Source organism: Panicum virgatum, chromosome 6K (genome assembly GCF_016808335.1).
Source record: "Panicum virgatum strain AP13 chromosome 6K, P.virgatum_v5, whole genome shotgun sequence".
NCBI classification, from domain to species: domain Eukaryota; kingdom Viridiplantae; phylum Streptophyta; class Magnoliopsida; order Poales; family Poaceae; genus Panicum; species Panicum virgatum.
The window spans coordinates 3,142,630-3,286,087 of NC_053141.1; the positions used below are offsets into that span (position 1 = coordinate 3,142,630).

Genomic DNA, 143,458 nt, shown 5'->3' on the forward strand with positions numbered 1-143,458 from the left:
AAAGCAGCCAACATATTTTATCATGAATCAATTCTACATCTTAAAACTTGCATGAGAATTTTAACAAGTTATATCAAGCAAGTGATTCTGCCAGGGGTTGAAAGCTTGTCATGCTTTACTTAGTAGCGAGGCCAAGCCTATGCTAAAGGCAGTCAGAAACTTAAGGCACTCGCTTCAGTTATGCACCGCCTTACCCGGGTTCTCACTAGTGCTATGTGAGCCATCCCGAAAGCTCGATCAGTGCAACAAGCAATCCCACTTGGATCTTTTCATTCCATTTCAGACAAATTTTAAACAAATTTAACAATTTCCGCTCATGTCAAAGATCAAAAGCCACACTAGCATGAATAAGATAGCAAAGCATATCAATACATCCTAACATGCTAGTAGCCAAGACAGGATGATCATGTTTTCAGATTTTCAAATCAAAATAGCTTAACTCAGATGATATGACATATACTGTAGAGCAAGCTATACATGATCAAGTCTAAGAAACTATACTAGCAAGCACTAGTGAATCATAGCAGTGTATACAAGAATACCAGTGTAGAGAAGTAATGCAGAATGCAAGCATGTACAATACAAATGCATCTATCAGAACCTAAAAAGCGAAGAGAAACAAAAACAAAGTCCTACAAAGACTAACCAAAGAAAAGTCAGCGATCAAAAGGGGTAACAAACCCCAAGCTCCCCTCGCAAGCGAGCAAAAGTGTCCTGCTGAAGTGGTTTGGTGAGGATATCTGCGGTTTGCCTCTCTGAAGGGACATGGATCAAGTCTATGTGGCCTCTCTCATGATTGTCTCGCAGGAAGTGGAACCGGATATCTATGTGTTTGGTTCTAGAGTGCAGGACAGGGTTCTTTGCAATGCTAATAGCGGACATGTTGTCTACAAAAATGGGAACCCTATCAAAACTCAGTCCATAATCCTGCAAAGTTTGTTTCATCCAAAGTATCTGGGAGAAACAGCTAGCAGCGGCAACATACTTAGCTTCTGTGGAAGAAAGCACTACGCTAGCCTGCTTGCGAGAGGACCAAGACACCAAAGATGTACAGAGAAATTGACAAGTGCCGGATGTCGACTTGCGATCCAACCGACACCCACCAAAATCGGCATCAGAAAAGCCCACCAAAACCAGAGAAGAATCCGCAGAGTACCAAAGACCAAACTCAGGGGTGAATTTTAGATACCTGAAGATGCGTTTCACCACCTGCCTGTGGGAGGTGCGCGGAGAATCCTGGTACAGCGCACAAAGGCCGACGCCGAAATGAATGTCCGGCCGCGTCGCCGTCAGCTACAGGAGGGAGCCGATCATGCTCCTGTACTTCTTCTGGTCCACCACCTCACCGTCCAAGTCCTCATCAAGCGACGTCGATGTGCTGATCGGAGTCGGCTGAGGATACAAGTCATTCATGTCGAACTTCCATAGCAAGTCCCTGGTGTACTTGGCTTGATGGACGAACGTGCCCTGAGGAGTTTGCTTGATCTGTAGCCCGAGGAAGAACTGCAGCTCACCCATCATACTCATCTCGAACTCACTAGACATATGCTCAGAAAACTTGGAGACAAGATCGTGAGAAGAGCCACCAAAGATAATATCATCCACGTATATCTGAGCTAATAGAAAATCAGTGCCAGACCGCATGAGGAACAAAGTTTAATCCACACATCCCATTTTAAAACTCTTAGCCAGCAAAAATATTTTTAGTCTATCGTACCAAGATCTAGGTGCCTATTTCAAACCATAAAGTGCTTTCTGAAGTTTATAAACACGGTTTGGAAATTTGAGATTTTCGAAACCAGGGGGTTGTTTCACATAAACCTCTTCTTCGATAAAACCATTTAAGAAGGCAGATTTAACGTCCATTTGGAAAACTTTAAAACCCTTAGAAGCAGCAAATGCAAGAAAAATCCGAATCGCTTCCAAATGAGCAACTGGGGCAAAAGTTTCCTCAAAATCAATCTCTTCTTTTTGGCAAAACCCCTGGGCAACAAGACGAGCTTTGTTTCGAACAACCAACCCATCCTCACCCTGCTTGTTTTTGAAAACCCACTTCGTTCCGATGGGATTACAAGCAGGTGGAGGCTCGACAAAAACCCAAACTTGGTTTCTTTTAAAATTTTTGAGTTCCTCATGCATGGCATTGACTCAATTAGAATCAGAAAGAGCGTGTCCAATATCTTTGGGCTCAAAAAAGGCAACAAACGCTGAATGAGCAAAGCCAGCGATACTTGTTTCCTTAGACCGTGTGACTCGCTCGTTGAGGTCACCTAGAATCTGTTGAGGCGGATGATGACGCTGAATGTGTCGCGGTGCTTCCCTTGTCGAAGTTGCCTCCTCCTCAGCCAAAGCTGGTGTCTCCTCAGGTGCAGCTGGTGAAGGCTGAGTCACCTGCTCGACCGGCCCCCGGGAAGTAGACGTAATAGGATCGGGGCCGTCATCATTGTCCGAGCTCGTGGCGGATGCTACTGGGTCCACAGCACGCGTGGTAGACACAGCTTCACCCTCCACACCTTCTTCCTTCTCATCTTCAAAGATGGGGGTTCCGAGCTCATCATCTCCTGCAACTTCAAAGACGGAAGCATTGCATGGTGCAGTCTCGTCGAAAGTGACTTCACAAGTCTCTCTGACGATGTTAGTATCAATAATCAACACACGGTATGCTTTGGAATGGGATGCATAACCGAGAAAAATTCCATCAGACGAGCGAGACTCAAACTTATCAAGATTTCCTTCTTTCAGCACAAAACACCGGCAACCGAAAACTCTGAAATGGTCAACACGGGGCTGGCGTCCAAATCGCAACTCATAAGAAGTCTTGTGCATGAAAGCACGCAAGAAAATGCAGTTGGACACATAACAAGCGGTATTAACCGCCTCAGCCCAGTACTTTCGAGGAGTCCTATGCTCATCGAGCATCGTCCTCGCCATCTCAACCAGCGTCCGAATCTTCTGTTCTACAACTCCATTCTGCTGTGGAGTGTAGGGGGGAGAGTACTGGTGTTCAAGTCCTTAATCACTGCAAAAGGTGTCAAAATGAGCATTTTTGAATTCTGTGCTATTATCACTGCGAATTGCTCTCATGGGCTGGGGTAGCTCGTTTTTCAACCTCAAGATCAAGTCTCGAACGAAGTCGAAAGCCTCATCCTTGGTTCTCATGAAAAAGACCCAAGAATAGCGAGAAAAATCGTCCACAATCACAAGAACGTAACACTTCCCACCAACTGACATCACCCTAGAAGGACCAACTGTGTCCATGTGTAGCAACTCTCAAGGGTGAGTGGTCATCACCTGATTAACAGGCGGATGAGAAGTAGCAATCATCTTCCCATGGCGACACGGATGGCAAACAAGGTCCTTTTCAAACTTCAATTTGGGCAATCCTCGGATTAGACCAAGTGAGCTAAGTCTAGACAACAAGTCGAAGCTCAAATGTCCAAGTCTCCTATGCCACTTCCACAGATCGGAAGAAGGACCAGCCAACAAGCAATGAGAAGGGCCAAGAGAAGTTCCAGAGAAGTCAACCAAGAAAACCCGATCGCGAGGTAAAATCCGGCAAACCAAATCTTCTCTGGAATCTAAAACACACGAACAGCCCTCCTTGAAGCGAACTTCAAACCCCTCATCAAGAAGTTGCAAAACAGAGAGCAAATTGAACCCAAGGTTCGAAACCAAAGCAACTTCTCTCAGGGTAAAGCGATCAGAAACTCGAACAACGCATAAACCACGTACTTTTCCCTTACCATTATCCCCGAACACAATGTACTCCTTTGAGCGCATCGGGGTGCGGCTGGAGAACCATTTGTCATTCCCGGTCATATGGCGCGAACAACCGGAGTCCATGATCCACCTGTTCTCCAAGCCTCCAACCTGCACTTCAGTAGTGAGACAAAGGGTGAGCAAATGTCTCAACACTGGGGTTAGCAAAGTGTGAAGCAAACCAGTGTCGAGCCATTTGCTCTACAGAAGGGTTAGCAAACTCAGGCAAAACGTATCCCCTGTCCCGTCTACCACGAGGCAGACGACCACCACCGTGAGGAAAGCGTGGTGCATCGTAACCTCCTCCAAAGCCTCGGTCCTGTGGTCCATAGCCGTACTGAGGTCGACCAGGAGCACGACCGGAAAAGCGACCACTCGCTGGAGCACGGTAACCTCCACCGTCTCCCTGTCCTCCACCTACACGGCGCGCCCTAGCATCTTGCCTACCACCACACCGAGGAGGACCATGCACCCGAGCAGAGTACATGTCCGAGTTACGTCTCTCCTGCTCACGCCTCACAGCCCGCTTCCTCCTGAAGCAAAACTCCTCCAGGTGACCTTCTCTGTCACAGTACTCGCAGTGATACCTTACCTCTCTCTTGGGAGGTGGAGGCCTCGCCTGCGGACGGGGAGGAGCAGACCCCTTATTCTGAGCAATCTGGGTTGTGGCAGCAGGGAGCGTATTGAGGGGATTCCTTAGCTCATTGGGCTTTGGAACCCAAATCTGCTTCTGTGGAGGTGCTTTTTGTGGTTCTTTTAGCACACCATCCACGGGGTCAACAAGCGAAGACTGCGTGCTCGTGCTAGCAGTATTTAGAGCACTTGAAACTCCAGCAGTCTTGCCGATCTTACCACACAACTTGTCAAAGTCTGACTTCGTGTATGTGTAACCGACCCCAAAACCATCGCCACGCTTAAACTGCTTGATCATCATGCCCAACTGCGGCTCACTACTAGAAACCCAACTCAGAATCGCCCTAAGATATGTGTTATCATTCTCCAAGTTGGCTTTCTCTACCGCGAGATTATCCAAATCAGAAATCAGACTAGGGCAAACATGACAATCAATAGGTGGGCTAGACTCCACGACCTTAGTCTTGAGCGACTCCTTGTCGAAGCGTCCTCCCTTGTCCCTATCACGACTGCGGTGCTTGTGGCGCCGACACTCCTTGTTGGAGCCTCCCTCGTCGCGGTCGCGGTGGCAGTAGTAGTCGAAGTTGTTGTTCTGGCCACCGCCGGACTTCTTGGGGCAGTCGGCGATGAAGTGGTTCAGATCGCCGCAGTGGTAGCACCTGGGGTTCTTCTTCCTCTGCCTGTTGTGGTAGACACGTTGGAACTTATTGATGAGGAGGCACAAGTCATCGTCGCCCAGTGTCTTTAACTGCTCATCTGTAACATAAGGCAAAGAGGCAAGAGAAAAGCCAAGAGCAGAGTTAGCGTTAGAGCTCGATCCACCTGGGCCAGTCACAAGAGCGATGCTCTTGGAAGGAGGGGCACCATTGAGCTTGGCTCGTGTCTGGTTATCCACCTCCGTGGCCGTGAGCTTGCTGAAAAGCTCATTCATGGTCAGAGTCTCATAGCCTGCAGACTCGATGATCGTGTTCACCTTGAGATCCCACACTGAGCGGTCAAGTGCGTAGAGCAACTTGAGGGCCTTCTCGTGCTCTGTGTAGTCAAGGGCATCAGCAGATCTGTTCGCACTGACTTTGTTCATAATCGATTGAAACAGACTGAACATGTCGCCAATGCTCTCACTCGGCCCCTGTGTGAAGTTCTCATATTCACGCCGGTGAGTCTTGAACAGTCTAGCCTTCACCTGAGGTGTGCCCTCGTGGTAGTTCTCAAGACACGTCAAGACTTTGTGGGCTTCCTGAAAACCCTGGACGCGTGAGAACTCCGCACGAGAAATGCCAGCGAACAACGCATTGACAGCCTTGGCGTTCGTCTCATGCTCGGACACCTGAAGAGGAGTGGTCCGAACGGCAAGCACCTCGTACGCCTGGTTCTTGGTGATATCCCAAACCTCGACTCCCATGCTTTGCAAGAAGGCACGCATGCGAACCTTCCAATAAGCATAGTCCTCGCCGGAAAACACTGGGATCTTACCAAGACTCGCCATGGTCGCCAAATGATTTTCGAACCGGTTAAGGTACTGAAAACCTCAACCAAGCTCTGATACCAATTGAAGGACCGGACAGGCGACCAGAAGGGGGGGTTGAATAGGAGCCTCAAATTCGATCCGAAAATCGAAGAGAAAAAAATCCCGATACAAACACCACACCACTGCTCCTAAAATGTGCCAACACTACGCAGCATGGACAAGCTGCTAGTGCTAGGAACACAATCGGAGAGTCGCAAAACTCTTGCGGAAGCAAAACCCGAGAGCACACGCAATCAGAAAGCAAAACGAGTTGAAACCAGGCAAAACGAGAACAGACCAAAACGAGAGGGTTAGTCGAACAAAAACTAAATTAAATGCTCAAGTAAAAACTAATCTAACCCTAGCATGCTAGAAGGCAAGATTAAAAGGCTAGCAACTAATTTTTAGAGGTTTTTCTGATTTTAATTAAGCAGGAAATTAAAAATGGCCTAGAGCAAGAAATTTAATTCCACAGCAAAACTTCAAAAGCTACAGAAAGAACAAACTACGGGAATGTGATTAGGTGCATGACTAAAGCCTAGAACAAATCTAACAAAATCAATGGAAAAAGAAAAGACCGGTGAAGCAAACCATCGAACACCTTGTGGGCGCAGTTTTATTGTTGAAGGACAAACTGAATCAAAGCTGGGATTTCCCACACACGCACCCTAATCCATGTCCCTGCAAGACAATCAAGAGCAAGGCATATACACGCACACGAATCCAAGCACCTGCAAAGACAAACAAAGGCCAAGCATACATGTGCACACAGATCACGAGATCATTGATTTAATTTACTTGTGCTTGCTGCCGTGCAGTGCTGCACTGCATGCTTGCTCTCGTCTTGGGCCTTTCACGAGGGCCTCTGCCTGGTGGCGCTCGTCACTGCTGCTTGATACCGCTTGCAGCGCTCAGTGCAGGGGAGGAGACAGGTGCTGCCAGCCCTCAGCGCCGCTCGCCGCGAGCGCCGTCGCCCTCTGGGTCTCGCTGCTGCTGCGTCCTGCCGGCCTCCCTCAGCGCTTCTGTGCTCCCGCACTGACCGTGGCTGGCAGGAGCCGACGACCCCACTGGACGCTCCCACCCGGTGACGCTTGTCTGACCAGACCCTGCGCAGACACAAAACAAGAACGGGAATCCAAACTACAGTGAGAAAAACAACACGAATTGAATCGATTCAAAAGCCCGGAGGGCACTAGGAGGGAAGGGCCTCCTTTTCCCATGAATCCGTGATACAAGCTCTCAAAATTCCTTCTCCAAATCCTAACCCTAGAGGAAGAAAAAGAGGAGGAGAAGAGGAACAGGAGAGGGGCAGGAAGGGGGCGACGGGAAAGCGGCCGTGCCCAACCGTCCAAGCCTGGAAAGGAGAAAAGAGAGAGAGAGTGGGTGAGGGAATAGATATTTAAGCCAATAACTCTAAAACTAAAAGACTAAACTACCCCTAGAATTAACTAGACACTAGAAAGCCCGTAGGGGCAAAACCGGAAAAAGATACAAGGACTCATCCGACGGCCGAGTTTCTTTCTTCGAGTCGAAGTCTTCTCCGCGATGCCGCCGAGGGGATGAAGATCCGATCCGCGGTTTTGGAGGGTCCGCGAAACCCGGGTAGGTGGCCAGTTTTGAGAAAACCGCCAAAACTCCACGCGCGGGAAGATTCCCGCCTCCACGCCGTGGCCCTGGGCGCCGTTCCCGCCTCGGCCTCCTGACGGCCCTAGACGCCGCCCGACGCACATCACCTCCTCGCCCGCAGCGAGGCCCTAAACGCCATCGACGCCCGTCACCTCCGCCAGTCCCGAGACCGACGCCCATGCCTCCACGACTTGGCGTCTTCAACCGCCGTCCGCCAGCTTAGTTTTGTGGCGCAAACCAAGAAACCCGCCATCCACCAGTGCTTGCGCCCTCGATCCAGGAGTGGACGCCACAGCCGCCGCCCGGCTCGAGCTCCGGTCCCGGCTGCCACTGGCGGAGACAAGGGTATGCCTGGGTATTCCTTGGAATACCCAAGATTTCAGCACAAAAAATAAATACATATACCAAAATACATGTATATTCTATTTTTTAATTACCAAGATGCAAAAGCCCACCAAGTTGGAGTGAGCAGCCGAACAGCCCATCATTTGGCTAGGCCCAAGAGCAAAAGTGAAGAGGCCATCTCCCGTCAGCTCCCACTGGCCTTGCCCTTTCCTATTCTGAGCATCGTGCTCGTGGGCGACTCCCAAGCGGAAGCAGCGGCGGCGCATCTCGCTGTGACTGTGCGAGCTGCGGAGGCCACATCTCAGCCGGCAAGCAGGTAGCCAGGTAGGCGATTTCTTTCCCCTTTCGTCCGTCCCCTTGCGTTGCCTGCCTGGTGCCCGCTCAGCTTTTCTCCCTCGCGTCCCCAATCCCCAAACCCCAGATCTCGTCATTTCTATCTGCTTCTTCTGCAGTGCTGTGGCGACTGACGACGGGCGGCCGGTGACCAGCAATGTAACGACCCGAAAAATTCACCAAATAAATCACACGCTAATTTTTTTCAAAACTCTTTTTCGTCGTTGAGCTCGAGAACCTCCTAAAACCTGAACCCTAAATTCTGAAAAAAAATCTTTTCTCTGCCCCGAACACCCGATTCCCGATGCCATTCATCGATGTCACCTTTCCTTTTTCGCCGGTCGTACCTTGCTCTCTCTCTTTTCCCTCGCCACCGTCTCATCGCGCGACCGCCGACCGCAATTAGCGCCGGCCGCACGCGCCACTGCCCCCTGGCCCACGCACCCGGCCGCGCATGCCTTCCCTGGCCCGCGCACCCCGCAATCACCGCCGGCGCATACCCAATCTCCATCTCCCTCTTCATTTTTTCTTCTTTCCCATTTTACTTTTCTTTCCTCCATTCCCATTTCCTTTCTTTTTTTTCTTTCACCTTTCTTTTCTCTCTTTTCTTTTTCCTCTCTCCTTTCTCTCTCCCTCCCCGCACGCTGCAGAGCAGCTGCTCACCGCGCGCGCCGCCACGCTCTCCCCTTGGAGCCCCGCGTCCCGCCGCGCCACGCGCCCCCTGGGCCGTGCGCGCGCACGTGCCTCGCCTCCCTTGCCGCCCACGCGCCGAGCGCGCCCGGACGGCCACCGCCTTCCCCGCTAGCACTCGGCTCATCGCTTGCCCCGCGCGCCACACCTCGGCCACGCTCCGCAGCCATCTCCACCCGCCCGCGCGCCCACGCGCTACAGCTCGCGCTGCGTCGCTCGCTGCTTCCCTCCGCGTGCATGCGCGCACGCGCGCTCGGTGCACCGCCCGCCGCGACGCCGCCAAGCACGCCGCTGCGTGAGCATTGCCGCGCTCGCGCACAACCGCACGCGCCCGCTCCCCGCCCTGTACGCACGCCCCACCCCGGCCTGCCCTGCGCTCGTGCCCCGCTCGGTCTGCACTGCGTGCGCGCCCGCTCGGCCTGCCCACGCACACGTGCACGCGAGCGTGCACACGCGCCGCGCCGCGCCACGCCACGGCACCAGCACGCCGCCCGCCTCGCCGTGCCACGAGCACGCGTGCTCCACACGGCCAATCCACCTACCCGCGTTGACGGCCGCACAGCACCACCTGCAGCGTGTCGCCGCCTGCCCGACACATCACGTCCCGCGTCGCCGCGCGCGCCGTCGCCCTGGGCACGTACGACGCCGGCGACCTTGGCACAGCACCACCGTTGACGCCGGCCACCGCGTCCTCCCCTCCACCGCCTCTCCTTGCCTATAAATCGTGCCCCGAGTTGCTCTCCACACCACCACCGAGCTCACCAAGCTGCGCAGCCCGCCGCTCGTCTTCCTCCTCGCTCTAATCCCGCCTCTTCTGTTTTTCCCCAAAAACAGGGCACCCCCGTCGATCTCCTAGCCTGGGCCATCTTGGTCCGATTCCGCTCGAGGTGAGCACGCCCAAATCCTCCTCAACCTGCCCCAAGCCGTGCCTTTCCCTCTCCATGCCACCAGTGAGCTCCCCACGAGCTCCCATGGCCGCGGCCGTAGCTGCTCGGGGCGGACCCCCTTCCGCTCGCTTTTCCCTTCCCGGAGTCATAGGAATGAAACCCCCTCACCTTCCTCTCTCTCCCTATGCCCTCGGATTTGAAAACGGTGGGCCGTAGCTCGATTCCGGCGACGCTCCGGCGAGCTGCCACCGTGAGTGCCGGTGGCGCCGCCGCTGGACGTCGTACTCCTTCCGTCCTCTTTTCCGTGAGCTGATGAGAGCTTATGGGTCTTGCGGGCCCGTACAGCACTTCTGGCCCAACAAAAACAATAACCCAACCAGCCCAGTAGCAACACGCAGAGAATAAAACCCATCACGTGCAAGCCTGAATCCAAATTCTTTTATTTTCGAAATTAATTAAGCCATCAATATTGTAATTTTATTATCTCGATCATCCAAGCTCCGATTGAGCTGATTCTTCTTTCTAAATTCCTATAAAATCATATACTATCTATTCATTCTATTTTCATCTCTTTTTGAACTCCGATGTACCCCTGAAACACCTCTTTTACCTATCATTTCATGCGCCAAAAATCCTCCGATTACTCCGAAACTTTACCACGCCATTTCTAGCATAATTTTGGTCATGCCATTAGAAAACCACCCGAAAATATTACTCCTATCCCCATAACTTAATTGTTTCCAATTCGAGCTCAACGATAAAACCTTTATTTCTTTTTCTTAATTGTGTGCCTGTTTGTGTCCGTCGTAGATCGCGAAGTGAATGAAGGAGAGCCCGTCAACGAGCATTACTATGAGCAGGTGAACGAGGACCCATTCCACGACCCCGAGCTCGAAGGACATGACCTCCCCGAAGGCTACGAAGACGGCAAGTTCAATCCCATCCTTTGATGCATGTTTCTGTCCTAGTTTTTATAAATACAACCCAAAGGCCTGTTTTATAAAATTGCATATGTTTTGCTTGCATGAAAACATGGTTGGATAGCCACCCCTTGATTTGTGATGACCATTCCTTGACCACCTAGATTAATGTCTGATTTTGCTTGGACGTTAATCGATACTAGAACGCTTAGGACCTGCTACCCTATATAACTTGTTTTATAAAGAAAAGGTGTGTGTGTGGGAAGGGATAAAAGTGGATTTTTAAAAGATGAGTTTAGACGGGATGGATGGCATTTCAGTGTGATTTGCCGTTGGTGTGCTCGTGCCAGTGTGGCAGAGCAAGGAAGGGAGATATCCATCTTGTCACCCCTAAGGACCGAGTTGGTGTTACATCTCACCTAACTCCACTTTCGTGCAAACCACTCGACCATTGTATGGGCAACGGCTTAGCATAAATCCCACTAGTTAGTCTGATAGCCATCAGGAGAGCTGAGAGCAACGGGTGACTAAGGATAAGGGATAAGCCCAGAGTGACTTATGCCCGGTTATACCTAAGTGAACGGTCGATGACCCCTTGGTGCATCCCGTGATGGCTAGTCAGGTTTAGCTAAGGTGGGTAATGACTATGTTGGGATCTACACCGACACAACGGTGTTCGAGTTGTGGTATCCTACTTGTGGGTAAAGTTGCACACCTCTGCAGAGTTGAAACCTATTTGAATAGTCCGTGCCCACGGTATTGGGCGAGTTACGGTGTGGTCTCACCACTAGTGTTTACTTTGGGATGGGTTAGCGTGAGTTGTTTTGGAAACGTGTCCGGCAGTTGTGCCGTGTGCTACGACGGACGGGGAGTCCGGTAGCAGTTCTAAAACTTGAACTCCGTGTTACTACAAAAATGGCTTTTCTAAAAAGTTTTCTGTTAAATAAACCCCTGCATAAAATATTGTTTTTCTGCAAATTAAACCGTAACCTTATCCTTGATTTACCTATGCATATTATTTTGATTTAACCCCTCCGTGGGTGTGGTTGGACTTGCTGAGTACGTTCGTACTCACCCCACTCTTACTTTTTACAGAAGAAGACCCAGACTTCGTACCAGACGACGCCGAGTAGGGTTATCGTTCTACACCCAACCTTGCCTGTGGAACCGGCCCTGTCGAGATGCCTCCGCTGTCGCAATATTCTGAGCCCGTACTAGACCCCATGTGGTTTGCGGTCTGGTGTTATGTCGTAGCTTGGTTAGTTATTATTATCATCTGTATCGAGTGTCCTCCAAGATTTGTACGGTTTTGAACCATCTGATGTATTAAATGTGGCATCAGCCTCCTGGGACTGGTGTTTTGTATCACATTTAAGTCTTCTCTTATGAGGGGACGCTTCAAGCAACCAGCAGCCAGCAAGCACCGGCGCGTCATCGATCTCAATTGCAGCAGGCAACTAGGTAAAGATTTTATTTTTCTGTTCTAATTTATTTGTTTTTATACTGCTGTATGTGTGCTAGTTTATTCAATAATTTTGTAACATTTATTTCTATGTAAATTGTAATCTAGATGAAGAAGAAGGCTACTAGCAGTATATTTACATTATGGGAGAAAGCAAAGGCAAAAAAAGCAGATTTGGCATCTACACCAAATCCTCCTCCTGTTGAGATCGAGAACAATTTGCAGATAGCACTTGTGCAAGCACAGGATGATGATGAAGCACTGGCACAGTCCGCTATTGAAGCAAATGATGAAGCTCCCCAATCGGACAGAGGCTCCCCAACTCCAATTGTACAAGATGATGCAGCAACTGATGAAGAGGGTGAAGATGGAGCAGATTTGGAAGCACTTGAGCATGATCCTGGGAAGCGAATAGCCATCTCAAGGTATGCTGTAAATGACCAAGATAGAGTTAGAAGGAGATATATTGAGTTGGGTCCATGTCAGTCAAAGAATCATGATTTTCCATATAGAGACATAAGTGGTCATCCACGCCGCTTTTGCCCAGTTTGGTTTAAGCAAAATAAGTGGCTTGAGTACAGTGTAGAAAGAGATGCCGCTTTCTGTTTCGTTTGCTATTTGTTCAAAGATAAAAGAAAATGCCCAGGTGGTGATACATTTGTGAAGGGTGGGTGGCGAAATTGGCACCTAAAATCAAGATTGAAAAAACACATGGGTACTGTCAGTAGTGCTCATGCTGAAGCTCAAGAGAAATATGATAGGTTCACTACACCAAGAACATCAATTCGAGAGTCTATTGCTTCAAACACCACGCAGTACAAAGCTTTATATAAGCTTCGTTTGACATGGACACTCAAGTGCTTAAGGTTTCTATTGCGCCAAGGCTTGGCATTTAGAGGGCATGATGAAAGTGAAGACTCGCTAAACAAAGGAAATTTCCTTGAGCTTTTAAATTGGCTTGCAGGAAATTTTGAAGAGGTTGACAGGGTGGTTCTAAAGAATGCTCCACAGAACTGTAAGATGACATGCCATCAAGTACAACATGATCTCATCAAATGTTGTGCACAAGAGACTACTAAGCTAGTAATTGAGGAACTTGGTGGTCAAAACTTTGCAATACTTGCTGATGAGTCTGCTGATGTGTACCATAATGAACAGCTAGCTGTTTGCTTGCGTTACGTTGATAAGAAAGGAAGGGCAGTTGAAAGATTTCTTGGTGTTGCCCATGTTGAAGATACTAGTGCTATGACACTTAAGGCTGCAGTGGAGCATATGCTTATGAAGTATAATTTGACCTTTGCAATGGTTCGTGGGCAAGGATACGATGGAGCTAGCAATATGAAAGGTAATGCTAATGGGCTGAAAAAACTTATTATGGATGAGTCTCCATATGCCTATTATGTCCATTGCTTTGCTCATCAGCTGCAATTAACTCTTGTTGCTGTTGCTAAGGAGAGTGGGGATTGCACATGGTTTTTTGGACAGCTTGTTATCTTGTTAAATGTTCTTGGCAATTCTTGCAAAAAGATGAGAATGCTTCGAATGGCTCAGGTTGAGGAACTAATTGATGCATTAGAGTTGGAGGAAGAAGAAACCGGAAAGGGTTTGAATCAAGAAATGGGTTTGGGAAGGCCGTGTGATACTCGTTGGGGCTCTCACTACAAAACTGTGATGCATGTTATCTCTATGTATCCTGCAATCAGGCGTGTTTTGGTGAAGATTGGAAAAGAGTATACTACAGCGGAGGCTCAATCAGCTATGACTATGTTGACATCATTTCGGTCATTCGAGTTTGTATTCATGGCACACTTGATGCAAGAAATATTTGGTTATACCGAGGACTTGAGTAGGGCCTTGCAAAAGAAAGACCAGGATATTGTGAATGCCATGGAGCTTGTTGATCTTACAAAGTTTCATTTGCAGTGCTTGCGGGAAGAGGAAGGATGGAATAATTTTCTTCAGAGGGTTACTTCTTTTTGTGTGAAGTACAAGATTAAAGTTGTTGACATGGAGGGTTCTTATTATCCTGTTGGGAGGCCTAAAAGAGGGTTCTATAATGGCGCAATGAACTATCATCGCTTCCATGTTGACATGTTTGTGAGCGTCATTGATAGGCAACTTCGAGAACTGAATGACAGATTCGATGAGGTAAACACAGAGCTACTTTTTTGCATGGCAGCATTTAGCCCACTTGATTCATTTGCTGCTTATGATCAAGCCAAGTTGGTTACACTTGCTACAAAGTTTTATCCTAAAGATTTCACAACTGAGGAATTAGGGAAACTTCCATGGCAGCTTAATATGTACATTTCTCATGTTCGTAGAGATGAAAGGTTTAAAAATTTGAAGAACCTGTGTGAGCTTTCAGTTAAGCTTGTGAACACACAAAAGGATGAACAATATTATGTTGTTTACAAGCTTCTTAAGCTGGTGCTAATTCTTCCTGTAGCCACTGCTAGTGTTGAAAGAGTATTTTCCACACTGAATTATGTGAAGAACAAGCAAAGGAACAAAATGGGTGATGAATATTTGAACAATTGCTTGGTTACATTTAATGAGAGGGAATTCTTTAGTCAAGTGAAAGACGAGGATATCATCAATCTCTTCCAACAAGGGGATCGTAGAGTTATATTGTAGTAATTATTACTATTTTATAATATTTATGTTTCGAACTTGTACTTTGGTTATTATTATGGATTCGATAAATGTAATGGCTGTTATAACTTTTCATTCACTATATTATATACATTTTGCTTCAATTTTTTTTAGCATTTGGCATACCCAGGCACAGATTCCTGGCTCCGCCACTGCCGGCTGCCCTTGACCGCCGTCCACCGCACGGTCCATCGGCCACAGCACCTCCACGGCAGCTCACCGTCGACACTCGACGCCCGTGTACCTGCAACCAAAGACCAAGCACACGATCACACCGCACGATTGACAATTCATTCATCACAGCCAGGAGTGAGTACTACTCATTCCTCATGCAGAACTCATGTGTGACTATATATGTTCTTCTTTTGACCTTCGGGGCTCTATTTGGAAAGTAAAGAGTAAAACCGGATGACATTGCTCGGGTTCGGTTCGGTTCGGTTCGGTTCAAGCTAAGACACATGGTATATTGGTATTCATTATCATTGATTCAGATATTCAGTTGCTTTCACTATCATATCCCTCTCCATCGGCCCTACTTCTCTAAACGCCAGATGCCACTGTTCGGTTTTCAAAGGGACATACTGGTGGACATAGAGGTACGTAGTTTTCAAAGGGACATACTGGTGGAGTCGATTTGGGTCCTTTCTACAGAAGGAGGAGGATCACTTCATGCTGAAGACAGCGTTGCGCGCAGCGTACTTAAATCGTGAATATGCAGCCATAGAGATCTTGGCTAGTAATGGATAGCGGTTTACCAATACAATACTTTATAATCCTAGTCATCTTTTGTGTGTGTCGAACAACAATAGATCTAATAAACTTTGTTTTCTTAATCCTATGGAGTTTTAATTTAGGTGAGTTTATAATAAGGAACACTTACATGTATCGCATAGATTGGAATATTAGATAACTATATTTCCTTTTTTTTAAATAAAACTTGAGATGTACACATAGCTAGCCTGCATCCAATGGCCATGGGCGCACCCTGAGCTCGATCCGACGCCAGCCGCGATTGGCGCGGTGGATTCAATACATCACGCGACGCGATCCAGTCCAAGTGTCCAACAGCAGGCTACGAAAGCTTTCCAAGGCTGACGACACCACTGTACCAGAGATCACTTCGACCGTAGCGCCATCATCCAACCACGACACGCGGGAAACTGAGCCGGTGCTCCTCTTCTCGGGTCCGGATTCGGATCCAGCTTCGGTTTTCGGTTTCGGTTTGAGGAGCAGGCACTCACGAGTCAAAGTCTACGGTGAACGACGCCTGCCTCTGCTGTGCTCTGGCTCTCATGGCCCCTTCTTGCGGCCAAGGCTTCCAACCGAAATGCTCTTGCCGGTTTCGGTTCGGGTAATCCGGTTCCTGCTCCGGCGCGGCTATGTATAAATACTTCCACGACGGCGCTGCCTTTTCTCCACACCATCTCTTCCTCCTCCTCCATCCAAGCTCCCGAAGCTTGCAGCGCGCACGAATGGACATCCTCGGCAGGATCGCGCGCGCCATCTCCGACGCCCTGCGCGACCCCGAGAAGCTGCCGAGGGCGCTGATCCTTTGCGGCATCGTCGAAGCCGTGGCGGCGCTGTCCCTCGTCTTCTTCAGGGTGCCCGGCGGCGGGCTATTCCTCCGGCACCACGGCGAGAAGGCGCTCGTGTATGTGTACTACGGGGTCCTCGGCGCCGTGGTGGCGTTCGGGCTCGGCGAGGCGTCGACGGGGTTCTGGGTGTCGGGGGACCCCGTCGGGCGGCGCGCCGTCGGGATGACCGTGCTCTGGGTGTCCATCCTGCCTCTGGTCATCGTTGCCGGCCTTGGAGGCGTCCTCTCTTCTGCCACCCCGAAGTAGTAGCTGCCCGTAGCGCACTAGTGCTCCATGGATTTCATTTTACAAGCTTAGCTAGTTACAACAAGGATGATCAGTTAGTTGTTCAGCCATGTCAGATGAGCAGGGACCTGCACACGCTTCATTCTCGTTGTAAAATCTTGTTTGTTGGATTAATGTTATGTTATTGATTTTGAGGCTGCACTTGTGTTGTTGTAGAAAATGTGTCCGGTGTTCTCTTCGGTCTAGAGAGCTGGATGATGGATGCACATGTGTGCTTAATTACCTCCAGGCTCTCAGGCCCAGGGTATGTTGAGCTGCACGTGCATTATTGTAAAAAACTAAAAATGCTGGAGAAAATGGAAATGTTCAACTTTGAAAACTTGCCTGACCTGTAGTGCTCACTGCTCAGAGGCTATGTGTATGGCGGCCTCATAGGCACAGCAGCAGCAGCCACATGGACAGAGTGAAACCGAGCTTCACGGCGGGTTCGGTTTCGGGGCGAGACCGTCTGCATCAGTCTATTGGCTGGCGTCGCATCCAGAGTCCAGAGGATCAGTCAGCCGCTGCTCCTTTTTGCCCCTCTGTCACCGCCCCTGACTTGCCTTTGTCTGCCCGGATTCTGGAATCGCGATCGGTTTAGTCTTCGGATTTTCAGACCCCAAGCGTGGCCATGCGCGTCGTCTTGCTTCCTGGCGTTGAACGGAGTGTAAAATGAGAAGGCCACAATGCCAACTATATGCACGCACATCATCTCCGTTTCTGCTCAGGAAATAGAAGAGAGGCACGTACTGCTTTCTGGTCGGGTTCGGGTTCGGTTTGTTGCAGAGGAAGAAAAGACGAGACGATCCATCAAAGTATCAGGCAATCAGTGGAGCCTGCCGCTAGCCTATCATATGTTTTCGCTGCACTTGCGTGTCTGAATCTGTCGAGCTTTTGACCCCTGGAACGCCCTGCCGTGCCGTGTCTTGGCTCGTGATTTGCCTATCAAGCTCTGTCCTCCGAGACATGCCGAAACAGGTGAACAAGGTATCAATAACAATTGACTTCTCTCTGTTTCAGAAATACACGGATTGCTCGCCCTGTTCATGGGCCGGGTTTTCGGGTTTTCGGTTTCTTTCCGGACCAGCCCAAGAGAAGTCTGTTGGTCCGGGATGGGTTGGCTTCACATGGGTCGATGGCGGGTTAAACACTATATCAGGTTGGGTTGGTTTGCGGTTTTACGGTTTGACAGGCCGGATTCAATCCTCTCGAAGCATGCCAGGCTTGTCGGTTGGATGAGCATGTTACTTACGTTCGTTGTTCACACTCAAAGAAAAAAAAGTTACATTCGTTGCTTCTATACTTGATTTGGCAATAAAACAAGCTGCAAATAAACATATATAAAATATTTTTCAAGTGGAGAAACTCAGGAATATTGACAATAACAATACCAAGTTCAAGGAAAAACACTGATTTAGTCAGAGATGCCAGTAATTTAATTTATACAGAATTTAGCCTAGTGTGGAAAGAAAACATGGCTATGTTCATGTCGTATATGTGAGATATCTGCCAGCTCAATTCACGTTTTCTGATAGCAAAGGGCCCAAACAATGATTTGACATAACCAAAAATAGACAAAACTGAGCTGCCTTTAGACCAGTATAACCAATAATACTCTCATACTTGCATCAAATGGCTATGTGTCCAGCTCAATGAAATCTGTATCTGTAGAATAACAAAGAAAAGAAGCTTTGTCAGTATAACAATCAGCATAACAAAGAAATCTGCAGCTAAATGAAATCTACATAATGCAGCAGGTGTTAAACAACCTTGACTGACCCACCCTGCTAACTGAACCTGACTAAGCTAGCAGACTAACAGACTGACATGAGTATTGCTCACTGAAGAACCAGACATGGAAGAAAAAGAAATCCATCGACACAAGGATAAAAATCAAAGAATGACAACATACATGCAGGCTTTGGTATTGCTCACTGAATAAATACTACTATGAATGTGCAGGATATATGAACCATAATATTGGTATTGCGCCCAAGCTGGACAGGGCATCACCAGCAGCAGTAGGAGGTGTTCCAACAAAATCGGGCAGCTAATGCATTCAAACATGTTGCTTTGCTTTGTTAAAATAGTACTACAATTTTGTGTTAATTCAATAATTAATTCACGACTCCAGACTCGAGAGTTTGTTCTGTACACAAGTGTGGATTAGGTTGAGATGCTGCTGCTATCAGCTACTATCATGATACACATAATTAGCAGCAAAATAAAGTCGCATTAAGATTTAAGGCAGGCATGCAGTGGCCACAGTTGTAGTAGTTGCTACAACAATAAATAAATGTTATAGAAAACTGAATCACCACAGTTCAGTTCACTGGTACAAGGGACATACCGATCTGTTGTTGGTTATCTACACAGTCCTTTGAAAGAAATTCTGAATAAAAAGAAAAGAACACTGTTAGCAATTGTGACACACATAAGGCAGCACTTCTACTCAACTACAAGAAGTAAAGAACTATACCTTCTCTAATCTCCTCATAAGTTTGAATGTCTTCAGCAGCCTCTCTTGCACTCACTTTATTTTGAGATGTCTGTAACCAACTTTGTGTGCAAATCAAAGCTTCCACCGTGCTAGTTGATAAACTGCAGCGAAGAGGATCTATAATACGTCCACCCGTGCTAAAAGCTGACTCCGAAGGAACCGTAGAAGCCGGAACAGCAAGCACATCCTTTGCCAACAGGGAGAGTATAGGATACTTATTCGAGCTCACTTTCCAATAATCTAAAATGTCAAACTCTTTAGTTCTCTTCTCTCGCTTATCAGCTAGATATCTTGACAACTCTGAATCATTTGGTTCCGTCTCAACCTCCTCCATGTGTCGCTCAAATTGAGATGCTAGCATATCCCAAGGATTCTCTTCATCCTCCTCATCTACATTGATGTGAACTAGATATTGATTTGAACCTCTATTTCTAGAAGAAGAGGCATTAACAGATTCAACATAGCAACCAAACAATTCATTAAGAGCTGATTCAATTTTCTCAGCTGTCGGCGACAGGTCCTGGTCCGAGCACGTGCTCATCACGTCCGTCACCGACAGCCGCTGCTGCAGCAGGCCCCCGGCCGGGGACGACGACTGCTTCGCCGCCGCCGTCGGCCGCGGCCCGGGCCGGACCTTGCTGCCCCCGCTCCCGGCCGCGCCGCCGCCGCCGCCCATCAGGCACCCGCCGAACAGGAACCGCCACGCCGACAGCTGCTTCTGCTGCTTCTTCTTCGCCGACGACGACCTCGCCATGACTGATCTATATATCTCTCTCTACCTTAATTATATATATCTACCACCACACCATGCAAATTCGATTCGAGCTCGCTTGCCCCGATGGATCGGATCCCACGCCTCCTCCTCAGCTGATGACCAGCGCGCCGCAGCGCTCGGCGATCGATCCGTTGCCGAAGCAAGCGAGCAAGCTAATAAATCTGCAGGCGCTGGATGGAGGCCGGATCGACGACGACTGGAATGGAGTAGCAGTCGAGAGCTATTAGCTGCTGGCGGGGGGAGTTGGGAAGAGGCGGAGGAGTATTTGTAGAGGGGGCGAGAGCTAGATACCAACCATGCCGAGTAAAAGGACGACGACGACGGGCGACGAGAAGAGAGACCATTTCTCCCGCGCCCGTGCTGCGTTCTCAGCCACCGGTAACACGGGATGGCATGGACGGATACGGCCGGATCTCCCCGCGTTGAGGTGCTCGATGATCGATCGGCTTCCGTTCCGTTCCCCGCCGGGCCCCGGGTGACATGTCGCCGCGCTGACCGTTGACCTGACACCCCAACGCCTGCTTGCAGGCATGGATCTAGTATTCCCATTTCCTTTTTCTCTTGTACTTTTCTCGTTTCCTTTTTTTTCTTTTCTCAGAGCGCTTTTCTTTTCGGCTGCTGGTTAAGTGGGGTGTTCCTCTCTCTGTCTCAATTCTACCAGATTTATATTAGTCTCGACGTTTTAACGGAAACTTTGAAAAAGAAAAGGAGAAAGTGCAAGCAACCACGTCAACAAGGCTATTCTAGTACCACTACTAGGCCATGTTTGGATAACATCATAAATTTTTTTTCACAAAAAGACGAATGCATGCATGGAGTACTAAACGAAATTTATTTGCAAAAATTTTTTACGGATAGGTGTAACTTTTCGAGACGAATCTAATGAGCCAAGTTCCATCACGATTGGCTACAGTAACAATGCTACAGTACTTCTCGATAGAGTGATTGTGTTCTTCAAGTCCACTCTTCACAACTAAGTTGACTATATGGGCGCAGCACCTCACATGAAGAAATTTGTTCTTTAACACAACTCCATTCCAGTCTTCGCACACACTCTTCAAGTATTCAATTAGCTTGTCATTGGAGGATGCATTATCAACCGTGACTGTGAATAGGCGATCAATACCCCAGTCCAGCAAACATTCTTCGACCCGTTTTCCAAGTGTCTCCCCTTTGTGATCTGCAATTGAACAGAAATTGAGGATCCGTTTCTGAAGCTTCCAATGATCATCAATCCAATGGGCTGTTAGACTCATATAATTTATATTTTGACTTGAGGTCCAAGTGTCTGTTGTTAGACAGATTCTATGGTTCTTCAAAATCTTTTTCAGTTTGGGCTTTTCTTCAATATATCGTTGCATGCAATCCCTTGCTACTGTGATTCTAGAAGGTGGGTCAAACCTTGGCTGTAGCACTTTGGAATACCTTCTGAATCCTTCACCTTCAACAGATCTAAAAGGCATCTCATCAATTATTACCATCTCAGCAAGCGCTTTGCGGCAATCTTCAATACTGTAAGACTGTTTTGGTGTCCCTTGGCCCTTCCTTTGCATGTCCTGACCTTTGAGTGGCTCTTTTGGGCATAAGGATCTTAGATGGTACCATAAGGTGCTAGTTCCATGAGTAGATCTATCACATGCATATATTTGTCCACAATATTTGCACACTGCAACAGGATCTTGCCCCCTCAATCCTGTATCAAAATGCTTCCATACTAGTGATTTTTTTGAACCAACTCTTTTAGTTCTTTTCTGAACTGGGGAGACTCGAGTGGGAGAGCTAGTTAACTGAGTATCCAACTGCAATAATAATAGGAGTAATAAATAAGATATTGTAGTAAATTGATTATCCAGCTGCAATACTAATCTAACTGAATGTTTGTGCTACTCTAAATTCAGATTGGTATAAAAAAGCTTACATGTACAGAATTTGATGTGTGAACCGATGAAATTGATCTCTTTCGCTTCTGTGCTTCCAATAACCTTTTCTGCATAACAATTAACCTATTCATTCTCTCGTTGCTATCTTCTAGGGGATTTGCAACAGCAGGTACTTCCAAAGAATGTTCTTCAGCATCCAGTATAACCTAAAATAATTATAATCAGCATTATCCCAAGAACTAGTTAAATCGGTAAGAATAATCTAGTAGAGGCATTTTTCCAATCTGCCAACCCATTTGTAATGTTTGCATCTATGCAGCCCATAGGGTGAAATATTGCAAGCTTGCAACTCAAATATCAGTCCAGTAAGATATCCAAAAATCATTAGCATGACACCAACCAAATGAAAAGCAGCACAGGCTGTATTGCAGTACATCAAATCAAAATAGCTTTTGCAATATCGATGAACTCGCTGAACAAGTTAACACAAATGGATTGGTGAATGTTCGTCAATGAAGAGGAAAAAAATCTCACAGCAATTTCACAAGTGGGTGTTCATCCAAGCAAGCCATTAACACAAGACGGATGGAAGGCAAACCTACACAAGACGGATGGAAGGCAAACCTTGTCAGTGGAGAGCGACCCATCGCCGCCGAGCTCGATGGGGAGATCTAGTGTCGAGTCTGCATCCATATGGAAGCCAGCCATGGAGGCAACAGCATCCCTCAGTTCCCATGCTGCTTCAGCAGCGAGCGCAGCCTCCACCTCGAGACCTCGAGCGAGGCCGTCGCGCTCACGCGGCATCTTCGTCTCGGCTGCCGGGCGTCGCAGCTGTCCGCTGCAGCTGCCCCGCAGATGCCGTCCGCCGCAGCCGTCGCCGCCGCCGTCCGCCGCAGCCCCTGTCCGCGCCGTCCGACCCAGCCGCTGCAGCAGCCGTCGGCCGCCGTCCGCCGCAGCCCCCTGCCCGCGGCCGTCCGACGCAGCCGCTGCAGCAGCCGTCGGCCGCCGTCCGCAGCAGCCGTCGGCCGTCGCAACCTTCTTTTTTCCCCTTAGATCTATTTGCTTGGCTCAGTAGGTTTCCACACGGTTTTCACGGTTTCACACCGCAAACCAAGCAGAGCACGGCTTCCCTCGTGGGTTTACATGGTCCGGTTCCAACCCGCGCTGGGGACCGAGACGTCGGGACCATCTGGGTCCGGTGCGGGCTGGTACCCGGGTTTTCCGAACCGACGAACAGGGCGACGGATTGCCTGTTTGGTCACAAGAGAGATCAGTGCTACTGCTACATACCTTCATTAGACCAACAATACTGCTTGACGGATTTTCAGAAATATCCAATTGCAGTTTATTAAAACAAGAGCACATGCTTACGGAGGCTGACGACACCATCCATCACTAGGGATCGTAGCGCAACGACCACGTTCAGGGAAACCGAGCTCGGTTCGGTTTCGGATTCGGATACGGTTAACCGAGCTCCGGCAGCCCATTCCGTGCTCTGGGCTAATAAATACTATATTCTCACCAGCAAGCTGCTGCCTTCGCCCACAGTCAACACCACATCTTCTTCCTCCTCCATCCAAGTTTAATTAGAGAGCAAATACATCCTCCCATGAGCTCATGGCGCATGGCATCTTGGCAGTGAAAGTGATGCTGTGGCTGTTGCATCGGCTCAGTCGTCATTTTTTTTTTTAAGTTTGCACCCGCCTTTGCCTCTCACTTAGAAAGGTCATCTAGCATGAGCAACGGTTAGGGAATCCAATAAACGCCTGTAAACGGTTTTGGTCTTCGGATTTTCATACTCATCACTGTCGTTATTTGCATCCTAATTCCTCTGGAAGTGATGTGATCAAATTTAAAGTTTTTTTTTCAACTTAATGTTGAAATTAGACCACAGCACGCTTAAATTATACTTTATTTTTTTCTCTCTTAATTATGTTTCCTCCCCCATAACAAGTTCATATGAGGATGAAAAAGAAGACTTCGGGTTCGGTTTCTGCGTGATGAAGAGAAGAGACAGCTAAGCACTAATCTTTCCTGCGGCCACTAGTGCTTTGATTATGATTTGTTGTCGCAGAACTCATGTGCCCCTTTTGACCTTCGTAGGTTCTATTAGGACGACAGGAGCAAAACCGCATGACATTTCTCGGGTTCGGTTCAGTTTAAGCAAAGACACATGGTCATGTCATTATCATTGATTCAGACATTCAGTTGCTTTCACTATCATATCCCTCTCCATCGGCCCTACTTCTCTAAACGCCAGATGCCACCGTTCGGTTTCGGTTTGTTGTTCGGGTTTGGCGAGCGATATATATACCAGCCAAGAGCACCAACTTCCATGAAAGACAAGGCAGCAAGCTCCCTGCTTCTTGCACCCCTATTCCCAAGCTCGTACCAAATTGAAGCACCTCTCTGATACACCCACAAGATCTAGCATCTTCTACAAATGGAGTTCCTGGCTGCGCTCATGAAGATCATCGACTTGATCTGCCAGGCCCTCCGCAACGTGGAGATGCTGCCCGCGGCCCTGGTCACGAGCGGCGTCGTTGATGGCGCTGCTGCTCTCGCACTCGCCATTTTCGAGCCTCCCAGAGGTATTTTTCAGCACCACGGCAAGGCACCCTTCTACTTGTACTACAGTATTCTCGTCACCACAGTGATCTTTGGGCTTGTGGAGGCTTCCGTCGGCTTCTGGGTGTCCCGTGACCTGAACGGCCGCGGTGCCGTTGGGAAGACAGTCATGTTCATTTCGATCTTGCCGATCGTTTTTGTGGCTGGGCTCGGAGGCTTTGTCATCCTCAAATAGCAGTCAGTTGCAGCCATAGCTGTATGGACAGTCTTATGAATTCAGTTTTGGTTACTAATTTCTTATGCGTTTGTGAGTGTAAAATTCAGCTGTGCTGTGCGAGCACGAGGTTGTCTTGTCTTGTATTTGGGTTCATATATATGTGCCTTGTCTTGTATGTTGCATCTGAATCATGGCTCCATTGCAACGACTTCTTCCTTTGATTATTGATATATACTAATAAGGAAACATTTGCGAGGCAAGTTTCAAAAGGCAAGATCTGCTGCCTCTTTGATCATGGAACATTGCGTACCTTTGTTTTTATCATTTTGCAGTGATTTTGGTCCTCATATAAATCACAAACCAAACTCATTGCCGTCACTGTTCATGGTTACTAATTTTAACCGAGTCCATACTGTCACGAAAATAGCAGTATGGGGTCAACAATAGGTCAAGCTCAGAGCTATGCGCACTGAATTGGAAAAGTGATTGAGGTGATCGGGTCCGGGTTCGGTTTGGATCTCAGCACAGGGAAGATATCAAAACGTCCTAATTACTTGTGCCTGTTTGTTAATCGTACTATATCTATATGCTTACTTCATTTAATATAGTTATATAGTGACGCGTGACTATGCCTTTGTGACTTTGTCTTTTGGGGCTTCGACTATGATAGGGACATCTTTGTGACCATTTTTTTAGTGACGTTGTACGGGTTCGGTTCGGTTTTGATTTTAGGTTGGCCTGTCATTATCATCGTTGTTCCTTCACTTGTTGCTTGATGCATGCACTCATCCCGTCATCTGGGCCTGTTAACTTGGCCTGCCAAGAGGAGCTTTGTGGGACTCGCTTTCCTGATTTTGAGGAGCCAGGGGAGCTGTGGGGTAAGGACTGGGAACGGTAGTTATTTATATATCTATTATATTAGTACAGTAGAGAGAAAAAAAAGGCAACCACCATATTCGTCTAGAGGGCCAAAAAATTTCCACGTTAATCCAAAAAAAGAAAGGATTTGGACCGTGGATTTTAGTATCTCAATCTCTGTGTCCAGTATGACTAACAATAGACTACGATAAACAGTCCATGCCTAATACGACTAGCAATAGACTAGGTTAAAGAGTTTATACTATCCAATACAACTAATAAATGTACCATGTTAATCGAAAAAGGAGTCCTTATATAATAAATATACTATCTTAGTAATAGATAGAGTCCATCTCAGATATGGTTAATAAATATTTATCTATATATACATATTATCTATACTATAAAGATAAAAAATAATTGAAAACTTTTCTCACTCATATTGGGTCCACCATACCCCTCACGCTGGACCTGCCTATCAGACCTCAAAGATCTAAAACTAGGTGAAGACCCATAAAAACTTCTAGTTAGAAATTGTTTCTGCCAAAAGTATAGGTTTTTTCTCACCGCATCATTGGCCTTACCCGCACTGGCGGAGCTATGTATCGGTCATCCTGGGCGATGGGCCTCCCTTGCTTCATGCAAATTTCTAGAGACATCAACCACTAGCCCACCTAAAATTTTAGTTGAGTAGTTTGGCTCTAGCACATCTGAGCATTTCAATCTCAACTCTCGATGCACTCCTTGTCAGTCTCAACTCTCGATGCACTCCTTGGTTTTAATTTCTTCGTCACCAAGACTGTCTCCCGAAGTGCTCATAGCTACTAGTATGCTACATCTCTCAATATAGCTCAACAATTGCTAACAACCATAAGGTTTGTTGCTTGTTCGCCTCTTCTGCGAAATGCCCCCCCCCCCCCACCCCCCGATTTGGATGCTAGCTCCGCCACTGCTTACCCGCCCACCGAATCCTGTCTATCCGAGTTCAAGAGAAAAAATCCCATGCGGCGGAGCTCTCGACGCCGACGTCGACGGGGGAGCAGCATGCGGGCGCCGAGCGCGGCTTCGGTCGTTGGCCTCGCTCGCGGCGGGAGTCCACGAAGTCGATGTTTGAGGAGAGCAAGCTGCGACCGCCGGGCGCCGAGTCGGCGGCCTCGCCAGCGGCGGGAGGCCAGGATCACGCGGTGGAGTCCACGACGCTGCGTCGGAGGGAGGGGAGCAGGCTGTGGGCGCCGGTCGAGTGCCCGCGGGCACCGCGGAACCCCCGGGTGGGCGCCGCCGTCGCTGCCGCCCTCCGCCAAGCGAGTTCCCGTCGCCCGTGGTGCTGTCGTCGTGGGGTGCTCGTGGACGAGGGGCCGGCTGACCTATTGGAGCAATGGAATGGAGCTCGTGCGGCTGTCAGAATAGCTTTTCCCGCTTGGATTCGTTTCATTGCTCTGCTCAGGCGGGGTGTTTCCAATTAATTCGGGTGATTTGTGCGTGCTACCTGTAGCTTCATGTTAGAAACCGAGCGAATTTGTTATCTATGTTGAGAGGAGTTGTGCTGGAGCACCTGCAGGTCAAAGCAGTGTATAGTCTTTCCAAAGGTTGGATGGCAAACATCACAGCATTCTGACCCATTTGTTTCCATTGTAACCATTATATATATATATATATATATATATATATATATATATATATATATATGTTGCCATTGTGTTTGCGGGCTTGATGGATGAAATTGGTGAGCACTGAGCACTGAGCACTAGGAATGCGATAATCAATATGGTAGATTCGACTATCAATATAATTGTATTATTTGTGCATATACGATTGCATGGAAAATCCATGTTGGAAATAATTCAAATAATTGATTTACAAGTGTTGATTTTCGTCGCCTGAATATATATTCAATGTATCATTGCTGAACTATAATTTTCCGGTCATACTCCTTTCATCCTAAAAGAATAGTTAATTATTCTAGAAATTTTATGATAGATTTTAAATTTACTAGATTTTACTAAACATTTCATAAGTTTACTAGATTTTACTAAACATTTCATAAGTTTACTAGATTATATGGAAACACGTGCGGCAAATTTCTTTCTTGATGGTTGTATTGCGTCCTGCACTCCTGCGTGCAGACCAACCAGACCGCCAGCCCCCATCCCTAACTCGCCGCACACGCCCACGGCCGGCCGCAGCCCCCGCAAACTGCCGGTGGCAAGGCCGAGCCAGCCACGACTGCTGTGGGCATGCAACCCAATGGCCCCCATCCTCGAGCCGAGGCGCACGTAGCGTTCACGGCAGCTCGCATCCTTACAGGTCAGGGCGGTGGCAGCCCACGTCTGTGGTTGGAATCCACGAGGAGGAGGTGGACGTACTACTACAAAACAGACCTTTGTTCCAGACCATTTATCCCGACAGCCTTTGGGTCCGGGACAATAGGTGACTTTTGTCCCGGGTCCAACGGCTAGCCGGGCCAGCGGGGGGACAGGGGCCTTTTGTCCCGGTTGGAGACACCAACCGGGACAAAATGAGGGTTTTTTGTCCCGGTTGGTGGTTCCAACCGGGACAAAAGGCCCGCGTAGCCTTTTGTCCCGGTTCGAACCACCAACCAGGATAAAAGGCCCCCATTTTGTCCCGGTTGGTGCCTCCAACCGGGACAAAAGGCCTTGGGCCCCTTATCCCCTTCCCTCTCCCCCCGCCCGAGCCATTCAGCTCACTTGTTTTCTTACTATTCTTGGCTCGGGATAGAGGAGTTCTTGCTCATTTCTTCACCACATTTGTGAAGATCTTTGATTCCCCGTCCATCCATCGGCGCTAAAGGTTTGGGGCTTGTTTTTCTCTTCTTCCTTGGCTTGTATAGCTCATTTCATGCTTTAGAAATAGAGAAAATGTGTAGCTAGCTCATTTCTTAGACATTTAGCTAGCTAGATTGCATATGTAGGTGTGATTTTCTTTTAGATTTAGATGAGTATGTGGATAGTAGAAATTTTTAGAATGAGTGTAGACACTTCATGTGATGTACTTGTATATATGACCATATTGTGGATAGTTGATTTTTTTATTCATGAATGAATTAATGAAATGGGTATATTATAGAATTTTATGTATTATGAATGGATTATTTTGACACTCTAGTGATGTATTTAATCAGGCTCACATTGAAACCATTTAGAAGCTAAAAAAATCTTTATTTCGAAACAAGTATACGTCGTTAATCTCCATCCAACGGTGATGGCACTACCTTTCAGGGATACACGATGCGCTATAAGGACGTCGCAAATCGGTTGGTCGCATCACCAGCACTTCCGATTGATAAGAAGACAGCATTTGACGCAGTCAGCATGACCGTTGTTGTACTGAGAGCATATCAACGAGCATGCTGCCTGTGCCAAGTGTTGTGCCTATTAATCGTAAATGTTGGTGCTGCGACTGGCCGATTGGTGACATCCTTGTACCGCACCGTGTCCCCCCGAAAGGCTGTGTCATCACCGTAGGGTTGATGTTACTGACATATACATTTTCAGAAATAAAGGTTTATTTTTCTTCTAGAGGGTTTCTGGATATTGAAAAGAGTGTACTCCTGGAACTGAAGGGTGTCAAAATAATTAGAAGTTATAGAGATTTATTTCAATTAATTAGAGATTTCTTGAGGATTAATGATACATTTCGTCTTTTTATATGATTTCATTGTTATTTGCAAGAGTTATTAATCTGATCATTGTAATTGTAATAGTAAATAATTTTTGCATTGTAATGGTAAGAATTTATAATTTTGTGGAAAATAAAGGTATTTTTCAGTAAAATATGGCTTCAGCAGCTGGAGGGAGTGGCGCCGGTGGGGGTGATCGTTGTCCTTCTGGAGAGAAGGGCACAACTCGAGTAGTATTTTTAAGTTTCATGTATAGTACTCCTTTGTTAAGTTCTGTAATGGATTAAGTAATCCTTTTAATTAATCAAGATGTATGATGGATATTGCATATATTTTAATTATTCATGTTATGTTACATTTAGTTTAATTTAGGTTTGGTATATTTTATTTATTCGATACGTGTAAAGAATTCAAATCGATTTATTTAAAATGCAGATGGACCGGCAATGGATGTACAATGCTGACCGACGTTCGAAAGAATTCATTGATGGCCTGCATTATTTTTTGTCTGTGGCTGAGGCAAACAAGCAGAATGGTTTTATGTGCTGCCCGTGTTTTCATTGCAACAATAACAAGGATTACTCATCTTCAAGAATCCTACACAGCCACATTTTCGCAAATGGTTTCATGGAGAAGTATGTTTGTTGGACGAAGCACGGAGAACAGGGGGTTACCATGGAAGACAATGAAGAAGAAGATTTTGACGACCACTTTCCCGGGAATGCTGGAATCGGTGCATTCGAGGACGATATTTCCATGAAAGAGCCCGAAGTAGATGTAGCAGAAAATGATCACAGCGACGATCTGGGGCAGGCATTGCACAATGTGCAGGCAGACTGTGAGAGTGAAACGGAGAGGTTGAAGTTCCAGAAGTTGTTAGAGGACCACCATAAGTTGTTGTACCCAGATTGTCAAAATGGATTGAAGAAACTTGACACCACCTTGGAGTTGCTGCAATGGAAGGCGACAAATGGTGTATCCGACAAGGGATTTGGTGAATTACTCAAACTTGTTAAAAAAATGCTTCCTAAGGACAACGAATTGCCTGCCACAACGTATGAAGCCAAAAAACTTGTTTGCCCTTTAGGACTGGAAGTGCAAAAGATACATGCATGCCCCAACGACTGCATCCTCTACCGAGGCGAGTACGAGAATTTGGATGCATGTCCCGTATGCAGTGCATTGCGTTACAAGATTAGAAAAGATGATCCTGGAGATGTCGAGGGGGAGCCTCCCCGGAAGAGAGTTCCTGCGAAGGTCATATGGTATTCGCCTATAATAACACGTTTGAAGCGTTTGTTTAGAAATAAAGATAATGCTAAGTTTATGTGATGGCACAAAGAGGAACGCAAGAAAGACTCGATGTTGAGACACCCCGCTGATGGGTCGCAGTGGAGAAAAATAGATAGAACGTACCCTGAATTTGATTTGGATGCGAGAAACATAAGGTTCGGTTTGAGTACGGATGACATGAATCCTTTTGGTGAGATGAGCAGTGGTCATAGCACTTGGCCTGTGACTCTTTGTCTGTACAATCTTCCACCATGGCTCTGCATGAAACGAAAGTTCATCATGATGCCAGTGCTTATCCAGGGTCCAAAGCAGCCCGGAAATGACATTGATGTGTACCTAAGACCATTGGTCGAAGAACTCTTATTCCTCTGGGGCGATGAAGGTGTACGGATGTGGGATGAATACAAACAGGAAAACTTCAACCTACGAGCATTGCTGTTCATAACGATCAATGACTGGCCTGCTCTTAGTAACTTGTCAGGACATTTGAACAAGGGATACAAAGCATGCACACACTGTTTAGATGATACCGATAATATATGGTTGACTCAATGTAAGAAAGTTGTATACATGGGTCATCGTCGGTTTCTTCCCATCAGGCATGCGGTACGAAAGAAGGGCAAGCATTTCAAAGGCCAAGCGGACCACCGAACAAAACCGATGCACCGTAGTGGTAAAGACGTCTTCAACATGGTAAAAGATCTAGAAGTTATTTTTGGAATGGGATCTGGTAGCCAACCTGTTCCGAACGAAAACGGAATGGCGCCCATGTGGAAGAAGAAATCTATATTTTGGGAGCTACCATATTGGGAAGTCTTAGATGTTCGTCATGCAATTGATGTGATGCACCTCACGAAGAATTTTTGCGTCAACCTGATAGCATTCTTGGGAGTGTACGGAAAGACAAAAGATACAGTAGAAGCACGTCAAGAATTGCAACGTATGGAAGAACGAGATGCCTTACATCCACAACAGCGAGATAATGGACGACAATACTTAAGTCCTGCCAGCTATACTCTTAGCAAGGAAGAGAAAGAAACCATGTTTGACTGCTTGAGCAGTATAAAGGTTCCATCTGGATACTTATCCAATATAAAAGGAATCTTAAATTTGGCAGAGAAGAAATTTACAAATCTCAAGTCCCATGACTGCCATGTGCTTATGACCGAACTTCTTCCGGTTGTGCTGCGGGGGATTCTGCCTGATAATGTCCGGTTAACCATCGTGAAGATATGTGCCTTCCTCAACGCAGTTTCTCAGAAGATAATTGATCCGGAGAATTTGATAAAGCTGCAAAACGATGTGGTGCAATGTCTTGTTGGCTTTGAGCTGATATTTCCACCATCTTTCTTCAACATCATGACACATCTTCTAGTGCACCTTGTCAAAGAGATTGATATCCTCGGACCAGTATTTCTACACAACATGTTCCCATTCGAAAGGTTCATGGGGGTACTCAAGAAATGTGTTCGTAATAGAGCTCGTCCAGAAGAAAGCATCGCCAGTGCCTACGGAACTGAGGAGGTCATTGACTTTTGTGTTGACTTTATTGATGACCTTAAACCGATTGGAGTCCCTGAATCGCGATATGAGGGGAGACTAACTGGAAAGGGTACATTAGAAAAGAAATCTTATGTCTGCACAGATGATTTCTCATTCAAGAAAGCACATTATACGGTTCTTCAACAATCATCCTTGGTTGACCCATATATCGAGGAGCACAAGAAAATTCTGCTCTCCAATTTCCCGGATAAGTCTGAGGCATGGATTACACGTGAGCACATGAACACTTTCTGCAGCTGGTTGCGGAAGCATCTAATGCATAACATGGATATAAGTGAACAACTGTTCTTATTGGCTAGAGGACCATCTTGGAATATATTAACATACCAAGGGTACGAGATAAATGGAAACACATTTTATACGATAACCCAAGATAACAAGAGTACCAACCAAAACAGCGGTGTTCGTATGGATGCCACGGACAATAATGGAAAAAAAACACATATTACGGCTACATTGAAGAGATATGGGAGCTGGATTACGGTCCCAATTTCAAGGTGCCTCTATTTCGTTGCCAATGGGTTAAGCTATCTGGAGGAGGGGTAACAAAAGATGAGTATGGGATGACAATAGTTGATCTCAACAATCTTGGGTATAGAGACGAGCCATTTGTCCTAGCCCAGGATGTCGCTCAGGTTTTCTACATTAAGGACATGTCCAGCAAGCCAAAGAAGGGGATAAACAAGCAAAAGGATGAGTCTAAGCGACACATAGTTCTATCAGGAAAGAGAAACATCGTTGGAGTGGAGGACAAGACAGACTTGTCAGAAGAATATAATAATTTTGTTGCCATTCCACCTTTCGAAGTAAATGCTGATCCATGCATCCTGCTAGCCAATGATGATGCTCCATACTTTTGCCGTGATCATAATCAAGGGGCATTTGTGAAGAGAAAGTCTATTACCGCTAATCCTTCACGTACTTGAATCATTTTATATTATTCTATAAAAACATAATCGTAATTCGAATACTTTTATTATATATGTACTGTACAATTATACTTTATGTGTTATATATATTATTTTATATATTTTTCACTTAATTACCAGACTCAATTATAATTTTCATTCAATAATGGATTACTCAACTAATTTTATTTATTTCATGAAATTACATTCACATTAACACACTATACTCTCTCACTAACACACACAATCTCACTAACACAAACTATCTCTCAAACTCACACACTACTCATTAATATCATGAAATTGCTTAATTTTATCTAAAATTCACTTTTTAAACATTAATATGGTGATAGAATCTAGTTTCTGTCGAAAAGTAACAGTTTGAAAAAATTTGTTCACCTAATATATTTTTGCATGGTCAAAATAACAAATATGATTTCAAAAAAGTTAGATATTTCATTGACCCAATCACTTGAATGAAAATTAATTATTTTTGTTGCGTGTATCAAGTTTATATAGAGATAAGAAATTTTGTTCCATAATTTTTGGAATCATAATTTTATTAATTGAATTAACAAATGAAAGCCAATTTTAAAAGAGAAGTAAAAAGAAATAAAAACAAACATAAGATTAGGCGGGAAACGAGGGAAAACGGGCCCCTTTTGTCCCGGGTGGTACATCCACCCGGGACTAAAGGTGGGCCGCGGGCTGGGAATTTTCCCGGCCCGCCCAAAAACCCCTTTTGTCCCGGGTGAAGCCACCACCCGGGACAAAAGGCCCTTTTGTCCCGGGTGGTGGCTTCACCCGGGACAAAAGGGGGGCCTCCTATATATTCGCTGAACCTCCGCCTTCCTCCTACACGTAGTTTCCTGATCGATCTGCGCCGCGCCGCCGTCGTCTCGCCCATCGCGCCTCCTGCTCCGCAGCCGTCCCCGAGCGCCGCCCGAGCTCCCCCGCCTCCACGCCCCGGCCGCCTTGGACGACGACCCCGCCAGGCCACTCACCGGTAAGCCGCCGCCGGCCGAGCTGTTCGCCGCCGCCGCACGCTGCGCGTCCTGCTCGCGCCGCCCCCCGCCACGCTAGCGCGAGCACCGGAGCCGCACGCCCGTACTGGTGCTCGCACCGCTTCGCGCCGCCGCCGCCTGGCCCCACCGCCGCCGGGACAGCCGCGCCGCGCCTCCCCTACTTTGCGCCACCGCTAGGGCACGCCGTCGCCGTCCACCCCGCCGCCTCAGCGCGCGCGCGGGCCCCACCGGGCCGCCGCCAGCCAGCCGCCGCGCGGACCGCCGCCGGCCAGCCGCCGCCGCGGGTCCCTTCTCCCCTGCGCCTGGCGCACCACCGCCGCTGCGGTGTGCGTGGTTGGGCAGGGAAGACGCCCCTCCCACTGACCAGCGGGGCCCGTTGGTCAGTGGAGGGAGTAGGGGGGATTTTTCTTTATTTGTTGATTGATTTCGGCTGAAACTTGTAAAATCCGTATAAAATCAAAGGAAAATGGAAAAAATATGAAATAAATTTGTTAGATTTGTTAGAGTAAGATCTATGGAGGAAAAATATCCATGATGGCGAAATGACCTCTTTACCCCTGCAAAAATTTAGATTGTGTTTAGTCTTGATTAATTAGTTTCTATAGATCTGTTAATCTAAAAATTATGAAATTTTTGCAGTAGCTTACTTTAATTATGAGTGGTTCACTATAACATTTTCGTGATCATAATACATAGTTTAGTACATGTTTATAAAATGTACCTAGCTAGTATATTGCATAGGGGTAAATAATATCTTTATATATAAGATTCTTTAGAAACCATGAGAAGTAATTTAATAAATGTCTTTGCAAGTCATGTTCTGTTGATATTAAGTGGTACTCTAGTTTGATACTTAGGTAGATTAGTTGTTTCTAGCACTAGGGTTTCAATCATAATTTCTGTGCTAGGAAAAATTCCTTATTTTTACCGGAGCCTATAAACAACTAGTTATGATTGCTAGAAAAATGTGAACACTTGAAGTGCAGTATAACTGTTTTTAAAAATCAGTTATGCTTTATGCCTTAATAACTTGTGTTATTTTTCATACCCTGTAAAGTTATCCATTAAATCTGAAAATTTTGCAGAGAACTCCTAACGTCCGCCATCCCGGCCCGGACCCCGCCGCGCGAGCCCAACGTCCCCGAGCGCCGCCGACCTCACGCCGCCGCCCAGAGCCCCGCGTCCTCCGGCTCGCCCAGCCTTCGCCTGTGCGAGCCCAATTATTTGTTTAAATTTGTTTAGAAATTAGTTTAAATATGGATTATTTGTTTAAATTTGAAAATATGGATTATTTGTTTAGAAATTATGTTGTAAAATATATATTATTTGATAATGGTGCTTTAATTTTGATGACAAATAGGGTGTTAATTACTTTTGAAATTATATTATTTAGAGTTCATGTTATTTAGAGTGAAATCATAATTTGTTGTTTAGAGTGAAATCATAATTTGTTGTGTAAGTAAAGGTATATTTACAAATTCTCGAAATGTATGAATGTATGTATGTATGTATGTGTAAAGTGAGTTTAAGGGTTTTATTTGTATTCATATTTTAGTTACGATGGACCTGCGACACACAGACGCGGAAGACGAACAGTTCCTGTTGAATATGATTGGCGAAGGTCAAGGAGATGTCCCTGAACAAGCTGATGATGGCAGCAATACCGACATATATTTGAATATGTCCGGTGATGGAATTGAGGCACCATCTATTCAGGATGACGCTGATGACGCTGCTGCTGAACAAAGTGCTAATGTACATATCACAACTATACTTATTTGTAGTGACAATCATATTTTCATCTGAATCTATATGAATACTATGAATGTTTTTTTATAGCCGTCTGAATCATCGTCGTAGCAGAAAAAGACGAAGCGAGGCCCAACAAAAAAACTGGAAGGGTGGTTCATTATAACAGAAGTTGGTCCAGATGGCGAACCGATTGCTCCAGAAGCTGCCGCCAAAAAATTCATAAGACAATCTTGATGTATTGTCAGGGACCACATCCCGATCAGCTTCAGGCTCTGGAAAGCTTCCAATCCAAGCGAGGAACGGGATGCGGTACCCGAAAGAGAAAAAGAATGGTGCTGGCGGGAGCTTAAGAAAAACTTCACGGTTCCAGCTGAATCCGAAGAGATATGCAAGCACTGGACCCTGAGTAAGATGGCCGAACAGCTGCGATCATTCAAGAAAATTTTGACGAAGAAATATATCAAGACCGGGACCACACCCGTATTTACCGGCGAGCTCGAAAAGCTCAGGGGTCACTGGGATGCATTTGTGGAATACAAGTCTTCAGAGCTTGGGCTTGAGAAGGTGCAGAAGGCCAAAGACAACGCCTCGAAGAAAGTGTACCATCACACTCTAGACCAAGGAGGCTACAAGCTTGCAGTACCCAAATGGGAGAAGATGGAGCAGGATCTGCTTGACAGAGGCATCCAACCTGCGACCATGAACTGGCCTGAAAGGTCAAGGACCTGGTTTTATGGTCACGGGGGAAGCTTGGACCCATTGACTGGTGACTGCATCTATGGGCCAAACATCCAGTGAGCAGCCCAGAGACTACAGGAGGCCATACAAGCAGCGGCCGAGGGAACATTCAAGCCGGATAGAGAGAGGGACGAGCTGACTTACGCCCTTGGGAATCCAAAGCATCCGGGCCGCACAAGAGGCAAAGGCGTGGTTTCGTGGAAGTATGGGTTCAGGGATTACATTGAATCATATAGAAGCCGACAAAGAAGAAAGAATGATGAGCGGGAGCACATGCGAAGGCTAGAGGAACGGCTCATGTCACACGATCAAAGACTGGAGGAAGAGGTTCAACGCCAAGTGGCCATAGCAATGAGCCAGCAACAGCAAGCCCAAACGGTGCCTCCAGAGCCTAATGTCGCAGTCGATCACCTGTCTCAGCGGAAAAGCAGCTGCGCTTCCACAGACGTCGCCGTCGCCGAGCCAACGGGGATCCAGGCCGCAGTTGAAGCGTCGGCCCCGCAGCAATTTCCAGTGGATGAGATCACCCAGCGGACACCTTGTGACCTGCAGACTGCCGTTAAGAACTTAATGTTCACTGTTGTGTACGGTACCGCCATGCCAACCCAACCAGGCGACGTGTACCACGGGCAGCAAATTCCGCCTAGATACACAAGAGTTGGCGTGGAGCAGGTGTGCCAGGGTTGGGAGACGCTCGAGCTTGATATTTCTGGAGGCGATGGGGAGAGGACACTAGCAGAAGCCATTCATGGCTACATCCTATGGGATAAGCGCTACATTGTCCTAAAGTCGGATGATCAAACACCAAGACCGGCATCTCAGCATGCCTCTCAAAGACTGACATCTCCGCAAAACTCCCCAAGGGCAGCACTGTCTCGGCAAGGATCACCGGCACATTCTCCATCACCATCATCTCATGCACCGATGAACACTCAAGCGTCACCGTCGCCTCCATGGTCACCCCCTCCGCCGCCGGCAAAGAAGCAGAAACGGCCGCCCGCAAAGAAGGTAGCTGCACCGGGTAAGGAGCCTCCAAAGAAGAAGGAAAAGGATAAGAAAACCAAGGAGGCTCCTATTAAACCCTGGGACATGAGCCTCGAAGAATGCGATCGGATAACTCAAGAAAGAGTTAAAGAGCACTTCAAGCTGAAGCCGAAGCCGGAGCCCGAGAAAGTCATAAATCCGATAGATTTGAAATTTTTAAGGGAATGTGCGAAGCAAATAAGAGAAAATTCATTCCGAGAGACCCCCCTTCAAACTATGAACGCACAATTATCAAAACTACTGAGAAAAAGAAGAGACAATCAAAGTCGTCATCGTCCGACGTTCCACAGCTCGGAGCCCAAAAGAAACAATCAATAGAGCCTCTCGTAGTGGGACAGACGACGCAAGAACAAGACTTTGTTACATTTTTTAAAGAATCAAACCTGACGGCGGCTCAGATTGCAGGGGGAGAAGATATTCCAAAGGCTGATGTGGTCGTCAAATGGACGTTTGAGATCGGCAAAACTCTTGTACCCCCCGAAGTAGTGTCTGTGCTTCCAACACAAATGTATAAGCTGCACCAGCACTACATGCGTGCGATGGCCGATTGCATCTTCATGCAGGGCGCAAAGATTAAAGATGACGATTTCTTACGGGGGGAGGCCATTATATGGATAAACTGGGAAGAAATTTACCAACTATTCCATCAGGAGGCCCTCGACATCTCTATGGTCGGCTTGTGGGTTCTGTAAGTATTTTACTCTCCTTACGTATTGTTTTGCATGATCTCAACATACTGATCTCTTGATTTATTCGGTATCATGTAGAATGGAGATACATACTTGCAGAAGAAAGGGATACTCTCACCTCGGCTTCATCGACCCAATTACTTGTAATTGGAGGCTTCTACGTGACAATTCCGATGAGATATTCCAAAACTTGTTCAAGTACATAAGCGTTCATCACAACAAGCAAATGATATTGTTTCCTTACAACTTTGCGTGAGTGATTCCTTCCGTCTAACTGTTTCTATTATATTCTGTAATCGAATTGTTTAAACCTTAACTACCAAGAACTGCCTCCGTATAATCTTGCAGTGAACACTGGGTCCTAATTGTCATAATTCCCGAGAAGAGCCTACTCATGGTTATGGACTCATTGAGGAGACCTCCAGAACAATACGAAAATCTTCTTAACATGATGAAAAAGTAATTCTACCACTACTCCGTCGATGACCGATAATTTGAATCACTTTGTTACTTGACTATAATTGTTCTAATCATGCACAGGATTTGGAAAGAATTCGCTAAAAATCATCCAGGCAAATTTGACAAGGAATTGAAGATCAAGACAGATTTTCCGGTACGCACTTGGATGATTCGTTGCACGATTCATTAGTTTTATTATATATTCATGTAAATACCTGATAATTTCTTCTCTCTTAAAGTGTATGAGGCAGAAACAAGGCACTGTATTGTGTGCATACTATGTATGCGAGAATATCCATGGTCTGGTAGGTCCTCCAAAGGGCTGGACAGATTGGGAGGAGGAAGTAAGTAAAAAACTTGTTAATATTTGAACTTGTATTTTAATTAGTCGAAATTAATTATCCCCTTTTTCCATAGGTCGGGGAGATGCGCGATAAACTAATACCGGAGGAAAAGATTATGGCGATTCAAGAACAATTCTCCGGATTTATTGTTGAGCAAGTCTTCGATCCAAAAGGCGAATTCTACTATGATGGAATATCTAATATTGACAATCACAACAAATATGACAATATACGCGTATATATGTAATTAAGAACGAATATACCTATGTAAATATATATGTGTGTCTATGTATTAAATTTCTATTTATGAGTATGTATGTATTAAATTTCCAAAAGGCGAATTCTACTATGTAATTAAGAATGAATATACCTATGTAATTAAGAACGAATATACCTATGCAAATATGATGGAGTATGTATGTATTATATATATAAGCATTCCAATAATATATATGTGTATATATATATATTTATATAATATTGGTCCTAGACATTTTCATATGTAAAGGAATTCACATGTATAGATATGTGTATACATATATATATATATAAGTGAATTAATTTATATATGAAAACTATCTGGGACAAATATTATATAAGTAACTATATATATGTATACATTAGTGGAGATCATACACACTGAATTCCAATACATAAGTTTAATTGAAATGCAAAAGTATAATTGAAATAGAAAAAGAATTGAGAAAAGGAAAATATGAAAAAAAGTGACATTTTGTCACGGTTGGTAACACCAACCGGGACAAAAGGGTGCGCCAGCCACGTGGGCGCTGACTGCACCTTTTGTCCCAGTTGCCAGACCCGGGACAAAAGGGCACCCCTTTTGTCCCGGACTGGCGTTCCCGGTTGGGAAACCGGGACAACAGGGGTTTCCCAACCGGGACAAATCAACGTTAACGTTTTTGTAGTAGTGACGTGGCATGTACGCTAGCAGGCATCATCAAGGTCAGGCAAGACTGTGTACATCATCTCACAAATCAGAGGCCTCTTAAGAAATATGGGTCTCTACTAGTATACTATAAAGAACGAGTATAATTAAAAATATTTTTCACCCAAATCAGATCCACATACACCTTACGCTGGACCCACCTATGGGGGTGAAAGAGGTACTAGAGGAAGCATATCCATAGAAATCGATGGTTAGGGGATGTTTGTGCCAAAAACAAAATTCTTTTCTCACTATCACGTTACCTTACACGCCCGTCGTACCCAGGGCCGTCAACGAGGGCGAGCGAGCTTGAGCTGCCTTTGCCCGCCAAGACGTTAGGTGCAACTACGATAGTTTGATTAGCTATATGGTGTATTATACGTGATACATCAATAACACATTCAAACCAGGCATAGGCAGGGCGTTTGTCATTTACTCCTTTTCAGAGATACTTACATGTATGTTTATAATTAGCTACTAATTGATTGATCAACAATGGTTGAATGTTTAATTAATTTATTCAGTAATCGGCTAATTATTCTTTTACTTTTAAAAAAATAATAATGCATGAAGATATTTGTTTACGCAAAGCAGCAGAAAATATCATATTTGTATTTTGGAAACACGTGTGGCACGCACTTGCATTAAGGAAGATGGGAGGGGGTGCAGACCCATCAAAACTACGAATTGGAGAATATTTCTGCCAAATACTTAATATTGTTCTCACCTCTGCGGTTCCTTATGCATCGGCTATACCCTTTGTATCGCGTGCGTGTCGCATGTGTGCCTCTGCTAGTGAAGATATAAAGAACGAGTAGAATTGAAAATATTTCTTATCCAAATTGGACTCATCATACCTCTCACGCTGGACCCACTTGTAAGGGCAAAGGGAGGTGGGAGGGGGTGCAAACCCATCAAAACTATGAGTTGGAGAGTGTTTCTGCCAAAAAGTTAATATTTTTCTCAAGCAATTGTAACTTCCTTGGTGCGGATGTTATCCTCAAGCAGCTTCAAGAAGGCCCAAAGATCAGGCGTGTTGGCATGTTCACGCAAGGGCCACCTGCACGGAGTCACAACGAGCTTCGGAGCAGCTCGGGGGAGAACATTGGTGAGGTGACCAGTGGAGGGTTCAGCCCATGCCTGAAGAAGAACATCGCCGTGGATTACGTGAAGTCGGGTATGCACAAGGCTGGGACAGAGTTCAAGGTCGTTGTTCGTGGGATGTCCTACGATGCTGTTGTCACCAAGATGCCCTTCGTGCCGACCAAATACTACAAGCCCTCATAGATCATACAAAACTGGCAATGCCCAGGGGTGTTCACATTCTAGAAAACTTACTACAGTACCCGTCACATCGAATCTTCGGACACATGCATAAAGTATTAAATGTAGTGAAAAAAATAACTAATTACATAGTTTAGCTGATTAGGACGAGACGAATCTTTTAATCTTAATTAGTCAACGATCGGACATTAATTGCCAAATAACAACAAAATTGCTACAGTACCAAAATCCAAATTTTTCACAACTAAACACCCCCTCATTTGCAATTCTCCTGTCGCAACCTGTCCATGATGGGCTGCTGCAACTGTAACTTCCGTAAGACTCCCCCTTTACAGATTGACATTTACCTCTGGCCGCCTAATAATGCTTTATTTTTGAAAAAAACAAAGATGTGCCAGACTGCCAGTGTCTAGAATTTGATGATCAAATTTGTGGGTTGCTGAACGCAGCAGTTGTGCTGCTGTTTATGATCATCTAGAATTTTTCACAGCTCGAGATATCAACGTTGCATTTACTAGGTTGCATTTACTAGGTCCGTACCCGTGCATTGCTACGGGAGAAACAAACCATATCTATGAAGATTAATTTTCATCATATAAAATATCTGTGATGACATATGGCTTACACCTTGTCTTAAACATTCAAGCTCCACAAGCATATTCCAAAATCCAAAGTACGCACAAATCGGTGCAACTCCATCAGTATTTCCTCTTGCTCTCTACTTTTGCCCCTGCGCGTTTGGCCTGCTTCCGTTACCCAATTTGGCGAGGGAGGCTTTCTTCGGTGCCACGTTGGCGTTGCTGGCGATAGCCTCCTCCTATCTGCCACCTCCTGACGCCAACATCTCCATTGTCACCTCCACCTCGTCCTATCTTGGCACAATAGGTCCTGTGCAAGGAAGGGAGCATCAGTAAAAGGAATTGCAAGTGGAATTGGATCGCATACAGGGAGAACAGATAACAATAAGAACATTCATCATACCTGCAATGCATCGTCGTGAGCGACTCAAGCTCAGCATGTCAAGATTATGCAACATTGCTCCAAAAAATTGTAAGTGCGCATCATACACCTCAGAACAGGACGTGGAGGAACTTATGAGCACCCAAGAGTGCAGACATTCGAAGATCATGTTATCTACACGATCTGGAACCCAGGCTGTAGAACGCTAATGAAATCTCCATCGTTTTTCTAATGGACCTCGAGAATGCAGTTTGTTGATGGTGCAGATGCAAAGGACAACACATAATAAAGCCATAGAAAGCTAATACTTTGTGAATGGCAGCTATGTACCGTCATAGTCAAACAGTTCATGCCATACTACATTCATCTGAGGCATGTCATAAAACATGTCATAGGAGTCACCGTCAAACTGAGTTAGCATGCATCCACTTGCTCACGCAGTTTGTTAGTCACATTTTTCTCAAACGATTTATTGCTAGATATGAAGTAAACAGGACTTTTTTTAAGAGTGAATGCTCAAGGCATCAGGTAACTGGCACTGGATTGCTTAAGAATTTTAAACAAAGGGACCTCGATACTGCTAATATACAATTATGCATTTCAAATCATACACGGAAAGGAGAACAAGCATATTTTGTTGTATATTGTCTTTTAGTATTTTTGCTTCACCTCCAAGGCTCCAAGACAACTTTATTGTTGAAAAGCACAAAACATAAAAAGAAAGAAGCCAAGACAATCTTCAGGAGAAGGAAACTTTAGACAAGTGCATCCAGGAAAAAAAAAACACTTACGATATGGATATTTTCTGGGTGGTTCAAGGACTCATTCGATGCGGTAGCAGCCTGTGACTCCGGATCTTTGTGATGCTTTTCAGTTACTAGAACATTTGGCGCGCGATGCGCGCCCTACCCTACCATTTGAACAATCAAATACAAATAACCATAATGTAATAAACAGTGACAAACTATATACATGGTATAAGATAAATTCAATACAAAACCACCACATCCGGCAGCAAGTACATCATCAACATGTTAACGATTGACTCAGCCTCCTATCCAAGGCCACAAACATTGAGTCAGATCGAACTTGTGTGAGATGTCCTCTTGATCACCCATCTGCATCAAACATTAATCAACATATAATTAGCAATTTAGCATCTGAAGATCAATAATTCTATAGAATGGAACTGCAGGTTTAAACCTATGTGCTACTTAAATTCTATAAAAGTGGTAATGCACCAAAAAGATGTAAAAAATAAATCATGGGATGCTTGTCCTTAAGGCAATTAATGGCACCATATTACTAAATAATCACCAATTTATTTGCATAGGTCAGTCAGTAAAAATAGTCTCGTTGCCTTCTCTAGTGAAAAAAAAGAAGTAAAAATAGTCCCCATTTATTACAAATTACATCTACATAGAGCAAATCTTGGCTAGATCGGTTAGCTATGTATGTACCTCAGTACTCACAGTCTCCTATGCTGCCAGCACGGGTGGAGATGTACACCAATCCAAGATATCAAAGTGACGAACCCGAAGCACATACTTGAACATAAACTATTTATACACGGCAATATGGTCCAAAAATATCATTAAGATTAGATAGTGCATTTATGAATGTGTTTGCTTATTTGTAACAAGGACAGATTTACGAAGGTTTTGTAACATATCTTACATATGAGAGTGATCTCGTATATATAAACAGCAGTGGCAAATTTTCACAGATTACACAAAAAGATTTTGAGATCTGTTTCATTAGAAAATAAATAAATCCACACTGCATTATTTTAGATCCTATGCTGTAGGTAGAACAAACCTATGCAGTTCTCCCGAGTAAGCTAATCAAAAAATACCGGAAGGACTGCTGAATGCACATAACCATTTTAGTAGAAAGGCATGGCACCTGCTCTGGTCTCATCGGCATCTCACCTGCTCTGGTGTAAAAACAAGTGTCAAAGAACCTGAATGAATCGTCCACTGTAATCATGAGAAAATAATTATTATAGCACGATAACAATCATGAGAAACCTTCACTCTTGATCACCAAAAAAAGTTCTATAGCATGAACAAAATATTAGATTTCTCCATTTGCTGACGCATTATCAATTTATACTTCAAGAGCATTTGGTCAGGCAAGTGTCGCGGGAAAAGATGGCAGAAAAACAACAACATGCTGGTTCATACTTGATCTAACAAATATCGCACTGGGTTTCTTCCCTTTCCAAATTAAATCGTATTTCCACCATCAGATCTAACACCTTGGAGGAAAAGAAGAAGCAGGCTTGAGTAGATCTGTGACGACAAAGATATGAAACCCGAATCCTAGAAACAGAAGGGAGAGGAGGATGGATTGGGAGCAAAGGAGATTGGGAGGATGAGGATGTTCACCAAAGGACTGCAACGCAAGCTGCTGTTGCGGTGCCAGCGGCCGTCGACCGCCCCATACGGCCATCCCGCGCGCGTCTGGCCCCTCGCCTCCTTGCGGCGGCAACACCCAGAGGCCGACGCCAGCCACGGCGAAGCGGGCCGCTCAGCAGCCCGGGGAGCACACGCCGGTGTAGAGGCGCTGTCGCCGACCACCTCATCCGGCTCGCGCCTAGAGAGGACCGACGCCAGCCACGGCGAAGCGGGGCCCCACCGCTCAGCTGCACAGGGTGCCGCACGTCGGTGTACAGGCGCAGGCGCCGCTGCCGCCGGCCCCATCGCGCGCGCTGCTTGGGCGCGGCCCTCGCCAGAATCCAAGGAAGGGCAACCCATCAACCGCCCTGCCGTCCTCTCCTGCTCGCTGGCTCCATGTGCACCCGCACAACCCACTGACAAGCGGGCCAACCGCAGGACGCGGCCCCACTGGTCAGCTTATGGGGTGCCGCAGGGCGGGTCAGCAGCTGCCGCCCACCCCAGACCCCACCCGCGCGAGCCCACCCCACCCCTGGACAGCAGAGCACCAAGCAGTCACCTAGCTACTGAACCTGGGCCGTTTGGTTTGAAGTAGCACGAGTAGTACAAAAATTTTGACCAATAATTAGGGGTACTAAATAAAGACAATTTACAAAACTAACTCCACAACCCTGCGCTACTTCGCGAGACGAACCTAATGAGGCCTCTGACCGCGCGTTTGGAGGATGATTACTATAGCATCACTGTAGTCAATCATCGATTAATTACTGTCATTAGATTCGTTGTGAAAAGTTACACCCATCCGTGAAAAGGTTTTGCAAATAAACTTCGTTTAGTACTCTATGCATGTGAGATTCTTTTCTCGGAAATTATGTGTGATAGTTGTGATAGAGAAACCAAACAGAGCCCTGATAGCGGGCCATGGCTGGCAACATGACCCACCGTTCAGCAACGTGGAGGTAAGAGCGCTGGATGCGGGCGCTGGACGAAAGACACCCACCGCCGCTGCCGTGCACGCGCTGAGCGACATGCGTCCCATTCCGCGCGTGGGATGCGGGGAGCACAGCGCAGAGCAGTAGATTTTAACCATTCCGATTTGATCTGAACTGTGCACAGGGACCAGTGATACAGAAACATTGTCCAATTTTGGCAAAGCATTACGTCCAGCCGTCTCTAAAGGAATTCTATCCAAGGGTATCTAAAACAAAAACAAAATCTGTTCACTGGTAAACGATTCTGGGATGAAATATCATTAGTATACAATCAGCCTACCTACTGACTTCAGCATTTGCTTTGCTTTAGTGGAATTCATGCCTGTCAAGAAGCCAGACAATGAAAAGTAACAGCCTAAATTTGCAACGCCAGACACCATTTTTGCAGATCCCAGATATGAATGCAAGAAAACACCTGCTGGGAGAGGTCCAATTTACCTGAAATCAAAATGTTAACACAACAAAGCATGTTTGTTAATAATGCAGCAAGCTGTTACATGGCATCTCACCAAGGCAAATAAGATAAGCAGGACTACAACAGCACTGTTTTTTTTTGTTTTTTTTGTAACAGAATCGCCATGTCCCTCATACAAATCGGTGAGTGCCATATAATTATGTGAACAACGCAATTTAAGAATTTCGAACCAGACATAAATTATAATAATAAAGTATAAATAGCATGTCTTACTTCAGGATTTCCAGAAGATCACCAAATGCCCGCACACAATGAACAGAAACAGGTCTCTCCAATTCCTTAGCAAGTTCAAGTTGTCGCCGGAACACCAACCTGTGGTAAGATTGCTTTGCCGTTGTTATGGACTTATGACATAAAACTTTAATAGGGTACATTTGTGTACAAACAACTAAAAGAACGGCAATAATAGCTGAAATAACAATAATCACCATATGATTTAACCTCCTGACAAAACTCATACGCATACAACAAGAACTGCAGGATCAAATGAAACATCAACGCCAACTGAGAGTGCTTTTTGCTTCCAAAGTGATTGGCTGTCAACACAAAGACACCAGGAAAGTAAACCATAGGGTTGGGATTATGCCCAATGCTTGCATTCCCACCAGCAAATTCATGCAAGTATTGGAGTTCAAGCTGTTAAGGCAAACAAAAATAGAAGTATTTTAACTGGCCACCATGTTGGATAAAATCAGTTTAGACAATGACAATTGATTTGGTCCTTAGAATTCTAGAAACATACCTTCCCTGATCTCTGGTCTGGAACAAAAACAACTGTCAACTTCTTATTCTTTTTTTTTACCATGGTCAACTTCTTCTTAATCTGGGTTTGAATCTCGCCAAATATGGACTCATTTTTCCTTGTTCCTGCGGCTATGATTGCCTGTATGCAAAATCAAGATCATCACCGCAGAGCAAAAAACTACAAGTGCTATATGAAGATGCACTGATCCAACACTGTATTCTGGTGCTACATTCATCTACTTGGTAAACATTCATCTACTTGGTAAACAATCCCTAACTCACAAGCAATTACTAAAGGTTTGTTGCATTCATCTACCTGGGATCTGTTCAGGAGCAAGAAATCTCTACTAATAAATACTACCGAAGGAGGCCCACTTTCAGCAGGAAACCAGAAATCCTATGCATGAATAACCAAGAGCCTTCATTGGTTGTCCGATCAGGAGTAGGAATTCACAAGAAGATAATCACCTGGTCCCAACTCAAGTCGGAGGGCACGCAGCTGCAGACGATGGCGTGGTGAGGGCGGGCCGTAGGAGGAGCCGAGGGTGTCGTGACTGCGCCACGGATCCGGATGGATGCAGAGGGCATGGCACCGCAGGAGTTCAGTCCTCCAGGACCTAGGGCGAGCAGGAGACCTGAAAAGGTTTAGTGATGCGTGGGCGTTCGGGATCGGCCAGCGAGAGGGTGGGTGTCAGCATCCGTGCTAGGACGTCGTTGTGGTGGGCGCCGTCGTGGTCGCAGCGCAGGAGTCCTCCCGCGGGTCGCGACTCGGCAGTGCGGTGGAGGAGGGGGCGCGAGGGTCGCGACGGAGGGGGGGGGGGCGCAGGTCGCAGCGAAGGAGCGACGGCGCAGGAGTCCCTCCCACGGGTCGCAACCCGGCGGCGCGGCGGAGGAGGATGGCGCGGGTCGGCGGAGGAGGGGGAGGGCGCGGGTCTCGGTGGCGACGATGGCGGGGGGAGGGCAGCGGCAGCAATGATAGGGAGAGAGGGCGACGATGCGAGTGGGGGAGAGTGAGGGTGCCGCGGGTTGGGCCTCGGCCGCCGGAGGCGAGAAGCGCGCGGGGGGAGGCGAGAGCGAGAAAATTGCAAAAATAGGACTCGAAACAATACAACAATACGCTTCGCAAATTTACCATTCCAAACATCGCCGTCGTAAAAACAGGACTCCAAACATGAGCCACTTGATTATACTACCATTTGGGGTATTTTTCATCATTTCTTTTTCTTTTCCATGTATTTGGAGTATGAAATATCTCTTTTGCCCTTATGCATGCATTGCGTATCTATTCTGTACTCCCATAGTTCCGATCCCATTTGCTGCGCTCGTGAGTCCTAACCTAGGGCCCCACCGCCGGACGCCGCTCTCCTAGCCACGCCGGACGCCGCTCTCCTAGCCATGGCTGAGGGCGGCGCTGCCCTGCCCGCGCCCACGCCCACCGTGGCCGAGGGCGGCGGCAGAGTGGCCGCGCCCGCCATTGCCGAGGGCGGTGCTGCGCTGCCCGCGCTCGCCGTGGCCGAGGGCGGCGGCATACTGTCCATACCCGCCATGGCCGAGGGCGGCGCTGCTCTGCCCACGCCCGCAATGGCCGAAGGCGCCAGCTCCCTGGCCGCGCATGAGAAGTCGACACTTGCGAGGTTGACAGGGCTGCCGTTATTATTGTGCCCAGAACTTTTTTACGCATTTTACTGTCTAGAATATTTTTTACATAAAAATAACATATATGCAAAATTGTTTCATCGCTACCTAGCTAGCAGCGGTGGCCAGGCCGGCTGCACGCCCGCGGCAGCGACAACAGCCTGCCTGCCAGGGGCGGCTGCGGTCATCCTGGCGGCCCGCTGCACGCCCCTGGCAGCGGCAGCAGCCTGCCTGCCAGCCAGCCAGCCAGGGGCGGCGGCCTGCTGCACGCCCACAGCAGCGGCAGCAGCCTGCCAGCCAGCTAGAGGCGGCGGCGCTCATCCCGGCGACCTGCTGCACGCCCACGGCAGTGGCGGCAAAAGCCAGCCTGCCTGCCAGTGGTGATGACGGGCCAACCAGGGCAGTAGCAGTGCTGCTAGGTAGGGGCGGTGGCAGTGCTTGCCCCGGCGATGGCGGTGGTGGCCAGTGGCGAATCCAGAAATTCTTAAAGGGGAGGCTGATTTCTTCTTTCCTCTCTTCTTCCTCTCCTTCTTCCTCATCTTTTCTTCTCTAAAATGAAGGGGGGGCTAAGGGGGGCTCCATGGTGTTTTCGGGTCTAGACCCACTGCTGCTTCCGCCACTGGTGGTGGCGACTACCCGTGAAAGCTCGGCTTCTAAATTCATGCACAAGTGAGGAAGGGTAACAAGGTCATTTCACCCTCCCAAATACATGAAAGGAAAAAAGAAAAGAGGAAAAATATCTCAAATGGCAATATAATCAAGTGCTTAACGTTTAGAGTCCCGTTTTTACGAAGTCGATGTTTGGAATGGCAAATTTGCAAAGCGCATTGTTTCGAGTCCCATTTTTGCAATTTTCTCGGCGAGAGCGGTGCGGAGAGGATGCAAGAGCGGCAGCAGCGAGCGCGAGAGGGAGATGAGTTTTTTTTATGTATGCGGTAGTGGGCGGCGGGGAGGCAGAGCACGCGGAGGCGGGCGAGGCCACGGTCGCAGGGTGTGGATATAGTTTTCCATTAGGCCCGAGGCCCGTGGGCTGGTCCGAAGCACGATTTTTTGGCCCGACACGAGCATGGCCCGGCACGAGATTAAACAGGCCCGGGCCGGCCCAGCACGGGACTCGGGCCGTGCCTGGGCCGCTCCTACAGTATGTGGGCTGGCCCGGCCCGGCACGTATAGTTCCCGGCCTGACATGGCACGTGGGCCGGCCCGAAGCACGACGGCCTGCTAAGGCCCAGGGGCCCGAAAGCGGACCTGTATATAACGGGCGCCGCTGACCCCCTAGACCCTAGCCCCCGCCCCGCCCCTCATTTGCTTGCTCACCTCTCAGCTCTCGCCTCGCCTCTCTCGCCTCGCCTCTCTCGCCTTGCCGTCCTCCGCCCGAAACCCTAACCTCCTGCCCCCCTCGCCGGCGTAGATCCGTCATGCCCCTCGTCTATCCGGCCTCTCCTCGTGTAGATCCAGTGTCCTTCTTCCCTCTCCTCCCCCCTCTGCTCGCCGGATGTAGTTCCCCGGCACGGGTACAGCCCCGGAACGAAGGTCCTCGACGGCCGTCGCCGCCTCTGCTCGCCTTTCGCGTGGCCCCTCGAGGCGCAGATCGGCCAGATCCGCCGCCGGGAAGGCCTGATCTGCTCGCCGTCTCGCTGGATCTACCTCCTCTACTCCTCTGCTCACCTCCCGCGCCATCAGATCCGACGCCGGCAGTCCTTCTTTTGCTGGATTTGGTCGTTGGTGAATGAGATTCAGGAAGGGGAAGGTGGGGAAGGTCGAGCAGCGGCGAGCCGGTGACGGCGGCACTCGAGCCCAGCCGCCCAGGTCTGTGGTCTCCTCTCCTCTGCTCTGCTGCTGGCGGGCTCCTCGACTCCTCTGGTCATCGTCAGATCTGCTCCTCAACTACCTTGTTTTGTTGCTTCTCGACCTTCTTCGCCTTCCTCTTCCCCAATCTCCCTCTTCCTCCCCTTGTCTCCGGTGAGGTCGACGCCGGCATCTCCGGTGCTCCGGCCAAAGGTAATTGCTCTTGCTCGGCCCTAGTTTAGTAGTTTTGTTGTTCTTTTTCTTGTTGCATGATGCATTACTGACTTGCCTTGTTCTCTGTTTTACTGCTTTACTTGTGCAGGCCGTTGAGGGACCGGAGGCCGGTGATGGCCGACGGCGACGACCCTACGTCCTACAACTATGAGTTGCGGGCGATGGGTCTTCGTGGAGATTATGAGGAGGATCTGGCTGCGGATGCAGAGGAGTTACTTGGCAGCAATGCTGCCATCGACCTCGATGTAGACGACCAGGCACTTCCTCAGGGGCAAGCTGGACATCCGGCTGGGTCTGAGAGCGTGAGCACAGTCGCGGCTAGTGGCAGTGCTACTTCGAGGAAGAGGAGGTCGTCCACCTCCAAGGTTTGGAATGACTTCGACGAGATGTACGAGGTAATCGGTGGTAAGGAAGTTCGAATTGGTGCTAGATGTAAGCATTGCAAGAAAAATTTTAGTGGTAGATCGACCCATGGTACTGGCCACTTGAGTAGGCACATTCCTATATGCTCTGTTTTGAAAGGTAGAACTGCTATGGCCCAATCCCAGCTTAAGTTTAATCCTGATGGCTCTGTGCATACTTGGGAGTACAAACCTGATGTTGCTCGCACCCAGTTGTGTAGGCTAATTGCACGTCTTGACCTACCTTTATGCTTTGGTGAATCTGATGCTTTTGAAGAGTACATAACCACTGCTTATAATCCTAGATTTGCTAAGGTCTCTAGGCAAACAACCACTAGAGATTTTGCTAAGTACTTTAATGATCGTCGTGCTCAACTTGTTGAATGTTTGAAATCTGTATCCCCTATTACTCTTAGTTCTGATATCTGGTCTGGCAATGCTAAGGAGGATTATCTTAGTGTGGTTGCTCACTCTGTCAATGTTGATTGGCAATTAGAGAAGAGGATCATAGGTCTCAGGTTGATTGATGTGTCTCATAATGCAGAGAATATTGCTGAGCGTATTACTTCTGTTCTTGCTGATTTTGGATTAACTGATAAAGTATTCTCTGTTACATTGGATAATGCTGCTGCTAACACTAGAGCTATTAATCAACTTAATCATATCCTGTCTGGTTATGTTGGTAGCTTGTTCCTGCATTAGAGATGTGCTTGCCATATCATCAATCTTATTGTTAAGGCTGGTCTTGATGTGTTTAGGCATATGCTGTCTGCATTTAGAACTGCTATATCATTTCTAAATTCATCTAACCAACGCATTATTGCATATAAATCATATTGTATTGCTATTAATACAAGACCTTGCAAGTTTGGGTTGGACATGGATGTGAGATGGAATTCCACTTATCTCATGTTAAAACATCTCTTGCCCCATAAGAACTCATTCTCTGTTTTCATCAGTACTAATCATCCTTTGATTGATGGCCAACCACTCTTGACAGAACATCACTAGAATGCTACTGAAAAAATATTTGAATTCCTTGAACAGTTTAATGATTCCACTGTTGTTCTGTCTGGTGTTTATTATCCCACATCTCCATTAATATTGCATCATATTTTTGAGATAGCTGGTCATCTGGATAATTATGAAAATGATAGAGATTTAAGAAATGTTGTTGTTCCCATGAAAGATAAGTTTTTACAATATTGGTGTGACATACCTATGCTTTATGCCTTTGCATTTATATTGGATCCTAGGGCTAAGATGAAAGGTTTTAGCAATGTTCTTAGACTATTGTCACATCTTAATGGTAATGATTACTCCTGCTACTTAATTGAGGTAAGGGCTGAATTATCAGTTATCTTTGCTAAGTATGATGTTAAGTTTGGCGGTGTAAGGATGCAGAGGGCTGCACAACCAGGCCCTATAGGTAAGAAAAGGACTGCTTGGGGTAAGATCTTTGCAAGTGATAATGCTGGTTCTAATTCTGGTACTGCTGCTGGTCTTGGTGCTGGGCTTGGTGGTTCTTCCTCTTTGCATAGGAGATCATCTGCTAGTGCTTTGCTGCATGCTGCTACTTCTGGTGCCTCTCTAGCTGCTGCTTCTGAACTTTCTGCATACCCGGATAGTGATACTGTTAGCCAGTATGATGATGACTTCAACATTTTAAATTGGTGGCATGAGCATAAACTAACCTATCCTGTTCTTTCTATCCTAGTTAGAGATGTTATGATTGTGCCTGTTTCTACAATATCATCAGAATCTGCTTTTAGCACAACTGGCAGGATCATCAAGGAGTGGCGGCGGCGCTTAGGCCCTGAGATGGTGGAGATGCTGGCTCTGGTGAAGGATTGGGAGCTAGGAGATGCAAGACTTCAGCATGCAGTGGAAGATCAAGAACTTGAAGATTCTTTTCAGAACTTGTATCTTGATGAAGAATCTATGTAGTGTGCTCTGTGGTGTTGTGGTGGTGTGAACTTGAACTGAAACTGTTGTAATCGAACATTTTAGAGCTGGCTGTACTCTTTTCCTTTGTAGGGTTTTGTTCTCATGAGGTGTGAGATTTTAACTACAAAGGTTTTTAATGAGGCACCAAATAAAACAGCTCAAGTTAATTATTCTGTTAATGTGTCTGTGTCTGTTTGAATGTGTGAAATTTTAATTTCTCTTTGTGAAATTTGAATTACTGGTGAATATTTGGGCTAGTGGAGACCTGGAGTGGTGGGAAGGATGACGGGCCCGAGCCGGCACGGCACGCTAGGCCCGTTTAGGTAATCGGGCCAACCCGGCACGCGAAACAGGCCTACGGGCCATGCCCGTGCCTGTGCCCAGGCACGTGGGCCGGCCCAGCCCGGCACGACTAAATAAACGGGCCTGGCGTGCCAGGCCTAATCGTGTCGGGCCGGGCCGTGCCGGGCCGAGCGGCCCGGATGGCCAACTATAGGTGTGGACGATTCCTTCCAGTCTTTTTAGTAGTAGAGATAGCAGAGACTTGTGCATTCTTGGCCGTCCAAACCTCAGCCCTTGGTTGCCTGACGCACTCTGTCCTTTTTTACTGAATCATGGAACCCTGGATTCATGCTCCATTTGCCCACGGAAAGATTCCAAGAATTCCAAAAAAAAATGGAGATGGGGACTAGATTTTCTCAGAACTGTGCACAGTTCAGTTTCTAATTCCATTTTAGGCCACTAGCAAGTCACCAAAAGATTCTCTAGTATTCAAGTCCATTGCAAGCTCGGTGACAAAGGAATAAGGACGGATGTCTGCAAGGCTACAAGTAATCGGCAGTTCTGAACTTCTGATGGTGCCAACAGGCTACCAGATAACACCGAATTCTTACTGATTACTAATCAGTTATAATCTCTGCAAGAAAGAATTTGCTGGGAATACACAAGCTAAGATGTTGTCTCCTCTTTTGGTTCTCTGAATCGTTTGGCTTCAGATTATTATTCCTGGACTCGCTGATATCTTCCGACGCGGCTGCAGCTTCACCGACCAACGCGCCGCCGCCACCAAGACGCCGTTCGTTGCGCTGCACAGCACCAGATAGCTCCATTCCATGGCAGCCGCTGCGGCGGTCCGCCTTTCGCTCTCGTGATTGGGTTCGGGGCTTACGGGAAGGAGAAAGGAAAGCTCAATCTTGAGGGTTGCGGATTCGGTCTCGAGCGGCGAGGTTGGACCTGGAGGCGGGCACGGGTGACCGCCGAAGCCGCCATGGCCGGCCATGGGCGAGGTCGTCACCGCGGATGTTTTTATAAAAAATTGTTGCCAAATTTTACAAAATATTTCTATATAAACCCCTAAAACGGATTGCGATTAATAGTCGCCATCCGAATTTTTACAAAACACCCCCTAAATCTGACATTTATTTCCCAATATAGTCCTTCATTCCGGCTGCTATCTCTGACCTCCGTGCCCTCTTCCCCCTTGCGCTCCTTGTGCGCCGCCGCCTCCTCCGGCGTGGCACCTGGATGGATCCGCGGAGGCAGCGGAGGCCGAGCTCAAGAAGACGGCGCTCTACCACTTCCATGTCGTCAACGGCGGTGCCATGTTGTCAATGCGACTTCAATCGACAACCTCCATCGTTGCTTACTGCTGATAATGATGGGCAAACTGAACAGTGGCGCCGGTGCCAAAATGTGGGAAAATCCTGGATTTCACAGAGAATTTTTTTTAAGAAAAAACTGGGATGGATAACTCTTCATGTAGGTGCAGAGAATGCTCATGTCTATTACTTGCCTGCTGTTGTTTCCACATCGATGTACTGACAAAACATTTCTGCATAACCCTGCACAATGGCATTACCTGTCAATTTCGTTCCAAATTCAGCGGCCAATAACGCATGCGTGCCCGATCGAAGTCACCATGCTACTGTAATCAGCACCCTGAAGTTCCGATGGTGCCAGCCAACACTGAATACTGAACTGCATTTCAGTGTGTTCTCCGAATCTTCCTGCCATGATCTGGGTCGGTCCGTCACGGAAGCCAATTGGAGCCTGAAGAATTGGCTGCATCTGAATATCCGATACGGAACTGGACGTCCAGGCGCTAGCGTCCGGACGGTGGGGCAACAGTTGAAGCAGTAAAAAATCCCGCCGCAACATTGTAACATTGCAGCATCAAGTCAAAATTTGCAACATCGAACTGACACATTGAAACATTGCAACATGCGTCCATTCACATAAAAACTTTGCAATATTTGAGGTGAAACATTGCAACATTCTTCAAAAACATCGCGAAAATCACATAAAATCGTTGTTGAAACATCGCGAATCACAGCTGCAACATCAAAAGAAAATCACTGCAACATGCAAACAACTCGATCTCCTCCTCCCTGGGGCTCCTCGCTAGGAATCCATGGTCGCGGGAGGTGCAGGTCGTCGATGCCGGCGCGCCTCATCTCTAGTCGTGGGAGAGCGGCTGCTAGCTACAGGTCGCGCCCTGGCGAAGCAGACCCGCCGGCCGCGCAGCTCGCCCTCGCCCTTGCCGCGGCGAAGCGGAGGAGCTCCTCCCACAGCCTCCTGTGCATGGCGTGGCGTAGGGGAGGAGGAGGAGCAGTGGGCACACCGCTCGCCACCGGCACAGGCACAATCAGCAGGGGATGGGGCGCGCGGAGGAGCAAGAGGGGGCTCACACCGGCGGGGCGAGCTGAGGTCGTCTGCAGTAGCCAGATGAGCAGTGGGGGCCAGCGCGAGCGTGGCGCGGCTCCGGGGGAGCGGCAGGAGGGAGGAGGACGGGGCGCAAAGCTAGGTGCCGGGGAACGAGTTGGGGGAAAAAATGAGCGAGGGCTCGTTTGCTTTTCTTAGTTTAGGTCTTGTCACATCGTATGTTTAAATACTAATCGGAAGTATTAAATATAAATTTATTACAAAACTAATTTTATAAATCATGATTTAATTACAAGACGAATCTATTAAATTTAATTAGTTTATAATTGATCACTAATTGCTACAGTACTCATCCGCTAATTATATATTAATTATATTTAATAGATTCATCTGAAGTTTTAATTACAACTTATGCAAATAGTTTTATATTAAGGTGATGTCCGAATATTCGAATTTACTTAAAAAATACCAATGTGTGTGTGGACGTGTGGTTATATTGGCGCTCAGGGGGTCGTTTGGACACATCTCGCGCCGCTTCGAATCCCACCCGGCACTACCCGTGTGCCAAGGCACACGGCAAAGGTCTAGATACACATGGCAAAAATAATTTACGGCATAGATCGGCCGGCAAATAGGACCTTTGCAATGTGTCCTTTATCGAACACTCGATAAACCTTTTGCCGTGTCTTTCCCAGCTCACGGCAAAAAAAAGCGGCCATCTCAAGACCGCATACCACGTGGCATATTTGCCTTGTGCTGTAACTGACACTCGGCAAAGATTTTCGAAAAATATAAAAAAAGCACCGACACGTGCTCGGCCGGCACCCTCACGTCACCGCCGCCGCCGCTGCTGCCATCACCACCACCACGCCGCCGCCGCCGCCTCCCCTTGACCGCCACCACGCTTGTCGCCGCGGCTGCTGCGCAGGCCGGCCGCGCGCCCCCTCGCCGCCTCTACTGCGCCCCCTCGCCATGGCCGCTGCGCGGGCCGGTGGCGCACCCCCTAGCCGTTCTGTCTCCGCATGCCCCCGCGCGCCGCCGCTGGGCACCCGCGCGTCGCCGCTCCGCCCATGCACATCGCCCCCGCACGCCGCCGCTCGGCACCCGCGTGTCGCCCCCGCGAGCCGCCGCCGCTCCTCTTCCGCTCGCACGCCGCCGCGCCGCGAGTCGCCTCGCTAGTTGGCCGAGGCCACCGCTCCTCGCCCCCCCTCCCCCCCGCCTGCCCTCCTCACCGGTCAATCTATTCCGGTGAGGGGTGAGCGGAGGGGGGAGGAGAGAAGCCGCGAGAGGGAGAGGGCCGAGGAGGGAGGTGGTCGAGGAGCAGCTCTCGTCGGCCTGGGGCTCGACGCCGCCGGTTCCGTCGCCGTTGGGGGGGGGAGAGAGAGAGAGAGAGAGAATGAGAGAGAAGAGGAAGAGGCCGGCGGAATAAGAGGCTGCGTAGGAGAGATGACTTTTTTTTATGAGCAACGCCTGGGAGAGATGACTTGAGAGAGAGAGAGGAGGGGGGAATCCGGCTCATGAAGTCTGGACCAATGGGAGAGCTCCATTTTAAACACTTGGATTGATGACGTGGCGTGTTTCTTTAACTGACTTCTAATGCATTTTAATATAGGCAAATGAGTTCAAATGAAAAAGTTGTAAACTACAAAGTTTTAGATCTCGTCGAGCTCTACAACTTTGGTATAGAACTTATTTACATCCGAAGCCATTTAGAAGTTCTAAAATTTATAATTTCAAATTAGATAACTTATAATGAGATTTTGAAGTATTAAACAATCTCAAATATAAAAGTTGAAAATACAAAATTTTATATTTTGTCAAGTTGCACGACTTTAGTATGAAGTTTCTTCATATGAGTTCATATAAAGAAGTTTGTGTTCAAAAAATGCATTCACTAACTCTCTCACATACAAGCACACATATACTTCTTGTGAGATGTTTCGATTTTGTAAACATCGTAATGAAAAAAATGTGCTAAATCTTCTCAACTTTTTATCACAGTCTCCACATGTGATGCCATCATATCATGACAAATCTCATAATTTTCGAACTTCATTTGCATTTTTTAGAATTTAAAAATCATTCGGACACATGTTAGTTGTCATATTTCTTGAACAAGATATTCGAAATTTCTTTTAATTTCATGGGTAAGGCCTCAAACTGGGCTAAATAACATGAATATAATTTTTCTACTAATTGTATTCCATTATTTGAATCAATTGCATTTCAAATTTGACTTCATTTAAAAATTGTATGAAATGTAGTTTATAAATTAAATATAGCAAACAAATATAAAAATATACCAAATTTTAACATGGAGTAACACATGTTGTATGTGGAGAGTAGAAAATTTTTTGAGGTTGAAAGTGGGAAAAGTTTAATTCTTTGCCGAGTGTAAAAAAACACTCGGCGAATCATAATCTTTGTCAAGTGCCAAAAATAATTCACTCGGCAAAGAAATCTTTGCCGAGTGTAAAAAAATACACTCGGCAAATATTTATCTTTGCCGAGTGCCAAAAATAGTACACTCGACAAAAAACTATTTGCCGAGTGTTTTTTGTGGGACACTCGGCAAAGACCTTATTTGCCGAGTGCTCGAAATAATGCACTCGGCAAAGGTTGAGCACTCGGCAAACTTCAAGTTTCCCATAGTGCGGCCATACCCACCAGCCACCACCACCCACGGCGAAGCTAGTCGAGGGAGAATCCGGGGAGCGGCGGAGATGGCGGTGTTGGTGATCGAGGTGACTTCGCTGCGGCAGGCGATGGGTCCGTCCACGCCGTCCCACGTGGCGAGGGCCGGGGCGCAGCGTGGTCGTCTGCGAGGTACGGGTCGGCCACGCCTCCGCCCTTGGGGAGCTGCTCCGCTTCCAGCCAGAGGGGAGGGGCTGGAGGTTGGAGAACGGCCGGCGCATGAAGAAGGTAGTGGTCGCCGACAGCCTCCTCACGGTTGCCGACAATGCCGTGCTTGGCGACCTATACACGCGGCCCACCCACGGGCCCACGCTCAGGCTCCTCCGCCGGTACGCGCGCCGTATCAAGAGCTTGGCGCTCTTTGTGGGGTACGACTTCAACCGGGGCGCGCACGTCATCTACGACGAGCTCCTCGAACTTGCCAAGGATTGCCTCCGCCGCCTCCGTTCCACCGTCGAGATCGCGCGCAGACGCGCCAGGCTTGTCGATAGGATCCTCGAGTTGCGCCAGCGTATCAACGATTTCAGGAGCGGCGATTATCGTCTCCCTCGGTAGGACTAGGCAGATTATCGGAGCCCCAACAGCGCCGGACTGCATATAATCTAGCAATTTTGTTTTTGGTTGCGGTAGTGTATCTGATACTGATACTCCGTATATGTCAGTACAGAAGATTTTTTGGTGGATTTGGCATAATATCATGTCAGTCTTATAGATTTAGTGGATGGCAGTCAGTATAAAGGAACTCATATATAGTATCTAGTATATGTAGTATCTAGTATATGTGATATGACATCTGCTTGTCCTCTATGATGTTGTTTTCATCATGTTCAATACAAGTGATGATGTTTCAGTTCAAATGTTCTGATGCTGCGGTACTGTTGTTATCTTCAGTTCTTTCTTTCTTTCCAGGGACGCCTTCTTTGGTATACAAATTCTCTTCCCATTTGTTCATACTTGTAACATGTACGTGCCGCACGTATTTTTTAAAATATAGTAAATAAGCTTATACATAAATAATTGAGCAAACAATAAATTTGTTTTTAATATCACAAATTAAAGTTATCTAGACTTCTCTTGTGCTTTCGTGTGCCCACCCGAGAAAAACTGCAACGCCAAAGCAAATGCCTATTAGAGACCATAGTCTAAATTTTCACATGTGACTATATGAGTAAAATGACGACTTGATAACTCAAAATGTCTTTCGCACCATGACAGGTGGTTGTTCTGTAACAACAGCCATTTCTTCAACTCGGTCACCGGCTTGTAACTTCTGAATTCTAATATCTCTATAACTTCCGTTCAGCTTGAAAGTTCTGATTCCTGTATCTAACAGACTTCCTCTTGATGTCCTGAACTGAAATTAGCTTTTTCTAATTAAAAAATTGAATTTTTCCAATATCTCCTATCAAATAATCTCATGTTTCGATCACAAAAGAGGGACCAAAGGACATAGTGTACTTATGTGCTCTGTTTCCTTAGTGAAGCAAGCTACTCCGTAGCAGCTTGAGTTGTTCCTCTTCAGTTTCATCTTCACGGAGCAAGTAAGCAGCACCTCCATGGAGGGAATGCAGCTCAGCATCTCTGTCCGGACGTCCGGTGCCATCAGCTGCGCAAGCAAACTCTTTCATCTCGCTTTCCCCTTTTGTCTCTGTCGAGAAGAAGCAAGCCACACAAACTGGTCCGGCGCCGTGCCGCGAGGGGAAGGAGAAAGCGGAGCGATGATGCAGGTGAAACAGAAGATTTTGTTAGATTTGTTGGCTTAAAATGTTGCACGATCGTCCTCGAATTCGTCGAATTCAGCTGGATCATATCTTCTGCACGGGCCACACAGTTTCAACTCCACTGCAGTTTCGTCAGCAGAGGTGACGATCGGTGGACATGGAGATGAGTAGTAGTGGCGCTGCTGGAGCCGTGCCAAAGCTGGAGCATCCGCCGGCAAGGGAGGCGAGGGGCTGCCGGGTGCTGCTCGTCGCTGGCTTGGTGGCGCTGCCGCTCCTCGCGTTCTTCGTCCTCGGCCAGGAGAGCGCGTCGACGGTCTGGGAGATGGCGAGTGCCACGTTCACAGTCGTGCTGGAGCCGGTACGAGACCTGGCGTGGCGGTACTACAAGCACTTCCACGCTAAATTCACCACCCTTGCTCAACGAGCGCAAAATTCCTCTTGCACACGACCTCCTCGACGCCCCAGAGACCCATTTGATCCGTTCCCGAGTTGAATCCATCACCGGAGCTCCGAGTTCGCGGTCCTCTTCTTCCTCAGCCCGCCTCTGCACAGAAACAGGCATGCTGCCAGTGAGCCAGGTCTTTTGGGCGTTTATGGCTTGAGTCAGTTGGTCGTGGAGGGTCGCATCGGGTGCTGTATGGTGTAGCTGCTGTTGTTCATGCGGATCAAGGCCTAGTTTGGCTAGAACGCGAGCTCGCCGCCATGGCCGAGCCGCGGCCACGGGGTCGCCATCGAGCCTAGCGCTCTGGCACTCCCAGGTCCTGGATGGTGGCGGTGGCAGGTTCTGGAGGAGGTGATGGTGCTCCTCGGCCAAAAGGTTTGGGTCGGAAGGTCCTGGTGCGGCCGGTCACCATGGGCCGAGCCACAGCTCGCCGCCGGCGGGTGGGAGAAGGAAGGGGTTGCGTGCTTCCGCGTCGCGAGCAGCTCCCCGCCTCCAAGCATCGCTTCTTCATGGCCACAAGGCGCGAGGAGCGGGTACGGCGCGAGACCCTGGCAAGCCACGTTGGACTGGCCGGCCAGTAGGAAGAACACGTTGGGGGCGAAGGGGCGGCAGCGCGGCGACGATCCGAGTGCGGGCGAGGAGGGGCGGGCGGGTAAACCGCGTCGGGTGAGAAAACAAATTGATTTTGGGCAGACATTCAATTTTGATGGGTCTTCCCTCTGTCCCACCTCCCTCGATCCCGACAGATGGGTTCAACGTGAGGGGTACGGTGGACCCAATATGAATGAGAATTTTTTTTAATTATTTTTGATATTTATACTACAGAAGATGTGGTCTCTGGTCCTTCAATTAGATGCCTCTACTGCTGCTCACTTAGGCCCTGTCAACGGAGTGTACTCTGGCTCCACGTGCAATGTAATCAAGGCTGTGTGCAGAAGTTCTTTGGCATATCAGCACATCTTGTTGATTCAACAGACCAACTAACCAAGTTGGTGGTTTTCTGATGGCAAGCTTGTAATCCCTGTTTTCCAGTACCAGCTTACTTTGTTGATTGGCAATCATGGATATGATACGCATCTGTTGTTTCTCTTGCAGGCTGAGATTAGATGTGCTCCTGCACCATTGAAAATTGACAAGAGGGAATCATCAACGCCTATGGCTTACCTATATGGAGCCATCAGAGCTGCTGGTACTCTTTGTCTCCTATATTTACTGCATTTGGTGGCATACAGTACAAATTGCTTACATAGTTCTATTATCCTCACAACTGACATCCTCAGATGCTACATTGTTGTTATAAAAGGGTCAATAAAAACCAAAGTTTATATATCTGATGTATTCATCCTTCATGATCAACGCCCAAGTTAGAACTTGGAAGCACATTGATGCCCCCATTTATCATGTTTTGCACTATGCAGTAGCTGCATATTAGTCCATCGAGTGACAAATTTTCTCTGCCAAATATGTTTGGGACTTTGTGTTACATGGAGTGCCCTGATAGCTAGCGGGTAACAAGGATGTCAACAAATAATTCTGGTACTGTTCTTAGTTGAAATTACTGTAGGTGAATGGCCTGTGGAACCTTGTGTGTATTTTCGTACTATGATTAGTCATTTTCTTACAGTGTAGGTACTTCATTTTCAATGTTGATATTTTGCACAATTTTTTGTTTATTATTTATTATATTTATTATGTATTATATTTAGTTTCTACGTTTATTGCTTGCTCACTGCTTTGTGGTATTAAGGAGGTGGTTTGCTGTTTCAGACAGCATGGCACTGCTGTAGTGTTGTTGCATGCCTATGGTTTAGGCCTGTAAGATTTATTTTTGTGCAGGAACACTGTCATCATTGTGCTTTTTATATTTTCTTGAGATCATGTCTGATTCTATTTTAACACGGGGCATCAGCGGGTCTCTAAAGAGCGAGTGATTTCGTGCCATGCTCCAGCCATAGTTTCTGCGAAATTCAGCTATGGGATTGTTGTGATGCCTAGAGAGGTAAGAGGTTGGGGTTAGATCACAGCTTTGTCATTTTCCCCCCTTCATAGCCTTCAACAGATTTAAATCCACTATGAATACTTGTCCATTACCTCTATGTCGCTCTGCTAACAGTAGGCAGCTCATCCGAATATAGAAATCTTTTATTCACCATTGTCTTGACTCGAACCATCATTCTCAAAGCCATGAGAAGAACATTGATCTGAATACACCAGCCAAGGTGATGTCTTCTTTATTGACCATAATGTGGAGTCTGGACATATGCAGATTGTGTTGTAATCCTGACATTACGATTTAACATGAGTCTGAACATATGCAGATTGTGTTGTAATCCTGACATTACGATTTAACATGGCACTGACATATCAGCAAATGATAGAACATGAACATACCATGTCTAGTCTTATCTGCAATGGAATACAATGATCTGAATATGAAGAGCTTTAGGTGCATTTTTAATTGACTTTGTACTTCTTAACACAAAAATGGATATTATTTTGCCACACTGTGTACCTCTCTTTCTTAAAACATTAGCTTTTATTGTGCATCCTGAAGGTACCGTATATTAAGCATCTTCGCATCTTTAGACATGACAGGTTTGGCCGATTGATGATGTTATCAGCTGCACAGAACAGATTCTAAAATTTTCTCCCATCTGTACTGGCTCTCATGGTATGGAGTTCATCCTACTCAAGTGACATCACTTCCTATTGTTTATAAAAGGAAGACAAGAATTTGATGTTCACTGCTGTTGGAAGGACTTGATGGTGTGGGTTCATCGTTTTTTGGTTACAGCTAAAGGTAATTATCTATCTCTGGATCCAGGTATTGCTTCTCTCTAATCTATACTTTTGTGCCGAGGCAATCAGGCCTAAAGGAGTTATAAAATGTTCCAAGGAGGGAAATGAAAAAAAATTAAAAAGGGGTTATCAGGCACATGTTTATGTGATTGTGGACTTTCAGTGTAGGTCTCAAGGTTAATTACTGATGGCCTGTTGTTACCAGCCATCTATTTGAGTATCAGCAGCTGAGAAAATCATTTTGTTTTTCCTTTAGGTGATGCACTTAGCATGTTAAGTTACCCAGATGGAGGTAGCCATTGGTATGTGACCAATTTTCAATTGCATGCATCTCTAGAGTCTAAACAGCCTTGAAATGATCAACATAAATAATAAGGATCCAGCAGTAAATCGGATTCCTTCTTACCTGTTCTTCCTGCTGTTGTTGGACTAGTGGTCCCTTGTTGCGATTTTGTCGTTTACCTTGTGTTTGACGGTGTCTTGAGCCTTGAAATGTGTTAATTGTTACCTCCTCTGCTTTTAAATATAAGTCGTTTATGAGAAGCTAGTTAGTTCAAAAATAAACTACCTAGCTTGTCCGAAACAATAAAAGGAGTATTAGCATCTTTCAGTAATTTAAGATTTAATATATCCAATTAATAAATTATTTACGTGGGCATAATCAGCTTACCATTGCTAACCAGGATTGGATGATGATAAGGCAATTCGAGATGACTGTTCTGGACAATAATTTGCATGGAGATGGTATTAAGTTTCATGATTTTAGAGCTGTCAGCTCTCCTATAGCGTATGTTTTTTCTTTCACGTTTTGGCATTTATGAGATACAGTCTGTTGGTATGCAGTATTCTGTTGCTTATTCGCTTTCCGTTGCTGGTATGCTGTACCTGTATAGCATTGGTATGAGATACAACAGTGTGTTGATGCAGTCAAAGATCCAGCTGGACGGTGTCTGAGTTCCGTTTGATCTTGATCCACCGGCTCCATGCACCGTTCTTGATTATTCCTTCGTTAACTTTTTTTTCCTGAAGATATGATACCGCATGACACATTAATGTTGGTGGTCTAATTTCGAGACTGCAATTCAAGGTTCTAGTGCATCATTGATCTTCATTCTGCTCCTGGATATCAACGGAAACGGCGCACAGCGCTAGCATATATGAACTGAGCTTTCCTTGTAATTTACTAGCATATATGAACTGAGTTCTACTACTTGGTCGCCGAGCTCGTGCGCATCTTCGGCAGGCATTTATTTGGATGTTATTCTATCCTTTTCTATCCTGATTCATCAGTTGCAATCGGGCTAGATCGAGACCCGGTTGCGATTCAATCTATTTCTTTTTCTCTACCTATTTGAATCTAAATCCAAATTGGAACGGAGAAACACTCCTTGCTTTTGACGTCGGTTCTACCGTGGGGCCCATCTATCGGTGTCATTAGACAAAATTTAGGCAGAATCAATCAATCACTCTTTGCTTTCCTGTTTGTGTGTTGACAGCACTATTGGGCCGGCCCATCTCAGGCCGCCCTGTATAGACAGACCTCCGTAGGAGGGTAGGGTTGTGTGTAATAGCAGAGCCTCCTGATTGGAACCGAAATTGAATTCAAGCTTCAAAGCCAAACCGAAACAGAGAGGGAGGGGGATATTATAGATAAAATTCACTTGAGAGGGAGCTGAAAACGCTAGTGGTTTCTCGGCAAGATCCGATTGTCCCATGGGTATGCTGGCGCTGCAGCGGCTCATATCCCAGCGGCGCGACCAGCGGCGGCGTCACCGGCAAGCCTCCTCTCCTCTTAGCAGCCCCCTCGCACTCTGTCACGTTTAATCGATTCATTTAGGTTGATGATGATGTGAGCCGTCTGTCAATTTTTCAGTTGTTAGAGATTAAACATTCACTTTGGTGGACATCAAGATTGCTTAAAGAAACAATTTGAGTAGGTTAGATCTCCAACTGCAGTCCTTTTGAGTTTTGACCCATATCTACACTTAGTTTTTAGTTCTAAAAAAAAGAGATTTTTTTTGAAAAAAAACAACATTGGTGCATGCTTGTTCAGAGTTAGAGACGCAAGTTTTTTCCTTCAGTCCTCTTTTTTGTTCTCTATACTCTTGTGCCTCCCTAGCTGTGTGTTGTTGTTCTACTAAATTTTTGTACAAGAGTAGGCAATGTCAAATTTAAGGTGGATACCCGCCCTCCAACGGTTCCTAAAGATTTAAAATGGTGATTTCGGAGGAAGTTTCCAGAGATTGTTGTATTCTCTGCTTGAATTCGTTTCCCTCATAGATGAATTCATGCCTTGGATGGGCTATCACAACCATGCTTGCTTGGTTGCAGATGGAACTACTGACTTTGTGGATAAAAGAAAGGGCTCGCCCTGTCAACAAGATGGCAATGATGAGTCTCAAGCTTTCAAAATAATTAGATATTCGATTCCTGACCTTCCTCAGGTATGGTGGCATAAAATTCTGATGATAGAGGTTTAAGTTGCAAGCATAATGTCACCATGAATGCTCGAGGCATTAATTCTAAGGACTACGCTAGATGATTGAGTGCTGCAATTCGTCATGTTCATGGTCCTACACTCTGACCGAGTTAGTAGCTTTGTTTTGTTCTAACTTACTGCCGATCTGTTGTCTCAACAAAAGCTGGTAATATCACCATCACATTATTTTCTACATGCATTCCATTCTGAAAACACCACATTCTGAGGAGAGATGCAACTATGATATTACCATCCTTTGCAGAGGGAAAAGTTATAGTAGCAGCTCCATCAGAATAAACTTTCATATAATAATTATTCTTAAACACATTAAGATTGCAATCATCTGCACCCCCACAATGCATATTAAGCATAGAGTTTGTCAAGTTACTGGCAGCCACTGTTGTATTTATATGGCTTCCATAAGTATTCAATTTTTATCTAGCTTCCTTAGAAGGTACCCCTCCATTTCAAAATAGAAGTTATGGTTTGGCTCGGCATGATGACCAAAACTAGGCTTTGGTTCTTAATTTTTCTTGTAATACAATGTTCGTACTTTTAGCTAAAAATTATAATCATAAGTAGTTTGAACTGTGTAATCCAATGATATCATTTTCGTAGAACAAAATTTAATTTATATCATGTGTAGCTAATTGTTTGTTAAAGATTATGATGTTTGATTCTTGAAATGCATGCACGCCTTCAAAATGAAATGAAATGTAGGGAGTATAGTCTAATAAGATGAGTAGATGACTACCTCTTAGGTTGGCCGATGGCCATAAGGCTTGGCAGGCATCACCAAATTTGATTTCTTCATAGCTCAAGACTGTAGCATGTGATCCCAGGGGATACACAATCATCAAGGAGACATGCCAAAGTATATAACAGAAATGTGAGCATGCCTAACCATTTTGAGAATGTGTATTAATTTGACAACAATATGAAAAATTCTCGGTCTTGGTAACTCAACATAAGTGGGACGCTTGAGTACTACACTGTATTTGATCCTGTTCCGTGGGCTTTAAGTATTCTGGTTACTAGCTGTATGCTATGCAGAATTTTCATTTTCGTTTATGTTTCTTTGCTATTTTGACCTATTTATTTATAACATAGTATTGCACAATAAAACATTATCCTCTGCATTTTGGTTGACAAAACTGCACTGCTAGAACAAGTTCTTTTTTTTTTAGGGCAGGGCAAGCTCATGTGGTTCTATAGTTTTTCTTTCTCAGATCTAAATACATTCGGCTTTATAGTGTAATGTTGAACTTTTATCTTATGCTTTTGCATGCAGGATGTAGAAATAAGATAAATTAGCTATCCAATCAATAAATACAACATTATTTAGTAAACACTGGAACATTTAAGGCACGAGTACATACTTGAAATGCATTGCAACTGACACAGCATATATCTGCAAGCACTAATGAACTTTGAAAATGATGAACAAAGTATGTAAGACAAAGAAAGTGAAAAGGATATTACAGAATTGACTTAACACGCAATTGCTCATTGTTTGAGATCCAAAATTGTTCTGCTCACTTGCACACCACTGATAATCACACCGAGGCCCAGCTCAGCTAGAACAATGTCTGAAGCACTACAAGCTGGGGTTTTCAAGTAGTCTACTGCAATGGCAATACTGGACTTTTTCAAAGCTGGAGCATCATTAATATATACTTTGTACTCCTTGCAAGTGTTTCACCATCTAATACTTGTTTCCCTGTTAAGCCACATTTAAGCATGAGCTTGTTAAGTACTGCAAACATGCCAAGGACTCTTGAATACTGGGAAACAAGAGTACTGTATAGCAATATCTCTATACTTTACCTGATAGATTCCAGCAACCCTATCAGCCTTTCAATTAATCCGACTGCCAAAAATCAGATGACAGATAAGTTCCCAAAAACCATTGACAATTTCTTCCTGGAAGCAAATTGACACCTAGGACGAAAATTCAGGGAATGTTGCTGAGCCGATGTAATCATATTGCTATCATAGGTTATTGAAAAAAGGCAAGGCAACCTTCTAGAATGTTCTACACTATGCAAGAGTAAGATATTTACCATGGAGTATGAAACGAACTGGGTTCCCGAAAGGTGAACCCGACTCCCTGTATTATCGTGATAGTCCCTGGATCAGTAGCTATCACATATAGAACTCATTTCAATTACATATCACAGTCATACTTCGCATTTTAAACCATTACATGGAATTATTTATTACATAATCCGGAGGATTGTAGTACGGGTTTAGATACAAGCCCCTTGGGCTAAAGGGTACAATCAGAAAGCGGCAGTGGTAGCTAGGTCTCTGGGCATCCTTCTCAATCACTTCTTCTCCACAAGCGTCCTTTGAGCGTAGCACGAACCCTCCTTAGTTCATTCCTTCCTGGTGAAGACTGTTTCATCTGTTCGGCTCCTACATCTACCAACTATCCCCAAGGAATGGGATAAGTTCACGTCACCATCCGTTTGCAAGCTTTAAGTGGATGCATGGTATATAAAGTAGCCAAGGTATAAGGTTGGGGTTTTCTATGCAAGCTGCAAGCAAGTATATAAACATATACTTCATCCAGAACTCCTCAACACGGGCCATTCCGGCATCCCGGTCTCCCAGTCACTCACACCTTCCAAAACCCTCCAAATCGGTGTGAGAACTCCCACTCCTCGCACCTCAGCTGCTATCCAAGCAGGAACATTCATCTAGAGGGAGGTAGAAAATATATATAGGTGGAACTACTCTATGAAAGTGAAGTCAGATCAAGAGTTATACATGACCGAGTACACTATTATATGTATAGTTTTCACCCTGCAGGGGTTGTACACTTATACCCACTCGTGACGAAACTAGCCGGTCCGTCGATCGACTAACCCTGAGGCACCGGTCTACTGTAACGAAACTAGCGGCTACGGACACCATCCTGCTTTCCCGGTCTGGGGTGCATCCTCCCGTGAGAGGTTGCCCGGGACTATGAAGCCTGCTACACCTGGGTCCCTCAGAACCCTGTTGTTCGGGGGACGTGAGGTCATCACCTCCTCCCCCAACACTGATACCCTATCCTTCTATAGGCTTGGTGCTACGCATAGCTAGCTCAGACCGGGTCCACACCCATAATGGATAAGTGGCGTGCACATTTGACATAGTTCCATCTCCAGGTCCACTATTCTCGGTCTTATGTTGCCGAGGCGAGTATCTCCATCTGGTGTACATCCGCCGCAACGGTCTGTGTTCGGCACCCATTACAGGTGCAACGGTCCGCGTTCGGCACCCATTATAGGTATTGCCCACCAACTCCTCAAAGGTTCCCAAAGGAAAGGTGTCCCCAATGAGGCATGCATCCGCCACAGATGCTCCGTAGGATGTGCCCAACACACACCCCCAGCTTCCTAATCCGAGGATCAGCCAGCTCACTCGCCCCCGCTAAGTATCCCTAGTCACCAACTCCTCATGTGGTGGATCTCCACTCACGCCAAGACTAACATCACAATATCCCACACATACACATACACATAGTAGCCAAAGCATCTCATATATCAATTCAAGGTACAATGGGGGTACAAGGAATACGGGTAAGTAAATAGCTATGCAGGTTCATCTCATCTCAACATAAAGTAAAGCGATAGCATCATCTAGCACGCGATGCCTAATAGAATTCAATTTCATAGATGGGCGTGAATCTGGTAGTCTCTCGTAGTCTCTCTGAGCCTCCGGGGGCTTCTGGTCGTCTGGTACATCCTTCTAGATCTTTTGGGCGTCTGGGAAGTCCTCCTGGATCCTCTGGTCGTCCGGGGTGTTGGTCAACTCCTCCTCGTAGGGACCTAATCGTAAATACGCATAAGTATAGGGATCAAAGTGCAAAAATGCACAAAACTGCTCAAATAAGATCCAAATTATAACAAATCCTATTATATCGGGTAGATCATGATTTTAGAAGAATTATGAAACTGGTTTCATAATTTTCGGAGGTTCAATTTATTTATTATGAATTTTCTAAGATTAAATCATTTTTTGAAATTAATAAATAATTTTCAGGAAAAAGAAAAAACACCGAGGTGACATGTGGCAGCACCAGAGCGCGCCACGTGGCATGCATGCCGTCACTAGTGGGGTCAGAATTGCTGACGTCAGTATTAGGCCCTGCTGACGTCATCATTGACCAGGTCAACATTGACCGTCGACCGGTCAACTGTCGTTGGTGGGGTCCCCGGGTCAGACGGACCCACTGGTCAGTCACGCCTGAGAGACTGACATGTGGGGCCCACATGTCAGGTTGGGTTAAAGAAAAAGGAAAAAGGACATGGGTCACAGTGCTTACGGACTGAAAGGTTTTCGGGCCGGCTCGTGGCCCACCTCGGCTCAGCTCGAATAAATGGGCTGGCTTGTCTCGGGCTCATGGGTCGGGTCGGTTAAAAGGGCTCAGCTCGGCTGATGGGCCCTTCGGGCCATACTCGGCCCAGGGTTCGTCTCCCTTCTCTACTCTCTCTCACGCCAAACAAGCCAGGCCCGCTGGTCAGCGGCGGTTCCGCCCGCTGACACGGGGGGTCCGCGTGTCGGTCACTGTGGGATCCCAGTGCGGACGAGGCTCATTCGGTGTGGATCCCTCGTGTGTGTGCATGTGTGTGTTGTGCTCTCTCTCTCTCTGTGTGTGTGTGTGTGTCTACGCGCGTGAGGCGCTCGAGGGATTGCTCGAACGGGCGTGAGCGCGGCGACGGTGGGGCGGCGAGGCACGGCAACTGCGGTGGCGGCTCGGGACGGCGGGGCACGGGAAAGGCAAGGTGGTCCGGAACGGCGACGTCCCATAGTTGCTAGCGGGGCTAGGCCAAGGTAAGGCAGAGCGGCGGGGTCGACAGTGGCGGAACAAAGGGTGTGCATGCGGTGCGCCCCCAGGGCATTCGACGAGAGGTCCCAAAGGTGTTGGCTCGTGCCAAACCGCGATGTCGCGGTGGCGAGCGCGGTCACCACGCTGCGGTGTCGCCACGAGGTGACGGCGGCGAGACGTGACACGCAAGGGCGAGGTGGGGCTCAGCGGTAGCGAGGCCAAGAGACATGGCCTAAGGGTGACGCTGAAGTGTGTGGGCGTGCAGGCTCTCGGCATGGCCATGGCCGCAGCGCAACGGCACGGCAGGCTCAGCTCGACCTTGCTAGAGGCATGGCCTATGGCCCGGCCGCCCGGGGCTCGAACTCGTGCGCGCGGGCACCTGGAAAGCCAAGGCCACAGCACGGCCGGCAGCGACTATGGTACGGCGACGGGTCCCTGCACAAAAATGGAGGGGAACAGGCAGCCCTATGGTTCACTAAGGAGGTCTCATCATCAGCGGTGTGCACGACGGTAGCAGGAAGGTCAGGGAGACAGGGCAGCGATACAATGGCCTACTAGTCAGGATTGGGGAGGACGAGCGTGATGCGGCGGCGAGGCAAGGTAGTGGTGAGTCGACACTGTGACGTGCCGAGCTGCGACGCTACTGTAGTCGATCGGGGTCACGGCAAGACGTTGATGTTCAGGCGGCGGTGGGGCTCCTCCCTCCCACTCCTCCTCTCGGCCTTCCTTCCCCCCTGCTTCTTCTTCCTGCGGAGGCGGCGGTGGATCAAGGGAGAATCTTGCAGGGCGCTAGGGCTCCGAGTGCTGCGGCTCGGGGTTTTATTGGGAGCGTGGCTAGGGTTAGAGGCTCGAGGCTTGAGAACGGCAAGGATCCTCGGCGTCCGTGCCACAGACACACGGCGAGCATCGGAGGAGCGCGCAGCTACGGTTCTGGTGTGGCGCGCGGAGCGGAAGTGCGTGAGTGGTTGGGCGGGGCACGGGAGTGCGTGGTGATGTCAGTGGGCATCGCGGGCGAGCGCGGGGTGCGGCGGCGGTTGCGGCTTCTTGTTGCGAAGCAAAGGCGGGCGGAGGCGTCGGGCGCCGGCACTCGCGATGGGGAAGAAAAACAGAGGAGAGGGAAAAACAGGGGAGTAGGGAGGCCGACGAGGGTGGCCCACCGGTCGGTGGCAGCGGAGTATTCGCGGCGCTAGGCTGGCGCGCACGCGTTAGCGGGCCGACGGCATTAACGGGCCAGAGGGGGCGAGGCTGGGCTGAACGGGACGGGTGTGGGCTGGTTCAGGTAGCTGGGCTGAAAGGAGAGGGGTATGGGTCGCGGGCTGAAACCGATATGGTCCGGTCTCTTGGCCTGTGTTCTGAACCGGGCTGAAAACTAAGGTTTGGGCCAGGTTGAATGCGGGTCGCGGGTCGGGTAGGCTTGGGTTAGGGTTAGTGCTAGGTGGGACCCGCATGGGTCAGTTAGCATTTGAATTCAAACTTGATTGTCACAAATCAAATTTGAATCCCACACAATTTCATGCAAGAAATCACTTCCAAATCGAATTCAAATAAACAAGGTAGAGCCAACAAATTCGAATAACTCCAAATGGGATTCACACTAGCAATGATTTTCCTTAATTTAAACTATAAATTTTTAATTACTAGAAATTCAAGAAGAAAGAATTCATACTTAAGTGGATTTATTTACAGCACTGCCACAAAAATTTTGAAATTCACATTTTTTGACTATATGACATTCCGAAAAAATCCGGGATGCTTCAGAGTAGTCTAGATTTGATAATAAAATAAATGAGCTAATGTTGTAATATCTAGGAAATTTCTAGAATGGGGGCACTTGTCACAACCTCATGATCCCCCCTTGCCCTATAAATAGAGCCCCCCTCTCTCTTGCCATGCCATTCATCCATGAGCATGGTAGATGAGTGGTGCTAGGAAGTAGTGCGAGGGTGAGTGCTAGGCTAGCCACCTAAAAGTGTAAGCGCTCCTTTGTAATATTGTTGTTCCAATAAAGAGTCTTTGTAAGTGTTAATCTCCCGGTTAAGCTTCATAGTTTCTAAGTGCTTAGTGCATTAATAGTGATCTATCGAAGGTTGCTCTGCCGCTCGGGATCACAACAGGTCTAGGCTTTATCGTAGGTTGGCTCTACCACCCGGAAGCCATTTTCATCCGTTGGTAGGCTCTACCTCACGGAAGTTAAAAGGCGGCTTTGCCGTCAAAAGGACCTAGAGCACTAAGTACTAGAAACTAAAAGAGCTGACCGACTCTAGAGAGAGTTGGTGTGTCTTAGGTGTATATCCTCGTCTTAGTGGGTATTAGGGCCACCTCGATTTCCAACATAGGTCATCTCCAAATGGCGGACGTGTTGGATGTCTTGTCACTGCAAACAGCAATGGCACAGGCCATTTCCTAAACTGTCGTGATACTATCTGTAATTACTCCGTACGCTAATATACAATGTACTGATTTTTTGAAAAAAAAGAAGATGAAGAAAAACCGTGTCAATTTCCAACCACTAAAACAAGAATTTCTCATTATCGACTTTGCATATATATATATATTTAGTTGAAGGATGCTTTATTAATAAATAAAGTGAAAAATGGCCGCTTAACAAATTTTTACACACACAACTACATACTAAAGCGTAAGAAACTAAAAAATTATGCTCTGTAAACAAATTGCAGACTCAACATTCAGCTCAAACCGCATGTCACAATGTAATAATGTTGGAGCTAAAAATAGCTAGTTTTTTTTCTGAGAGTAGCTAAAAATAGCTAGTTTGATGTCACAAATAATGTAGCGTCTCGAGGCCCACTAACACAATACGCCAGTGCAGCCCACGCTGGATGATTGAAACAAGTGAAATAAATATCCGGAGGAGCCGTAGCTTGGTTGCCAGGCGGTGCAGTTGGGCCAGCGTTTGATCCCTGGGATCGGCGCTGGTAGATGAAAACGGTCGGAAACGGTAATTATTCGGTAATCAGTTTTTTGGTCGTTTTTCGTTGATTGCGAATAAATAGGATATAGAATCTTGTTTACAAATTTGTATTCTTGTTTTGAGCATTGAGCTTGTAAAGATTCATAAAAGGTAAACCTTAAATTCATCCTATATTTTCTCAAATGATAGATATAAAATTCGGTATGAATTCGGAAACAAATTCGGTATTTTTTTCACTTTTTTTGTTGTAGGGAGCAAATAATGCATAAAATAATTTATGCAAAATTTTATTCTTATTTGTAATAATATGTTTGATAATATAAGAAATGATCACCATCAAATTTTATATATATCTATTTTAAAATATTAAATTTATTCTAACAGTTCAGATTACCACTTTCATCCCTTGGTATCTCACAGGCTTGCCAATCAGTCTGTGGCCTTTCGTGCACGGAAATACAAAGGGATTGTGACGTTCCCTTCCCCTATAGAGGAAGGAGCCTAGTGGGTTCTGGTCATCTGGGTACGTACAGCTGTAGCTGGAGATGATGGCCGGTAGGAAAACTGACTTTTAGCGCTAAGTCACCAAAGGCGCAGCTGGATTTAGCGGGACAAAGCCGCTAAACAAGGTGTGTTTTACGCCGCTTAGGCTTAGCTTTGTCACAGCTCATCGTGCCTCTCGCCGATGGCCACCCGTGCCAGGAGCTAGCCAAGATGTTTCCCCGCTGTCCGCCGTAGCTACCAGAGCACCGCGGCGCCTGACTGTGCTCCAACCTTCGACCGCAGTAGCTTCGCTTGACCCGAAGCCCTAACCCCCGACCCTAACCCGCTGCGGTGGTGACGACCGACGGCGAGGCAACGGCGGGAGGAGGAAGAAGAACAGTACACGGGCCCACCTGGCAGCGGGAGTTCGTCGCTTCAGCGACGGAATTGACTACAGCCGCGCGCGTGATTTTTATCATTCCCGCCGGCAGCTCCTCTCGGTGGCGTCTCCGGGTAACGGCGCGTGCCCCTTGCCCTCCGCTCGGGAGACCTCCATGGCCATCTCGAGCGCGCAACCACGGCCCAACGCGCGACGGAGGGAGTAGCGCCCTCCACACTGGTGCCGGCGAAGATGCAGCAAAGGGACAGGGGGACACGAGCTTGGAGCAGAGATAAGCTGGGAAACAGAGGATAGGGAATAGGCGGTGGGCGTCGGCAGGGGTGTGTGGACCAGAATGACTTGACAGGGTCTGAAGAGGAGGCTCTCCACAACGTGAGCTTACAGTCTCGTTGGCATCACTCCCCACACTGGGCCAGCATCAGCCAGTGATGCCAGCGCTTCAAAATTCTGGAGATAAGAACCGGAGATTAGCGGATCGACGATGGTGCCGCTAAAGAAAATATCCGGAGATTTTAAACATTGCTCAGAAAAACCAGCAGGCGTCGTAGCATCCAACCGCAGTCATTGGTACAGCCCTCACTCAATAACCATAAATTAGTCGTAGGCATCACAGTCATCACACCCAACGTTGCTCAGAAAAATCCCGCAGGCGTCCGTAGCATCCAACCCAGTCATTGGTACAGCCCACACTCAACAACCATAAATTAGTAGGCATCGCAGTCATCACACCCCAAAACATATCCTACACAACAAGCAAGCTTTTAGGTCCATAACATTGTAACCTGCGAACCTGACAACAAACAGCCATGAAGATAGAGAGACATCTCCGCATGGCCACCGGCGACGGCGAGAACAGCTACGCGGCCAATTCCAGTGGGCAGGTTCATCCTACCTTTGCTGTGTAGTCGCTGCCTAGTGCCTACCATGTAGCTAGTAAACTGCATCAATGTTGTAATTGGCTCCTATTTTCTGCAGAAGAAGGCCATACTGCAGGCTAGGCCCGTGCTTCAGAAGGCAATAGAAGAGCTCTACGCATCGCTCCCCCGCGAGAGCACGATGGTCATCGCCGACCTTGGCTGCTCGTCAGGCCCCAACTCGCTGGTCCTTGTGTCCGAGGTGGTGAACATGGTCCAAACCATGGTCCGGGAAACGGGTGACTGCCGCGCCGTGGAGATGCAGTTCTTCCTCAATGATCTGCCCGGTAATGACTTCAACCTCGTGTTCCGGTCACTGGAGGAGCTCCAGAGCTTCAGCATGGACGGGGTGGTGCCACCACCGTACTATGTGGCCGGGCTACCGGGTTCATTCTACACGAGGCTTCTACCCTGCAACAGCGTCCATCTCTTCCACTCGTCTTATTGCCTCATGTGGCGCTCTAAGGTATGCTGCCCTCGGGCAACCTTCAAAGTATCCACCGTTCGTGTGGTGTGAGATATAGCATGTGAAAAACATACAACAGCTAGCTTTGCTTTACAACCTCATATTTCTTATCTCTCTACTGTCACCTAGATCTACAAATTAAATAGGCAGAATAGCCGATTTCATCCTCCAACTATCAACCAAGGCTCAATTTCATCCCCCAACTATCAAAACGGCCAATTTAGTCCCCGAACTTTCGGAACGGGGTCATCTTCGTTCCTACGCTCACATGGCGGTCCACGTGGGCGTGCTGACGAGGCACGCCTGCTATTCCAAGGGCGCGAGTCCGTCCTCCAGCGCCCGGCACGCCGCTGCCAGCTCCTTGGCGAGCTCTGTCACCTCCCCCCGCACGCTCCTCACCGACGATCCCATGCTCCTCCTCTTCATGCTCCTCGGCGATCTCCTCATGCAGGCCATTGAAGTCGCGCGCGGAGCACTCCACAGCCTGCATCTCCGCGAGGAGCCCTGCCGTGGCACTGCACCGCGGCGACCAGCGCCCACATCGCGAAGACGAGGACGGAGCTCATGGTGCAGAGCGCAAGACCGAGCACACGGCTGCCTTCCTCGCTGAGCTCGTCACGGGCCCGCTCCTCCGACGCCACCTTCTCTAGGCCGCGGCGGCCCCGGATGGCGGCGGCAGGAGCAGCCAGCATCAGCCGCCCCAACACCCGGCGGCCACGCTCGAGATGCTGTCGCTCATGTCAGACGCGCTCGACACCGCCTCCTCTGGCTCGCCGTCCCCGTCGTCGCTCCACGTCGGAGCGCCTGCTGGGGTCGCTCCCGGCCGCCACCCTGCTCTTCTGCCTCCTCCTCCTCCTCCTCCTCCTCCTCATACTCGCGTGCGCCGCGCGCTCGACCTCTTCGCGCTCGACCCCGTGCTAGCACACCACGAGCTCGCGCCTGCCGCCTTCGAGGCGCTCTTCGCGCCGTAGCTCCTCCCCCATCATGCGCTACTTCCCTGCGCACCGCGCCTCCGTCGTGGCCGCCGCCGCGGCAGCCACGGGGAACAGAGACGAGGATGGGGCAGCTGCTCCCAGTTGAGCTGAGGAAGCTGGAGAAGAGAACGGCGTTGAGGAGCTTGGCGAGGAAGGAGAGGGAGAGGGCCGGGCAGAGAAGGCAGCGGTGGCATGGGCGGAGAGCGCGTGGAGGCGGGCGCCTCATCAGCACGGCCATGTGGAGCACCTCGTGGGCGGAGGGATGAATTTGACCCCATTGCAAAAGTTCGGGGACTAAATTGGCCTTTTTGATAGTTGGGGGAAGAAATTGAGCCTTGGATGATATTTGGAGGAAGAAATCGGCTATTCCGCTAATTAAATAGGTCAAACTGCAATACTATGTGAATTGTTGGCTGTTCATCTAATGGTTACGAAAGTGCCTAAAACGTAACAAAAATTCAGTACTCCCTCCATTCTAAAATGTATGGCGCCGTTGACTTTTTACTCAACATTTGACCACTCATCTTACTCAAAAAATTTATGTAATTATCATTTATTTTGATGTAATTTGATTTACCATTGATTATATTTGAAGTATATCTTATACTTTCGTATAGTTATATTAATCTTTTGAATAAGACGAATGGTCAAACTTTGAGTAAAAGGTCAATGACATCATACATTTTAGAATGGAGGGAGTAACATGAAAATGAGATCACCTTTATTAATAATAACATATACAATGTTGCAGAAAAGTTAGGTAAAGAATGACGCCCCCTAGATTAATGTACCTCAGTCCAAGTTATATATGCGGTCGAATGTATCCATAACGTGCAAAAAAGAAAATTAAATATCAGAGATGCTGTAGTAAAGGTGGTCCATATGTGAACTTCTTTAAATGAAATATTAAAGCATAAACAAATCCAATGTAGAAAAAGGTCGTTTATTTTTTCTCTTGAGAACAGAGGAGTATTTCTTAATTCAACTTTATGTTATGATTAATTATTTTTACTTCCTCCAACTCAAAATACATGCATGTTGTTTTAGATTTCTACTGTCACACCCGGTTTTAAGGACAAAACCGAATGTATATCTATATGTATGCCAGGATCAAGTTTCATACATATAGAAACATTATAAGTGAATAATCAGCAACAGTATCACGAAAAAGAGAAATACAACAAATAAAAGACTATCAGAGTTATACAGCTTATCCTGGAAACAGAGACTCCAAACTTCACAGGCAATCGACTGGGGTTGCGTACGCCTAGAACTCATCATCATCTTCAAAATACTTCTCAGCAATTTTTCCTTCTGAGCAGCAGTAAGTAAGGGTGAGTACACTTATGGTTGGTACTCAGCAAGGCCACAAGAAATAACTAGAAAATAATTTAAATCCATCTTTAAGTTTATTAATCATGTGAGGGTCTAAGCCGCTCTTGACCGTGAGCACGGCTGATATATCAGTTTTACACTCTGTGCTTTGAACCCAACCACGCATATGTGCTGATCAGGCACAATACCATACTTCCGAGGTGTGATTGCATAGGGACGCTACGAGGCCTTTACAAAGAATCACTATATGTACGCACTGGTCCCTTACTTTCTGCGGTACCTCAGAAGACGAAGCTTCCTTCACCCGCTCCTCAAATTTCGATAACCCAAATTCCACCAATCAAACGCCCCAGGCACGACATATAGATCATCTAATTACTTAGCCAAGACTAGAGCCATATGGTATTGTGGTTGTACGGTTTTCTTGGGTGGTTCTCCATGTTCCAATTAAATCATAGTACTCTTGTAAATAAGCACAGATAGAAGGATGGTTAGGGTCACTTGCCTTTCTCCAACGAAAAGCTACTCTTACTACTCTTTAGCTCTGGCTCACATGGAAATCTTGATTCTTCAATCTTCAAACAACGATCCTTCTACTCGAAGCAATCAACGAGCAATCATACAAAGCAAACAAAAAGATACATCTAAGAACAATACACCAAAATAAAGAAAGGCTTTAAAAGAGCGTACTAACAGATAGGGCTTGCTGCTACGGTTACGAGAGGGCAAGAAATGCAGAAAACGGAGCTAGGACATGGAAACTACGATAGAAACAAGGTTCTAGACGCGACTAACTTTAGACGTGAAAGGCTAACAGAAAAGACTTGCAAGACACAGCAAAGTGTGCTCACATAGGACAACAGGGCAATAAAATTATTGCACACATTGCAAGGATCACGTGAGCGTAAGAATTGATGAAAACGGAGTTAAAACGAAGAAGATATGGCTAAAACAGGGTTCTAGGGTTTTATTTGTAAGAGTTTTGGTAAGAACAGGGGCTCTGGGTGAAGAAACTAGTGACTAAAATGAAATTAAACCCTAAACTCGGGGGCTAGCTTGAAAACCACAGCTCTTGGATGGCGGGTTCTATATCTGGGAAATACTGGGGCTAAAACAGAAAAGAAAGGACCTTTTCGCAATTATTTTTGAACTGCAGTGGAGTGCGGGTTGATTTTGGTAAAACTGAGGGGTTCTTTTGCAAAACAACCAAAGTTGACCAGTACTAAGCTAGTTTGACTTGGGTTAGATTGGATCTGGACCCTTGGATCGAGATCGGACGGCCACCGTGGATCGGGGCGGAGCGGGCGGCGCTGGCGGCGGCGAGCTAGGCGGCGGCGCATCGCCGGCGTGTCGCGTCTACACGATTCCGGCCCCGATTCAACTCGGGTCTTGCTCTGGGAGCACGCGCGCGGCACGGCGAACGCGTCTAGGGCAGTGGCTCGAGCTAAAGCGGGCGGGGCAGCATTTGCGGCGACGCATGGCGGAAGGGCGGCGACGGCGAACTATCTCGCGCGAAGGAGAGGGTAATGGAGAGGGGAAAAGAGCCGGAGGGAATCCTCACCACACGGCGAAGCTTCTGCTGTGGGTGGACTCGATGGGGAAGCGGCGAAGCGGCGAGACGCGTGCGACCCGAGCTTCCGAGCTCCAATGGCGGCGGCGCGACAGCTAGAGCTAGGGTTTGCGAGCGAAGGCGGTGCTGCGGCTTCGGTGCGACACTGGGGAGCTAGGACGCCTCATATAGGGCGGGGCTCGGGGTTCCTTGGCGTGCGCGCCACGCCGGAGCGGTGCGTGCTCCACCCGGACTCGGGGGCGAGTCCCGGCTCGGCACGACGGGGAAGACGGATCCGACCGGCGGGACCCACCCGTCGCTGGAAGGGAGAGGCGTGAGGGAGCGCTGGACTGGGCCGGGAAAAGCTGGGCCGGGGAGGTGCTTCGGGCCGGCGCGGGTTGGGCTGCAGGGGAAGGAAAAGAGAGGGAGATATAGGCTTGTTGGGCTGAAAACAAGGAGAGGAAATGAAAAGGTTTTGCATTTTTGAAACTGATTCAAACAAATTCAATTCAATCTAAATTTAAATTCAGAGAATTCAAATTCAAATTGAGCAAACAAATAAAATAATGCATTGCAGCATGAATGCAACACAAACAAAATGACCTTATTTAATTAAAAAAACAACCAATCTATTTTCTTTTACACTAAATTCTCTGTAAAGAAAATAAATGTTGGAGAATTTTAAAATTATGAGAAAATTGTTGTTTTATTTTTAATTTTAATCACATCTTGAAATTCAAAAATTTCAGGGTGTGACAGAACTACCCCCCTTAAAAGGAATCTCGTCCCGAGATTCACAAGGCTAGCAAGAGACAGATTTTGGTATGCAGCATTCGACACACATTAACTTTCTTTCCAGTTATTCCTTCTTACAATATATTCTTCTTAATTTCTGGTGACTCACACAAAACACTTTGCGGATACCATGTCTATTTCCTCCTTTAACTTCCATTCTTTCCATAGCTTCGTTGGCACATCTTTCGAAGAACATTCTTCGTACCTTGATAAAGTGATTTGAATAGAGCTTGGTTGTTTCTTTTTGGCTTGGGGTCTGGTATCACCTCTCAAGTCTTCATGTACTTCTGTCATGGAGTTAATTATCATTTTCTTTTTCACACCAACTGGCAAGATGTCCATCTTCTCCACACCTGAGGCAGTATAATCCAAGATCACGTGACCTAGTCTTCTTACATTTTGTTGGGCATCTATTAGCATAGTGCCCTTCTTTACTACATCTAAAGCACACTACTCTTTTAACACGTCCATCCTGACTTTCTTTCTGCTCCATCTCCACTCTCAGTGGAATGGCTTGTGCGTCAGGATTCTTCTTCATAGAGTTGTCACATGGAGGTTGAACAACTTTTGGCTATGATTGGTTGGAATTGGGTTGAACACTTCTATCTGCCAGTGGTTGTGGTAACTCCACCTTCTCTTGGCTTGCTCCACTAAATTGTTTCTTGGACTGCTTGCTTCTTTTAGGTTGAAATTCCTTGAAAGAGATAGTCCAATCATTGAGGTTTATAGTCTGAGTAATGTCTTCATCTTGGGCGACTCCTTCTAGTACTGGATCTTGGGCAAATAACTTTCTATTGATATCTGAATGGTAACGTTGTCTTGCTTTCGCTGTCATTAAACTATCTTCTTGGAGACACCGACGACCATAATGCTCGCAGCACTGACATGTTTCTGGAATCTTACTAACCTGATGTTGTTCTTCTATCAGCGGGTTTGGTGCTTCATAGTTCCTCTTACACTTTTCATTGTTCCATGCTTCAGCTACTTGCCTCTTCACTGGTCCGGTGGGGAATTGTGCCTTGGTCATCTCCATGTTATATGGGGATGATGTATTTGTAAGCATCTAGGCCCTCAGGGTATGTTTCGGTGATTAATGACAATCATTATTGTGACTAATGAGTTTGTGCAGCTTAATAAATCATTATCGCTCATTTGGTCATATGACAAAAGAGGCCCCTCAATTTCGGTCATTCAAAAAGGCGATCTCGGCTTTTAACTTATATTTGTCAAGGCTAAGGATCTTTCTAGTCCTAAGTGTCACAAGGTTGAGAAGGACACTTAGGTTAGTATAGGTTTTATAGTTTTGTAGTGATCGCACTATTAAGAGGGGTTCATGAGTTAGTAGCTTGATCAAACTTGAGTTGGCCCTAGAAATATTACACACTCACTCAAAAACAGCAATAGATGGTCAATAAAAGTCAACACAACTCTTGGAAGAAGAAACAATCAAAGTCACATTCGAATCCAAGTCAAAACAGCTGAAAACAAAGAAAATCAGTAGCACCGGTTGAACCGGTGCACTAGCATCGGAGCATCCGATGCATGGCGGAAGGACCGATGCCCTGTCGGTCCATCTTCTCTGGATGAAGGCAAATATCAAGTAAAGCACCGGTTGAACCGATGGTCAAGAAGATAAGCACCGGTGCAATGAAAGTCCTTTGTTCCAGAGAGCATGTTTTGATGGATTCCAACCTCTCTTCAGCACCGGTTGAACCGACGCTCCGAAATCAAAGCACCGGTGCAATGAAAGTCCTTTGTTCCAGAGAGCATGTTTGATGGACTCCAACTTCTCTTCAGCACCGGTTGAACCGATGGTTCAGAAACAAAGCACCGGTGCATTGGATGTACTTTGTTCCAGAACGCTTGTTTGAGTTGATTAGCGAACCTCTTCAGCACCGGTTGAACCGATGCCCCTACGGAGCATGCACCGGTGCAATGACGCAAGCGTGGATACTGTGTCAGAACTCCAATGGCTACTTCTTTGACACAGAGAGACCGGTTGAACCGATGCCCATATTTTCTATACCGTCGGTTCTTCCGGTGGTCACGGTTTTTCTGCAGAAAACCTCCAACGGCTATGTGACCTCCTCCACTCTATATAAGGGTACCCCCTGGTTCATTTCAGTTGCCTTTGACACCTTGAAAACCTGAGGCCACCCTTGAGAAGAAGAAATAGAGCTTTGAGCAAAAGAGAGAAGATCCAGTGCTTAGTTTGTGCTTCAACCTTGAAGAACTCATCCATTGCAAGTGTAGCAAGTGTGCTTGAGCTAGGGCCAACTGAGTGTAGGTCAAGTGAAGGCTTAGGAACTTGTTACTCTTGGTGTTTGGCAGCACCTAGACGATCTTGGTGATCGAAGTGTTTCTCGCGGAGCTTGCCAAGGATTGTGGGAGCCCGGAGAAGAAGATTGTACGTGGCTTGAGCTCCACCACGCCGGGATGGTGAACGGAGACTCTTAGTGAGCGCCCAAGTCTCGGTGACATGGGAGGTGACAAGACTCTTAGTGAGTGTCACAACGTGGATTAGGGGTGTGTGCCAACACATCGACACCACGGGAAAAATCCGGTTGTCTCTTGCACTCTCTTTCATTTCAAGCACTTACTTTCATGCCTTCTTTCATGTGCTTGACCCTAGAGATCATAGCTTAGCTCTACCTTGCTTAGTTTCATATCTTTGTTAGCTTGTGTAGTTTGCTTTGTTTAGCCGGTTGGTGAATTGAGCCTTACTAGCCTTGCATAGGTTAAGGTTGTTTTATTGCTTTAGAATTTTGAAAAAGGCCCAATTCACCCCCCCCTCTTGGTCCATCGATCCTTACAATTGGTATCAGAGCCTCGTTGCTCATTTGGATCATTAGGCTTCACCGCCTAGAGCTATGGCCAAGATGGGAGGTTCGCCGCCTCACTTCGAGGGCAAGAACTTTGCCTATTGGAAAGTTCGTATGGCCGCATACCTTGATGCGATTGCCCCCGAAGTGTGGTTGGCAACAAAGACCGGGTTCACCGGAACTCCCACCACGGAGCAATTAAAATGGAATGCAAAGGCTAGAAATGCAATTTTCGAAGCCATTAGTGAGGAAGTCTTTGCTAGAGTAAATGGCATGGACTTAGCAAGTGATATATGGAAAGAGCTAATTGAAATTCATGAAGGCTCCACAAAAGTCCGTGAACAAAAATATCACTTGTTTAGAGCAAAATATGATTCTTTTAAAATGCTTGCTCATGAAAATTGCAATGATATGTATTCCCGCTTGAATGTCATTGTCAAGGACATTAATGCTCTTGAAGTTTCCAAAATTGACAGTGGCTCCATCAACCGCAAGATTCTCATGCTCCTTCCGAAGCCCAAGTACAACATTATCAATGCTATGCTTCAAAAGGAGAATCTTGATACAATGGAAGTGGGAGAGCTTGTGGGCGAAATTCGCGCTCATGAAATGAGTATTCTTGGTATGACCGAAGAGCCAACAACAAGCAAGTCAATTGCTCTCAAAACCAAGGCTAACAAATCCCGCAAGCTCAAGATGGTCAAGCAAGAATCAAGCTCAAGCAATGAAGAAGAGGATCATCATGAGAGCTCATCCGATGAAGAAGATGATGGAGAACTTGCTCTCATGATGAGGAAGTTCACACGCTTGAATGACAAGATCAACAAGAAGGGTTTCAACTTTGACCCCAAAAGAAGAATGTTCCGGCCATGGGGAGATGTCAAGAACAAAACTTGCTATAATTGTGGAGAAAAAGGCCACATCTCTCCCGATTGCCCCAAGCCGGACAAAAGGAAGAAGGACAACAAAGGCAAACATCGCCATGATTCAAGTGATGATGAAGAAGATGAGAAGAAGAAGAAGAACAAGAAGCTTGGGAAGAAGAAGAGCCATGACAAGAAGACCAAGCTCTTCCCAAAGAAGAAAGGGCACACCAAGAGAAGCTTCTTGGTGGAAAAACAAGAATGGGTGACCGATGTCTCATCAAGCGAAGATTCAAGTGATGAAGAAGACATAGTCACCATCGCCCTCACAAATGAAGAACCATCACTACCTCCACCTCCAATGTGCCTCATGGCAAAAGGTAACACCAAGGTATGTGAGGTAGATAGTGAAGATGAAAGTGATGAAGAGCTTGATCCTTATGAATTCACTAATCTCATTAATGAGTACACATCCGTCATCAAGAGGGAAAAGGGCAAAGTCAAGATTCTTGAGAGCACTCATGCCAAGTTAGAGCTTGCCCACTCCGACTTGCTTGGCAAGTACAATGACTTGCTCAAAAAGCACAATGAGTCACTTGTACTTGCTAAGCAAGTTGAAGAGAGCCACAAAAAGCTTAAACAAGAGCATAGGGAGTTGGCTCATAAATATCAAGAACTTGAATTTGCCTATGAAGCAATTGACCCAAGTCTTGAGAACTTTGCTCATGAAACTATTGAGAAGGTCAATGCTTCTACTTCATGTGATGACCTACTCATTAATGCAAATGCCACTAATGCTTTGCCCAAGCTTGTACCTTCTAGGGAAAAGGAATTGATGGATCAAGTGGCAAGCCTCAAGAGTAGTGTGGAGAAGCTCTCAAGAGGAGAATACATCCACAAGGAAATTCTCTTCAACAATGCACGTGACTATGGCAAGAGAGGTCTTGGTTCATTTCCGGAGCCAAATCAAGGCACTACTCCTTCTCCGGAGATCAAGATTACTTCATCAAGGAAGTTGGATCATATTGCCAATATTGCCAAGTCACCGGGCACCACACTAGGGAGTGCACTTTACCATCACATCCTCTTCCTAATTTACCCAAGAATTACTCTTCAATGTTTCAAAATAACCATTTTCTCTTGAGTAAAGTGAAGGGCAAGGTGAAGGCCAAGTTTATAGGCAAACTCACTAAGGAGTCAAAGAAAAAGCTCCCCAAGCAACTTTGGGTCCCAAAAGCTCTTGTCACACATGTGCAAGGCCCAAAGCTTGTTTGGGTTCCCAAAACTCAAAAGTGAATTCTCATGTGTGTAGGTGAACTACAAAGCCGGTGGAAAACATTGGGTACTTGATAGCGGTTGCTCTCAACACATGACCGGCAATGATAGCATGTTCACCTCTCTTGAAGACCCCGGCGATCATGAACATGTCACCTATGGTGATAACTCAAGGGGAAAAGTTTTAGGTTTGGGTAGAATAGCTATCTCTAAAGATTTATCCATTTCTAATGTCTTGTTTGTAGAAGCACTTAGTTTTAATCTTATTTCTATTGCTCAATTGTGTGATCTTGGACTAACGTGTACCTTTGACAAGAATGGTGTTGTAGTAACTCTTGAAGAAGACAAGTCAATGGTATTCACGGGGTTTAGGCATGGCAACATCTACTTAGTGGACTTCTCTTCAAAGCAAACAAGTACCATGACATGCCTCTTCACCAAGTCTTCTCTTGGGTGGCTTTGGCATAGAAGAATTGCTCATATTGGCATGAGCAACCTGAAGAAAGCCCACAAGAGAGGGATGATCACCGGCTTGAAGGATGTCATGTTTGACAAGAACAAGCTATGTAAAGCATGTCAAGCCGGGAAGCAAGTTGCAACACATCATCCCATCAAGACGATGTTGTCTACCTCCAAGCCGCTCGAGCTACTTCACATGGATCTCTTTGGTCCAACTACATACAAGAGCATTGGTGGTAACCTCTATTGCCTAGTAATCGTTGATGATTTTTCACGTTACACTTGGGTTATGTTTCTAGGCGATAAGGGTGAAACTCCGGAAATCTTCAAGACATTTGCAAGAAGAGCTCAAAGGGAGTACAACTCCCCAATTGTGAAGATCCGGAGTGACAACGGCACCGAGTTCAAGAACATGAAGATTGAAGAATGGTGCGATGAAGAGGGCATCAAGCATGAGTTTTCCGCCACCTACACGCCTCAACAAAATGGAGTGGTGGAAAGAAAGAACAAGACACTCATCACCCTAGCAAGAGCAATGTTGGATGATTATGGCACGTCCGAGAAGTTTTGGGCGGAAGCAATCAACACGGCGTGTCATGCATCCAACCGAGTGTATCCCCACCGACTCCTCAAGAAAACTCCATATGAGCTCATCACCGGGAAGAAACCAAATATATCCTACTTTCGAGTTTTTGGTTGTAAATGCTTCATCTATAAAAAGAAAAGGCTCGGTAAGTTTGAAAGTAGATGTGATGAAGGTTTCTTTCTTGGTTATGCATCAAACTCCAAAGCATATAGAGTATTCAATCAAACCTCCGGGTTAGTTGAAGAAACATGTGATGTGGAGTTTGATGAATCTAATGGCTCCCAAGAGGAGGTTGTTGGCTATGAAAATGTAGGTGATGAAGAGATTGATGAAGCTTTGAAGAATATGTCCATTGGGGATATCAAGCCGGAAGAGGTGCATAAAGGCAATGATCAAGGGGGAGGACCTTCCTCATCTACACCAAGCACCTCCAAGGCACCCCAAGTGGATAAAGATCAAGAAAAAGATGATCCACTACCTCAAGAAGATGTGCCAACACCAACACCCCAAGTCCAAGAACAAGAAGAGCAAAGTGTTCCACAACAAGTACAAGTCACACAAGATCCACCCCAACAACCATCCACGCAAATACCGCTAGTGAAGCATGGTCGCATCTCCAAGGATCATCCAATTGGTCAAATCATTGGTAGTCCTTCCAAGGGAGTAAGAACTCGCTCTAAGCATGCTTCATTTTGTGAACATCACTCGTTTGTTTCTTGTATTGAACCCACTAGCATAGAGGAAGCGCTTGAGGACTCGGATTGGGTAATGGCCATGCAAGAAGAATTGAACAACTTCACCCGCAATGAAGTTTGGGTCCTCGAAGCTCCTCCAAAACACAAGAACATCATCGGCACCAAGTGGGTCTTTCGAAACAAGCAAGATGAATATGGGGTGGTGATACGCAACAAAGCAAGACTTGTGGCAAAAGGGTTTTCTCAAGTCGAAGGTTTGGATTTTGGTGAAACCTTTGCTCCGGTCGCAAGACTTGAAGCTATCCGTATCCTTCTTGCTTACTCTTCACATCATAACATTAAGTTGTATCAAATGGATGTGAAAAGTGCATTCTTAAATGGCGTTATTAACGAACTTGTTTATGTTGAGCAACCTCCCGGGTTTGAAGATCCGAGGAATCCTAACCATGTTTATAGGTTGCACAAGGCACTCTATGGGCTAAAACAAGCTCCAAGGGCTTGGTATGAGAGGCTTCGTGACTTCCTAATCATGCAAGGCTTCAAGATCGGGAGGGTGGATACCACGTTGTTCACAAAAGACGTCAACGGGGATCTTTTCATTTGTCAAATTTATGTTGACGATATTATCTTTGGCTCAACTAATGATTTACTAAGCCATGAGTTTGCTACCATGATGTCTAGGGAATTCGAGATGTCCATGATTGGCGAATTGACCTTCTTCCTTGGTTTCCAAGTCAAACAAATGAAGGAAGGGACATTCATCCATCAAGAAAAATATACTAAAGATATCTTGAAGAAGTTCAAGATGGATGAGTGCAAGCCAATCAAGACACCCATGGCAACCAATGGGCATCTCGACTTGGATGTGGACGGTAAACCGGTTGATCAATCCCTCTATCGATCAATGATAGGGTCTTTGCTTTACCTTACCGCATCTAGGCCCGATATAATGTTTAGTGTGTGCTTGTGTGCCCGCTTTCAAGCTAACCCAAAGGAGTCACACCTTTCGGCTGTGAATAGGATCCTTCGGTATCTCAAGCACACCCCTAGCATAGGCTTGTGGTACCCCAAAGGCGCTAGTTTAGATCTCTTGGGATACTCGGATTCGGATTTTGCCGGAAGCCGTGTGGATCGCAAGAGTACCTCCGGGGGTTGCCACTTGCTTGGGCGTTCTCTAGTTTCTTGGTCGAGTAAGAAGCAAAATTTCGTGGCTTTGTCCACCGCGGAAGCGGAATATATAGCGGCCGGTGCATGTTGTGCCCAAATCCTATATATGAAGCAAACCCTTTTGGACTTTGGTGTGAAACTAGATAGGATCCCGCTCCATTGTGATAATGAAAGTGCCGTAAAAATTGCCAAAAATCCGGTTCAACACTCTCGCACAAAGCACATTGATATTCGCCACCACTTCTTGCGTGATCACGAAGCCAAAGGAGATATATCTCTACAAGGTGTGAGATCCGAGGAGCAATTGGCGGATATATTCACAAAACCTTTAGACGAGAGTACTTTTGTTAGGCTAAGGAGTGAGCTTAACGTTCTAGATGCTTCTAACGTCATATAATTGTCTTGTCATATAGATGCATTTCATATGTACATGTGCTAGGGGCTTGTCTAACCTTGTCAAGATAGTGATGAACATGGGTCTTGCATGAGTCGGTGGTCTTGGTTTTGCTCATGGCATGAAGAATGGTTCATCATGAAGAAGCTTGACGAGGGTTCAAACTTGACAAGATAGATTTAAATTTTGCAATGCATGTGCTTGTCATATAGAATGCATCCATGTTTAATTTTACGCTTTGCATTGGCATTGCATCACGTTAGTAGCATCACAAGGGAGCAAATCACACTTCGAGAAAGATATTCATGCTAAATATGATATATCATCTCCACAAGAGTGATAAGATCAATGTTGTGCTTTCATGCCTATTGAGTCACGTCCTATCGAACTTAAAGTTTAAATCTCTAAGTTCATAGGCAAAGTGGCTCATACATTTGGTTTTTGTGTTTAAACCTCGCTTGGTTCTTAATTTGCCTAAGTTAATATAAAAGCTTGCAAGCATTTAGTTTGAGTGTTTGAGGGGTGAGGTTGTCTCTCGAAAATGATCCAAAACTGAGTGTTTATGGCTTTGGCTTTGAGTTTTTGGATCAGAAGTAGAGTTTGTAGTTCAGCAGAAAATTTCTTTAACCACCGGTTAAACCGACGCCGTGTTTTTCATTTCATCAGTTCAACCGGTGCTTAAGTCTTCGTGGCTAGGTTTCTGCAACGCCTCTGGAACAACCTCCGGCCGTTACTCCGATGGCTCACCGGTGCTTCCGATGTATGGCGGATGAACCGACGCTTCAGCATCGGTTCAACAGGTGCTACTGCGTGGAGTAAATGGGCCTTGCATAGCTTCTGGACCTTACTCCTGCAGATACACCGACGCCCATCGGATGTTCCGGTGCCTCAGTGGCGGATCTTCCGGTGCCCTTCTGACCACGTTTCAATCTCGTTCAGATCTGGTCAAACTTACACCGGTGATTACACCGACGGTCTTTTCTCTGCACCATCGGACCTTCCGGTGCTTAGGGTTGGCGGGCCCGCTCGTTATGTTTTCACTTAATCTTTCCGCGGGCCCACGCGTCAGTCTCAGTCCTGTTTCTCTTCCTCCTCGCAAAACCGCCGCCTGCACCCACGCCCGTACACCGTGCCGCCGCCGCTCACGCGCCGCCTGCTCGCCACTCCACGCTGCCGCCGCGCCCGAAGCTCTCCACTGCGCCGCCGCCCGCGCGCGACCCCTCCTCTTCCGCGCTGCTGCTCCGCAGTCACTCGTGCGCCCGCGCCGTGCCTGCACCACCTGTGTGCCGCTAACCACCAGGCCGCCGCCATCCAAGTTCTGCGCCGCCGCCTGCAACGCCAGCACGCACACTCCAACACACGTGCAGCCTCCCCTGCTCCGATTAAGCCTCCCACGCTCAAGCATTCAAGATTGATTTGATCCATCCACCCTTTGCTTAGGCGCTCTCAAGGTGCTCGAGGAATTTCCTCTTAGGTTCTTTCTTCGTTTTCTTCCCTGATTTGCAAGGGTATGACCTTTACATCTTGTAGCAAAGTGAAATTCCTTTGTATATCATCCTTTGCACATGTGTTTACATATATCATTCCCTTGATCACACACATAAGAATCCTGTCACCTATCTTTGCACATGCTCACATAGTTAAATCTTTTAGCATGTCATCGATATCAAGGCTGCTATCCACTAGATTTCACGTCATAGGCTCAAATCAAATCTTTGTTTTGACTCTATGTCAGATGGCTGGTGACAAGAAGGGCAAGAGCAAGATGGTTGTGCAGAAAAAGAAGAAGCGTACCCGTGAGGACCGCGAGCGAGAGTAGGCCGAGGCAGTGGCAGATGCAGCTGACAGGCAGGGCTCACTCAGGATCAGAGAGCCTCAGGCTCAGGGGGAGCCACAGCAGCAGTTACGTCGCTCAGGACGTACTCAGACAGCTCAGGCCACACCTGAGTCCCGCTCACGTCCACGGACTCGAGGTGGTGGCACTCAGAGGGGAGCAGGTCATGCACCGCAGCAGCACACCGACAGTCAGACTCAGACAGGTGGTCAGGACAGTGGTGAGGAGCTGCCCGAGGTTGAGTTGTTCGATCTCAGGGGTATTCCAGGACCTAGGGTCAAGAGATTGCGTTATGTGACCCCAGAGCAGTGGTTTCCCGAGCAGAGGGATGTCGGAGTTGATCGTCGTTTTTACACTCTGCTTCAGGAGTCTTTTTACCACACCTACTGCCAGTTGGACATCAAGATTAGTGAGCACAAGATGCTCCACTGGGTAGCTATGCGTGTAGCAGCAGGTGGGACTCCAGTGCTTCCTCTCTTTGAGAGATATGTTGGATTGCCTGCTCTACTCAGTGAGAGGTCCAGGTATATTCGAGAGTGGGTTCGAGTCTTCTACGCCACTCTGTTTATTGAGGAGGACCGGCAGTTTATAGACTTCATGTTCCAGGAAAGGCACTATCGCTTGACCCGAGCACGACTGGCTACCTATCTTGGAGTTCAGATTGCCGAGGAGCCACACTTCATACACTATCAGGCTTATGGCAGCACGGTACCTCCTCGACGTCCTCACGAGTCTCACGTTCCATCTGATGAGGAGATCAGTGTTCTGTTTCAGCAGCCTTTCCTGCCTGGCACACCGAGGACTCCGGACAGGCTGACTCCCATGGCACACACTATCCATCTAGCCTTGAGGAAGAGCTTGTTATTTCGGATTGGATACAACGAGGGGATCACAGCTCTGCAGCAGTGGCTTCTACTTTATATCATGACAGGTCGTGACTTTGACCTAGTCGACTTCTTTATCTGCGAGCTAGAGGATGTGATTCTGGATGGCATGACAGTTCACCGTCGGCATCCGTTTGCTCATTGGATCTGTTGGATTCTGGCTCAGCTAAGTCAGAATGAGCATATGGATGAGCTGGAGCACTCGAGGACACAGTTCAGTTTTTACTCACCAGCTACTCCTCGAGACGGTCGTCGTGGCTCGAGAGGCCAGCGCCGAGCACAGCGGGTTCTGGATGAGCGTTTCTTGGCTGAGGGCAGAGTTGCAGATGATCCGACAGCAGCCGAGGACGCTTCACTAGCAGCTGCAGAAGCCCAGCTCCCACACTACCTGATCACTGACTCAGAGGACTCGGAGGATGACGAGGACTTCATTCCCACTGTTACCGTCCCTCGAGGAGCTCATGATGATGAGGCAGGATCTTCTGGTGCAGCACGAGCCCCCGCTCCTCCAGTCTCCACCGCTCAGGTCACTCAGCCAGATGCACTCGCTGCTATTCTTACTCGGCTCTCAGATCAGCAGGACAGATTTGCAGCAGCTCAGCTGAGCATGCAGGCCGAGCAGGCTCGCCAGCAGGAGGCCCAGACTCTGGTGCTTGAGGGGATTCGACAGCAGCAGGAGGCCATGAGGTTACAGCTTCAGCAGCAGTCCCAGATCCAGCAGCAGATGTTTACCTTCTTCTCGGGATGCTTCGGTCAGCTGTACTGACACACTGGACTGCCCGAGCCTCAGCTCCCTACACCCCAGCAGCTCCAGTTCGACCCCACTGCTCCTCCTCCACCTGCTGGCGGTTTCATGCAGACACCCTTGTCATCTTTCCCGGTGTCACCACTTCTACCGACCGGGTTGTTTGCCAGTCCTGTTCCTACTGCTGCCCCGGATCCTGCTCCACAGCCTAGTGTCTGGACAGCCGAGCAGCGTGCAGAGTTTCATAGACAGCAGCAGTTCCTACACCAGCTCCAGCACCCCTCGGCTCAGTCACTCACGTTCGACTCTCCTTCTCAGCCCGAGGTGCTCCGTCCGTCTGTCGTGCGCCCCACTCAGCCAGACCTGACTCCCGTCACGTCTGCTCCTCCGTCGGACTCCACGATCGTCGCCGCGCCAGCTCCTACCGCCACTCCAGCTACTTCTGCTGCTCCGACGACTCCGGTCGAGCAGAAGTCTTCTTCGGTCGACGACGACTGGACAGACGACGACGCCGACGACTCCGCCGCTCAGTTCTCCACCGGACCCAGCCGGAAGACCCCGCCTTCTCCTGCTCAGGATTAGATCGCCTTCCTTTTTGGTGCTTTGTTGCCAAAGGGGGAGAGGTGTTAGGGGGAGGGTAGAGAGTTAGGGGGAGGGTAGAGCTAGAGAGAGAGCTCGTAGTTATCAGGACTTTGATTCTTTGTATCACATTTGGTGTTAGTTCATGGATATGTACATCTGTCGCTTGAGTATGCCGTGCTTTGAGACATATCTATGAATTTCGTTTGAGCCGTTGAGCTCTTTGGTCCTTGCTTTCGAGTTTGCTTGTGTTTATCTTGCTTTATCTTTCTCGCTCTCTCGTTTTTTTATGGTTGTGTTGTCATCAATCACACAAACAAAATGACCTTATTTAATTAAAAAAACAACCAATCTATTTTCTTTTACACTAAATTCTCTGTAAAGAAAATAAATGTTGGAGAATTTTAAAATTATGAGAAAATTGTTGTTTTATTTTTAATTTTAATCACATCTTGAAATTCAAAAATTTCAGGGTGTGACAGAACTACCCCCCTTAAAAGGAATCTCGTCCCGAGATTCACAAGGCTAGCAAGAGACAGATTTTGGTATGCAGCATTCGACACACATTAACTTTCTTTCCAGTTATTCCTTCTTACAATATATTCTTCTTAATTTCTGGTGACTCACACAAAACACTTTGCGGATACCATGTCTATTTCCTCCTTTAACTTCCATTCTTTCCATAGCTTCGTTGGCACATCTTTCGAAGAACATTCTTCGTACCTTGATAAAGTGATTTGAATAGAGCTTGGTTGTTTCTTTTTGGCTTGGGGTCTGGTATCACCTCTCAAGTCTTCATGTACTTCTGTCATGGAGTTAATTATCATTTTCTTTTTCACACCAACTGGCAAGATGTCCATCTTCTCCACACCTGAGGCAGTATAATCCAAGATCACGTGACCTAGTCTTCTTACATTTTGTTGGGCATCTATTAGCATAGTGCCCTTCTTTACTACATCTAAAGCACACTACTCTTTTAACACGTCCATCCTGACTTTCTTTCTGCTCCATCTCCACTCTCAGTGGAATGGCTTGTGCGTCAGGATTCTTCTTCATAGAGTTGTCACATGGAGGTTGAACAACTTTTGGCTATGATTGGTTGGAATTGGGTTGAACACTTCTATCTGCCAGTGGTTGTGGTAACTCCACCTTCTCTTGGCTTGCTCCACTAAATTGTTTCTTGGACTGCTTGCTTCTTTTAGGTTGAAATTCCTTGAAAGAGATAGTCCAATCATTGAGGTTTATAGTCTGAGTAATGTCTTCATCTTGGGCGACTCCTTCTAGTACTGGATCTTGGGCAAATAACTTTCTATTGATATCTGAATGGTAACGTTGTCTTGCTTTCGCTGTCATTAAACTATCTTCTTGGAGACACCGACGACCATAATGCTCGCAGCACTGACATGTTTCTGGAATCTTACTAACCTGATGTTGTTCTTCTATCAGCGGGTTTGGTGCTTCATAGTTCCTCTTACACTTTTCATTGTTCCATGCTTCAGCTACTTGCCTCTTCACTGGTCCGGTGGGGAATTGTGCCTTGGTCATCTCCATGTTATATGGGGATGATGTATTTGTAAGCATCTAGGCCCTCAGGGTATGTTTCGGTGATTAATGACAATCATTATTGTGACTAATGAGTTTGTGCAGCTTAATAAATCATTATCGCTCATTTGGTCATATGACAAAAGAGGCCCCTCAATTTCGGTCATTCAAAAAGGCGATCTCGGCTTTTAACTTATATTTGTCAAGGCTAAGGATCTTTCTAGTCCTAAGTGTCACAAGGTTGAGAAGGACACTTAGGTTAGTATAGGTTTTATAGTTTTGTAGTGATCGCACTATTAAGAGGGGTTCATGAGTTAGTAGCTTGATCAAACTTGAGTTGGCCCTAGAAATATTACACACTCACTCAAAAACAGCAATAGATGGTCAATAAAAGTCAACACAACTCTTGGAAGAAGAAACAATCAAAGTCACATTCGAATCCAAGTCAAAACAGCTGAAAACAAAGAAAATCAGTAGCACCGGTTGAACCGGTGCACTAGCATCGGAGCATCCGATGCATGGCGGAAGGACCGATGCCCTGTCGGTCCATCTTCTCTGGATGAAGGCAAATATCAAGTAAAGCACCGGTTGAACCGATGGTCAAGAAGATAAGCACCGGTGCAATGAAAGTCCTTTGTTCCAGAGAGCATGTTTTGATGGATTCCAACCTCTCTTCAGCACCGGTTGAACCGACGCTCCGAAATCAAAGCACCGGTGCAATGAAAGTCCTTTGTTCCAGAGAGCATGTTTGATGGACTCCAACTTCTCTTCAGCACCGGTTGAACCGATGGTTCAGAAACAAAGCACCGGTGCATTGGATGTACTTTGTTCCAGAACGCTTGTTTGAGTTGATTAGCGAACCTCTTCAGCACCGGTTGAACCGATGCCCCTACGGAGCATGCACCGGTGCAATGACGCAAGCGTGGATACTGTGTCAGAACTCCAATGGCTACTTCTTTGACACAGAGAGACCGGTTGAACCGATGCCCATATTTTCTATACCGTCGGTTCTTCCGGTGGTCACGGTTTTTCTGCAGAAAACCTCCAACGGCTATGTGACCTCCTCCACTCTATATAAGGGTACCCCCTGGTTCATTTCAGTTGCCTTTGACACCTTGAAAACCTGAGGCCACCCTTGAGAAGAAGAAATAGAGCTTTGAGCAAAAGAGAGAAGATCCAGTGCTTAGTTTGTGCTTCAACCTTGAAGAACTCATCCATTGCAAGTGTAGCAAGTGTGCTTGAGCTAGGGCCAACTGAGTGTAGGTCAAGTGAAGGCTTAGGAACTTGTTACTCTTGGTGTTTGGCAGCACCTAGACGATCTTGGTGATCGAAGTGTTTCTCGCGGAGCTTGCCAAGGATTGTGGGAGCCCGGAGAAGAAGATTGTACGTGGCTTGAGCTCCACCACGCCGGGATGGTGAACGGAGACTCTTAGTGAGCGCCCAAGTCTCGGTGACATGGGAGGTGACAAGACTCTTAGTGAGTGTCACAACGTGGATTAGGGGTGTGTGCCAACACATCGACACCACGGGAAAAATCCGGTTGTCTCTTGCACTCTCTTTCATTTCAAGCACTTACTTTCATGCCTTCTTTCATGTGCTTGACCCTAGAGATCATAGCTTAGCTCTACCTTGCTTAGTTTCATATCTTTGTTAGCTTGTGTAGTTTGCTTTGTTTAGCCGGTTGGTGAATTGAGCCTTACTAGCCTTGCATAGGTTAAGGTTGTTTTATTGCTTTAGAATTTTGAAAAAGGCCCAATTCACCCCCCCTCTTGGTCCATCGATCCTTACAGTATTGGACTGCAATCTTTCTTGTAGAACTTGATCTTGCATAGCTAATAGCTTCTCTTTATCAAATGCTGACAGATCGGTTGGGATTGGATGGTTATCACTGCTAACAGAGTTGTCATTCCTAGAAAATGAGGCTTGCTCTGTGACATGCTGTTGGATATTGACCCTGATTGGAACCATTGCTTGTACTCCCTGAGTTTGTGCTGGAATGTTGAGGTCTTCTCTATTGGCTCTATCTTCTTCATTTCTGTTGAGACTCGACATCTGGTTGGGTGGTAGGAATAAGGTTAGCAAAGAGAAGAAAGACAAGGTAACGTCCATAATATCATCTTCACCCAATCTCTTGGTAGTTGCGATTATTAAATAGATCAAGGTGGAGGGAAGAAAGACATGGGGGTAACAAAAAGGAAATGAGAGCATTCTTGTCTTCAGTTTCTCTCATCTGTCGACCACTGCAGATGCTTAGCTTTCTACTACTGGTACGGTGTTGCCATGAACTTCTTTCTTGTTGTCCTCCACAGTATTAGGTAGATAGACATAGGATAACAAGGAGGGGGAAAGTTTAAAAGAAAAAAAACCCATCTAGGCAACTGATGTCATTGTAGGTAAAAGACCCACAATACACCAACAGTCATTACAAAGAAAAAAAATCAGACAAGGTCATAAAGCCAAGTATCATCATGCAAACACCGAATTCCACCAGTCAACATGGTCAAAGAATGATGCTAAATGTTGTTAATAGAGTTAGAAGGGGTACTTCTAAGCTTGATTATATCTTCCAGCTTCGTTGTTGAAGACATGTGCCTCCTTCAATTTGTCCAGTGTTGACTCCACCTTCGTGATTGTAGTGACAGTGAGAGTGTCATAACCTCGCTCAGGCCTGATTCTTTGGTGGTGTTCTGAATCCTTCATCCACTTGAGCAGGAATGTGAGCAAGTGGTACGATTCCAATTGCTTGAACTTGGCTCCTCATGACGAACTAGTAGCTCCATGCTTTAGATGGCTTGGATGGGCATTAGGGTACGTGGCACGGATAATCTAAACAACTTTGAATCAGAAGAGATACTTTGAAATCAAAATCAAGGGATGAATTCAAAGTGATATTTATTTGGAGATAAAGGATCAGGGAAAAGGAGTAGTTGACCTAGGGTCGGGCATAAAAAAATGTCAAGGAGAAAGTAGGTCAATAACTCAATATACAAAGATTGAGAATTTTATTTTACATTTGCAATTAAGAAAGTGCAAATGAAAAGAGGATCACTGAAAAACGGGCGAGTTGTCAAGGCTGGTTAAGAAAAGAAAAAAATGGTTAAGGAGAAAATAGAGTGAAAAAATAGAGTGAGTTGTTAAGGCTTATTGAGAGAAGAAAATAGTTAAGGAGAGATAATATTCAATGGCGGGGGTCAAAGAATAGGCAGGAATAGATTTTATATCAAAAGAAACCTTAGGAAACGATCATCGCTAACTAGGCTTACGTCCTACAGTCGATACAGCTCTGATACCACTTCTGTCACACCCGGTTTTAAAGACAAAACCGAATACATATCTATATGTATGCCATGATGAAGTTTCATACATATAGAAACATTATAAGAGAATGATCAGCAACAGTATCACGAAAAAGAGAAATACAACAAATAAAAGACTATCAGAGTTATACAGCTTATCCTGGAAACGGAGACTCCAAACTTCACAGGCAATCGACTGGGGGTAGCGTACGCCTAGAACTCAGCATCATCTTCAAAATACTTCTCAGCAATTTTCTCTTCTGAGCAACAGTAAGCAAGGGTGAGTACACTTATGGTTGGTACTCAGCAGATAGAAGGATTGTTAGGGTCACTTGACTTTCTCCAACGAAAAGCTACTCTTACTGTTCTTCAGCTCTGGCTCACTTGGAAATCTTGATTCTTCAATCTTCAAACAACGATCCTTCTACTCAAAGCAATCAACGAGCAACCATACAAAGCAAACAAAAAGATACATCTAAGAACAATACACTAAAACAAAGAATGTCTTTAAAAGAGCGTACTAACAGATAGGGCTCGCTGCTACGGTTACGAGAGTGCAAGAAACGCGGAAAATAGAGCTAGGACATGGAAACTACAATAGAAACAAGGTTCGAGATGCGACTAACTTTAGACGTTAAAGGCTAATAGAAAAGACTTGCAAGACACAGCAAAGTGTGCTCACATAGGACAACAGGGCGATAAAACTATTGCACACGTTGCAAGGATCACGTGAGCGCAAGAATTGATGAAAACGGAGTTAAAACGAAGAAGATATGGCTAAAACAGGGTTCTAGGGATTTATTTGTAAGAGTTTTGGAAAGAACAGGGGCTCTGGGTGAAGAAACTAAGGACTAAAATGAAATTAAACCCTAAACTCGGGGGCTAGCTTGAAAACCACAGCTCTTGGATGGCGGGTTCTATATCTGGGAAATATAGGGGCTAAAACAGAAAAGAAAGGACCTTTTCACAATTATTTTTGAACTGCAGTGGAGTGCGGGTTGATTTTGGTAAAACTGAGGGGTTCTTTTGCAAAACAACCAAAGTTGACTGGTACTAAGCTAGTTTGAGTTGGGTTAGATTGGATATGGACCCTTGGATCGAGATCGGACGGCCACCGTGGATCGGGGCGGAGCAGGTGGCGCTGGCGGCGGCGCAGGGCTGCCGCCGGCGAGCTAGGCGGCGGCGCATCGCCGGCGTGTCGCGTCTACACGATTCCGGCCCCGATTCAACTCGGGACTTGCTCTGGGAGCACGTGCGCGGCACGGCGAACGCGTCTAGGGCAGCGGCTCGAGCTAAAGCGGGCGGGGCAGCGCTTGCGGCAACGCATGGTGGAAGGGCGGCGACGGCGAGCTATCTCGCACGAAGGAGAGGGTAAGGGAGAGGGGAAAAGAGCCGGAGGGAATCCTCACCACACGGCGAAGCTTCTGCTGTTGGTGGACTCGACGGGGAAGCGGCGGAACGGCGAGACGCGTGCGACCCGAGCATCCGAGCTCCAATGGCGGCGGCGCGGCAGCTAGAGCTAGGGTTTGCGAGCGAAGGCGGCGCTGCGGCTTCGGTGCGATACCGGGGAGCTAGGGCGCCTTATATAGGGCGGGGCTCGGGGTTCCTTGGCGTGCGCGCCACGCCGGAGCAGCGCGTGCTCCACCCAGACTCGGGGGCGAATCCTGGCTCGGCACGGCGGGGAAGACGGGTCCGACCGGCGGGACCCACCCATCGCTGGAAGGGAGAGGCGTGAGGGAGCGCTGGACTGGGCCGGGAAAAGCTGGGCCGGGGAGATGCTTCGGGCCGGCGCGGGTTGGGCTGCAGGGGAAGGGAAAGAGAGGGAGATATAGGCTTGTTGGGCTGAAAACAAGGAGAGGAAAAGAAAAGGTTTTGCATTTTTGAAACTGATTCAAACAAATTCAATTCAATCTAAATTTAAATTCAGAGAATTCAAATTCAAATTGAACAAACAAATAAAATAATGCATTGCAGCATGAATGCAACACAAACAAAATGACCTTATTTAATTAAAAAACAACCAATCTATTTTCTTTTACACTAAATTCTCTGTAAAGAAAATAAATGTTGGGAGAATTTTAAAATTTTGAGAAAATTGTTGTTTTATTTTTAATTTCAATCACATCCTGAAATTAAAAAATTTCAGGGTGTGACATCTACCGATATACCAAAAGTTATGTAGATTGAAAATGATGTATAATGTTACTGAATTCACCATAAAACATACTTTCAAAATATTTAATCAGTTTTAGTTGATACATGTGTTGCAATATAAAGTTAATTAGCATTCTTTCCTCATAAATTTACGCTTTTGAGATCAACTGACTGTTACATGCAGCTCAATATGGTATATATGTGGGCCAGTGGTGTCGAATTCGAATCCCGACTGACACAATTTGATACAAAAAATATTGCATGCTCATATTCCATGTCTGAGGCATGAGGAAGCATCTATGTGAGTGGTAGTATTGGAATATAAAGTGAATTGACCGGCCCGCTAGCCTTCTCCATTAGCTAAAGCTTTTTGAGCTAACTAGCTGCTGCATCCAACTCAATAATATGCCGTATTTCTAATCAACTTTCTGTCAAAGTCATGTCAGTGTCCTAAAGGACGTATATATGGTTTGAAACTGATGAAGTATGTAATTATTTTTATTCCATATATGGCTCTTAATCATTGCCTAGGTTCCCGAGGGTCTCTCAAGGGGAACTCATATTAATGAAGACAACATCTACATTGGGAAAACTACTCCGGCGACCGTCGCTGGCCTTTTTCACGAACAGTTCCAGAAGGACTTTAAGCTGTTTCTTGCATTGCGCTACAATGAACTTGTCTGTGGTGGCCGTATATATGCTGCTGACATTCCTTTGTCAAAAGACCGCACAGATGTCGGTTCATGGTGGGGTGGGAGGTATGTGGGAATTGCTCTCCGAAGCCCTGAAGTCTCTGGTCCTAAAGGTCAGTAATATATATTTTTATATATTCTGCATGTGGGTGTAGTGTTTATCTCTGGTGCGCTACAATGAATGTCAAAACATCAACATGGCGAACCCAACCAAAAATTTGAAGTTGAACTGATAATATTTACTAGATCTCAAACAAAGGAATCCGGGAGAAATTAATGTGAACCAATGTGCTTATGTGCATACATGGCAGGGCCTTGTTGAAAAGGAGAAACTGGTCTCCTTCAACCTTCCATTCTACGCACCATCGGTAGATGAAGTAATGGAAATTATCAAGGAGAATGCGCTCTTCAAAATAGAAGCCATCAGACTGTCCGAGCCCAACTGGGATTGGGAGGATGACACAGATGGTGATACGGTGCATGATTGTCGCAGAAGCGGAGGAAACATAGCCAAGGCAATGAGAGCGGTGATTGGGCCACTGATTATAGACCACTTTGGTTCGGCCATCCTTGATGAGCTGTTTCTGACGTATGCCTCCATCGTTACAAAGCACCTTCAAAAAGGAAAGGCCAAGAATGCTGTCATCATGGTTTCCTTGCAAAAGGCCATGCATTGAGTGCACAACATACACTCTTTCTATTTCACTATTTTTGCCCATGGCCTTGGAATAATTTATTTGCTACACTTACACAACGTGTGTAGGATATTAGGAGTATGTTTATTGAAATATCTCTGCTCTCTACCCCTAATTAAAGTGCTTTTTGGAAGAAAAAAAAGGTGGTTCCGTATCATGTCGTCATATAATATTGGTGGGGAGGCTGCCCTCTTCCCTTGGCCCTGGCCACTGCCCTCCTCCCTTGATGGCCGCATCGCCCCAGGGGGGGGTCTCTTCCTGTGGTGCCGCTGTCCGCGGGCACTGCCGTCTGCTGACGATTGCGGCTGGCGGCCATCGTCTCGTTCCTAAGAATCCGGGTGAAAGCCCTGTCCAGTGTTGTGCTGGGCCAACAATGACGGCGCTTGCGGGCGTCGTTTCCCTCACTGGAGGCGTTGTTGGGCAGTCTTGGGAGGTGTCGTCGTTCCCCTTCGTCGCCTTGTTGCTGTTGATGTGTACCACCTTTGCTCTCACTGCATTGGTCACCGCCCTTTGGTGTGGTTCCCGCCACTTTTTGTGGTTCCATCACATCGGCGCTGCTTCTGGTGGGTCGTCGTTGCTGGGGTGGGGCTCTAACCTCTGGGGTGGGGCTGAGGCGAAAGCCTTTGCCTGCTTGCAGGCTGATGATGGTGACGTCCTCGGACGCCGTTTCCCTTCTTGGAGGCATCATTCGTTTGCCCCTTCCCCTGTGCCCCCCATGGCTGGTCGCCTGATCGGTGGCTCATCCGTCGTACCTGCATTGCTTCATTCTCCATGCTGTCGTCTTGGTTGCCTTGGTCGTGGTTGTGGCAGATGCTTTGCCGCCCTATCGTGATGTCTACTAGTGTTTGCAAATGGTGGACTGTTGGTCTTGGCAGATGCGTTGCCGCCGTTGTGCTGTTTGGTGGATGCTTTGCCACCGGTGTTGCTTGGCGGATGGTCTGCCGCCGTGGTCGTGCTTTTCGGTGGATGCTTCGCCACCGTCTCATGCTTTGTGCTTCCTCACCTTTGGCATCTCTGGCGACAGTTCATCCTTTGTGCAGGTTCAACTCTTCGGGTGGTCTTGGTTCGTGTGGAAGTTTGGAGTGTCCTCCCCATGTTGCTTGCTGTTGTTCGTGTTATCATTGTGTTTTCTCGCTTGTATGTATATTTTTTCAGTGTTTCTCTGTTGTTAGTCCTTTGTATTCTTGTGTTGGCCAAACTCTGTTTGGCCGCATCCAGATTGTGTCTGTAACTGCTTTCTTCTTAATAAAAAATATGCTCAAGCACGGTCGTTAAAAAAATATAATATTGGTATGGATGGATACACATATAGAGCAAAACAGATGTAGTATTGAGCTACGCATCACAAATACAAGAAAGCTAGGTGTGTCAAAAAAAAACAAGAAAGCTAGGTTATTGGTTCGAAAGGGGGCAGTGGTGCCCAATCAGGACACTATTATTATTATTATGTTCGGGGGTACTGTAGCAATGCTAGAAATTCAGAATTTTTCCTAGGGCTCTGTAAAATATGCATGAGTAGAAGCCATTGAGGTGTACTGGAAAATAGCTCTCTCCGCTGCTCCTCGCCCCTTTGCCGCCCTCCTCCCCTCCTCGGTGATCACCTTCCGTCATGGCTGACCTCTCGGGTCTGGATTTTCAGTCCGTGTTGGACTTTCAAGAGGCCATGAAATCGAGGTTTGGTACATCTTTCAAGGTCACCTCTTCTTCTCAAGATGTAGATTTCTTTCTTGTTGCTTCCTTCTCCGGATCTGCCCTTAGACTCAAAAAATAAGGACTCAGTTTCACTGATTCTTCGCTCTTTCATTGGTAGCAAGGCATCGGAATTCAGAGTTAGGTATCTCTGTGAATGGAAATTTCGGTTCTCAGTCTCCTGTAAGCAAACTGGATTGATGATCCATCATAGACGTTATTTTATTTGCAAATGTTTTGCTTTGCATTTCACCCTTTGGAGAGATGGTGGTCCAGATTATCAATGCCAGTTCTGTTTATGGCATCAACAACAGTCTGATCAATGGACTTTTGGTCTCCAAGTCCAAGAAATCTTATGCAGCAGTGGTGTCTTCCATCTCAGTCATTCTCAGAATCTCAAGTATATAGGAATAGGAAAACCACAGGATTAGAGTGCCTATATGCAACTGAAATCCGACATCGTCTAGTACACCAACATGCACAATGGGCTGGTAATTATAATTATATTAACACGATAACCCAGATGCCATGGGAGGGTTGATGCGCTGCACACTGAGTGTGTAGAGCGTGTCGAGCTCCTCAACATCAACCCAACGCTGTGGACCGTTCGCCGCTGCGCTGTGGTTGTCGCGCACGAGCACGTGCATCTGCTCACGGCAGAATCGGTAGGCGACGCACACGACGGCGTGCGAGCCGACGCCCCCCTTGTGGCGGTACAGACGCCAGCTCTCACGCCGATCGTCCTCGCCGCGGCCGCACCCACGGTACACCAGCGCGTCGTCGCGGCCGGCGTCGAAGTGACGGTACCACGGGCACACCCACAGCACCCCGACGCAGGGGCCATGGCCGTCCAGCAGCGCCGCCACTCGCTCCGGGGAGAGCCCGTCGTCGAACTCGTCGTTCCACCTGTGCCTCTTCCACGAGCGCAGCGGCAGGAGGACGCATGATGCCGGAGCTGGCGCGGTGGTGGTCGCCGGCACGCCGCCCATCTGCAGGATCTTGGTCAGGACCGCGCCCACATTGGGCCCCTTTCCTGGTTCCCAGATGCCGTCGCGACGGCACGCTTCGATGAGCAGGTCGCAAGGCACCGCAGCCCGGCGAGGGAACGTCCCCTCGCCATGGAGCTTCTCGTACTCGAGCCGGTGCTTCGCCTCCACGCACTCGGTGCAGGAGACGAGAGCGCAGGTGTCTGCACACGCCATGGCGCACAAGAAACAAACGACTCTGTATGAGAGGTCAATCTGACCGTAACACATTTGCAAGCAGAGGCAGGCATGGCGCATTCTCTTTCTCACCAGGCACTGGCTGCTGCATGGGCTGGCCCAGAAAAGTTTCCCAGCTGTTCTCCCGCGTCACCGGCCCGATGGGTTTCCCAACGTCGTAGGGTCAAGTCTGAATGTGCTGGGCCAGAACCCTTGGGCCAATATTTGGGTTATCTTTTGGGCCCCGTTGAAATTTCCCGCCTTGTGGAAAGGGAATTCGCCGTTTACCTGAATGAACAAAAGCATTCGAGTCCGGAAACATTTCGTAAATTTGGACAAGGAGTAAACCAGTAAATTTTGGAAAGGGAATTCTGCTCTCCAGTGACAAAACCATGTCAGTTTCTCACATACGCAGATGCTCTCTGCAGCAGAACGGTGAGTGAGCATGCAACAAGGTCTCCATTTCTCCAATAACAATTTTGACAAGCATCTGCAGCTTGCGCATCGAGCAAAAACGACGGAAATAGTTGACCAACTGTGTAGCCGATCTGCTAATCAAGCTCCGAACAAAATTGTCCGCAGCCCTGCACTTCGCGCCTCCAATGAAGGACGGACGTCCAAGAGGTCTCGGGCTTATCGATCTTCACCCTCATGCATGCTTGGTCAGGGTCAGGGATCGGAGCTCGGTTGGAAAGGCCATCGGCGAGGATTAACACAGGTTTCTAGTGCGACGCAGGCGTGGGCGAGGACCGCCTCTACTAGCCCATCGCAACTGGGTTCAGGTTCTGTAGGACCGAGAAATGCGACCAGAGGGGGGTGAATGGGAGCCTTCGAAAATAATCGCGATCAAAAACTTCGGCTCACAATTCTAGAGTGCACCCCAACCCCAGAGTTCTAGGCGATGTGCAGAGTAGCTACAAGGGAGCTACACTAACACAAAACAAGCCTAGGAACCAAAGCGATCAAGCGCAGAAGCAATTGCACGAAAGCAGTGCAAGAACCAAGCAAGGTATATATCACCGGTTGATCCGACGCACACGTTTGAACGACGTCGGTTAAACCGGTGATACAGAGCCTGCAGCAAACAACCAGTGAGCACCGGTTGAACCGACGCTGGGTTTTGAACCTCGTCGGTTAAACTGGTGATCGAACGTCGGATAAACCGACAAAATCGTAAACTCACGTCGGTGCAGTTGTCCAGAGGATCAACAAAATGCACCAAACCAAGCAATGAACCCCGGTTAAACCGATGCTCAAAAACCTCGAGCGTCGGTGCAGTTGTCCAGAGAGACAACAAAACCGAAGTAAATGAACGCCGGTTGATCCGACGTAGGCAAAACCCTATACGTCGGTCAACCGCCCAAAACTGCAAACCAAATTAGTAACGCCGGTTAAACCGACGTCGGGGAGATCAAAGCACCGGTGCAATCACACAAAACCCCAAAAACCCTAACCCGTGACAAAAGCACTCACCGGTTGATCCGACGCTCAGGAACGCCAGCGTCGGTTCAACCGGCGTTAAGGAAAAATCCTGCCCGAGCGCAGAACCTCTGTTTTCCTCTCGGCACGACCAAAAACTCGAAGATTGATCGATCAAAACAGGTCGAAAGTTCTCCAAAATTTGCAGGCACACTCACAAAGACCTTGTGAGCCTACTCACAAAAAGAATCGACGATCTACTCCATGGTTGGAGAGGAATCGACGAAGAACCGAGGAAGAATGGGGTTTTCAGGAATTTTCCAAAACTGAGTTCTTGAAGGCTCACGATCTAGATGAGTTTTAGCACAAGACTACGATGATTCTAGTCGCCAAGAAGAGCCTCAAGAACTACGGCAACAAGTGGTAGACACACCAACACGAAGAAATCAAGAACAAGGATGATTCAAGCACACAGAGCTCAGTAGGACATGGAACGAACCTTGATTTCAAAGCCCCGAGGGCACAAGGAGGGATGGGCCTCCTTTCCCACGAATTCTCCTTACAAGTTCTTCAAGAATCCATGCCTAAACCTTAGAGAAGGTGAGGGAGGAGGAAGAACACGGGAGGGAGGAGGAAGAGGGCGCCTGGCTCTTTTTCCTTTCTCTTCTGATTGCCGGGGCGCAAGGGTCCAGGGAGGAGGCCCTGCCTTTTTGTGTCCAGGCAGCCACCACCCACTCCATCTCTCCCATCCTTTCTTCCACTCCAAGTCTCCCTTTAAAAGACTAAACTACCCCTAAGTGCTAGACTAAACTAGAAGGCCCTTAGGGGCAAAACCGGAAAAGATACATCGAAGACATCCGACGGCCGCGACGACTCGGAGAACCTTGCTTCATCTCGACGCAATCCCCTTGATGTCGCCACGCATCCTTCTGGAATCTTCCGGGGGCAGTTTTTGGAAAACTGCCAAAACCGAGTTCGGTTGCGGTTTTGGAGGGAACCGCGAACCCTTCCCGCACGATGTTTCCGGGCACACCCGCCAAGCCCGATGACGCCACGTGTCCGACCTCCCGCCGAAACCTCTTCGACTTGGCCGACGTCGACGCATCCCGCCGTTGGTTTTTCCCGAGGTACCAACAAACTCCACGCCGTCCCGCCTTGGCGCCAGGAGTGGATCGCCACGCGGCCCAGCAGTGGCCCAAGCATCTGGGCTGTCCTTCTCCACCGCACGGTCGTCCGGTTGGGCCTCCAACGCCACCGCAAGGTCTCCCGCCTCCGCATGGTCGTCGAGCTCCCGCCACTGCAATGCCGCCGCATGGTACATCGGCACGCACCACGCTCTTGTCCAAACCGACTCGCTGCCACCGCGCCATCCGTATACCTGCACACCACAGACCAAGAAATCGACGCAATCTCCACGAAGTCGCGACTACACCACTGTCAGTCCACTCCACGTGTTGGCAATCACTCATCACACTAAGGAGCAGGCCTCCACTGCCTCTCAATCTCCCCCTTGATGAGTGCATTGTCAACACCACACCCCACACGGGCACTGGTGAAAACAAAGATAACCAAAAAGAAATAGAAAACAAAGAGAGCTATCTCAAGTGATCAAAAGCGAATCAAAGCCAGAAAAGATCACTTGAACATAGCAAAGCCAAAAGAGTCAGCCCCTAAGACAAGGGCAACGGCTCGACGCACTGACTCCAAAACATGCTTGACCCCTCAAGAAAAAGGCAAGGCTCAACACAGCCAAGCATGTGCAAAGCTGGTCCCTCCAGAAAGAGGTAAGGCTCAACGCAACCAGCAAAATAAGCATCACAAAGCTTTTCATGCTCAAAACTCCCCCTGAAATGCAGCTCAAAACTCCCCCTGAAATGCAGCTCCCCCTCACTATGCAACTCTTCCCAGATGTGTGCACACTTAAATCTGAATCTCTCCCCCTTAGGACAAGGAACAAGAATTTCTCCCCTAACCCCCTAAGGTACAAGAGACACCAATTTCTCCCCCTTGTTGACAAAGCACACGACAAGGAAACTCCCCCTGTCTAGATGCTCCCCCTGGAAATATGCCATGAAGTGCAAGCATGCGTGCCTAAAAGCTTCCAGGTACAGAACAAGAGCATTTGCAAGGGTCGAAACATCATAGCATATGAGGGTGCATATACAAAGACAATGCATGGAGAAGCTCATAAGAATATATCTATACAGATCATGAGCAAGCATTTGTCATTTGTAAACGAAAAGCATCACCATAAAGGACCTAGCATACTAGAAGGCAAGCAAGCATGCTAGAGCTAGCAAGAACATACAGGTGAGCTATCCAAACCATATCACAGCAACTGCCACTCAAGCAGCCTTGATACCAATTGAAAACTTTCAAATTTCGGTGCCAGGGGTTGAAAGCTTGCAAGCGCTTAACTTAGCGAATGTGCCAAGCCTAGGTCAAGGACCATCAGAAGCTTAAGACACCACTCTCAGTCATCCACAGCCTTGTCCAAGTTCTCCAGAGGAGCAGTCTCGATACAAGAACAGTGGTGCAAGCAATCCCACCTGGATCTTTTCACTCAAAGCAACCCAAGATAAACCAATTTGTTGGACTTTTTGAAATTAGATACCAATTAAACTATTCCAACAGAAAAGAGGGCATCTTGTTGCATGTGAGAGCAAAGGACCTAGCCACTAAGCATGATCAAGATAGCATAAGCATACAAACCTACACATGCTAGTAGCAGACCCTGAAGGTGACCATGTTTTATGATTTTCAGAGAATAAAATAGCTAAGCTCAGAGCCAATATACAGCATATTCAAAGGAGCTAGCTACACATGGTCAAAGCATATATACAACTCATAGCATAGCACAAGGCACAAGCAAATGCAGATATCATACATGAGAAGCTTAGTGCAAGTGTAATGCATATGAGCAAATGCAATGCAAGATGGTATGTACACAAAATGCAAGAAAAAGCAAAAAGAAAGAAAAACAAAACCTAAACTACAAAAACAACTACCCAACTCAAAATGGGTAGCACACGCCAAGCTCTCCCCGCAAACGAGCATAGGTGGCTTGTTCCAGGGGCTTGGTCAAGATGTCGGCTACTTGATTAACAGTGGACACATGGGTCAGCTCAACATCACCCTTCTCATAATGATCTCTCAGGAAGTGGAATCTCACGTCTATATGCTTGGAGCGAGAGTGTAGGACGGGGTTCTTGGCTAAGCTAATGGCTGAGGTGCTGTCAATGAAAATGGGAACTCTGCCATAGGTTAGGCCATAATCACTGAGAGTGTGTCTCATCCAAAGGATCTGGGAGCAGCAACTAGCAGCAGCAATGTATTCGGCTTCTGTGGTGGAAAGGGCTACACTAGTTTGCTTACGGGCAGACCAAGACACAAGAGAAGTTCCAAGAAACTGGCAGGTGCCTGAAGTCGACTTGCGATCAATCCGACAACCACCATGATCAGCATCAGAAAAGCCAACCAACGCAAGAGAAGAGGAAGCAGAGTACCATAAGCCAAACTCTGGAGTGTATCGAAGGTACCTGAAGATCCTCTTCACAGCGTTCCTGTGAGACGTGCGCGGAGAAGCCTGGAACCTCGCGCAGAGACAGACCGCGAACTGGATGTCGGGTCTGGTGGCCGTCAAGTACAGGAGCGAGCCGATCATGCTCCTGTACTCCTTCTGGTCCACAGCAACACCTTCAGTGTCCTCATCCAGCGCCATAGAAGTACCCATAGGAGTCGGCATAGGACTGAGGCCCCCTAAGTCGAACTTCTTGAGCATGTCCTTGGTGTACTTGGCCTGGTGGACGAAGGTGCCATCCCGGGTTTGCTTGATGTGCAACCCGAGGAAGAACTGAAGCTCACCCATCATCGACATCTCAAACTCCCTGCTCATATCATCAGAAAAGCTAGAAACAAGAGAGTGAGAGGAGCCACCAAAGATAATATCATCCACGTAAATCTGTACCAACAGAAAATCAGCACCACGCCTGAGGAGAAACAACGTCTTATCTACCGATCCCATGACAAACCCCTGTTTAAGCAAAAAGGCTCTCAATCTCGCATACCAGGCTCTAGGGGCTTGCTTCAGACCATACAAAGCCTTCTGAAGCTTGAAGACTCGGTTTGGAAACTTGGGACTCTCAAAGCCAGGAGGCTGCTTCACATAGACCTCCTCCTCTATAAACCCGTTCAAAAAGGCACTCTTAACATCCATCTGATACAGCTTGAACCCCTTCGAAGCTGCAAAGGCTAAAAAGATCCTGATGGCCTCTAAACGAGCTACAGGTGCAAAGGTCTCCTCATAATCTATCCCCTCCTGCTGGCTGTAACCCTGAGCTACTAACCTAGCCTTGTTCCTCACAACCATCCCATCCTCACCCTGTTTGTTCTTGAAAACCCATTTGGTACCTATAGGGTGGCAATCTGGTGGAGGCTCTACTAGGACCCAGACTTGGTTTCGCTCAAAGTTTTCTAGCTCCTCATGCATGGCATTGACCCAGTTAGAATCAGATAAAGCATGTCCAATATCTTTTGGCTCAAAGGAGGCAACAAACGCTGAATGAGCAAAGCCAGCGATACTTGTTACCTTGGACCTCGTGGTTCGTTCGTTGAGGTCACCTAACATTTGTTGAGGTGGATGACGACGCTGAATGTGTCGTGGTGCTTCTCTTGACGAAGTCGCCTCGCCACCGCCCTCAACATGGGTCCCGGAGGAAGAACCTTGAGCTGGACGTGGATCGGCCGTAGTCGAAGCTGTGGGGAGCGGGCCGCCATCGTCGTCAGAACTCGAATCTCCAGGAAGTGGGCATACAGCCGGCGCAGGGACACCACCATCATCCTCAAAGGCCTCAGGCTCATCCTCATCCTCAAAGATGTCCTGGCCAAACTCATCATCGCCTGCACACTCCAAAGAAGCAGACAAAGAAGGAGTGGACTCGTCAAAGGTTACATTACAAGTTTCGACGATCCGGTTAGTCTCAAGAATAAGAACACGATAGCCTCTGGATTGAAGAGCATAGCCAAGAAGAATGCCATCATAGCTCCTAGACTCGAACTTATCAAGATTTCCCTCCTTCAGAACAAAGCATCTGCAACCAAAAGCACGCAGGTGGGACACTCTGGGCTGTCGACCAAACCGCAACTCATACGAAGTCTTTTTCATGAAAGAGCGAAGAAAGATGCGGTTGGCAACATAGCATGCGGTGTTGATCGCCTCGGCCCAAAAACGCCTAGGAGTCCTATGCTCATCGAGCATCGTCCTGGCCATCTCCACTAGGGTCCGGTTCTTGCGTTCAACCACGCCATTCTGTGGAGGAACATAAGGAGAGGAGTACTGGTGATCGAGACCAAAGCTACAACAGAAGTCATCAAAACGAGCGTTCTTAAATTCAGAGCCATTATCACTGCGGATAGCCCTCATGGCATGTGGAAGCTCGTTCTGTAACCTCAAGGCAAGGTCTCGAAAGTACTGAAAAGCCTCATCCTTAGTCTCCAAGAAGAAAACCCAAGAGTACCGAGAAAAATCGTCAACGATCACAAGAATGTACCACTTCCCACCGACAGAGCGCACACGAGCTGGACCAATGGTGTCCATGTGAAGAAGCTCGCCTGGGTGCGATGTCATCACCTGATTCACAGGTGGGTGTGGAAGGGAAACCATCTTCCCGTGACGACACGGGTGACAAACAAGGTCCTTGTCCAACTTGAGCTTGGGCAATCCTCGGATCAAATCAAGTGAGCTGAGCCTAACTAGTAGGTCAAAACTCAAGTGACCAAGCCTCCTATGCCACTTCCAGAGCTCAGAAGACTGACCAGTCACCAGACAGTGAGAGGTGCTAGAAGAAGATCCAGAAAAGTCAATGCGAAACACACGGCCAAAAGGAACAATGCCGCACACAAACTCTCCTCTGGAATCAAGAACACGCGAGCAACCTCTCTTAAAACTCACTTCAAACCCATCATCAAGAAGTTGTGAAACAGAGAGCAGATTAAAACCCAGCTTATCAACAAGAGCAACTTCTCTCAAGGTGAAGTCATCTGAAATCCGAATAGCGCCAACTCCACGTACCTTTCCTCTGCTGTTATCCCCGAAGGTGATGTACTCTTTGTCCATCATCGGGGTGAGGCTGGAGAACCATCTGTGACTTCCGGTCATGTGGCGCGAACAACCGGAGTCCATGAGCCATATGTCCTCCAGGCCTCGAGTGTCCTGCTCAGTAAGAAGAGAAAGAGCGGGCAAATGGCCCGACACTGGGGTTAGCACAGAAAGAAGCAAACCAGTGTCGTGCCATCTGCTCGAAAGCAGGGTAAGTATCCTCAAACGAAAACTGTGGCTGGCGACCACCACGCTGAGGAAAACGTGGTGCGCCTCCGCCACCAAAGCTTCGGCCACGCTGACCATCACCGAAAGCACGGTGTGGAACGGGGCCGGCGAAACCACCAACAGGAGCACGGTAACCACCACCGCGTCCCCCTCCTCCACCTACACGACGTGGCCTGGCATCCCGCCTCTGCCCACGTCGAGCTGGAGTGTGTCCACCTGTAGGCTGGTGGAACACTTCCGGAGCGCGCCACTCAGACTGCCTGCGCTCAAACCTCAACCTCCGGAAGCAAAATTCTGCCAAGTGACCCTCCCTTTCGCACCACTCACACAGGTAAGGCTCTCTCTTGTGTGTAGGCTGTGGTGTAGAAGCTGGGGCTCTTTGAGGAACTCTGGGGGGCTGAGTCCTCACCTTGGGCTTAGGAATTGGCTTACCACTAGGAGGGAGTGTATCCAGTCGGTTCTTTAGATGGTTAGGCTTGGGAACCCACACTGGATTCTTAGGTGGAGCTTTAGGTGGCTCAGTGAGGATTCCGTCCTTAACTGGTGCTGGCTTAGGAACTGGTGAAGCTGTGGAAGAGAGTACATTCACACTCGGCTCAAGTATCTCACCAATTTTACCATAGGGTTGGACAAAGTCAGCAGGAGTAAAAGCAAAACCAACCCCAACACCATCAGGACGCTTAAACTGCTGAACCATCATGCCCAACTGAGGCTCGCGGGCGGACACCCAACTGAGAATCTCCCGAAGGTGGGAGTTCTCCTCCACCATCCGGGTCTTGTCCTTCCGTGCCTCCTCAAGCTCAGAGATCAGGCTTGGGCACACAGTACAATCAGCAGAGCAAGAGCTAGGAACTGCGGATTTCTCCAACTTCCTCAAAGCAACATTCTTCTCCTTAAGCTCTTCTCTAAGTGCTGGGCACTCCTTGCAAGCACCCAAGAGGGTAGGCCGGGACTTGAGCTCATCCATGGCCTTCTTGCCCTCCTCGAGCTTGAGCAAGTTCTCATCATACTTGCTCCTGAGCTCGGACAGGTCAGACATCAAACCGATGCACTGACTGCACTCATCCTCCTCAACACACTCCTCCACAATAGGTGCAGACTGAGCAATTTCTAGAGCTAGCTTAGCTTCCTTCAGCTCCTGTCTCAAAGCTCTAAACTGCCTCTTTGCATCCTTAATGATCAGGTCTTGATTATCTAGAGCAGTGTAAAGATCCTCCAACTCCTCAGGAGTGGGGTGCTCAGGACGTACCTCAGAGCTTGACTCTAGCTGAGGTGCAAGCTCTGCAGTAGTGGAAGGAGTTCCGTCGGCGTCGGAGTCGATGGCCATGGTGCAGATACCGGCCGCCTTCCCAGCATGGAGGCAAAGGCCAGTGAAGCCCTCTGTGGCCTTCTTCTTGGAGCTCCGCTTCTTTTCGCCGCGGTGGTGTGAGTCGGAGTCACTGGAGCTGGATGAGGACGAAGACGTCGAACTCTGGCTGGTGGAGGAGTGATCCTCGCTCTGGGCGACGAACGCCTGCTTGTCCTTGTACTTGCCGACGTTCTTCTTCTTCCGCTCGTGGTGCCGCTTGGAGCGTCCGCCATTCTTCTTGTGGGAGTGCCCACTCTTGTGCTTGTGGCGGTGCTCGCGGTACTCCTCGTGCCTGGAGCGGCCGTCATCATCCCTGGAACTCTTCTTCTTGGGGCACTCGGCGGCGAAGTGGCCGGTCTTGCCGCAGTTGAAGCAGGTCTTCGCTCGTGCTTGTCTGTTGTTGAAGGCACGCTGGAACTTGTGGATGATCAATGCAAGCTCCTCGTTTCCCAGCACCTCCAGCTGCTCATCTGTCATAGACACAAGAGAAGACAAGCAAAAACCTCCAAGAGAAGGGTCAGAGTTAGCTCCAGAGGTGCCTACTAGGGCCATAGACTTGGAGGCGGAGGCATCAGCATGATTGCCTTCCATCTTAGCTCGAGAGAGCTTCTCCACCTCTGAAGCCTTGAGCTTGCTGAACAGCTCATCCACAGTGAGGGTCTCATAGCTAGCAGACTCTATGATAGTCTGGACCTTCACCTCCCAGACCTTGCGATCAAGAGCATAGAGAAGCTTCATAGCCTTCTCATGATCGGAGTAGGCCTGGGTGCCCTGTGGTTGGTTCGCACGCACCTTGTTCACAATCGACTGAAAACGACTGAACATGATGTCGATGCTCTCACCCGGCAACTGAGAAAAGTTCTCGTACTCCCGCCGGTGAGTCTCATACAGCCTCGACTTGACATGGTTGGTTCCTTCATGGAAATTGGCCAACCGTGTCCAGATCTCCCGGGCTGTGAGAAGGTCGCTGACACGATCGAACTCAGGACGAGAGAGACAGGCTATGAGAGCGTTGTACGCCTTGCTATTGACCTCATGTCTCCTAACCTGAAGCTCGGTCGTGCGGACCGCAAGGTTCACATAATCAGGGTCCACACAAATCTCCCAGACCTCGGAACCTAGACTCAAAAGATAGGCACGCATGCGCACCTTCCAATAGTCGTAATCGGATCCATCGAAGATCGGGGGTTTGCCCGGTGAACCCATGGTCGCACAACGGTTTCGAACCGGAGAAGGCTATAGAGAAACCGTCCCGGCTCTGATACCAATTGTAGGACCGAGAAATGCGACCAGAGGGGGGGGGTGAATGGGAGCCTTCGAAAATAATCGCGATCAAAAACTTCGGCTCACAATTCTAGAGTGCACCCCAACCCCAGAGTTCTAGGCGATGTGCAGAGTAGCTACAAGGGAGCTACACTAACACAAAACAAGCCTAGGAACCAAAGCGATCAAGCGCAGAAGCAATTGCACGAAAGCAGTGCAAGAACCAAGCAAGGTATATATCACCGGTTGATCCGACGCACACGTTTGAACGACGTCGGTTAAACCGGTGATACAGAGCCTGCAGCAAACAACCAGTGAGCACCGGTTGAACCGACGCTGGGTTTTGAACCTCGTCGGTTAAACCGGTGATCGAACGTCGGATAAACCGACAAAATCGTAAACTCACGTCGGTGCAGTTGTCCAGAGGATCAACAAAATGCACCAAACCAAGCAATGAACCCCGGTTAAACCGATGCTCAAAAACCTCGAGCGTCGGTGCAGTTGTCCAGAGAGACAACAAAACCGAAGTAAATGAACGCCGGTTGATCCGACGTAGGCAAAACCCTATACGTCGGTCAACCGCCCAAAACTGCAAACCAAATTAGTAACGCCGGTTAAACCGACGTCGGGGAGATCAAAGCACCGGTGCAATCACACAAAACCCCAAAAACCCTAACCCGTGACAAAAGCACTCACCGGTTGATCCGACGCTCAGGAACGCCAGCGTCGGTTCAACCGGCGTTAAGGAAAAATCCTGCCCGAGCGCAGAACCTCTGTTTTCCTCTCGGCACGACCAAAAACTCGAAGATTGATCGATCAAAACAGGTCGAAAGTTCTCCAAAATTTGCAGGCACACTCACAAAGACCTTGTGAGCCTACTCACAAAAAGAATCGACGATCTACTCCATGGTTGGAGAGGAATCGACGAAGAACCGAGGAAGAATGGGGTTTTCAGGAATTTTCCAAAACTGAGTTCTTGAAGGCTCACGATCTAGATGAGTTTTAGCACAAGACTACGATGATTCTAGTCGCCAAGAAGAGCCTCAAGAACTACGGCAACAAGTGGTAGACACACCAACACGAAGAAATCAAGAACAAGGATGATTCAAGCACACAGAGCTCAGTAGGACATGGAACGAACCTTGATTTCAAAGCCCCGAGGGCACAAGGAGGGATGGGCCTCCTTTCCCACGAATTCTCCTTACAAGTTCTTCAAGAATCCATGCCTAAACCTTAGAGAAGGTGAGGGAGGAGGAAGAACACGGGAGGGAGGAGGAAGAGGGCGCCTGGCTCTTTTTCCTTTCTCTTCTGATTGCCGGGGCGCAAGGGTCCAGGGAGGAGGCCCTGCCTTTTTGTGTCCAGGCAGCCACCACCCACTCCATCTCTCCCATCCTTTCTTCCACTCCAAGTCTCCCTTTAAAAGACTAAACTACCCCTAAGTGCTAGACTAAACTAGAAGGCCCTTAGGGGCAAAACCGGAAAAGATACATCGAAGACATCCGACGGCCGCGACGACTCGGAGAACCTTGCTTCATCTCGACGCAATCCCCTTGATGTCGCCACGCATCCTTCTGGAATCTTCCGGGGGCAGTTTTTGGAAAACTGCCAAAACCGAGTTCGGTTGCGGTTTTGGAGGGAACCGCGAACCCTTCCCGCACGATGTTTCCGGGCACACCCGCCAAGCCCGATGACGCCACGTGTCCGACCTCCCGCCGAAACCTCTTCGACTTGGCCGACGTCGACGCATCCCGCCGTTGGTTTTTCCCGAGGTACCAACAAACTCCACGCCGTCCCGCCTTGGCGCCAGGAGTGGATCGCCACGCGGCCCAGCAGTGGCCCAAGCATCTGGGCTGTCCTTCTCCACCGCACGGTCGTCCGGTTGGGCCTCCAACGCCACCGCAAGGTCTCTCGCCTCCGCATGGTCGTCGAGCTCCCGCCACTGCAACGCCACCGCATGGTACATCGGCACGCTCCACGCTCTTGTCCAAACCGACTCGCTGCCACCGCGTCATCCGTATACCTGCACACCACAGACCAAGAAATCGACGCAATCTCCACGAAGTCGCGACTACACCACTGTCAGTCCACTCCACGTGTTGGCAATCACTCATCACACTAAGGAGCAGGCCTCCACTGCCTCTCAGGTTCAGGTTTGGGTTTGGCGCTAGTGGCGACTAGCTGGCTTGGCACGGCGTCGGCGCCTCGCCTAGAAGCCGCTGCCTGTTAGTGGCGACGGCCGTGAACCAGACGACGGCGCGCTGCCAACATCGGCGGCATGACGGCGGCCACCTTGTGGGAGAATACGACCGTGACAACTGACAACACAACGGCGCCGCGCCTAGAAGCCGCCGCCGGTAGTGACGAACGCCATCAACCAGTCGACGGCGAGCTACCAACATCGTCGGCGGCATGAGGGCCGCGACCTTGTGGGAGAACATGATGAGCAACCTCGGGGTCAGCCCCCACACGCACGTACGCCTCAAGGCACAAGAAGAGCGAGCATCAACACCGGCCAGGTCGAGGACGTACACGAGGAAAGCGTACGACGCCACCGCGAATGCTATTGATCTTGGGCCACCGTCCGACCCGTAGATCGCCATGCCCAAAAGTTGAACCAAAGGAATCTGTATCGAATCCCCAGAGCTGTCAACCAGGAGAGGACAGAGAGATGGAGCAAAAACCTCAATCGGAGAAGGCAGCCGTGCGTGGAACTGGAAGCCGGCAGGACGCGCCTCCAGCCGAAGCAACTCGCCGGCGACCGCAGCTCTGCTTGAACTCTTGTCCATCTCCGGCTCCGGCGCACGTCGTACGTACTCACACGCACGTTGACGCTCGCCTTGGCTGCGGTGGCTGATCGGCTACTCGGCTCCGGCGAGGAGGTGGCCGAATGAGAGAGGAGACGTGGCTGGGCGGCGCTGGCGCTGAGGTAACTGTGAGAAGAACTAGCAAGAGGCGCCGGCGAGGAGCTTGCCGTTGAAGAGAGGAGAGAAGCTGATGACTGATGAGCGATGAGGAGGGAGCATTGAGGTCACTCTATTTGTAGGGCTCTCCATCTCCTTCAGTTCAAGTTCAGGTTTGGGTTAACCCAAACCCAAACCTAGAACTGAACCCATGGAGCTCGACTTTTATTAGTAGTTTGTCAAACGCGGGTGACAGACTGACAGTGACAAATCGAGTTTACCAGAGGCCAGCAAGACCTTTCATTACATTAATTCATCAGCAAGCTAGTAGTATATACAAAGCGAAAGCACGAATACTACTTCCGGATGCAGGATGCTTACAAATATTTGTGGATTCCATGATGTCAGTTGATGACCAATTAGAATTTAATAATAAGCTGAATTCACGATCTCTAATCCCTTCAGGCGATGGATCACTTGATTGTAGCGCGTGCGTTATGTAGCTGCTGCGCTCTACATGGCTAATCGGCTATGGACCTGCCCATAGCATATATCGGCACCGACAATCCGACATGGCAGTTTAGCCTTTTTTTTATAATCAGTTTAGCTATTTAACGTGTACGGTGTACTAGGCTAAGATCGTTTACCCTCATTCAATATTCTAAAATACTAGCAAATACATTACAAAATTGTGACACTTTACAAACATGCTATTTAACATGCGTATGTTCTGTAGATGATATGTACACAATCTGCCCGCACACAGCTGACGAGCCTTTTGGGCGTAGAGTTGGGTTCGTCGGTCAATGAATGGCCTACAGCTAGCCCTTGGAACAGCCCACCAAGACCTGCGGCTTCTCCTAAAACGGGTGGTGAAACAGCTTCTTAGGTAAAAACTGTTTTGAAAAAAGCGAGCAAATTTCCTCAATGTCATCGAAAATTTAACTCATCCCCTCAATGTCACTGGACCCACATATCATAGACACAAAAATCATCCATTCAATGCCATTGAATGGCATTCAGGGGATGAGTTAAATTTTTGATGGCATTCAGAGAATTTATTCTTCACTTAAAGCTGTGCCAAATGAGTATTCTTAGACCGGCTTCAAGCATGAAGCTATCCATGAAGCTATCTATGAAGCCAAACGAGTATTCTTCATGAAGCTATTCAAGAAGCTGGGCCAAAGGGAGCCCAAGTGGCACATAGGTGCCAGTAAACCTATCGATGGCCAAAGCGGATAGCCTGGGTATCGGCTGCCCAGTAGCCAATAGGTACTATAATTTTAATTATTCAATGTTAACACCTCTTTTCAATTTTATTTAAAATAATATTATTTTAGAAACATTTATTTTTCAGTATGCATGAAAGATCAACATATGAGCTAAGCTCCTGCTATGCTTTCTCTGCACTACCATGACTAAACCCGAAACCCTAATGCCCTAGGGTTTCAGCCCATGAGCAAGGCTGAAACTCTCGAGAAAAACAAGTGGCAATAAACAAGACTGTATATACCGCCAACAAACATTTAATCGTGCGCAGGAGTTGTAGACATTATTGTAAGGATGGCGACATGATTATTTGTAGAGTAAATTTCAACATACAACAACACAAATACAATGAAGAGACTGCAACACACTTAAGGAGTAAAGTCTGCTGAACAACCTGCCGAGGAAGAAGAACACTGGAACGGATGAGTGGGATCACATACAAGCTCCTGAATTATGACTCTTTTTTTTGGCAAAATTTGCTATAGGACACCGTTAAAAGGTGCTCTTTTCTCAAGACCACTAAAAAAGATTGTCTTTGCTCAAAGACACTAAAAAACTATGTGCATTTGCTGAGAGATTGTACCCACTATTTTATTTTATTTAAGTACAGAGTGATGTTAAAAGACAAATTTATCCCTAGTGCCTTATCCTCTCCTGCAGCACTATTTTTGCTCGCGCCTCACAAACCAGCTGCAGTGCGCCGTGCGTCATGGCCGGAGCTCCCTGCGCAAGGGAAGGCGGACGCGGACGGGCCGGTCGCCTGTGCTCCCAACGAGCGCGTCAAGCGGGGGAGGGGCGGACGGGCCGGCGGCGCTCCCAAACACGGCACGCGAGTGCGGGGCGGAGTGGCGGACGGGCCGGCCGATCGGCGGTGCCGAAGGACGGGCCGACGGTGCTCCCAGCACGGCGCGTGCGCGAGGGAGGGACGGACGGCCAACGTGGTGCGCGCCGACGGCGCTCCCAGCGCCGCTCGCGAGGGAGGGGCAGACGGGCCGGCAACGCTCCAGCGCGGCGCGAGATAGGAGACGGGCAAGGATAAAGAGAGAAATTCCTGTAGTTTTCTATTAAAATCTAATATTATAACGGGTTTGGTGTCCTGTAGCAAACTACTACTCTTGAGCAATGTCTTCCAGACATCATTTTTTAGTGGCTTACGGCAAAAACCACTTTGAATGGTGTTCGCTGGCCAATTTTACCTTTTTTTTTGCAGCCCGAGGATCAGGTATAAGCTTCCTTCCCACTAATTTTGTTCATTTACCAATCATATTAGTTTATCATCATAACCACGAAACATGCTCCTGACATGTTGATGACCGATGTTCTTGTGGACGCAAGTAAACATAAATCATGTTGCGAAAAAAGTGTATTTTAAGCTAGGCAAAATATTAGGATAGTCTCTGATAAGCATAGGTGACTTCAGCAATAGATGCACAAAAACTCATGGCACTTGATGAAAGTGCAGATCCATCTGATTGTGGTTTGAGAGTTCATGGTGAAAATGTTTTAGTACACATGTAAATGTATCTTTGATGATAGAGTAAAATGCACCGCTAGACCTTAAACTTGTTGGCTCGGGGTATCATCTAGGTCCACAAACTTTCAAAATGCACATTAAAACCCTTAAACTTGCTAATCGTATCATGTGAGGTCCAAATCACAGTTATTTAAACTACGAAAGTTATATAATTTATTAAAATAAAAAATATATACCGGCAAACAAGATCATAACACATTTACTCAAATACAAAAGATATGTATAAAATTTTGTAGGAAAACAAATATATGCCAAAATTTGTAAAATAATTCAGAAAATTAAAAATAATAAATTTAGGAGGAAACATTGGGAAAAAATATTTGGACATAATGTTTTGAAATAAAATTTTAGAAATCTAAGAGTTGAACGAAAAAAATTAAAAGTAAAATTTTGGGTTCACATGTAAGCTCCACATCAGCATAAATTCTTCAGCTTTATAACTTGCAATTAATAATTAGTAAGTTTGTGGAGCTGAATGTGCATTTTTGAAGTTTGGGAACCAAATTGACACTACAAGTCGTCAAACTTTTCAAACAGGTTATTTAGAATATAGACAATCCATTTTGCATACATGAACTTAGGTGGGTTCTATATGATTAGTATTAACCAATTTTTAAAATGGTCAAACATTTTATAGACATGTACACAATCTAGTCGGGTAGCCGACAAGCCTTTTTGGGCCTTGAGGTGGGTTCTGTTTGTCAATGGATGCGAACACCTCTAGGAACCAGCCCACATAAGTGCCACATACTAGGCGCCAATAAGCAGCCTATCGCCAGCCGAAAGGCAATAGCCAGAACCAGAATCGAAATTTCTCATATTAGCACCTATCTTTACAATTTTTAGTAAAACAATATTATTTTAAAAAAATATTTATTTTCAGTCAGCCCTGAAAAGATCAACAAATGAGCTAAGTTTCATATGATGATGATGTGCAAAGCTCCTGCTACGCATTCTCTGCACTACCATGACATTCAAGCTAAAACATCGAGAAAAATAGGGAGCAATAAACAGGACAACATATACCGGCAACAAACATTTATGGTGCTCAGGAATTATGGACATTATTACAAGGATGGTGACATGATTATTTGTAGAGTACATTTCAAAATACAGCAGCACAAATACAAAGAAGAGACGGTAGCGCAGTTAAGGAGTAAAGTCTGCTGTACAACCTGCCGGCGAAGACGAACACTTTTTTCTTGCAGCTCTGAAGTGCATCTATGCCGATAGATGGTAATGATAAATTTTGGTGATTAATGACAACCGTATGCGACTAACGTGTGTTTTGAAGGAAAAATCAATGATTGGATTAGTCACATATGAAATGAGAAAGGAGACCCCTCAATTCGAAACAATCATGCGTGCCAAGGACTAAATTTCAAAGATTAAGGACCTTTCTAGTCTCAAGTGTCACAAGGAGATGAATGACACTTGACTTAGCTAGGTTTTATAGTTTCTAGTTTTTGACCATACTATTAAGAGGGATTCTTGAGTTAGTAGCTTGACTAAAATTGAGTTGACTTTAGAAATCTAGCACACTCGCTGAAATACAGCTCAAGATAGTCAAAAGCAGTCAACAAAACACTTAGAAGAAGAAACAATCGAAGTAGCAATCAACTCCAAGTCAATTAAGCTGAAAATAAAGAAAAACAGTAGCACCAGTTTAACCGATGACTTAGCATCGGTGCATCCGACGCTTGGCGGAAGGTCTGACGTCCTGTCGGCCTATCTTCTCTGGATGCAAGATGGAATCAAATCAAAGAAACCCTGGTCACCGGTTGAACCGATGGTCCCAAGATAAGCACCGGTATATTTGGGATACTATGTTCCAGAGAGTATGTTTAGTGGACCTCAACTCGCCTTTAGCACCGGTTGAACCGACGTATCAGAAACAAGCACCGGTGCATTAGATGTACTATGTTCCAGAGAGCTTGTTTGAGTGGATTAGAGAACTTCTTCAGCACCGGTTGAACTGATGCCCCTTCGGAGTATGCATTGGTGCAATGACGCAAGCCTGGATACTGTGTCAGAACCCACAACAGCTACTATTTGGACACAGAGAGACCGGTTGAACCGACGCCATCAACTTTAACCCTGTCGGTTCTTCCGATGGTCACGATTTTTCTGCAGTGGACTTCCAACGGCTATGTGACCCTCTCCACTTTATATAAGGACACCACCTGTCTCATTTAAGCGGCCTTTGACACGTTGATTATCTGAGGCCACCCTTGAGAAGTGAAAAGAGAGCTTTGAGCAATGAGATAAAGATTTAGAGCTTGATTGTGTTCCAAATTTGAAGAATTCAACCTTTGCAAGTGTAGCAAGTGTGTTTGAGCTAGGGCCAACTGAGTGTAGGTCAAGTGAAGGCTTAGGAACTTGTTACTCTTGGTGTTTGACGGCACCTAGACGGTCATGGAGATCGGGAGGTTCTTGGTGAGCTCTTGAAGATTGTGAGAGCCCCAAGAAGTGAAGCTTGTACACGGTTTGAAGCTCGCCGTTTTGGAGATGGAGAAGGTGCATTCTTAGTGATCACTTTCTCCTTAGTGAAGCAAGGGAGCAATACCCTTGTGTGGGTGCTCCAACGTGGATTAGGGGGGAGCGTCAACTCCTCGATACCACGGAAAAAATTCGGTTGTCTCGTGTCCCTTGCATTTACATTGAAGCAATTAATTTCCCTTGTCGTGATCTTACTCTTCTTTGCTTGTTTGTTTGACTGGGACAATCGCATGATAGTTTGATCTCTTGACTAGAACTTGCAATTGCTAGTGTGGTCCTCCCTAGGCAAGATGAGTATGTTGTTGTGTTTTCCTACCTAGGAATCCTTTGCTAGTGTGCTCTAGTCAATAGGTTTCAATTTTGTAGATTGGGCAATACTAGTCTAGGTTAAGGACTAGCTAGAAATTTGAAAAAGTCCCAATTCAACCCCACTTCTTGGGCCTCGATCATTTCAATTGGTATCAGAGCATAGACTCTCTTTTATAGGCTTAAAATCCTAGAGATGGCCCCGGGAAGTAGTGGACCACCCAAGCTAGATGAGAGAAACTATAGCTATTGGAAAGCTCGCATGGTGGGTTACCTTGAGGCTCTTCATACCATCTGTTGGGAGGTCACCGAAAAACCTATTGTTGGTGCTTGGAATGAAAACCAAATCAAATATCATGCTGGAGCCAAGAATGCTTTATTTGATGCTCTTAGTGAGGAGATATTTGCTCGTGTTCATAGCAAAAAAACTGCTCACAAAATTTGGAAAGAGCTTGAGACCATTCATGTTGGGTCTACAAAGCTTCGTGAGGAGAAGTATCAAGTGCTTAAGGAAAAACTTAACGATTTCAAAATGTTCCCCAGAGTTAGTTGAGCAAAAATATGATAGATTGAATGTACTTGTTGAGGACATTAATGCTCTTGAAATTTTTCCTTTGTCTAATAGTGACATCATTCGAAAGATTCTTCACTCACTTCACAAGCCCAAGTATAACATCGTCACCTCATTGCTTTATGAGAAAGATCTCTCAAAACTTGAAGTAGGTGAAGTTGTTGGAAGAATTCGATCTCATGAGATGTTTCTCTTAGGAGAAGTTGATCCTCCACAAGCCAAGAAAGATCTTGCACTCAAAGCTAAGAGTGATTACAAGTCCAAGAAGAAGAACAAGTGCAAGGCTCCCTCACCAAGCTCAAGTGATGATGAGGCTAGTGATAATTCAAGTGATGAAGATGGTAATGTTAAGCTTGCACTCCTCATGAGAAAGACTTCCAAAATGATGTCAAGGCTAAACAAGAAAGGGTACAATTATGATCCCAAAAAGAACAAATTCCATACCCGGAAAAGCAATGACAATGCCAAGAAGAGGTGCTACAATTGTGGCAAATATGGGCATCTCTTCTATGATTGTCCCGAACCCTCAAAACTCAACAAGAAGCAAGATGATGATGACAATCATAACAAACACTCAAAGAAAAGTCATGAGAAGAAGGACTTCAAGAAGAAGAGGTCTTTCAAGAGAAAGAAAGATATCAAGGCTTTTCTTGGAGAGTGGATCACCGATGGAGAATCCACAAGTGATGACTCAAGTGATGATGAATCCAAAAAGAAGATAGTTGGGATTGTCATGCATGGTGATGATGATGATGAGCCACCTCTACCTCCACCACCCATGTGTCTCATGGCAAGAGGTAATTCTAAGGTGAGTGATGACGACAACTCCTCTAGTGATGAAAGTGAACATGGTTTATCTCCTAATAAAGTGCAAATCATCCTAGATGAGTACCAACAAGTGATCAAGAAGTACAAATCTAAATATAAAGTTCTTGAAATTGAATATACCAAGCTTAAGGCCTCAAATGATGAGCTGCTTGTTAGACACCAAGAGGTAGTAGAAACTCATGATACATGCATTGTTTCTAGCAAGCAACTTAGAGAGGAGCATGACAAGTTACTTACTAAGCACAATGAGTTGAATGTTAAACATGATGAAGTAGTTGTGCTTAATAAGTTTCTTACTTCATGCAACAAAAAACTTAAGTTTGATTATGTCAACTTAAGCATGAAGTATCAAAAACTTGACCTTGCCTTTGATGCTTTGGATGAAGAACTAAAAGAAACTCAAAAGAAAGTCATCAAAGTCAATATATCTACTTCTTGTGATGATCTTGTGGAGTTGCCTCACCCTACTACTTGTCATCATACTTCTCCCTCTTGTACAAAGACTAACCATGATAGGGAGAAGCAACTTGAGAAGGAACTTGAAAGCACGACCAAATGCATGTACAATGTGACAAGGGAAGAATACTTGCACAAGGAGATTCTCTTCTACAATGCAAGACACTTTGGGACAAATGGACTTGGATCATTTCCCAAGCCTTCGGAAAATTGTCCCAAGTCTCCGGAACTCAAGGCATGCTTCAACAAGCAAGTTGGCTCATATTGCCAACATTGTCAAATCACCGGGCATCATACAAGGGAGTGTCCAATTCCTACTCGCGCACCTCCTACCTTGCCTCCTAACTACAAGTCTCAATTCAATGAACATCATTTCTTGTTAAGCAAGTTTAAAAATGGCAAGGTTGAGGCAAAGTTCATTGGTGCTAAAATGAAGGAAAAACTATCACGCCAACTATGGGTTCCTAAAGTTTTAGTAACTCATGTAAAAGGACCCAAACTTGCTTGGGTTCCCAAAACTCAAAAATGATTCATTTGTGTGTAATTGAACTATAAAACTAGTGAAAAACATTGGGTGCTTGATAGCGATGTACACAACACATGACCGGCTATGTAAAGATGTTCACCTCACTAGATGAAGATGTGGGCGATCATGAATATGTCACCTTTGGTGATAACTCTAAAGGAAAAGTGGTAGGTTTGGGTAAGGTAGCAATCACCAAGGATCTTTCTATCTCTAATGTGTTGCTTGTTGAGTCGGTTAGTTTCAATTTGTTATGATTATGGATTATCACTCTTGCAAGAGAAATATTGGATGATTATGGCATCTCACAAAGATTTTGGGCAGAAGCCATCAACACCGCATGTCATGCATCCAACCGGGTCTATCTCCACCGCTTTTTGAAGAAGATGCCCTATGAACTTCTCATTGGGAGGAAGCCCAACATCTCAGACTTCCAGGTCTTCGGGTGCAAATGCTATATCTACAAGAAAAGGAAACACCTAGATAAGTTTGAAAGTAGATGTGATGTTGGTTTTCTTGTTGGTTGTTCATCAAACTCCAAAGCATATCAAGTATTCAATAATGCCACATGCATGATTGAAGAAACTTGTGATGTTGAGTTTGATGAGACTAATGGCTCCCAAGGGGAAGAATTTTCTTGTGATGATGTAGGTGATGAACTACTAAGGGAAGTCATGAAGAACATAGCCATTGGACAAGTCAAGCCAAAAGAGAAAGTTGAGGAGATACAAACTTCATCTATTCAAGTCGAAGCCACTTCCAAGGATGACACCAAGGATGAAGAAAAGAATACTCCATCACACCACCATTATGAGTCATCCGATGAAGAAGATGGCGCCTCACATCCTTATCATGACACCCAAGATGAACAAATGGTTGAAGAACAACTTCCTTTTGATGATACCCACATCACAAGTGAACAAGCCCAAACTCAAGCCCAAGATGTCGAACCACTAGAAGATTTATCGTCTCAATCACAAGAGAGGCTCACAAGAACTTCAAGAAATCATCCCATTGACTTGGTCATGGGTGACCCCTCCGGTGGAGTAAGAACTCGTAGACGTCAAAGAAATTATCCCATTGACTTTTTGTGAACATTACTCGTTTGTTTCTTACTTGGAACCCACAAATATAGATGAGGCTCTTGAGGACCTGGATTAGGTGATGGCCATGCAAGAAGAGCTCAATAACTTTACCCACAATGAAGTTTGGGTTCTTGAAGAACGTCCTCAAGACAAGAATGTCATTGGCATTAAGTGGGTCTTCCACAACAAACAAGATGAGCATGGTGTGGTGGTTCGCAATAAGGCAAGACTTGTGGCAAAGGGCTTTGCACAAGTTGAAGGGTTGGATTTTGGTGAAACATTTGCCCCCGCAGCAAGACTTGAAGCCATTCGTATCCTTTTAGCGTGCGCTTCACATCACAACATGAAACTCTTTCAAATGGATGTAAAGAGTGCGTTCTTAAATGGCTTTATCAATGAGTTCGTGTTTGTTGAACAACCTCTCGGGTTTGAGGACCCTAGATGTCCTAATCATGTTTATAGGTTGCACAAGGCACTCTACGGGCTCAAGCAAGCGCTAAGGGCTTGGTATGAACGCCATCGTGACTTCCTCCTCAACAAGGGCTTCAAGATCGGGAGGGTGGATACAACTCTATTCACAAGAATCATCAATGAAGAACTATTCATATGTCAAATCTATGTTGATGATATCATTTTTTGTTCAACTAACCCCACTCTTTGCAAAAAATTTGGAGAAATGATGACTAGGGAATTTGAGATGTCCATGATCGGTGAGCTCAATTTCTTCCTTGGTTTTCAAATCAAGCAATTGAAGGAAGGAACATTCATCATCTAGAAAAGTATACAAAGGATATTCTCAAGAAATTCAAGATGGATGATTGCAAGCCGATCAAGACTCCAATGCCAACTAATGGACATCTTGACTTGGATGAAGGAGGTAAATCGGTTGACCAAACACTTTATCGTTCTATAATTAGGTCACTTCTTTATCTAACCGCATCTAGGCCCGATAGCATGTTTAGTGTATGCATGTGCGCTCGCTTTCAAGCTAATCCTAAGGAATCACACCTTAGTGCCGTTAAGCGGATCCTTAGATATCTCAAGCATACGCCTAGCATAGGCTTGTGGTACCCCAAAGATGTTTACACTCTTGGGATACTCGGATTCAGACTTTGCCGAATGTCGTGTGGATCGCAAGAGTACATCGGGTGGGTGCCACTTGCTAGGGCGTTCCTTGGTCTCTTGGTCGTCAAAGAAACAAAATTCTGTGGCCTTGTCAACCGCGGAGGCGGAATACATTTCCGCTGAGGCTTGTTGTGCTCAAATCCTCTACATGAAGCAAAGCCTCTTGGACTATGGTGTAGTATTAGATAGGATCCCGCTCCTTTGCGATAATGAGAGTGCCGTTAAAATTGCTAATAACCCGGTTCAACACTCTCGCACCAAGTACATAGATATTCGCCATCACTTTCTAAGAGATCATGTGGCAAGGAATGACATACTACTTTGTGGTGTTCGTTCCGAAGATCAGTTGGCGGATATCTTCACAAAATCTCTAGATGAGAGCACCTTTTGTTGGTTGCGAAGTGAGCTTAATGTTCTAGATGCTTCTAACGTCATGTAATTGTCTTGTTATATAGATGCATTTCATATATATATTTGCTAGGAGCTTGTCTAACCTTGTCAAGATAGTAATGAACATGGGTCTTGAATGAGCCGGTGGTCTTGGTTTCGCTCATGGCATGAAGAATGGTTCATCATGAAGAAACTTGCCAAGGGTTCAAACTTGACAAGATAGATTTAAATTCTTGCAATGCATTGTTCTTGTCATATAGAATGCATTCATGTTTAATTCCTTGCTTTGCATTGGCATTGCACCATGTTAGTAGCATCACAAGGGAGTAAATCACACTTCGAGAAGGATATTCATGCTAAATATGATATATCAACTCTATAAGGGTGATAAGATCAATGTTGCGCTTTCATGCCTATTGAGCCACGTCCTAGCGAACTTAAAGTTTCAATCTCTAAGTTCATAGACAAAGTGGTTCATACATTTCTTGGTTTTTGTGTTTAAACCTCGCTTGGATCTTAATTTGCCTATGTTTATGTAAAAGCTTGCGAGCACTATATATATGAGTGTTTGAGGCGTGAGGTTGTCTCTCGAAAATGATCCAAATTGAGTGTTTATGGCTTTGGTTTTGGAAATTAGGATCAGAAGTAGAGTTTGTAGTTCAGCAGAAAAATTTCTTAACCACCGGTTAAACCAACGCCCTGTTTTCCTCTGCATCGGTTCAACCGGTGATTAACTCCTTGTGGCATGGTTTCTGCATCGTCTCTGGAACAAACTCCGACAGTTACACCGATGGCCACCGGTGCATCCGATGGATGACGGATGAACCGACGATGCTGCAGCGGTTCTTCTGGTGCTACTAAGTGGAACTTCGGGCCTTGCAGTGTCTCTGGTCTTTTCTCTAGCCAATGCACCGATGACCATCGGATACTCAGATGCACCGGTGGCAGTTCTTCCGATGCTCCTTTGTTGACCTCCGTTCAAACTCGTTCAAATCCAATCAAAGTTACTCCGATGGATACACCGATGCTCCATTCTATGCACCGTCGGTCCTTCCGATGCCCTAGGGTTCGCGGGCCCGCTCGTTCAGTTACACTTTTATCCTCTCACGGGCCCGGCCTGAGTCTAACGTCCCTCCTCTCCTGAACTGCCGCCGCCGCCGCACCTCTCGCCCGCGCTCCACGCCGCCGTTCGTACGCCGCCGCCGCCACTCGTGCCTTGCTTCGCCGCCACGAACATGCCTCGCCCAGCTGCCGCGTCCTACTCGATAACCCGCACTCACCTCCATGCACGCGCCGCGCCCTGCAGCGTCTATGCCCGCGCGCCGCCGCCCACATCCTGCGCTACCGCTCGCCGATGCCGACGAGGCTCCTCCAAGCGCTCCTGATCCATGCCGCGCGAGCCTCCACCACGCCCACGCCACGCTGTGCTCTGCCCTCACTCCTCCACCTTTTGGTTCATGTGCATGCCAGGTGTTCGGTGAATTGCCCCCAAGGCAATTTCGTCGATTTCTTCGTGTTTCTTCTCTGGTCCGCAAGGGTATGGCCTTCACTTTCCTTGACATGTGATGCACCTTCAACATTCACATCTTTTACACACATACACCCTTTATGACCCTTGCTTGGCACTTTGCACACACACACACTTGCTTTTAAACTCATCTAATCATAGATTTAGTGTGTCGTTGTGGCTGCTATCCACTAGATGTTCATGCTATAGGCTCATATCACTCTTTGCTCTGCTTAAGGACATTTTCACCTTTAGTGGATATCTCGTATATGCATAATTCCTTGTCTTATTCTATTATCTTCTATCGATTCTCTATGACAGATGGCTAGAGACAAGAAAGGCAAGGGAAAGATGGTTGTGCAGAAAAAGAAGAAGTGCACCCGTGAGGACAGAGAGCGAGAGCATGCTGAGGCAGTTGCAAATGCTGCGGACAGACAGGGTTCTCTTCGGATCAGAGACCCACAGGCTGAGGGGGAGCCTGGGTCAGCACGTCTGTTGCCCCGCTCTGGGCGTACACATCAGTCAGAGACAGCTCAGACCACACCTCAGTCTCGGTCTAGTCCACGGACTCGAGGTGGCAGCACACACAGGGCAGCAGGCCATGTACAGCAGCAGCGGTCCGACAGTGATAGTGGTGCAGAGGCAGAGCCTCCACAGGTTGAGCTTTTCGATCTCCGAGGGATACCAGGACCTAGGGTCAAGAGGCTACGATACGTGACTCCCGAGACATGGTTTCCCCCGCAGAGGGATGCTGGAGTGGATCGCCGCTTCCGCACTCTGCTCCAGGAGTCGTTCTACCACTCCTACTACTAGATGGACATAAAGATTAGTGAGCACAAGATGCTCCACTGGGTCGCTCTTCGCATGGCAGCCAGAGGAATTCCTATTCTCCCATTCTTTGAGAGATACGATGGACTGCCAGCTCTGCTTAGTGAGAGGTCCCGGTACATCAGAGAGTGGGTTCGCGTTTTCTACGCCACCCTATTTGTTGAGGAGGACCGCCTGTTTATTGACTTAATATTCCAGGAAAGGCACTTGAGGCTACCTCGAGCAAGGCTAGCCACACTTCTTGGGGTTCAGATAGCAGAGGAGCCACACTTCCTTCACTATATGGCTTATGGGAACACCGTGCCCCCTCGTCACCCCCACGAGACTCACTTTTCGTCCGACGATGAGGTTAGTGTCCTGTTTCAGCAGCCATTTCTGCCTGGCACTACGAGGACCCCGGACAGACTCACTCCTTTGGCACACACGATACACTTAGCTCTGAGGAAGAGTCTGCTATTAAGGATTGGCTACAATGAGGGGATCACAGCTCTACAGCAGTGGCTTCTGCTTCACATCCTGACTGGCCGAGATTTTGATATTGTGGACTTCTTTATCTGCGAGCTCGAGGATGTGATCATGGATGGCATGACTGTGAACCATCGGCAGCCCTTTGCCCATTGGATCTGTTGGATCCTCGCCCAGCTAGGACAGAATGCTCAGATGGATATGCTGGCGCAGTCGAGGACACACTTCAGGATATATTCACCTACTGCTCCTCGTGACGGTCGTCGTGTCCCGAGAGGCCAGCGGAGGGCACAGCAGATACTGGATGAGCATGCCTTGGCTGAGGGCAGAGTTGTGGATGATCCGACAGCAGCTGAGGATGCTTTACTTGCAGCTACAGAGGCCCAGCTCCCGCACTACTTGGCCACTGACTCAGAGGACTCGGAGGATGATGAGGACTACATTCCAACCGTTTCCGTCACCCGAGGAGCTCACGATGATGAGGCAGGAACTTCTAGTGGAGCCAGAGCCCCTGCTCCTCCTGTTTCAGCTGCTCAGGTCACTCAGCCGGATTCTCTTGCAGCAATACTGTCGAGGCTCATTGACCAGCAGGAGAGGTTCGCTGCAGCTCAGCAGTCCTTGGTAGCCGAGCAGGCTTGCCAGCGGGAGGCACACACACTTGTGCTTGAGGGGATCAAGCAGCAGCAGGAGGCCATGAGGCTACAGCTATAGCAACAGTCCTAGATTCAGCAGCAGATGTTTACCTTCTTCTCAAGATGTTTCGGGCAGCTGTACCATCACACTGGATTGCCTGAGCCTCAGCTCCCTACACCCCAGCAGCTCTAGTTTGACCCAACTGCACCTCCTCCACCTGCTGGCGGCTTCGTGTATACACCCCTTGCATCGTTCCCGATGTCTCCACGCCTTCAGACCGGGGTGTTCGCCAGTCCAGCTCCTGCTCCTGCTCCTCCTCCCCAGCCGAGTGTCATGACCGCCAAGCAGCGTGCAGAATTCCTTCGGCAGCAGCAGGTCCTTCACCAGCTTCAGCATCCTTCAGCTCAGTCGCTTACCTTCGAGTCACCCTCACAGCCTAAGCTGATCCGTCCGTCTGCTGTTCGCTCCACTCAGCCAGACTCGACTCACGTCACGTCTGCTCCTCCGACGGACTCCACGGTCGTTGTCTCGAAGCCAGCTGCTACCTCTGCTCCGCCTACTTCTGCTGCTCCGACAACTCCGGTCAGGTAGAAGTCCTCTTCGGCTGACGGCGATTGGACGGACGACGACGTCGACGATTCTGCCACGCAGTTCTCCACCGGACCGAGCATGAAGACTCCGCCTTCTCTAGCCCAGGACTAGATCGCCTTCCTTTTTGGTGCTTTGTTGCCAAAGGGGGAGATAGATAGTGGGAGTAGAGATAGGGGGAGCTTTGGTGGTTTGTGACGTGTTTTGAATCTTCATGGATTTTATGTATGGACATGTTATTTGGATATTGTGTATACTCTGTGTTGACATATCCCTACATGTGCTTTATTTGAAGTAATACATGCATGTTTATCGCTTTCTATTTCATATCTTTTGTATCTCTACTTTGTGTTGTCATCAATCACGAAAAAGGGGGGAGATTGAAGCGCATCTAGACCGATAGATTCTAATGGTAAGTTTCGGTGATTAATGACAACCGTATGCGACTAACGTGTGTTTTGAAGGAAAAATCAATGATTAGATTAGTCGCATATGAAATGTGAAAGGAGACCCCTCAATTCGAAACAATCATGCGTGCCAAGGACTAAATTTTAAAGATTAAGGACATTTCTAGTCTCAAGTGTCACAAGGAGAAGAAGGACACTTGACTTAGCTAGATTTTATAGTTTCTAGTTTTTGACCGTACTATTAAGAGGGGTTCTTGAGTTAGTAGCTTGACTAAAATTAAGTTGGTCTTAGAAATCTAGCACACTCGCTCAAATACAGCTCAAGATAATCAAAGAAGTCAACAAAACACTTGGAAGAAGAAACAATCGAAGTAGCAATCAGCTCCAAGTCGATTCAGCTGAAAATAAAGAAAAACAGTAGCACCGGTTTAATCGATGACTTAACATCGGTGCATTCGACGCTTGGCAGAAGGTCCGACGTCCTGTCGGCCTATCTTCTCTGGATGCAAGCTGGAATCAAGTCAAAGAAACCCTGGTCACCGGTTGAACCGATGGTCCCAAGATAAGCACCGGTGTATTTGAGATACTATGTTCCAGAGAGCATGTTTAGTGGACCTCAACTCGCCTTCAGCACCGGTTGAACCGATGTATCAGAAACAAGCACCGGTGCATTAGATGTACTATGTTCCAGAGAGTTTGTTTGAGTGGATCAGAGAATTTCTTCAGCACCAGTTGAACCGATGCCTCTTCGGAGCATGCACCGGTGCAATGACGCAAGCCTGGATACTGTGTCAGAACCCACAACGGCTACTATTTGGACACAGAGAGACCAGTTGAACCGACGCCATCAACTTTAACCCCGTCGGTTCTTCCGATGGTCACGATTTTTCTGCAGTGGACTTCCAACGGCTATGTGACCCTCTCCACTCTATATAAGGGCACCCCTTGGCTCATTTAAGCGGCCTTTGACGCATTGAATACCTGAGGCCACCCTTGAGAAGTGAAGAGAGAGCTTTGAGCAATGAGATAAAGATCTAGAGCTTGATTGTGTTTCAAATTTGAAGAATTCAACCTTTGCAAGTGTAGCAAGTGTGCTTGAGCTAGGGCCAACTGAGTGTAGGTCAAGTGAAGGCTTAGAAACTTGTTACTCTTGGTGTTTGACGGCACCTAGACGGTCTTGGTGATCGGGAGGTTCTTGGTGAGCTCTTGAAGATTGTGAGAGCCCCAAGAAGTGAAGCTTGTACACTGTTTGAAGCTCGCCGTTTCGGAGATGGAGAAGGAGCATTCTTAGTAATCACTTGCTCCTTAGTGAAGCAAGGGAGCAATACCCTTGTATGGGTGCTCCAACGTGGATTAGGAAGGAGCGTCAACTCCTCGATACCACGGGAAAAAATCATGTTGTCTCGTGTCCCTTGCATTTACATTCAAGCAATTAATTTCCCTTGTCGTGATCTTGCTCTTCTTTGCTTGTTTGTTTGACTAGGACAATCGCGTGATAGTTTGATCTCTTGACTAGAACTTGCAATCGCTAGTGTGGTCCTTCCTAGGTAAGATGAGCATGTTAGTGTGTTTTCCTACCTAAGGATCCTTTGCTAGTGTGCTCTAGTCAATAGGTTTTAATTTTGTAGATTGGGCAATACTAGTCTAGGTTAAGGACTAACTAGAAATTTGAAAAAGTCTCAATTCAACTCTCTCTTCTTGGGCATCGATCCTTTCAAGCTCGAGGATGACGTATACCCCTGCCTTCCCACTGTTTTTATCTATTTACCAACTATATTCTATATTTTTGGTAACCACGAAGCATGCTCCTGACATGTGCCATCTGATCTGAAGTTAGCTTACTGCATGTGGGCATGGCGAGGGCGTCCCTTGCCATCCGAGCCACCCTTGGGTACTGATCCGATCCGTAAACCTTCCACCAGTTGAGAATGTCAAAATCCTTTGTTTGACGGGCGGGACTATCTTGCAGGTAAAGGTCGAGTTCCGTCTTGGCTTCTGCATGGCTATCATCCTGTAAGCGGCATTTCTCATCTCGTGATTGCTCTAATGGAGTAGTACTGCTGCTGTCACTGTCAACGGCCATCTCCTCAGTGCTGCCATCTAAATCTTCATCGTCATCTTCAATGTCATCATCATCTTGTTCGATGTCATCTTCCTCGATTTCATCTTCTTTGATTTCATCTTCGTTTTCAATATAACGGGTGTACAGCTCATTGACCTTTCTTCTTACACTGGAGATGTAATATTTTGCAGCCTCTGAACCAAGCGCTCTTTTGAAATTAACTTGTATGTGCCTGAGTTTGTACCGGGGGTCCAGTACATGTGGTACCGACCATACCAGGTATGAATCTTGTATAGCCTTGTCTACCGTATCTAGTGCCTCTTTGAGAACATCTGTGACATTCTTTTTACCAAAACCACTGTACTTGCCTGCATGCGCTGCGGTAGCCTTCGACAGTTTAGATTTCAAAGCAATTCTGACCTTGAAAAACTGTTCAAGACAAAGATTTGAAGTTGGATGGCTGGAGTTCGAAACTCTTTTAATGGCACGGTGTATCTGATTCCATAGGCAGTGCAGCAGTTCTTTTGATCCTGTCTCTGGAATATAATAGTTAACTATTTCCAAACGACAATAGCACCAATACCAGAGTTCGTCGTACTCCCACGGGTCGTCTATGCCGTGTTGTGCAAATTCGCGACGTACTTGAAAAGTGCCATTTAGATAACAATAACGCACGCCGGAGAAGATGTCTTTTTGGAAATCTAGATCTGGAAGAAGGCATCGAGCAATGGAGTGAAGAACATGGTCCATGTAGGTGGTATACAGATTACCACTCTGTTCTTTGAAGGGGAAGAATCAGATCCAAATATTTTATCTATGCGATCCTTCAGTTCACCGTAGTCGATAATGTCGCTAGTCATTCCCCTTGCCATCATGAACAGGGTACATTTGAACTCCTCATCATATGTCTCACAAAGATCAGACATAACACGATCAACCACATTATCATGAGAAACGACAGGTATATCAAACAATGAAGAGACATGGTTGTGATCATCATCTTGAGGTAAAATCACACGAGCACCCACGACCACCTTGTGAAGATTCCATTCGTCGTCAATGAATTGGCACGTTGTATAAAGGACTTGCCCTGCCTCCTTGGTTTTAGCTATACCCACTGCTAGACTGAGCCTCCCAGGAGCGTATAGACAGGAGTCCAACATACCCCCCCAGTGTCTCCGAAAGATATCAGGGCATATCTCCTCAATGGCATCGCGCGAGGGCAGCTTGAACTGAGGGTTGAGGCGGCGCACGAAGCTCCTGAAGTAGTCGTCCTCCACGACCGAAGGATCGTAGCCATGAAGCGCGATCATCCGAGCCAGGTCTCTGCTGGCTTCTTCGTCCTCCAGCTCCAGGCCCACAGCAGGCTCACGACAAGATGACTCGCCGGGGCCTGACAGCAGCAGTTGAGTCTGCGGCTGCGGCTGCGGCTGCCCGACCCGTCCCTTGCATGTAGTGCTGCCGACGTGCTTCCGCATGCTTGCCGTGCCATGTTCTGTGACGAACCTCTTACTGCAATGCTTGCACTCCGCTTCGACGAGCTTACCACGCTCATCTTCGACATGGGTGAAGTGCTCCCACACAGGGGACCGCGGTTCCATCTTTGCTTTCCCTTGCACTCGTCCTTGGATTCCGAGGAAGAATGAACAGGACCAAGCCAAGGAATACTCTGCCAACACAGTTTGCAAACCACCACAGGTCCCTTAATATTATTATATATAGAAAGCAGTTAGAGTATCAGGAACGAAGCGATGATGATGCGCGCACTAAGCAGATCAATTGAAGAGGAGCGATAGATCCAACTACATCAATATAGACTACAAATGAAGGACACTGAATTATTAATATCCTAACCCAATCCTTAATTTCTTGTGTCAAATCAAAAAAAAAGATCCAATCCTTTAGCATAACAGAGATGATCATTGTTTATCTTGTTTGATTTCGTTTTTCAATATAAGTAAATACCAGAAACGAGATATCAATATATATAATATTATTGGTGACATGCATCAAAGTAGCACCATACGACGACGGAATTATTAAAAGGAGAAGATCGAGGGGCAGAAGATTTAATTTGGGGAACTTACAAGTTGAGCACCCCAGCTCTCAGCGGATGAAGCGGCCAGGAGAAGGAAGCAAGCTCTCCGAGCGCGTCTCAATGCCACAACGCGGTCGACGGATGTGCTCACTTATTAGAACGAGCAGCCGAGGCGACCGTGTGGAAGCCGGTCAGTAATGGCAGGGACAGCGCGCATGAGGCCAAGTGGAGTAGACAGGAAGGAACAGGTCGTAGGCGCTGCCGAGGCGATATCGGAGGAGACGTTGACCGACTTCGTCGACTGACCCCGGATCCCGGATGGCCACGAGGCAGGCGCCTGGCGGGGCGAGCGACGTCTTTGCAGGTTGAGGGCTGGGCTACTTTTGTGTCCTCTATGTTTGTACGTGGGCCGTAGTAGTTGCGAGCTGCCTACTAGTAGATGCAGAATCGGCAGGTGCGGTCTCTCGGATGCTACTGCCGCCCACTGCACGCTGCTTTTTTTTTTGAAAGAAAGGTATGAGTGAAAATATTAGGAGTCATACGTGTGAATCACAGTCAAATTATCATAGAAAATGAAATATTTTTTATTGTTGGAACAATTGTTTTAACTTAAAAAATTGTTCCGTGTTAAAATAAAATGTTCCAAAAAAATCACCCAAATGTGATCTTGTTTTCAAGATTTCGTCGCAAGAAACACAGTGGTGCAGTCGGATTTTGATTTTGATATACAATTTTGAAAAATATAATTGTGTGACACCTTAATGGCTAGTTACACGTGCAGTGGCGGAGGAGCAGCATGGCGTTGCAACAGCTTAATACTCTTAATCGTGAAGCTATTTCTATTCATTTCTACTACATTTCTACCATGGATACGCACTGAGCACTAATGATCATGGATTCTGCCACACCTTAATCTTTATCCGTCCTCCGCCACTGCACACGAGTGACTAGGGATGCAAGTTTCATCTTTTTTGAGTTATTGGGTCGACCCAAAATTTGATAAAATGAACTAGAATGATATGCTACGTAATTAGTTTGGGAGAGAAAATAAACTAAAATGATAAACCAAATACACCAACAGATACCCACTTACATCCCTACGTGTGACTTCTAATAGCTCCCCCGGATGGCGCTGCCCGCTGCTGGTTTGGTTCATGCAGCAGGACCCGCGATTCGAACAAGAATTATTGTTAATTGTTTTTAAAAAAATAAAACTAGAATTGTTAGCCACTTCCTCTTTTCTTTCTAGTTGTGGATTACTGGAGCATGGTTTGAGGAATCAGCATGACGCACCACAGATGGCAAACAGATCCATAGGAATGGAGCGACATGCCTTGCTTCCATCTGACGCACCAGCAGCAGAGCCCACCATGGCCATGGACAAGGGGGGTTACTTCAAGTCGCAGGTGTGACTGGGAGTCAAAGCCTCACAGAAGGCCTTTCTCTTCTCCGTCTCCCCATCCTTCTTCCTCCTACCTCACCCGCCCCTCGCCCACAGCCTCGACCGGCAACCGCCGTTGCCGCGCCACCCGCCCAAGCGCCGCCAGCCTTCTTCTTGCCCCTACCGCCAGCCCCGCCCAGCCATGGAGCCGTCCCCACCCCAGGCAAACCGAAACCCTAAAGGCCGCTGCCTCGAGCGACCACCACCCCCGTCGCCGTCGCCGTCACACCCCCACCTCACACCTCCGGTGGACGTTCCACCCCCTCCCCATCTTAAATTTGGAGTGTGGAACAAAAAAAAAACACTCCAGCAGATCATTTACTAAAAGTCCTCATTTTGGGGAGGCCTCCAAATCTCTTCATCCACCATTTATTCCTAGAGGGTCTCTAGGGAGCTCCTATCCACTGACAAATGGATCTCATCCTTTGGATTAAAGAAGAAGGTGAGATTTAGAGGCCATTGCTGGAGTTGAGGTTATAAAATTAGCCCTCAAAAAATAAAGTTGAGCCCTTACTCAAGAAATAGAAGATATGATTTAAGGGCTGTTGTTGGAGATGCTCTAACACATATACTCTGTCTATCGCTTCCTATTCCTCGTCCGGCAAATTAACCTGCAGTTAACGCCGATCGCATCCACGTATCTCTTTTGCTTCCCCGGCGACAGTCCGCAGATCAGCGATCCCGTCGGCATTGCGTCAGCCCTTGGTGCTGGCGACGGCAAGCATCCACCAGGCACCGGCCATCTGCTGTCCCCAGACCTACATCTCAGATTCTCAGTATCTCACAAATACACAATCTGCATTCTGCAATTAGCCAATCACCAGGCGCAGGCAACCAGCACTCCAGCGATCAGTAGGAAGGACTCCAATCTAATCTGCAGAACTACAGAGAAGGCCCAAGACCCAACGTGAGGTGAGCAGTGATGACCTCATGAATTGATTAGTGATTCCTGTCTTCCTGAGTGTGAGTTGTATTTGTACTCATAGTCCCAGAATTCGGAATGCCGTCCAGAATCGAGGATCAGGGACGACAGGGGTCGATGTCCCGATTCAGGATGGGTCGCCGTCCCATTGCCGCAAAGGTTCATCATGGGACGAGCCGGGGCATCGGGCGACGACGGCAAAGGATCGCACGTCGGCTGTAGCGGCGGTGGGGACGTCAGCCCGTGGCGACGGAGGAGAAGAAGGCAGGGACGAGCCACAGGAGAGGCAAGGGCAGGTGGCGCCGGAGGAGGCGTGGGTGGATGGGCGAGCGGTGGCGGCCGGGGCAGAGGAGGAGGAGGCACAGGTGGGCAAGCGAGCGGCAGCGGCCTAGGCAGAGGAGGAGGCATGGGTGGGCGGGCGAGCGGCAGTGGTCGGGGCAGAGGAGGCGGCGGGTGGAGGACAGGAGGAGGCGAAGGTGGGGAGGCATCGAATGGATAAGGTGGATCTATGGCCCTGTTTGGATACTCTAACTTGGTTAGAAGTTAGAGATAGTTTCTAACTCATGACTAACTCAAAACTAACTCTAACCAAAGAGATGTTTAGATGAAAGGGTTAGATTGAGAATAAATGCATTTTTTTAATCATTTGACTCCTTTATTTCCAGCCGGATCTAGTGTGGCCGCACTCACGGGTACTCTCGTCCCCTCTTATCCCGTCACCCTCTCTCACTCGTCCTCCACCCTTGGTCCCGGCGGCGCGCACCGAGGCCGGCCGCCGCGCGGGGAGTCCCTCCCTCCCATGGAGGCGCTAGGGGAGCCCTCCCTCCCATGGATCTCGGCGGCGTGCGGCCGCCGAGGATGAAGGACACCAAGTGGCCGCACGCGGCGGTGAGCGCCGCCAGGAGGTGCGCCGTGGGGGTGCCATACGCGTTCCTCGCCTCCTCCTCCCCGCCCGCCAACGTCGGCTGCTCGCCGCACTACCCTCTCGCTCCCGCCCTAGCGTCCGATGACAACTGGGGTCCCGCCTCGCTCAACGCGGCCGTCGCCTCGGCCTGGCCGCCGTTCCAGCACCAGCCGGCGCAGAGGGACTGGCTGCTGCAGCAGCGGCAGTCCAGAGGGAGCAGCGTCGGGGGCGAGGACGGCGAGGGGTCCTCCACGGCCTCCACCCTCGCCAATGCCGCCGCGGAGTCCTACAGGGACAGGGGCGACGCGCACGTGGACCGACCGGCGAGGTCGGAGGGGGGGGGGCACGTGGAGGGACCGCGAGGGCTGGGCGGCCCGGGCGGCGAGGGCCTGGAGGCGCGCCGCTGATCTCGGCCGGCGTGAGGCCGCCGCCGCCGGGGGTGGCGGAGGGGCGGCGTGGGTTGGGGAGCGCTCGCAGTGCACGGGATGGAGAGGGGGGGCTGGCGGGCCTGGCCACAACTGGATCCACGGAGAAAAGAGAATGTGGGGCCCACCACTCTAACCCAAATAAGCACCCCTTGGAGGGGATAGTTTTTTGGTGTGGGTTAGATGCATCTAACCCAATCACCCTGTTTGGATACTTTTGGGTCAGATGAGCCCAATCTAACCCAATCTAACTCTAACTCATGTATCCAAACAGGGCCTATGTAATGGATGAGACCCGGGTTGGGCTGGTTTGATGGGCTTTTCATCCCACTGATGCATGGCCTGTCCATTGTATTGGATTTGTGTATTTTTTTTTCTTTATTTATTATTTTGGAGACTACTCAAAGTACCCTCGACCTCAAGCACCGTTCCAAGATCATCGACCCATAAATGACAGAGTTGTGTACTAGATTTGGAATTCTCGTTCCGAACGGGTACACAAACACACTTGGCATCATTGACTAGTGATAACCTGGACAATAACTTGGTAATTAATAAGGTCCAAGAGACTCAATGCAACACGAATGCTCGCAGATCGAGTAGCACACCAGGATAACACTGCAATCCGGATGGTTTCGGAGATGATCCCCGGCCCCCTAATAACGAAACAGGGGGGCCGATCGAGCTAGCCCTACCGATTAATGGCCATCTTTCTGCTTCAGTGTGGCAATGTAAGCAACCGCAAATATCAAGCCATAGGTCCAGAAAAGCTTGAACATGTCCGAGACGAGCGTCCATGAAAAGCTTTTGAGCCGCCGGGTGGTCCATTCCAGATGTGAGCTCGTCGACGGATACAGGTTCCACGCAGGTGACAAGCCAAACCTGCAATACATCACCCTTATGAATCTGAGATCGTGGGCGAGCGCTTCGTTCCCGTAGACCACCAAACCAAGAGCGGCTATTCCGACGATGACGGTGGTGATGATAGAAATGTCCCACATCACCACGCTGGCCCCTAGCGCGAAGGCGACGATGACGCTCCTGAGAGCGATGTGGAAGAGCCACACGGCGCGCCTCGCGTAGATGTGGCGGACCAGGGGGTCGACGTCGTCCCGGTCCCCGTACTCGGCGAGGCTGAAGGTGGCCGCCACCGAGCAGTAGAAAGCCAGTATGTCAGCGACGAGGAAAACCTTGAAGCCGTAGCGTCTGCCCAACTCCGGCGTGCCCGCCATGGGGTCGCCTCCTATTTTGTACGACCCCGGCATGGTGAATGCTACGGCGAAAGTGACAGTCGCGATCAGCGCCGATGCAACCAGAACACTGCTTTCTTTCGTTGTCGGAGCTAAGGGCATTTGTTGATTGTTTTCTGTTCCGAATCTCAAGTCACGACCCCGGCATGGTGAATGCACTTGCTGATTGTTTTCTGTTGTTCCGAATCTCAAGTCACGCCTGCGGGCACTGAAGTAAGCTCCGGAGTGAGCCAATACCCTGATCATCCACTCTGTCGGGTTCTGCAGGAACAATAACAATTAACAACAAATAAATTAAAGAAGCTGCCGCTAGCTGGTGCTCACATTGTTGTTAATACGAAACATTCGAGAAAATTAACTTTCTGCATCTATACCTGGGGAGAGGCAAAAGATTTTTTTTATCTTTATCTCGCTTGCAAGATCGAGCGGTGTGTAGCCGACCCTGTTGACAAGGTTGAGCTTCACATCCCTGTTCCCCACGAGATGGCCGAAAATGGACTCGTCCCTGTTCTTTGACAGCCAGATGTAGTGCAGTATTTCCATCATTGTCCTTCATGTTAAGAATGTTGGTAAACGTCGGGTTTCCGCACACGAACTTGACCACGTCTGTCTTCTTGTTCTCGACGGCGACATGGAGGAATGTCCTGCCCCTGCTGTCCCGTGGGGTTGGGGCTTCATCAGGTGGTGGATGGTTTAGCAATGCGCGTACCGCGTCCATTGCGCCAACGGAAGCAGCTACGTGGATGGGGCGCATCCCGTTGTCATCCGCCTTGTTTATGCCTTCTCCAAGCAGAAGCGTTGTTACACCCTCAACTCCAGCCGATGCTGCAAAGTGAAGAGGTATGCTTCCAGAATTATCAGATGCATTCCTCCGATCTGGTTTCTCATCTATAACTCTCTGGGTAAGATCTGCCATGCATCAAGTGTTTAATTTCCTAGTATCAGTAGTCTGTCTGCTGATAGTACCTAGCAAATTAAGAAGCATCTGATCTTATTTACCTTTACTCCGAAGAGCAGCGATGTGCAGCGCATTTTGCCCATCTGGTCCACCGTACGACAGGGAGTCACCAAAGGTTGCAATGAGATCCATAGCGATGTCGCTGTATCCCAGGAAGATGGCGAGATATAGCGGAGGCATGCCGTTGATGTTCCGTTTATCCGCAAACTCACGCAAATTTTCTTGCCTGACGCCACTACGCCGCCTCACTGCTGCGTGCAGCGCCGTCTCCTTTTCTGCTTCTCGTTCGTAGAATGGTCCGGATGCATTCTGACTTCCAGCTTCGGTCCCTTGACGTCTGTCAAGAAGCAGCTATAGTTATTAAATTTTCTATTGAAAAAAATCTAAATTATGCCCCTCAATTTTAGTCAAAGTTCTGATAACTCCATAAACTATGCCCTTTGGTTATAATTACCCCTACTACGATTTGTTCCTTTCATTTCTCCATGCATAGGTGGAGTTTTAAGTTGAAATTTTATAAAATGATAGTACACATCATAACACAGGTTAGATAAAACATGTCATAATTTTTTATCATTATTTTCATAGGGTAGGATATTTAATAATAAATTAATCATTGGAATTCAAAATTATATGAAAAATAATGTGAAAAAATATAATAATTTTTTAATATGCATTGTGATGTCCACTAGTACCATGCAAAATTTGAAATTAAAATTTAACTTGTGTATGAATTTATGGGGTAAAATAAATTAAATGACATATTTTAGGGGTTAAATTGAATCAAATTATAGTTTAGAGGGTTATTCATACTTTGGCTATATTAGAAGAGAGTAAATTGAACTTTTTTCCTTTTCTACTGAGCTTATACAAGAATAGATATCCCGAGACCTCTATTCTGCTAATTAGCTAGCCAACAGTATTTTTCTCTCACACCAAACCAGCACCAGCCACCAGCCAGCCAGTAGTAATTTTCTCTCACAACAAACCAGCAGCAGCCAGCAGAACAGAGTGTAGTTGTGGTCTTGGGGATCGTGCACTAGCTTAAAAAGGAATATAATAAGAAGAGGGCTGAGCTTAGATATTCAGCATTGGGTTGCATAATTGATCATCACCATGTATGAAAGACCTACAGGACCTTTCATCGACATAAAAATACTGGTGGAAATTAGACCGTACTAACTAATAATACTAGTAGTATGGGGTCCAATTCCTAGTATAGGTCTAATTCCCACCTGTATTTTTGTCGTGGATGGATAACACTTTTTCTAGTAGTGCCACACAGATCCCCCCCTATATATAGTACATGTGTGTTTTCTATGTCTGCTATTATAAAAAAATGCTAACTATATTGATGACCTAGCTAAAAGAAAGAAATTGAGGATGACAAGTGCCTATTTTGTTGTGAGGAATAAACAATCC

General features: G+C 47.3%; 6 protein-coding genes, 3 long non-coding RNA genes and 1 pseudogene across 12 annotated transcripts; 5 read left to right on the top strand and 5 right to left on the bottom strand.

The window, feature by feature from the left end:
* The first annotated feature begins 12,101 nt into the window (after positions 1–12,101).
* Positions 12,102–14,797, top strand: LOC120711262 (zinc finger MYM-type protein 1-like). Its single transcript, XM_039996731.1, has 3 exons — positions 12,102–12,161; positions 12,271–14,310; positions 14,612–14,797. The coding sequence occupies exons 2-3, from the start codon at positions 12,271–12,273 to the stop codon at positions 14,645–14,647; spliced, it is 2,076 nt and encodes a 691-aa protein (XP_039852665.1). The 5' UTR covers positions 12,102–12,161; the 3' UTR covers positions 14,648–14,797.
* Positions 14,798–16,246: 1,449 nt separating this feature from the next.
* LOC120639315 lies at positions 16,247–16,658 on the top strand. Its single transcript, XM_039915283.1, has one exon. It carries the CDS (start codon positions 16,290–16,292, stop codon positions 16,656–16,658), a length of 369 nt encoding a protein of 122 aa, XP_039771217.1. The 5' UTR covers positions 16,247–16,289.
* A 1,357-nt stretch (positions 16,659–18,015) lies between these two features.
* On the bottom strand, positions 18,016–20,198 carry LOC120711263 (zinc finger BED domain-containing protein RICESLEEPER 1-like). The gene is made up of 3 exons (XM_039996732.1): positions 19,156–20,198; positions 19,027–19,068; positions 18,016–18,341 (listed from the first exon to the last, which is right to left on the bottom strand). Exons 1-3 carry the CDS (start codon positions 19,928–19,930, stop codon positions 18,313–18,315), a joined length of 846 nt encoding a protein of 281 aa, XP_039852666.1. The 5' UTR covers positions 19,931–20,198; the 3' UTR covers positions 18,016–18,312.
* Positions 20,199–24,274: 4,076 nt separating this feature from the next.
* LOC120639316 (aminomethyltransferase, mitochondrial-like) lies at positions 24,275–41,159 on the top strand. The gene is made up of 2 exons (XM_039915284.1): positions 24,275–24,565; positions 40,881–41,159. Exons 1-2 carry the CDS (start codon positions 24,275–24,277, stop codon positions 41,157–41,159), a joined length of 570 nt encoding a protein of 189 aa, XP_039771218.1.
* Positions 41,160–41,727: 568 nt separating this feature from the next.
* Positions 41,728–42,993, bottom strand: LOC120711267. Its single transcript, XR_005690225.1, has 2 exons — positions 42,138–42,993; positions 41,728–42,044 (listed from the first exon to the last, which is right to left on the bottom strand). It is a non-coding gene; the product is annotated as an uncharacterized LOC120711267 (long non-coding RNA).
* A 58-nt stretch (positions 42,994–43,051) lies between these two features.
* On the bottom strand, positions 43,052–45,016 carry LOC120711266. Its single transcript, XR_005690224.1, has 2 exons — positions 43,577–45,016; positions 43,052–43,234 (listed from the first exon to the last, which is right to left on the bottom strand). It is a non-coding gene; the product is annotated as an uncharacterized LOC120711266 (long non-coding RNA).
* A 606-nt stretch (positions 45,017–45,622) lies between these two features.
* Positions 45,623–47,796, bottom strand: LOC120711264 (mitochondrial outer membrane protein porin 3-like). Of its 4 annotated transcripts, none has more exons than XR_005690223.1 (5): positions 47,195–47,796; positions 46,725–46,865; positions 46,424–46,518; positions 46,196–46,294; positions 45,623–45,945 (listed from the first exon to the last, which is right to left on the bottom strand). XR_005690223.1 is itself a non-coding variant. In XM_039996734.1 (5 exons), exons 1-4 carry the CDS (start codon positions 47,312–47,314, stop codon positions 46,271–46,273), a joined length of 480 nt encoding a protein of 159 aa, XP_039852668.1. In that variant the 5' UTR covers positions 47,315–47,796; the 3' UTR covers positions 45,623–45,945; positions 46,196–46,270. The 4 variants fall into 4 exon arrangements, 2 of the variants coding, with proteins under 2 accessions (XP_039852668.1, XP_039852667.1); XR_005690222.1 differs by having other exon boundaries at positions 46,411–46,518; XM_039996734.1 differs by having other exon boundaries at positions 46,424–46,618.
* Positions 47,797–61,082: 13,286 nt separating this feature from the next.
* LOC120711268 lies at positions 61,083–64,285 on the top strand. Its single transcript, XR_005690226.1, has 3 exons — positions 61,083–61,263; positions 61,345–63,049; positions 63,732–64,285. It is a non-coding gene; the product is annotated as an uncharacterized LOC120711268 (long non-coding RNA).
* A 10,280-nt stretch (positions 64,286–74,565) lies between these two features.
* LOC120711269 lies at positions 74,566–100,989 on the top strand (annotated as a pseudogene).
* Positions 100,990–134,509: 33,520 nt separating this feature from the next.
* LOC120713861 (zinc finger BED domain-containing protein RICESLEEPER 1-like) lies at positions 134,510–136,300 on the bottom strand. Its single transcript, XM_039999838.1, has 2 exons — positions 136,186–136,300; positions 134,510–135,767 (listed from the first exon to the last, which is right to left on the bottom strand). The coding sequence occupies exon 2, from the start codon at positions 135,697–135,699 to the stop codon at positions 134,800–134,802; it is 900 nt and encodes a 299-aa protein (XP_039855772.1). The 5' UTR covers positions 135,700–135,767; positions 136,186–136,300; the 3' UTR covers positions 134,510–134,799.
* Positions 136,301–143,458: the final 7,158 nt, after the last annotated feature.

Bases quoted from the DNA above. Each gene is read 5' to 3' on its own strand.
- LOC120711264 (XM_039996733.1), bottom strand. From the start codon at position 47,314: ATGCCCTCTGCATCCATCCGGATCCGTGGCGCAGTCACGACACCCTCG. The intron at 46,866-47,194 runs GTGATTATCTTC...TTTTGCATACAG, and splicing joins CCGACTTGAGTTGGGACCAG to GCAATCATAGCCGCAGGAAC. The intron at 46,619-46,724 runs GTATGTTTCTAG...TTGCCTTAACAG, and splicing joins CAGACCAGAGATCAGGGAAG to CTTGAACTCCAATACTTGCA.
- LOC120711262 (XM_039996731.1), top strand. From the start codon at position 12,271: ATGAAGAAGAAGGCTACTAGCAGTATATTTACATTATGGGAGAAAGCA. The intron at 14,311-14,611 runs GTAAACACAGAG...TTCTTCCTGTAG, and splicing joins TGAATGACAGATTCGATGAG to CCACTGCTAGTGTTGAAAGA.
- LOC120711263 (XM_039996732.1), bottom strand. From the start codon at position 19,930: ATGGCGAGGTCGTCGTCGGCGAAGAAGAAGCAGCAGAAGCAGCTGTCG. The intron at 19,069-19,155 runs GTATAGTTCTTT...CTTTTTATTCAG, and splicing joins TTATGAGGAGATTAGAGAAG to AATTTCTTTCAAAGGACTGT. The intron at 18,342-19,026 runs GTATGTCCCTTG...GTTATTCTACAG, and splicing joins AGATAACCAACAACAGATCG to ATACAGATTTCATTGAGCTG.
- LOC120639316 (XM_039915284.1), top strand. From the start codon at position 24,275: ATGGAGTTCCTGGCTGCGCTCATGAAGATCATCGACTTGATCTGCCAG. The intron at 24,566-40,880 runs GTCATGTTCATT...ATCCTCAAGCAG, and splicing joins GCGGTGCCGTTGGGAAGACA to CTTCAAGAAGGCCCAAAGAT.
- LOC120713861 (XM_039999838.1), bottom strand. From the start codon at position 135,699: ATGGAACCGCGGTCCCCTGTGTGGGAGCACTTCACCCATGTCGAAGAT.
- LOC120639315 (XM_039915283.1), top strand. From the start codon at position 16,290: ATGGACATCCTCGGCAGGATCGCGCGCGCCATCTCCGACGCCCTGCGC.